At 40.3% G+C, this 107,595-nt stretch overlaps 1 protein-coding gene across 2 annotated transcripts; it reads left to right on the top strand.

Annotated features, from left to right (window-relative positions):
* The first annotated feature begins 20,101 nt into the window (after window positions 1–20,101).
* On the top strand, window positions 20,102–97,926 carry MON2 (MON2 homolog, regulator of endosome-to-Golgi trafficking). 2 transcript variants are annotated; one of them, XM_054178299.1, is made up of 35 exons: window positions 20,102–20,391; window positions 38,298–38,361; window positions 43,777–43,904; window positions 44,689–44,820; window positions 48,109–48,238; window positions 49,569–49,666; window positions 50,731–50,856; window positions 51,596–51,790; window positions 52,562–52,686; window positions 53,061–53,200; window positions 54,392–54,545; window positions 56,606–56,838; window positions 58,361–58,442; window positions 59,119–59,300; window positions 60,537–60,649; window positions 61,302–61,406; window positions 61,648–61,728; window positions 61,817–61,890; window positions 61,965–62,055; window positions 63,289–63,390; window positions 66,163–66,273; window positions 67,139–67,314; window positions 71,052–71,214; window positions 71,710–72,003; window positions 72,742–72,940; window positions 74,375–75,003; window positions 79,486–79,629; window positions 80,178–80,195; window positions 80,460–80,588; window positions 82,212–82,402; window positions 92,055–92,115; window positions 93,390–93,513; window positions 94,901–95,108; window positions 95,913–95,995; window positions 97,719–97,926. In XM_054178299.1, exons 1-35 carry the CDS (start codon window positions 20,281–20,283, stop codon window positions 97,880–97,882), a joined length of 5,160 nt encoding a protein of 1,719 aa, XP_054034274.1. In that variant the 5' UTR covers window positions 20,102–20,280; the 3' UTR covers window positions 97,883–97,926. The 2 variants fall into 2 exon arrangements, with proteins under 2 accessions (XP_054034274.1, XP_054034275.1); XM_054178300.1 differs by lacking the exon at window positions 80,178–80,195.
* The last annotated feature ends 9,669 nt before the right edge of the window (window positions 97,927–107,595 follow it).

The following is a 107,595-nucleotide window of genomic DNA, read 5'->3' on the forward strand; positions in this document are numbered from 1 at the left end:
GGGTTGAAGGTTGGACTGGATGATCTTGGAGGTCTCTCCCAACCAGACAAATCTCATCACAGAATACGTACATGTATATCTGAAGTGTAGATGAAGGTAGTCCTGGGGAAGTGATCTGTCATCTCTTTGAATAACACACACAAAAGCCCCCTTACATTCATTCTTCCATTGGGTTTCCTATATCATGTTAGCCTAGAACTTGCTTGGAAAAATCATTAAGGAGCAAAGGATCTGACAGGAGTTTGTAGAATGAAGCCTTAGTATCTGGTAACTCAGTCTCCTACCACATTTCATTCTCCTTTTGAAAAAGCAGATAAATATATAGTTGCAGATAGATAATAGATATAGGCAGATCAACGTAGATATACATAGATATAGATATAGATAGATAGGACCCCCAAAGCAATGCATTTGCCTACTAACAGTCATCATTGCAGAGGTAGTTTCTACTTGGTTGGTTGGTTGGTTTTGTAACCAATATTTTGGCTTCCAAGATCACACATACTCAGTGTGTAAGCTTCTTAATCAGACAGAAAAATCAGTGTCATTTCTACATGAGTATCTGAAAGGTTTCTGGGAATTCAGCCAAGTTGTGAGTTTCATGAAACTAGTGTGTATTCACTCATAAGATACGATAATGCATCCAGTGTGGACATGCTTAAAATTAAACCCACAGAAAGCATCTTTATGGTGTCTGTCAAAAGTTACTGCCACTCAGCTGGTCATGTATATGGAGAAGATACAGACAAGGCTCTCACATCTCTTTATGAATCATGTTTGATAAAAAATATCTACAGTATGCTTTCTTATTTTGGGTTACATTTGACAGCAAGTGTTTCTTGATGGCTATAAGCAACAGCAGAAACCCCAGAACTGTAAGATACAATTAACCTTGTTAACTTGCCACGGGAACAAAACAGAGTGGGAGGCAGAAGACAGCTTGCAGTTGCCAGTTACTCCATGGATTTTGTGACAGTAATACACACTCTGTTGGCTTTAGTCAGGGGCCTGGATACTTTGGTGCAGATCAGTCCCCTGACCTCACCTATTATACCTGCCTTCCTTACAGTTGAGAGGCTGTCAGATACTACTCTGCCACATGACATAGAAACATGCACCAACAGGTAGTTGCTAATCACAAAATCACAGAATATTAGAGGTTGGAAGGCACCTCCAGAGATCGAGTCCAGCCCCCCTGCCAAACACAGGATCACCTAGGGTAGTCCACACAGGAATGCATCCAGGTGGGTTTGGAAAGTCTCCAGAGAAGGAGATTCCACAACCTCTCCGGGCAGCCTGTTCCAGTGCTCTGTCACCCTCACTGTAAAGAAGTTTCTCTTCATGTTGAGGTGAAATCCTCTATGTTCAAGTTTGAACCCATTGTTCCTTGTCTTATTACTGTGCACCACCAAAAAGAGATTGGCCCTCTCCACTTGACATCCACCCCTTAGATATTTATAGACATTGATCAGATCCCCTCTCAGTCTCTCTTTGTAGAGGAGATGCTCAGGTCCCCTAATCCTCCTCGTGGCTCTCCATTGGATTCTCTCCAGCAGATCCCTGACTCTCTTAAACTGGGGAGCCCAAAATTGGACAAGGTATTCCAGGTGTGGCCTCAACAGAGCAGAGTGAGGAAAAGAACCTCCCTAGATCTGCTGGACAGACTTTTTTTGATGCACCCCTTCTCTGGACACATTCCAGCGAGTCAATATCTTTCCTAAACTGAGGGGCCCAGAACTGGACACAATACTCAAGGTGTGACCTAACCAATGTGGTGTACAGGGGGAGAATGACCTCCCTGCTCCTGCTGGCCACACTGTTCCTGATACAGGCCAGGATGCCATTTGGCTTCTTGGCCCCGTGGGCACACTGCTGGCTCATGTTCAGCCTACTATCAACCAGTACCCCCAGGTCCCTCTCTGCATGGCCACTCTCCAGCCACTCTGTACACTGTAGCTTCAGGGTATGGCTTCTCACTGTTTCTATGTGCAAGTAACTTTGGCAAAGAAAATCACTATAAATGTAGTGAAACAATTAATGTGAAAGCTATATTTTATGGAAAAACAATATATTCATTCATTCATCTCCAGAGATGGGGCCCCAACCACCTCCCTGGGCAACTTGTTCCGGTGTTCCACAACCCTCATGGTAAAGAACCTGTTTCTAACATCCAATCTAAATCTGCCATTGCCCCTCGGCCTATAACCACAGGCCTTTGTAAACAGTCTCTCTCAAACCGTCTTGTATCCCCCTTCAGATAATGGAAGGCTGCTATTAGGTCTTCCTGGAGCCTCCTCTTCTCCAGACTGAACAACCCCAGCTCCCTCAGCCTGTCCTTGTAGCAGAGCTGCTCCAACCCCCTGATCATTTTCATGTCCCTCCCCACAACCAGATGTGCCTGTGTTCAAAAATTCATGGCTCCTCAAAAATTAAAGCAAAACCTACACGCCATGCAATTGAAACAAGGTCTGCAGCAGTTTCTAGCAGCAGAAAGGCATTTTCCAGAACACAAGGAAGGGCTCCTGGAAAGAATTCAGATGAGCTGTGCTTGTTTCCAACATCTGCCAACGTTACAAAATGCAAACTGTGCTGTGGGTGTTCTGTGAGTGTGTCTCGCTGCTGAGGACAAAGCTTGCAAACAGAAGGGACAGTAATTACTCTGTATCATTTATACTTATTAAAATACAAAGAACATCCCTTCTGTCACCTCAGATGGATTAAGGGAAGTTCTCCTCCCCCTTTACTCTGCCCTAGTGAGGCCTCACCTAGAATACTGCATCCAGTTCTGGGCTCCCCAGTGCAAGAGGGACAGGGATCTGCTTGAGAGAGTCCAACAGAGGGCTACAAGGGTGATAAAGGGACTGGAGTACTGCCTTATGAGGAAAGGCCAAGAGACCTGGTGTTTCTTAGTCTGGAGAGGAGAACACTGAGAGAGCATCTAATAAATGTCTATAACTATCTGAGGGCTGGGTGTCAGGAAGGAAGGGACAGCCTCTTCTCACTTGTGCCCTGTGATAGGGCAAAGGGCAATGGATGTAAACTACAGCACAGGAAGTCCTACCTCCCATGAGGAACTTCTTTACTGTAAGGGTCATGGAGCACTGGAACAGGCTCCCCAGAGAGGTTGTGGAGTCCTGGAGATTTTCAAGACCCATCTGGATGCATTCCTGTGTGACCTGCACTAGATTCCATAGTCCTGCTTGGGCAGGGGGGTTGGACTTGAAGATCTCCAGAGGTCATTTCCAACCCCTACCATCCTGTGAAATCCTGTGAAATACAGTTTAGGTTTGCTCATATAGGACTGGAGTCCTGGGCAGTTTGCTCAGTATGGGGAGATGGTGTTTGGACCCTGAATTCTGCACCCCATTCTAATGGGGAAACAACAGCTTCTGTGAACCCACATATAAGTCACCTACAAGTGTACACATTACTAAAAGTTACTCTTCATTGCTACTCCATAGTTACATTTGTCAAATCAAATATAATGTATTAGTCATGTTGACTGATTTTTGCACGGCCTAACAGCTGCTCAACAGATTAAATGCAGTGCCTAAACAACCTGTTTATTTGGTGAGACTGATGTCCCAAATAACTTTGCCATGTATGACATGGATCCTAAATACAACTTGTAGAGCTGAGACCTAGATTCAGGCACATTTTTCAGAAGTGTGTGTGGTGGGTTGAAATTCCACCCCCCAACATCAAATTGCCAGACCAGCTCAGTAGAAAGCAAATGAAGCTGTATTTATGAGCAAAACTACAATCTAAAATATGGAATGCAATGGACAGGTTGGACTTGATGATCCTTGGGGTCTCTTCAAACCTTAGTTATACTGTGATACTGTGAATATGTATAAAATATACAATGTTTACATGTATTTACAATTATAAACAACACAAGAACTCCCCTAGACAAAACCAGGGGGCTACCATTAGTTTCTTCCTCCCTGCTCCCTTCCTCCCTGTACACAGTAAAGGAGAGAGAAGAGTAGAGTTGTTTGTTAGTACGTAGCCACAATAAAGCAATGCATCCAAGGTCAGCAAAGCCAGCAGAAGCCTGGGCTAGTACCTGCTAGAGTGAAGGAGTTGAAAAGAGAGAAAGTTAGTTTATACACACTAACTTTGTTAGTAGTCAGACCAAAAAGGATTATTTAGACCACAGGATTGTTTTCCTTTTTACACCCAATAGTAATTTACTTACATTCTATCACTTTCCATTCAAGATCTGTGGAAAATTTTCTAGGCAGAGCCTAAAACTGCCATGAGAATAGAATAGAATAGAATAGAATAGAATAGAATAGAATAGAATAGAATAGAATAGAATAGAATAGAATAGAATAGAATAGACCAGGTTGGAAGAGACCTTCAAGATCATTGCATTCAACCCATCATCCAACACCACCTAATCAACTAACCCATGGCACCAAGCACCCCATCAAGTCTCCTTCTAAACACCTCCAATGATGGCGACTCCACCACCTCCCTGGGCAGCCCATTCCAATGGGCAATCACTCTCTCTATGAAGAATTTCTTCCTAAGAGGGTGCCAGTACTGTCAAAAACAACAGTTTGATTTTCACATCTTCTACTTGAAACAAAATTCTCATCCACCCATGAGTTTCTGGCCTCTGATGATACGTGAATGTATTTGGGGGTTTACTGTAAAATAAACCCATCTCTCTATATAAAAATAGTTTTGTTTTCCAAATTCTCAATTAAAAAACTATGGTGAACATTTTAGCTGAATCAGCTACAGCTGGGCAGTTAAGTCAGTGGAAATGTTTTCACAGAATCACAGAATCACCAAGGTTGGAAGAGACCTCAAAGATCATCCAGTCCAACCTGTCACCACAGGCCTCATGACTAAACCATGGCACCAAGTGCCACATCCAATCCCCTCTTGATGGCGACTCCACCACCTCCCTGGGCAGCACATTCCAATGATGAATGACTCTCTCAGTGAAGAACTTTCTCCTCACCTCGAGCCTAAACTTCCCCTGGCGCAGCTTGAGACTGTGTCCTCATGTTCTGGTTTCCAAAGCCTATAATGCACAATAACCACAGTCAGCTGATAAGATGGAGGCAGTAGAATTTATTTTTACACAGTTGGAGGAAATTAGATGTACATGTTGGGTTTTGGTATATGTGGTGGTTTGAGCCTTAAGTGGAGTTTAATCTGGATGGAGTCAGTTTGGAAGCAGGAGAAGTACTTTTTTTAACAAAATATGTATATAGCAGTAACAGGGAGGATTTACAAGGGTAAGGAATAAGGATGAATAGGAAAATATACAAACCCAAATTTGGATGGCCTTGTATCTCCCTCGATGTATGTGGATTTCAGTCCTTTAGAGACGCGTGGATGTGGCAGGGAGAAGATGAGGCCCGGCCACGTGGCAGAGCCAGGAGGCCAGCAGCAGCGGTGGGTCCTTTTGTTGAGAGCTGTTAACATTAGAAATGTTTTGCAATCTAAACACTTAATCAAGACTGTGAAACCAGAACACTTAGTTATTTATGATTGTTGTGTAACTATCTGCACCTAGCTTTGCACTACTTGGTACGTACTGTAGCCTCTGTGTAGCAATATTCTAAGACATGGCAACTCCTAATGCCAGATAAGAATTGTGCTTAGCAACGAGTATCTGTAATCCTATGGAATGTGTTTTGAAGATACCTATCCCATGATCTTAAAGGTTACTGCTGAGAATATAAATTTTTATAATAAGTTGTATCCAAAACTGTATAAATGATGCTTAAAATTGGTGGTTCGGCTGAACAGTGCTTTGGACACTAGTGCCCTGTTCCCTGGTGCCAGAATAAAGCACCTTGCCATTATCCTGTATGTTGGTGTGATCCAGCTACTCACACTTTTCAACAGGTGAGGCAGAAGCAAAGAAAAAGATGGCTGCCACAGCCTACCCTTTATAGTCTTGTTGGACAGGAAGGGGGAGCAGAACAGATCAACTTAAACAACTTAAACCCGGGGGACCCCCCTCTACCAGGAGGGAGAAACCACATCCACCTGTATCAGGTTTCTTTGGTCCCCTGGGGGAAGCAGGGCTCTCACAACCCTTCCCCCCACCAGGATGGGTGTAACCCAGCACAGTATAGGAAATAATGGCTTAGGAATTTCTGTAGTGTTTTTCAAGTAAGATGGCAAAGACTAAGAGATAAATCAAAAGCTCTTTGTAGAACTTTCTGCTGTGGGAAGCATTTGGTTATCCTCTCTCTATTATTATGGATTTCTCTTTGGTTAACGTCATGCTCAGTCTGAGACTGTCATTTAGAAAGCTCAGTTTTGATGTGAATTACTTCCTTAATATCAAGTGTGATGGATTATAAAGTCCCCATTTCCCCAGTAGCATTTGATAACATTATTAGAATTTGACAGACATGACATTCTTCCCTTGAAATAGAAAGCCCACACAGATATATCAGCTTAATTTATTTAACTGATAATAATCTTCCCAACATTTCTGTGAACAAATGTGCAGTTAAAAATAAAAGAAAACAAACCAGATTTAAGATTTACATTTCTGCAGTCCGTTCCAATACAAACATATCAAGTAATCCATGTGACTTTGCACTGGTAGGAGACAAAAGCAGGGAAACTCAAGGGAAAGAGGAAGCAATTACAGAATCACAGAATTATTGAGATTGGAATAGACCTCTGAGATGATCATCAAGTCCAGCCTATGACCTAACACCACCACATCAACCAGACCATGTCAGTAATTGCTGCATCCAATCTTTCCTTACACACCTCCAGGTATGGTGTCTCCACCACCTCCCTGGGCAGTCCATTCCAGTCTCTAATTACCCTTTCCATGAGGAAGTGCTTCCTAACATCCAACCTAAACCTCCCCTGGTGCAGATTCAGGCCATGCCCTCTCATCTTGTCACAAGTTGCCTGGGAGAAGAGCCTGATCCCCACCTTACTACGACATCCCTTCTGGTACTTGTAGAGTGTGATAAGGTCCCCCCTGAGTCTCCTCTTCTGCAGGCTAAACACCTCCAGCTCCCTTAGCTTCTCCTCAGGCTTTCCTCCAGCCCCTTCACCAGTCTAGTCACTCTCTTCTGGACCTTCTCCAGCACCTCAATATCTTTCTTGAAGTGAAAGGCCCCAAACTGCACACAGTGCTTGAGGTGAGGCCTCACCAGTGCCAAGTACAGGGGCAGAATTCCATCCCTAGTCCTGCTGGCCACACTATCCCTGATACAAGCCAAGATGCCATTGGCCTTCCGTGCCAGCTGGGCACACTGCTGCTTCATGTTCAGCCGGCTGTCACCCAGCACTCCCAGGTCCCTCTCTGCCAGACCCAATCACATGAATCACAGCTAAGATAAGAGTATAAGTATGGGAAGGCCTATACTGTTTGGCCTGGATGCCAGAAACAAAAAATTCACCATTTGAACTATTAGACATTGGAAAAAACTCCCAAGGGAAGTTGCAGACCCTGTATGTAATGGGATGGGTTGAAGCTTCCCCCCAGCATTAACTTTGCCAGACCAACTCAATTAGAAGCAAATGAAGCTGTATTTACAAGCAAAATCTGCACTCTAGGATGGGATGCAATGAATATGTACAAAATATACATCATTTACAATATGATACAGGTATTTACAATTAGCAAACAACATGAAAACTCCCCTGGTCACAGACCAGGGAAGCTGTTCCACTGCCCCACCCCCACCCCTGTTCCCAGAGAGAGAAAGAGGAGTGGAGAGTAAAAGCAGTGGGTTAGACTTAGCCAAGGCCAGCCAAAGCACATTATCTCTCCTGAGAGAAGCAAAACAGCTAAGATCAGAAGAGAAGAGAAAGAATTGTTATGGTACAACTTGTCTTATTCTAGATATTTATCCAATAAACTTGTTTAGAATAATCTTTGGTTTTCCTTTTTACACCCAAGAGTGATTTGTTTGTATTTTTCTACTTTTCTGCTCAAAATCTGTAACTAAATTTTAAAGGCATAGCCTAAAACCACCCCACCCTACATCAGGCAGTTTCAAGGCCCAGCTTGACAGGGTGCTGGGCCTTCTCATTTAAACTATATTCTTAGCTTGAAAGGTTGGACTAGATGATTGTTGAGGTCTCTTCCAACCTGGTATTCTATGAATTGCATGGAAAAAATAAGACTTTCAAGTGTGTTATACTGAAGTACAGCTGAGCTAGTCGGCAACACAGCCAGTTGGTGAAGAATCTGTCAATACTTATTAAATGTTCTCTGCTAATTTTATAATTAAATTGATTATCACATCTTCTCAGATCATGATTCCAGTGTGGCCTGCCCTAGGTGATCCCGCTTTGGCATGGATGTTGGACTCAATGATCTCTGGAGGTCCTTTCCAAGCCCTAAAAATCTGTGATTCTGTGATGAGCAGGGAAGTAAGGCCCCTAGAAGAAAATAATCACAGGAATCTACTGGTGACCATGCTGCCAGAGGGAAATAAGGTCTCAGACTGGCTGGACAAGTTTTGCACAAGATTCTTACACATGCCACTTAATGATCCATCCAGTAGCTCCAGGGCTTGGCTGTCAGCTGGAAGAGTGAGTGTTCAGACCTGGAATTTCCTATGCTTCAGACAGTGGTCAGCCAGGGAGCACTTTCCTGTGCCAGCATGAGGAGATGGACAAGCTCATCCACCATGCTCTGGGAGTGGGTTTCAGAAAGGGGCTTCCATTTGTGAAGTATTGAATGCAACTTCCAATACTAAGTATGACACTGAAACACGTTTGCAGTTTTGGATAACCATATAGCTGCTTGCACATGACTCAGGATGTAGATGCATACTACAGTATGGCCCTGATTTAATGGGAATAAATAGAATCATAGAACAGTCTGGGCTGGAAGTGACCTCCAAAGGTCATTTAGTCCAACCTCCCTGCAGTCAGTAAGAACATCCTCAGCTAGATCAGGCTGCCCAGGGCCCTGTCGAGCCCCACTGTCTTCACAGAAGGGGCTTCAACCACCTCCCTGGGAAACCTGCTCCAGTGATCCACCACCCTCACAGGAAAGAACTTGTTCCTAACATCCAATCTAAATCTGCTCTTCTGCAGTTTGAAGCCATTGCCCCTCATCCTGCCACTGCAGGCCTTTGTAAACAGTCTCTCTCCATCCTTTCAGTAGGCCTCTTTCAGGTACTGGAAGGCTGCTCTTAGGTCTCCCTGGAGCCTCCTCTTCTCCAGACTGAACAGCTCCAGCTCCCTCAGCCTGTCCTTGTAGCAGAAGTGCTCCAACCCCCTGATCATTTTTGTGGCCCTCCTCTGGACCCACTCCATCATCCACATCCTTCCTACATTCACATGTGGAGTTAATCTATGCAGTCATTTTACCAAAACCAAATGCATTTGACTCTTTATGGCTGGATTTCTTTGTCTGTTTTCCAAATTCCCTGAGAAGTCTGTTCACTCTGTTTATCTGTTTCAACACAACCTGAGCAACAGAATTTCTTTCAGACTGCTGTTTATAAACACAGCCACACATTCAGCCATACAAATATTGATACTGAGGCAAAGTCCTCTGAACGAAATAGTAAGTTAACAGTAAAATCTTCATAAAACAACAAAGATGAGTGCAACATAAAAGGCAGTTCAAGGTCTCTATACCAAACAGCTCTTCAGCAAGATCTCTTCCACAGATAATCTCTAATCCTTATGGTTTACAGCAGGAACTTACTGTAAAAGAAGAGTGGTTACACTTCAGCTATCTGTGGACACTTGTGCTGGAGCCCTTCAGAAGTAGATGGCTGTTCTTTTCTAGGCTGATCTGAGTTAGCTACAACTTAACTTGGTCATGCAGGCAGCATAGCTGTGGCAGTGTGAGGAAAGAAGAACACTTAGGTAGTGCACTGGCTTCCATGCAACTTCTGTGAGTATATCAAATATAACTTTATAGAATTATTTTCTGCATTTTATAGCTATGACAGCAATGCTTGCAGCATAGACAGAGGCCATCCCTAATGCAAAGGACCTAGCACCCATTCACCTTAGGCTCGAGGTGAGGAGAAAGTTCTTCACAGAGAGAGTTGTTAGCCATTGGAATGAGCTGCCCAGGAAGGTGGTGGAGTCACCGTCCCTGAAGATGTTCAAGAGGGGACTGGACGTGGCACTTGAAGCCATGGCTTAGTTAATCATGAGGTGCTGGGTGACAGGTTGGACTTGATGATCTTTGAGGTCTTTTCCAACCTTATTGATTCTATGATTCAGTAGACAGAATAGCACAGTACAGTAGACGGTATCACTCAGCAGCCCCAGGGCTGCAATGCACAACAATTATCTTAAAGAAGGATTCCCCAGAGCCTGGAGAAAGCATCCAGTGGTTTCCCTCTGCTGCAGCAGCCAAAAAGAAAAGGAAAAAAAAAAAAAAGAAGGAATTATTTTTAGAAAGGGGAACACCCTTCTCCTGTCTGGTGCTACTTTGTGATTAGTAGGTTGTCTGCATGTTACTAGGTGTCTAGAAATAGTTCTGTAATTTTCATACAAGCTGAAGAAAAGATAAAAGGGAGATGATTACAAAGACGTAGGGAGGTGTTTGGCAAATAGATGAGAGAACAAAATAAACAGAGTGCAGCACAATGCATATTTCTAGCATTCTTGACAGGCATTTTTATGTTACACACCCAGCAGTCTGAATGAGATGCTCAGGAAAAGACTGCTTCCAAGAAGGTAGCTGAGAGGCCTGGGGCTGTTTAGTCTGGAGAAGACCGAGAGGGGATTTAATAAATGTTTATAAATATCTGAGGGCTGGGTGTCAAGAGGGAGAGGACAGGCTCCTCTCACTTGTGCCCTGTGACAGAACAAGGGGCAATGGATGTAAACTACAGCACAGGAAGTTCAACCTCAACATGAGGTAGACCTTTACTGTAAGGGTTACAGAGCACTGGAACAGGCTGCCCAGAGAGGTTGTGGAGTCTCCTTCTCTGGAGACTTTCAAGACTTGTCTGGATGTGTTCCTGTGTGACCTGCACTAGATTCTATGGTCCTGCTGTGGCAGGGGGGTTGGACTTGACGGTCTCCACAGGTCCCTTCCAGCCCCCAACATCCTGTGATCCTGTGCTCCATGGTCCACTGCAAAGCTCTGGATCAAATAACACTGCCTAGAATCCCAATTACTTTGCTTCAATGGGTCTATGCCTTTATGTCAAACCCAAACCCAAAATTTCTAATAATGGGCAAGCAGATTGCAGAGAATTCTGACCAGAAGTGCAACACCAGTGTAGTTTCTTCACCAGCTGACCACACCCTCAGGCTGTGATAATTGCTAAGATAGCAGCAGGACCAGTCAGCATGGGGTTTTTCAGTGTAAACAGATGTCAGATAAGATCTCCATCATGGTTTGGGTATTTCCTACTCTTGGCAGAAAAAAAAACAACAAACAGATCACCAATGCAATGTATTACATACTGTGCAGGGAAAATTCACAGGCCCTACCTCAACACATAATAATTCTGTTATCTAATAAATACTCTTTGTTGTGTAAGGGAATGAGAGAGATTCAGTTTAACACACAAAGAAAGGTTTCTTTCCCAGGCTTCCTGTGTAGAGGTGGAAAAGTTATTTGATCTGTCCTGATTCATGCTCAGATTTAAGTGTGAAGTGTGATGGGAGCTGCTGCTAGGATTTTGTTTGATATCATGTACTTGATCATCTGTTGTCACACTGCTAGCTCTAAGACAGCAATAAGTTAATCTGCAGAATCACAGAATTGTGAGGGTTGGAAGGACCTCAGGGATCATCTAGTTCCAGCCCCCTGCCATGGGCAGGGACACCTCACACTAGATCAGGTTGCTCAGAGCCACATCCAGCCTGGCCTTAAAATCTTCCAGGGATGGGGCTTCCTCCACTTCCCTGGGCAACCTGTTCCAGTGTCTCACCACCCTTATGGTGAAGAACTTCTTCCTAATGTCTGGTCTGAATCTCCCTTCTGCAGTGGACAGCAGCTCTTTCTCAGAATGACGTTAGCACAGTCAGCTGGCTCAACTACCAGTACTCAAAAGAGCAATGCAAAAACAAACCAACCAACCAAAACCAACCCAACAAGCATAAAAAAACCCCAGACCGCCACTGCTTTGAGAATCTCTTTGGAGAAGATTCAAGCAGGAAAAATTGGAACAACAGCTTTGCTGGCTGGTTACACAAGAATCATGGAAGCAACTAAGCCTCTGGCTGAGGGACTTGTGTGTATGCCCTGAAGTGATCATACTGTAACTTGACAGGGAATCATTGCTGAGTAACACTTTGCACAGGTCTGACATTTTGGCCATTGCTACTTAACATTTTTGTCAGTGACCTTAAAGATAATGTGACATAATTACTGATAGTTTGCTAATGACAAAGTGGATGATTCACTGACAGCAGCTGGGATTGCTTGTTTTAGTTGACTAAACAAAATGGGTATCAACAGTAAATATACAAACGAAATGTAAATATATGCTCACAGCACTGCAGAAAGGAACACAAGCTAAATTCACAAGAAGTTCACACTGGAAAACAAAGTATTTTTCTGCTGGTAGATCTAACTTCCTCATACAGTCACATCCTAAAGGAATAAGGGCTTCCCTTATGTTTTGTGAAAAACAATATCAGGTACTAGAGGGAAGGTTTACTACTTCTGCTTTTAACCCATTTGTAGCTACAACAGGAATCATAGAATCATAGAATGGTCTGGGTTGGAAGGGACCTCTGAAGGTCATCTAGTCCAACATCCTCTGCAGTCAGCAGGGGCATCCTCAACTAGATCAGGCTGCCCAGAGCCCTGCTGAGCCTCACTGTGAATATCTCCAGGGATGGGGCCCCAACCACCTCCCTGGCAAACCTGTTCCAGTGTTCCAGCACCCTCATGGTAAAGAACCTGTTCCTAGCATCCAACCCTAACTGCTCCTCTCTAGTTTGAAGCTATTGTCCCTCATCCTGTTCCTACAGGCGTTTGTAAACAGTCTCACTCCATCCTTCTTGTAGCCCCCTTCAGGTACTGAAAAGCTGCTATTAGGTCTCCCTGGAGATTCCTCTTCTCCAGGCTGAACAACCCCTCAGCCAGTTTCCTCAGCCTGTCTTGTAGCAGAAGTGCTCCAACCCCCTGATCATTCTTGTGGCCCTCCTCTGGACTCATTCCATCAGGTCCATGTCCTTCTTATATTGAGAGCTCCAGAGCTGGATGCAGTTCTCCAGGTGAGCTCTCACCAGAGCAAAGCAAAGTGGCAGAATCAGCTCTCTGGATCTGCTGGCAACGCATCTTTTTGATGAAGTCCAGCATGTGATTGTCTTTCTGGGCTGCAAGCTCACAGTGTCTGCTCATGTCCAGCATCTCATCCATCAGCATTCCCAAGTCCTTTCCCTCAGGGCTACTTTCCATCATCTCATCCCCCAGTCTGTATTGATAGTCAGGATTGTTATGGCCCAGGTGCAGAATCCTGCACTTGCTCTTGCCAAACTTTGTGAGGTTCACCTGGGCTGTTCTCTCCAGCTTGTTCAGGTCCCTCTGGGTGACATCCTATCCCTCTGGCATATCAGCAGCACCACTCAGCTTGGTGTCATCTCCACACTTGCTGATGGTGCTCTCAATCTGTCTATATCATTATATATATTAAACAGTACTGGTCCCGGTACGGACTGCCGTGGGACACCACTTGTCACTGTTCTCTGTCTGAACATTGATCCACTGACCACTACCACTAAACAGTCTACCCATCAAGTCCATATCTCTCCAACTTAATGAGTAGGATGCTGTGGAGGACTGTGTCAAAGGCCTTGCTGATTTTGCCCTATTTTTTGTGTCTGTGATTTAAGAATCAGCTTTGAAGTGTTCAAATAGTAGAATACTCAGGGGTGGGGGGTGCTTTGTGCTTACAAGGAACACAATACATAGGTTTTTATAAAGGATTACAGGAAATATTGGTTTTCTCAATTTAACTTTGCCTTTTAGTATAGAATCATAGAATTGTCAGGGTTACAAGGGACCCCAAGGGGCTTCCACCACCTTCCTGATATGATATCTATGTTCAATCTACTATGAGGCAAAATTTTCTCTATCAGGACTCTTAACTCTGCAGTATAGAAAAGCACCACAGGTGCCTGCAAACACCTTTACTTGTCCACACAATTGATGATATTTTATATCCCAGTCTGTTTAATATTATGTATGGATTCATATCAGTTACAAAAGTGTATTACAAAGTGTTAGTAAAGTGAGCTCAGAGGAAAAGGCACAGTTCTTCCTAGCATCATGAAACCAATCCATTGTTGTAGTGAATTCCTATAGTATTGCCTCTGTATAACATGGTGACAGAAAACCATTCTCATACCCAAAGTCTGCATTGACCTATATCTACCATGATGGAATATAACTAGGAGTAAACACCTGAAATTAATACAGCCAAGTGCTATCCCATGCTTAACTGAATGAAAAGGACTGATGCATGTTACTTGGAATGAACATGAGCACTGATTCTAGAAGGTAATAGGTCTCATGAGAATTTCTGGTAGCAATTAGAGCCATTAAGCAAAGGGAATGATTTCAATCATCCACTGCCCATCACTAAATGGCATACAATTTAATAAAAAACAGCAATATCATAATTGCAGTGCAGTATAAATTTGCCTTAACAGCTCTGTAGCATTTTTAGCTTGCTAGTCAAAACCAAGCCACAGAGATGTCCATATACACTGCTCCACTTTCTGACTTGAAAGCAATATGAATTGAAACTGAGGTATTTAATACATAGCAAAAGAGAGGCAAGCACTTTTATTCAGGGTTAGGAATACATGCAATAGTATCTTTTGCAATCAAATAGTGGAAGCCCCATCCCTGGATGTTTTCAAGGCCAGGCTGGATGTGACTCTGGGCAACCCGATCTAGTGGAAGATGTCCCTGCCCATGGCAGGGCAGTTGGAAGTAGATGATCCCTGAGGTCCCTTTCAACCCTGACAGTTCTGTGATTCTGTGAAATGCAACTATATTAAATCACATTCACAAACCTATTCACATACCTAATCAGTACGACTTAGAAGGATCCTGGCTAGTTTAAACAGTTTAACTGCTCAGGTTGAGCTTAACTAATAAACCACCTGCATTTACAAAGGGTGTACAAGTGTACATCAAAACAGTGAGAAAGAATCTCTTTTGTTTAAAGAGACATGCCTGAGATTCAGCTACTTGTATGGTTGCAGTTCTTGTATTCAGCAGATCTGAAAGAGTTTTCAATTCTGAAACCACTTGTATGATTCAGCTCCAGACTCAATCTTGCTGTATTTGGCTGGCAATGCTGGGCAGACTGAGTGTCAAAGCTGGTAACTGAAAAGGCAGGTATGATAAAAGTAGATTATAAAAAGTGCAATATACAAAGAGAATAATAGGGTTGTCAGGGCTGGAAGAGGCCTCAAGGATCACACTAGATCAGGTTTCTCACAGCCCCATCCAGCCTGGCCTTAAAAAATTCCTTGGATGGGGCTTCTACTACCTCCATGGGCAACCTGTTCCAGTGTCTCACCACCCTCATGGTGAAGAAGTTCTTCCTAACATCCAATCTGAATCTACCCACTTCTAGTTTTGTTCCATTCCCTGTAGTCCCATCACTACCTGACACCCTAAAAAGTCCCTCAGCAGCTTTCTAGTAGACCAAATTCTAAACTGATTTAAGTATCAAACACAGAACGGCCTTCAGAGAAGCTGGTGATTGCATCTAACCTAAAACAAAACAAACCAAAACCACAACAAAAAAACCCCACCCAAACTTTTAATTAGTAGATTAAAATAAAATAATTTATGCCAAATTTCCAAAGATCCTGAATTTACAGTTCTCACCAATTCACAAGCACCGCGTTTGGTTCAAAAAGTATCACAATGTATTAACAGAAATTATGCAATACTAAAAAGTGAACAATAATCTCAATTTTAGAAGCAGATTAAATTCCCCAGGAAACATTGTTATAGGCCCCTCAGTTTAGGAAGGATGTTGACTTGCTGTAACGTGTCCAGAGCAGGGCAACAAAGTTGATGAGGGGTTTGGAACACAAGCCCTATGAGGAGAGACTGAGGGGGCTGGAGTTGCTTAGCTTGGAGAAGAGGAGGCTCAGAGGTGACCTTATTACTCTCTACAACTACCTGAAGGGAGGTTGTAGACAGGTGAAGGTGGGTCTCTTCTCCCAGGCAACCAGCACCAGAACAAGAGGACACAGTCTCAAGCTGTGCCAGGGGAGGTTTAGGCTGGATGTTAGGAAGAAGTTCTACACAGAGAGAGTGATTGCCCATTGGAATGGGCTGCCCGGGGAGGTGGTGGAGTCACCATCATTGGAGCTGTTCAGGAGGAGACTTGATAGGATGCTTGGTTGCATAGTTTAGTTTACTAGGTGGGCTGGATGATAGCTTGGATGCGATGATCTTGAAGGTCTCTTCCAACCTGGTCTATCCTATCCTATCCTATCCTATCCTATCCTATCCTATCCTATCCTATCCTATCCTATCCTATCCTATGATTAATTTGGCATTGTGAAGGGGGTACTATTACAATTTTGTGTCAACTTTTGCCTGACATTATTAAAGAAGGGTGCTGTTAATCTGCAGAGGACAGTGGCTAACTGAAAGCTAAAGACTGGGCATCATTGCAGACAACGAAAGAGTTGCAGTAACTTTTTGGTTGTCATGCATCTCAGCAGAATAATAAATCTAAGATTCTATAATGTAAGAAGAGAATTATTTTAAGAATCAAGAACATTAATATGTTTTGCTCATGAGAAGAGTAGCATATGGTCTTTTTATTCTCTGGTCGACAAAATAGAGTCAGGAGCAAAGTGAGATTGGTGAAAAGTGTGGATTGTCAGCCAGGAACAGCTTTAGAAGTAATTTTATATATAACAGTTAAGAGACATAGCAAGTTTGCTGTCAAGCTGTTACAAATACAGAAAGGCTGTAGCATGCTCCCAGTTCTATGTTGCTACACAGCTAGAATAAGAAAAGATGGATAACCAACAGGTACAGGCTCATATGATAAAAATAACTAACAGCATGAAATAATCTGCTGCTTCTCAAGAAATAATCATTTTACACAAACAGTATAAATGAGAGCACAAAGAATACAGAAAACATTTTTTCCCCTAAGAGGTGTAATAGTCTATATTCCAAAATGTTTATCACTACTGTTCTTAAACATGTTTTGTTTATTTACAAAGTTCTTAACAACATAATCATGCAACAACCAGTTGTCAATTTTACTTAAACACAGTAGATATCTATTTCCCTTAACTTTACTCTAAAAGTTGACATTACTCTGAGGAAGAGCAAACAGATTTACTGCTATGGCTTTCATTAAAGAAAATATCATCTATCTTTCATATAAGTTAACTTATCAGGCATTTACAACATTAGACTAGTCCCCTGACCAAACTGAATGTTTACAGCAAGCAGTCCTTTTTTAGTTAAACAAAACAGAAAGATATGAAAGAAGTTAATTTGCACTTACAATCTAATGCATACCAAGGTGCTTGCTTTAAGTGTCATTAATCTCAATTCTTCTTACTTGTCTCACTATTAACAGGGAAATAATGTTCCTCACCTTTCACACTTTGATTACAGGGACAATAGTGACAGTAGAATGCTTTAACTCAAGATGTCACAGAATTGTCAGGGTTGGAAAGGACCTCAAGGATCAACTAGTTCCAACCCCCTCTGCCATGAGCAGGGACAACCTCCACTAATCAGGGTGCCCAGAGCCACATCCAGCCTGGCCTTAAAAACCTTCACGGAAAGGGCTTCCACCACCTCCCTGGGCAACCTGTTCCAGTGTCTCATCACCCTCATGGGGAAGAACTTCTTCCTAACATCCAATTTTAATCTCCCCTCCTCTAGCTTGGATGCATTCCCCCTAGTCCTATCAATGCCTGACACCCTAAACAGTTTCTCAACAGCTTTCTTGTAGGCCCCCTTCAGATACTGGAAAGCCACAGAAAGGTCTCCTTGGAGCCTTCTCTTCTCCAGACTGAATAGCTCAAACTCTCTCGGTCTGTCCTCATAGGAGAGGGGCTCCAGCCCTCTGATCATCCTTGTGGCCCTTTTCTGGACATGTTCAGACAAATTTTACCCAAAATACTTGCTCCTTTTTTGTAAGAAAGTCAGTGTTGCAGAACAGTTGCCTGACCTTCATTTCCCAGTTGAATCACTTCAGTTTAGGCAGACAAGGAAATTCAAGGAGTACCAATGTGCTCACAGCTCACCATGTATAGTAAATAGGTGGAAAAATCCGAACAACCAAAAGGAAGTAAATCATTAAAGCTTACCTAAGAAATACCTATGCATAGTCAATAATGAATTGACTCATTCTGCAAGCAAATTATCCATGTTTATTAATGAAGGTATTTGGACTGCTCTGTGAATTGCCATCAGGATTGAAGCCCAGAATGGTAGCTCTTGGGAAATTCTTTAGGAAGATGTTTATCAGTTAAGCTTATAAACAGTTTTACTGAAGACAACAGCGCTGGTTTTTTTTTAATAAGCATATAAAACCCAAAGTTTTTGAAGATATACAGAACCATGGGTCTGATTTTACTGAACACAGGGGTGTGAAACCCTCATTCCCTGTCTGAAGGCACATAAAGTTTGACCACCTAATTCAGCTGGGCTAGTATTACAGGCAGTTTGAAAAACTCACATCCATTTAGCCAGTTCTGTCAAGTTAACAGCCAGTATTTGAAAATTATATAAAGATCTTAAAGTAATAAATTACTTAGAAAGCAGCTCTGCACTTTTTGCCTCCTAAAGCACACCTAAAGATCTGTCTATAGGCAAACAATGCTGTTCCAGGGGGAGCCTGCTCACTGTATGATTTGCAACGTGTCTCACAGAAAATGAACCCCAAAATACAGGTAGGGATGGTCAAATTAAGTTCTTTTCCCTTTTTCATTACAAGACACACCCATTCACAAAGATAAACCAAACCAAAACCAACCATCCAAACCAATGAACATTCTCCAAACAAGACTGAACACTTTCAGGAAACTCTGAAGAAGTCATAATTTTAAATATTTTTAAATAGTAAGGCAATAAAAATTTATTCTCCATTCTGATTTTTCATAATTTTATTTTCAAGATTCCAAAGTTTACAACCCCCCAGACAATAGAAATTCGGGGATGTTTTCCAGCTCCTTAGGTTTACTCAGCAATAGAACCATACTTGCATTACAGGCAGCCAACCACTACAGCAACCAGAATACAGAATCACTGAGTATGGAAAAAGTGCAGAGACCAAAACTTTGCAAAATATTAACGGTCTGATGATGAATGGTGTCCTCCAGAATGGCATTCCCAGGCAACTTCCAGTGTGGCTGGGAGGGAAGCCTTTGCCATGGCTTGAAATTACATAGGGAAGGACCATTGCTGCAAAGAACAGATGCTGGGTGAAGAGCTCATGCCCGTTGTTCGGACGCCTGCTTTTCAAATGGGTTAAAAACTGATTGGAAAACTTTCGAATTTCAGAGGGTCGTTGTCAGTGGCAAGGAAGGTAACTGGGACCCGATTGCCCCTGTCCCTTTGGGTTTGCCCCGCTTGTGTTTATCTTCCATTTGTCAACGAAGGGCTCGTTCTGGCTTCGCCTGGAAGCCGCGTCTGCACGGGTCACGCAGGTCACAACCCTTCACTCCTGCAGAAGGAAGCGAAGAACCTCACGAATCACAGAGACAACGTAAAGTCTGCCTCTCATTTATTTTAAACTGCATCTAGCGCTGACCTCCCCCCGACTGCCGGACTCGGCGAGGAGGAACTCCGACAGCCGCTTCCACATGGCCGGTGGTTGCTGAAGACCACCTGCAGGCGACCCGCAGCGAGGCCAAGGGTCTTCACCACTCCTCCCCAGCTACTCATCGCAGTTTGTCGCCTCCTCGCCGGCAGGTCGTTGGCGCTGGCGAGCCCCCTCGACCCGAACGCCGGCGCCGCCTTCCACCCCTTCATGCCGGCCCAGGGTGGCTGTGGCGGTGCATCAGGGGACGGGCTCCACTCCCCACGCCAGCCTGACTCTGGCTCGGTAGGCTGGAGCCGGAGCCGCCTCCCGGCGAGCCGCCGCTCTCCCCGCCCCCGGGCCGTGTGTGCGGAAGCGGCCTGACGCGCGGCGCTGGCGGCGCCCGGGATTGTGGGAGCAGGGGGGCCGCGGCGGCGGCGGTACTGGGGAGTGGAAGGGGCCGGGGCCGCGGCTGACGGGTTCCGGTGTCGGGCGCAGACGTGTCGGCCGGAGCCGCGAAGCAGGAGGCGCTGCCCCTGCCCGCTAGGAACGGAGGCCGGCCCGGGGCTGGCCCGGTGGCGCCATGTCCGGGACCAGCAGCCCCGAAGCGGTGAAGAAGCTGCTGGAAAACATGCAGGGAGACCTGCGGAGCCTGAGCCTGGAGTGCCGGAAAAAATTCCCCCCTGTCAAGGAGGTGAGGGGCGGGCTGAGCTGGCCGGGCGGCGGGGCCGCTCCAGAGGGGCCTCCTTTACCGCGGGGCCTGGCCGGAGCGGAGGCTGCTGCTGTGCCGGTCCCCCCGCGCCCTCAGCCCGGTCCCGCTCAGGTCCCTCTGTGGCCGCGGGTTGCCGAGCGCGGCTTTGCTGAGGCTCGGCTTTTCCTGTCGTGTTCGTGTGTGGGTTGTTGTTTTTGATGCGTTATCGAGGCAGGGGACGTGGGCCGTACTAGTTCACCTCAGGGAGTGGAGTTAGGGAGGTAGATCATCTGTTGACAGAGGCAAAACGGGGCTGCCCCGCTTCACCCTCAGCGGCTTCCCGGGGGGAGAGGCAAAGTTTGGCTTGGTTGTCTCGACGTCTGCTCACGAAACTCGCTCAAGACGGGCTCGGTGTTGAGGATCTGGGCGCCCTGGCAGGCAGGCAACTGAGGAGGGCCTGATGGGCAGCGCTTCGGTGGTGGCTGGCCAGGGGCCGAGTGGGAGCAGCCCCGCCGGGGCATGGCCGCCCTCCGGCTGCCGTGGGATTGTCGGGCCTCACAAATCTCCTTTGAGGTCTGCCTTACCCCGTAAGGAGCGCACACGACTTCTGAAGTTTGGCTCCCGAGCCAGCGTATGTTACCTCTCCCTGTCGTACACCTGTGTCTGCTTGATACTACCTCTGCGGATCGCTAGTGATTGTGAGCGTACCCTGTGATGCTGGTGTTGAGAGACTCTCCGGTGGTATGGTTGCAACCCAGCAAGCTTGGGATACACGGAAGTTTAGGTTACTTCTTTTTCTTCCTTTAAAAAAAATCCATTTAATAAATGCATGCCAGTAGAATGACAAGTTTTGTTTTTCAGACCTTGTTTTACTTTGTGCACAGCTTGAGACTTCAGTAATCCTGATGAGCAGCAGGACATGCAGATGTTTTCTAATTTTAAGTATAAATTCTAACAGTCTTTCTCTGGTTTGTTTACATAGTTTAACTTTTCCCCTATCGGTAATTTGCCACTTGCCACTTAAAATGTTTTCTATTCAATAGTGGGAGGAAAATTGCTAATATATTAACTCAGATGAAGCTGCAGAACCAGAAGGGTACCCAGGACAATGTGGTAAAGACTTTTTTCAGTTTGGAAGAAAAGAATTTGGTATGTGAATCCAGTTCTAATTAAGTGATGGTATATTTATTACTGTATGAAGTATTACACACTGTAACAGATGAATTGAAGCTAATGACTGTGCTTCTTATGAAAGGCATGAAGTGACACATTGTAGTAGAACATGTTATGTAGGAGTGTAGGTTGCAGAGGAATGCAGGTGTGTTTGAGAGCTAGCGTGTGGTCACAGAAAAACAAGAGAAAGTCGTGATCAGTTCTGAGAAATTTGATGTGGTTACATGTAAATAATAAAAAGCTGTGGTCAGTTGAACACAAATATCTGTGTTTTGGAGGCAGGCTGGGGTGCTGCTTCAACTTTCTCCTGGGTATTACTGTGCGACTAAGTTCTTTGGTCTCTGAACAAGTTTTCCCAGTGTGTTAATGTTTACTTCCTTCAAGATCTACAAAGGACATGGGCAATGCAGTTCTTAAACTGCTTTTTTTTTTAGGAATGCTTCATTACATTTGCCATGCTGAAGGTTAGAGTAACCACTGCATATTCAGTTCTTGATACTTGTTTAGTATGTTTATCATATTCTAGTGTGGGACTTCTATGTTGTTCCCTTTTCCATCTCAACAGCAATTTGCATAGCTTAATTAAAACCAATGAGTTTGTGTAGGTTTATAGAATACCACTAGTAGGTATTAATAAAGAGATGAGACTCCTTCTGCTGTGAGTTGTGGGCTCTTACAAAGAGGTCTGAGTTGGGAGCAGTCTTTCAGTAGGATGTATGATACAGATGCAGGAAATGATCTTACTTCCTCACTTCTGGAAGCCATTTTTTTGTACTGGTAGTTTTAAAGGAAACGGATGTCCTTTCCTGTCAAATCTCAACTGCTAAACAGGTATTTTAATTGCATGCATTTGGTCTGATGCTGATTAGATTTGGCTACAGTGGTCAGAGGAATGGCATGCTCTTCTTACTGATTTGGAACAGCACTAGCTTTTTTAACCATGTTTAAACACATTTTGTTTGGTGGCAGATTCCTGCTACTTTGAATCTCACTTTTACTTGCAGTGTAGCTAAGACTTATCTGCATCATTACCACATGCAGTGTAATTTATGAGTTTCTCTTGCAGCTGATGTGTATTAAGTGACATGGAAGTGTACCCTTATCATACTGTGATAAAGCTATTGAAAAACTCCAGGTCAAAATTAATAGTTATGGGCTGTATCATAGTTGTTAGATTTGATACGTACTTACTGAAGGTAAATTGCTTCTTAATAATCTGTCCACTTTCTGATATAATCAAAAAGTTTGCTCAAGGCTATTGGCTGTCATTGGCCATTTCTAAAATGATTGGTCTTCTGTTTTTTATTTTTTAAAACTTTTCTCTATTCAGACTGTTAAAATGCTGCAGAATTCATTTAGCTGATACAATGGCTGCAGATAAAAAAGTAGTAGAGTAGTTCTCAGTTCTACTTGTTGCTCAAATGATTAATTTGAATGAATCCTTTTTTGATCAATACTGTAAGGAGATGGAAAATGGTGTGATCAGGAAAATAAAGCCTGACTTCTTTTAATTAGGCGGGCATTTAGTGTTCAATTTTTAACAGTTTTTCTAATGCATATATTATTACAAACTAGTGCCTTGTCTATTAGGTACAGAGACCAAAACAATATTAAGTGATTCTTTAAACAGGCAGATAGATGACCTGAAGAGCTTTATTGGTTTTTGTTTGTTTGTTTTCTTTGGTTGTTAGAGAGGAGGAGGAGGGATGTGGGCTGCAGCAGGAAAGGGGAGAAACAGTTGTGGGATCCTACAGGCTGTAGGCTTTTGTGCTTTCAGGAACTGGAGGTAAATCTTAAACCCTTATTGGAAATGGAACTTGAACTCTTCACTGTTTTAAGCACTCATACTTTTCGATTACTTCTGTGTCTGTGAAGTTTTCTTAGTAGGTCCCATTTATGTGGAACTTGTGTAGATTCAGTCACAACAGTGGATTCTGAGGTTTTTGCTGACTCTATGATAATCTGTTAAGAAACATTGTATTGAGTTTCTTCCAGTGTTAAACATATGACACAAATATTTGGCAAAGTTCCTCCCCCTTGCAGCTTTTAACTAAGAAATAACAGAATGTATTGTTGGCTCCAAAGCAATCCAGTAATCCACACCTCATCTTTGCTCTATGTGACAAATAATACCCAAGTAGGTTTTTCCTAGGTAGTGTCGCTTAACACATTGAGGGTGGGAACTGTGGAAACCATCTGTGGGCTGGAAATTGTGTTGCTGATGGTGTTTGGGGACTAAGTAATGTGCTAGACTGACTTCTTATGGCTGTGGACAATACCAGTTACTATCAGACTTCAGAGCCACATCTGTTGGTTGCTGTTTTTTCTTTCTCTTTGATACTTCTGTGGTGGGTGCTGAGCTGCAGAAGTATACTAAACTTGAAGGCTATATACCATTGACCAAGGAGTGATTTGGTGGTTGTCTGCAACATACAAACCTGTTTATACTGGCAGATATACAAATGATGACATCGCTGAAAAATGTGTTTGTAGTTTAACAATATATTTCTGTTTCCCAGTTAGAAAAACAGAAACCAACCAGGGATGTGGTAGAAGCTCTCAGTGCAAGTGTAAATGAAACAGTATCTTTTAGAGTTTGAAATTACAGAGGATGAAGCAGTCTTTGGTGCAGGCATCAGTCATGCTTATGTTATCTTAAGTAGTCTGGCATTTCTCCTAGAAAACTCTACTACTTGGTCATTATTCTGTTGGTTTTAATTCTGGGGAGTCTAAGCTTTGCTCTGTGCTAGAGAGCATTGTAGTGCTTCTAACTCTGGACTACATTGCATGGCATACACAGCGAGCTCTATACACAATTTTAACCTCGTAGTGACAGGAGTTTTGATAGCCTGTGCTGGGTGTGTGGGAAGCTGGTGGTGCTCTCTTTAGTGAATAGGATTAAGAATTTTGTCTTATCACAAAATTGAAAATAGTTCAGTGCCCTGAGTAGGTTACCTGCTGCTGCTTCTTATTATATGCAAATACTGTTCTGTAAGTTGCATCTGATACAGTTAGATAATTTCACTGCATGGGAAACCTTAGAAACAAGGGGAAAGTATTTATAATCAGCAGAAATAATGAACTTAAAAGGAAAAATAAGTATACCCCAAAAGTTCTTCTCAGCCTGAGTTTCAGTTGACGTAGCTCCTTGCTTTTTACACAGATCCAGTCGAACAGCCTCAGCTTTCTGGTCGGCTTGTGGTGTCTGTTGACTCAGGGCTTTTCTTGATTTAAAAAAAAGTAGTAAAAGGAAAATTAACAAACATCCCCCCAAATAAAACAACAATAAAAGAAAACCCACAAACCAAAACCAATATAAAACCAACCAAACAAAAAGCAAAACCCCCCCCAAAACACATGAAAAAAATTAACTCTTATCCAGCTCCTTGCCTAATTACAAGTACACAGTTTGGCCTGGCTTAGACCCATCCTGGGACAGGACATGCCCTCTGCTTAGCAGTTGTGTAACGGATTGCAGGTGTTTTCAAGGTGTTTGCTGCTGTAGTGGTGATTTGGAATAGCAGGACTGGAAGAGAAACAGTGCTCAGCTTCCCTCAGCTAGGAAGCGCAGCACAGTTTTAGCTTTGAATTCTTTGCTCAGTTGAAGTGCTCTCTTGAGAATGCTGAAAGATAGTTTTTGAGCTCCTGTCTGCACTGTTACTTTTCAAGATCTGTGTTTGAAACAGCAGCATTGCGTTTTCTTGTTTGAGTTGGCTATGCCTTTGGCATACAGACACACTTTTGAAACTGCATTGTAAATTAATTTGGTGTATCTGGGAAAAATGAAGAATCCAATTTTGCAATCTTATTTTCCTTCTAAGTAACCCTACTTTCAGGCAAGTAGCCTAAGGTTGTTTGAGTAAAAGTTAAAGTGAGTTCTGGATAAAACAAACTTTAAATTATTTAATTATACTGGAAGTGGTGTGGGTTAGCTGAGCCAAGAGCTGGGATCTGCCCTTTCTGAGGGGCTGTTGTGTTCTGTGAACACAGCTTTTATTCATACATTTATTCATACATTGCTCTGCACTGAGCGATGTACATGGCAGTTTCATGCACTGGTTGGATGAATCGTTCTTGTTTTGGAACAATATATTGATCCTAAACACATCTTAAGACTACTGCCTAAATATTAGTTGGGAAGCTTGTCCCTTTTTAGGGAACCTTTCTGGCATCATCAGGTAGCTGCATGAAACAAAATACGAGGATGTGGTGCAAAATGTAAGCATGCTAGGAGATGGTACAGATCAGTTAATTTGGCTCATGATGTCAAAGTGATCACTAGGATTCCTAATGCAACTGGAAGGAATTGTTACAAAGAAGTTTGACTATTAGTTGTTTGTTCTGTAACAGTGACAGTGTTTCAGAAAATCTGTTGAATGTAGCACAGTACACAAAGAGGAGAAGGCTGAGACAGGAAACACCACACTGAAAAGCCTTCTGATTTGGGCATTTGAGTCACTCAATGTATTGCTAGCATTGAGTGGTTTCTGAGAGCTCTGTGTTTATGCTACTCTAGTAGCAGAAAGATGAATCAAATAGACCTGGCAATAAAGAAACAAAAGATACAAACAAAATTATCATAGTACAGAGGTACCTTTCTGTGGGAGTAACCAAATTTTTGGTTTTCCAGATTTATTTTTCATGCCTACAGGGAACTTAACCTGCACTGAATATTCCAGGTTGGTTAATTTTCAGGTCTTCACAGCATGATTTCAGAAGATGCAAATACTGGAGAGTTTTCTCTTTGCTTTAATAGATACTCAAGTAAATAATATTTTAATGGCTTTTTTGAAACAGAGAAACCATGCTCTGTAAAATGCATGTTGTGATAGTTTAGGCAGCTTGCACTCAGGCATGTGTTTTGTGCATGTGACTGGAGATTATTCTCTAGGATTCTTTAGCTGCCAGCCCATAGCTGAGCTGGTAACTTGAAACAGGTGATCCCTAATAATTCCCACAGTTCCTTTTATAATTCCTGATCTTTCCCAATTGCAGTGTGCTAGCTTCTTGTTTGGAATCCAGAGTGCTTTTCATGCAGTGTTGATCTATATACAGTAACATTTTTTCAAAATTATGGTTTTTAAAACATATTGCTACTTATCTGAATAAATGACAGTCCCCTAGAAAAGTTCTAAGCTTCAAGATTTATCATAAATCCTAAATGTTATGTCATCATGTCCCAGATTGGAAGGCCTGATCCTCTCTTACCTCCCACCGGGGCAGAAAAAAAATGAGACTCACACAAAGGGATTGCAGAAGTGATGGAAAATTTAAATGGAAAAGCAGTAAAGTGTTTTACAGAAGCTACAAGCATAGTGATAGAGGAGATCCCAAAGCATACAAAGTCCCTCACAGCACACCTAGAAGCCTCCCAGCATTCCCCTTCTCCCTACCTGAGGGTATACCCAAAACTCCCAGGGCTCTTTCTTCCCCGCCTTCACTGTTAGGCTAATCTCAACTGACCAGATCTGAGATTGCCCTTACCCTTTCTCCTCCTGGCATTCGGCCTAGCCAGGCCCAAGAGGCCTTGAGATAACTCCCCTTCCATTACCAGATAAGGAGCATCTCCCATGGGAGCAGTGAGGGAAGAAAGAGGAAGTGTGAGACCTTGCTGATAGATTTATAGGGAGCAGGACATTATGGGTATGAAATACGCAGCTTCCTGTGTCCACCACTGGGCTGGACACCTGGGGCACCAGAGGTGTATCTTGTGTGGTTGCAGCAGGAGGCACCCAGCCTAAACTGCCACACATCATTTTATTCTTTGATAAGAAATGTCTTGTATTCAGAAACAATTCACATTGTGCACATAGACCAAATTTTTCCATCATGTAATACCTTACAATTTAATGAATAAAAAAAGATGGCTAAAATTTTCTGTATCTCAATCTGTCTGGAAAGTTTAAGTTAGACTTTGGTGCAGGATGAAGGTAACTAACTTCAGGTGTCTAAGCTCCCTCATTGACTGTGCAGGTTTGATTTGGTTTGGAAATACTATTAATTGAGCCAAACAGCTATTCAGAGGAACTTGTAGCTAGAGGATTGATTGTTTCCATCACCTATACACTAGGCATCTTTGCCATTTGGGACACATTAATGTTTCTTCCTTAGCTGGAAGCAAAGGAGGAAACCAGCTGCTCCAGAAGATCGTGGGTGTTCTGTTGTCTGCGTGTAGTTGTCTCTGATAAAGAGCTCTAAGCTTTGGGGTTGGCCAAATTAGCTTAAGGAGAGGCTTTAAGAATTAAGGAACATTCAGCAGAGACTAAATGCCTGTTGTGGTGGGAATCTGAATATTTAAATTAGTGCATCTTAGTCTCTGATTTAATCCCTGTCTGCCTCTTACGGCTTCCTGAAGATTATGCAGGAAACCTGTTGCAGAAGTTGAAAATTCTTTGTGACTCCAGTTCATAACTATTGTCCAAACTGACCTCTGTTGTGTCTTTGTACCAGGTAGCCTGGCAAACAGGCATTTCTGTCTCTGGGTGACTCTGAATACAGCATTTGGAGCAAAGCCTCAGGAGTTGCCTGGTCCTATCTGTTCCGATGGACAAGATGAAGGTGAAATTAGTTAGAGCTTCAAGTGTAAATCTCCTAAAGGTCTCAACAGGGTGTAGGTTTTTTGTTTGGCTGATGTTTGTGTTTTGTTTGGGTTTTTTTGTTTGTTTCCCTTTTTAACATGGAATGATGATTGTTGTGACAGAACTTGCATGACAATTGCAGTGCTCTAGTTCAGTGGTTTATAATCAGTTGTATTGTACTTGATGGATCACTCGGAAATCATAGCCTCTGAAGATATAATATTTTCATGATGCATATGGATATATGTATATATATATGTGTAAAAGCTAGTGTGTATTTGTAATTTATATGCAGCACAAAATACAGGGTACATCCTGATTCTATCTGACCATGGAAGAGAGAAGTATAACTGAAGAATTTGTTCCTGACTGGCTGTGTTTCTTCTGTATCAAATCTTGGTTAGCTTTTCTTCTTCTGGTCTACATCAGTGCTGTTCAGTAATGATTTTTAAAATTTTTTGTAATGTTACTCATTCTGATTTGTATTGTTGATTTATATGGGATGGTTTTTCCTTCTGAGGTGTAGTATTTTGATTGTAAAATGAAAACTATTGGTAATAAATATTTGTATTTCATTATCTTTACCTCTACATTCACATCAAGTGAGGTACCTCCAGAGGCAGCAGTGCTGCAGCAATGTAGATAACACTAGTATGTCTCCTGGCATTATTGATGATTAACCTTCAGGATTCTCAATTGGCTGCAGATGCTGCAAACTGACAATTTTAGAAGATTAATGGACCAGAGGAATAGTTACTTCTGTCAAGTGAAAGATCACTTTTAATATCAGGGCAACTAATACAGTGGCAACAAAGCTGGAAATGAACCAGGTTGTTTTTGAAAACCAAACCCCCAAAACTGCAGTATCATAAAAATTTAATTGGTAGAGAAGGCATGTAATAGAATCAGTGTTGGTTGGTTTGTTGTTATTCTCAAAACACTGGAGCTCTGGTAATTGAAAATGGCACCATCCTTGAGTAGATTCAAGTCTAGCAGAAAGTAGTTGGGTATCTTCAGATGTTGTTGTGCGTGAGTATGGGATCAGAAATGTGCACTGTTTCCTTCATTGAGCATAAGTAGATCATGATGTAGAATAAACCTGAGCAATGTCTTTGGAGAGGTGTGAGCAACTGAAGAGACAGGGACAGGAACAGCCACCACAAAAACCTGAGAATCAGAGGGATCCTGCATCCTTCCCTGACTAGGATGTAGGTAGGGTCCCGAAGGTAAGCAATGAGTGGAAACAAGTCCCCATTAGGTAAGGCAAGTGAACCCTCTCCTTGCCCACAATGCCTCCCCAGGTGCCACTACACCACCAGAGGAGTCACAAATACCAAAAAGAACTGCCTCCTGTAGTATTACAGCCACCTCCACAAAGAAGAAAAGTCAGTTGTCAGTGGCTCCCTTCTGAAAGGAACAGAGGGTCTGATATGCTGGGCAGACCCTTCTCATAGGGAAGTCTGTTGCCTCCCAGCAGCCCAGGTTAGAGATATCACTAGGAAACTCCCAAGCCTGGTGAGGCCCTCAGACTACTATCCACTATTACTCTTCCATGTGGGTGGTAAAAAAGTTGTAGTATGTAGCCCAGTGGCAATTAAAAGATATTTTAAGGCTCTGTGATGGTTAGTGAGGGAAATCTGGGCATAGGTTATCATTTCATTCTGGTGGTGGGTAGAGACACCGGAAGGGATAGGCAAATCCATTCCATTAATACATGGCTCTGTGACTTGTGTCAGCATCACAATTTGGGGGTCTTTCACCAGTGGGTTAGCCTACATGGCACCAGGCTTGCTGGCATCAGATGTGAGCCACTTTTCTCAAAGGGGAAGGAGAGTCTTTGTCCAGGAACTAGAAGGACTCATTGATAGGGCTTTAAACTAGAAGTGAAGGGGAAGGGGGAAGAAAACAGGCCTGCCTGTGACAAACAAAGGGTTGACTTGCTGGGGGCTCCTGAGGCAGTAGAAGCCAGCAAGGAAACTCCCATGAAACACCTCAAGGGAATCAATGGGAACTCTGCACAAAGTGCTGCAGCCAACAGCCCAGCTGAAGCCTCTGTACAAATGCAGCATGGGCAACAAACAGGAGGAGCTGGAAGCTACTGTGCAGCTAGAAAACTATGACCTGAAAGTTATCACTGAAACTTGGTGTCATGAATCCTGTGTCTGGAGTGTGGCTATTGATGGCTACAGGCTGCTCAGAAGGGAGCAGGGGTGGAGGTGCTGTCCTTTATTTTAGGAAATGGATAGAGTGTGAAAAACAGTCCCTGAAGAATTGCTGTGAGCAGGTTGCTGCCTTTGTCTCTAACTCTTAAGTGTTCAAAGGGAAACCTGTAGTTGGTGTCTACTGCCGGCCACCTGATCAGGGGGAGCCCACTGATGAAGCCTTCCTACTCCAGCTACAGGAGGCTTTGCACTCACACTCTTGTCCTGCTGGGGGACTTCAACTCCTCTGACATCTGCTGGAAAAATAGCATGGCAAGCTGTAGGCAATCAAGGAGAATCCTGTAGTGCCTCAATGATAACTTCTCGAGCCAGGTAATAGCCCTGCCTAAGGCAAGGTGATGCTATACCTAATGGTCACAAATGCAAGTGAACTCATCAGTGATGTCAATACTGGGACAACCTGGGCTGCAGTGATTATGCACTGATAGTTTGCGGTCCTAAGGGATATGGGACAAGCAAAGAGTAGTCGGGACTCTTAAATTTTAGGAAGGCAAACTTCCAACTCCTTAAGGAATTAATAGGATCCCCTGGGAAAGGATCCTCAGGGTCAGGGGAGCAGAGCAGAGCTGGCAGATCTTTAAGAACATTTTCCTTGATCCCCACATGTAAGAAAAGGGGCGAGGAAGGGAAGAGACTGGTATGGCTGAATAGGGACTTGGTGGTCAAAATAAAGAGCAAGGGGAACTGCACAGACAGTGGAAGCAGGGAGAGGTCACCTGGGAGGAGTATAAGAACACTGCTTGGTCATGTAGAGATGAAGTCAGGAATGCCAAGGAATGGCAAGATCTGAACCTGTTGAGGGGTACGAAAAATAACTAAAAGGGCTTCTACAGGTACATCAACCAGTAAAGAAAGGTTAAAGGGAGCATTCACCCTGTGAGGAGTGAGAATGGAGAGCTGGTGTCAACAGGTGAGGAGAAGGCTGAGGTACTCACTAACTTGTTTGGCTTAGTCTTCACTGGCAATCTTGCTCTGTCCCCCTCCCATGTTGATGGACAACTAGTTCCCTCCCACTGTAAGGGAAGATTAAGTTCAGGACCACCTGAGGAACCTGGACATACAGAAGTCTGTGGGACCTGATGGTATGCATCCCCAGAGTTCTGAAGGTATTGGCTGATGTAGTTGCAAAGCCACTGTCTGTAATATTTGAAAAGTTGTGGCAGTCAGGTGAAGTCTTTGGAGACTGGAAGAAGGGAAACATGGTGCCCATTTTAAAAAAGGGTAAAAAGGAGAACCCTGGAAATTACTGTCTTGTCAGCCTCACCTCTATGTCTGGGAAGAGCATGGAATTGATCCTCCTGGAAGCTGCACTATTCCTAAGCATCTTCTTGCCCTACATGTGCCTAGAAATAGCTTCCAGGAGGCTTTGTTCCATAACCGTCCTGGGAGCTGATGTGAAGCTGACTTGTTTGTAGCACCCTGAAAGCTCTTCCCTGCTCTACCTTGAGATATGTGTGAGGCCCACACTTTCCTCAGTAACTGTGATCCTGATAGAAGGTGTCCTTTCAATGCCATTGACCCTTGGGTGTGTGGGCTTGTATGTTGAGGGAAGTACTTGGTTCATGTACTCCCTGCCTGTTTCTGTCTTTATGGCAGGTGGTGCTCTATTCCCGGAGACTCTGCTGGTAGACTTTGCTCTAGGCAAGTGGAATGTAGGCAGGCTCTAATCCAAATATATTAAATCATTCAATATAATAAATCCCTGGGAGTGTACAGTGCTGTCAGATCATGTCTGGCATTTCACCAGTTTAATTCACAGGTAGAATGAGCATATATAAAAGAGAAAGGTCTGAGTAAGGATTGTACTCCTGGGGAGGAAGATAAAAATACAGAAGGCAAGTACGGTGCTTTTCCACACAAATGTGGTGTACTCGAGTGCTTTCATGAGGGTGATTCAGTGCAGAGCTTTTTCTGAGTGTGCCCTTTTCCAAATAATGGTTTAGCAGTGTAGTAATGGTCCAGAATGTGCTTTTGCAAAGCAAGTCAGAATAACAATGAAATGGAACTGTACTTTAGGCAGGAGGATCTCTTATATAAACTGTTGGATATCGGGCTAGTGTTCCAGTTGGAAAGGCAGAGAATGATGAATAGGAAAAAAAATTGCTCTTTTTATTTCATCTAATAGATGTGGAAGTGACCATAGATGACATAGATTGCTCTCATCCAATCTCAGTAAAAGGTTGGCAAGCAGCAGCACATAAATACCAACACAGACCATCATTACTGTGAGCATGCCTGAATACTTTTCTTTTTAGAGAGAGAGATCAAAAGCTTTTATAGTAAGAGCTGCAAACCTTACAGCAATTTTTCTATCTCTGAAGACGTCAATTGGCTCTGAACGTACAATCAGAGCACAAATGGTTACTCAGATCATTAGCAGTGAAAATTCTTTATTTTAGTACTTTTTGTTAACAATGCTATCGCATTTAGAAGTTCACAGAGACATATTTTGAAAGTTAGGTCAGTCCTTAGTAGAAATTAGCAAATACCTGGTTGTTACGTGAAATATAAAGCAGTTAAAGTGGTTAGAAGTAGAAAAAGCTGCTGACTTCTGGACCTAAATGTGAGATACTGGTTTCTTGGATGTACACAAGTTGATCCTGTTCAAAACATTTTTGAAAACCCTTTTTGGAAACTTAGAAAAAGTTGCTGAGAGAGCACGTGATTATTCTTTGTTTTGCTTTCTGAAAAGGGTCATTGGTAAGAGGTTAGAATGTTGTATCATCTTTCCCTTTTGAAAGCTTATTAATTATTATTTTTCAATGAAAGAAGGGTAGTTCTTACATATTCATCCCAGAGTAAGGGAAAATCTGTGGGGCAACAGATACGCTATCAGATTGCATCCTGGCTGTGACCCCTCTGGTACCTTGCTTGCCTGTCCATAATGCGTTGCAGTAGGGGTCTGTGATGTCTTTGCCTATAAGAAGTAAACTGCTAGGTAATCACACAGTTACATGTTCAGAGCACACCATGCCATCATTCCTGGTGGTGATTCTTGGGCTGGCAGGTAACGTTATTATGAGTATGGAATTAGCTATAATAGTATCTTGTGCTGGTGTGGCCAAGAAGGCCAGTGCCATTTTGGAGTGTATTAGAAGGGGTATGGTTAGTAGGTGGAGGGAGGTTCTTCTCCCCCTCTACTCTGCCCTAGTGATGCCACATCTGGAACATTGTGTCCAGTTCTGGGCCCCTCAGTTCAAGAAGGACCTCAGGGAACTACTTGAAAGAGTCCAGCACAGAAATGTAAAAATGCTGAAGGGAGGGAACATCTTCCTTACGAGGAGAGACTGAGGGAGCTGGGGCTCTTAGCTTGGAGAAGAGGAGACTAAGGAATGACCTCATTCATGTTTATGAAGATTTAAAGGGTGAGTGCCAAGAGGGTGGAGCCAGGCTCTGCTCAGTGATGCCCAATGACAGGACAAGGGGCAAGGGGTGGAAGTTGAGGCATAGGAAGTTCCATGGAAACACGAGTTAAAATGTTTTCACTGTGAGGGTGATGGAACACTGGAACAGGCTGCCCAGGGGGGTTGTGGAGTCTCCTCTGGAGATACTCAAAACCCGCCTGGATGTGTTCCTGTGTGATCTGTTCTAGGTGATCCTGCTCTGGCAAGAGGGTTGGCCTGGATGACGTTTTGAGGTCCCTTCCAGCCTTTAACATTCTGTGATCCTTTGGTGATAGACTGTCTGCTGCAGCTGGGTTTGAAAGCTTCCACACTGTCCCTGGAAGACTGACGAGGAACTAATGCCTTTCAAATGCACTTACTCCTCTGCTGTAAATATAAGTGTCTTGCCTTTACATCATCCTGTACACTAGCTAGTAGAATTGTATACCCTAGTTATCCTAACACCTCCATAGGCTATTTATGAGTTACTGATGTTTAATATGTGCACATGGACTATAACCTGGAGAAATTTAGTTTTTGAATGTTAGCTGGCTCTTGGAAAACATTGTTTCTGTTTGTGGATGGCTTCAGTTATTGAGCAGAAGTTATCTTTTTCTGTTTCATAGTTGGTGCTTTGGCACTACACAAGGGTTAAAATTTCTAAAAATTTGGACAGAGTATGTATAATGACAACAAAGCTGAAGTTATTCCCTATTTGAACTGAGGACTGAGAAATCTGTGAGGAGGGGAAGAGTTTTGGATCTGAGAAACTTAACTCTTGAGTTTGAAAGTCTCCGAATTTGCGCATACTGATCTGTCTTGTGCCGTGAGCTGCTGTGTATAATGAAGCTTCAGTGGCAGTTCAAGGGGAGCTATGAATGTTGCTGTCAGGCGGTACTTTGGGAGAGGAACTTTGAGGCTAGGAGGTGAATGTTATGCACAGGCTTCTCTGTGTGCATTGATTTTTTTGGTACATAAATTCTCCATTTGCCTGACTTTGATTTCTACTAAGGTGATGTCCATGTAATCAGGAAATACTTGGTAAGTTCCAGGGACACAGAAAGATGATGAGGCATGTGCTTGAACGTGGAGGGTCCTGGTGAATATTGCTGTGAGATTATTGACTGTTTGATTAAAACCATATTCAAGCACTGGAATATATGCTATCACTGATAGTCAATTTCTATTTTTCATCAATATTCTCTTTCCCAAACCTGGATGCTGTAGTAGCTTCAGCACAAACATGAAGCAAAACTCAATAATGCCAAATGTGTGTTGGAGGCATTTTATTTCAGTTATTTTCAGTTATTAGAGTAGCAGAATGGGAAATCTAATTGACTGAAGGTTTCAGGTGCACTTGGAATTTGTTATGTTAGAGGAAATATGTGTATTTGCTTCTTTTTAAAATGAAAGAGATGAGCTGACTTGCTCTTTAGATACTATTAACTGAAATGCTGAGGGGAGGCTGGTAATGTTACTTTTGAAAGTGGTGACTGCTTTAAAAAGGGGATGCCTTATATTTGTGTGAAAGTAAATTATCTTCTTTGTACCAATAAATACACAGTATGATACAGGCCATGTCCTTGATTAGTGTTTTTGGAAGATCCTTTTTGAATGAGGCAGTGTCCCGGAGAGTGCTGTAGTAATTGATGTAAACTTGTAAACTTAAAATCTCTTTTAGTTTGCCAAGTTAAATAGATGCACTCAAGTGTAATTCTATATTAATGCCTACAGAGCAGCCAGATGAATGTTACATTTTTTTCTAGAGGTTATTTGTGATCAACTGAGGTTTTTTTTATATTGTACATGTTAATATGTGGTCCTTTTTAACACAGATAGTGGAGTGTTGGGGTGGTTTTTAGTTGTAAGATCTGTGCAGTGTAATTAGCTTTTAACGGTACACATTCTGAACTGGGATTCTGAATAGAAAACTCTAGCATAATGCAGATAGGAACTTTCTATAGAGAAAAACTTAGAGTAAGATGTAAAAAAATAATGTATGCTACCTTATATAAAGCTAGCATGGAAAGAACTAACTAGGGCATTGTTTGAAATAATCTTTTCCAAGTCAATACTCGAGATGCAGCCTCACCAGTCTCAGTACAGGGGGACAATTACTGCCCTACACCTGCTGGCTGCACTATTTTTTGGGGTTGTTTAGCCTGCAGAAGAGGAGGTTCAGGGGAGACCTCATTGCTTTCCACAACTACCTGAAGGATGGTTGTAGCCAGGAGGGGATTGGTCTCTTCTCCCAGGCAACCAGCACCAGAACAAGAGGACACAGTCTCAAGCTGTGCCAGGGGAAGTTTAGGCTAGAGGTGAGGAGAAAGTTCTTCACTGAGAGAGTCATTCACCATTGGAATGGGCTACCCAGGGGGGTGGTGGAGTCACCATCCCTGGAGGTGTTCAAGAGGGGATTGGACGTGGAACACGGTGCCAAGGTCTAGTCATGAGGTCTTGGGTGATAAGTTGGACTCGATGATCTTCGAGGTCTCTTCCAACCTTGGCGATACTGTGATACATGGTGTTTGTGAATGTCACGTGTGTGGGCAGGCTCAATATTTGTTTGATTGAGAGTGAATTTGTCACTCCTGGCAAGAAGGAAATCAATTGCCACCAGGCGTGATGATGTTTAAAGATAACTGAAGCTGCGCTGTGACAAATCCTTCATACTAATTATGAGGAACAATTTGTTGTGACAAGACCCACCCTAATTAGCTGACAATTTATAACTGAAGAGCAGTGATTGTCTTAAAACTTAAGGCACTTCAACACATGAAGTTAACTTAATGAAAATAAATGAGTACTGCATTTGACACTCAATCATGTGAAAGATGTTTTTGCGCGTGACTTTGAGCTCATGTTGTGTTAGTTCAGCCACTGTGGATGTTTGTCTGTGTTTTCTGAAATAGAACCAGGATGTTCAGCGAAGCTTAAATAATTCTCTAGAATTTCACAGGTCTCATCAGTGATCTTAAGGCAGTGTTCAGTCTTTCTGTGCAGCCTTGGGATGTTAAAAAGAAGTTAAAATTTTCATTTCCCCATAGAAGTATATAAATCAACTCTTAAATGAAGTATTTGATGATGAATTTGTGTAGTCTTCTTAACCTGACTTCCTGGGAAATCTTGTTGGAGTAGTGTTTTGATGGAGAGGGAGTATTACTGCATGGTAGAAGTTCATGTAGTGTCACTTAGAGATTTGCCACAGTTTGTCTGCTTCTCTAAGCTGTTTTGTATAGTGATGGCACACTTCTTTAAATAGCAATATCAGAGGAAAAATGGAAATGTTTAGTGTGGGAGGTACACAGAAATGCTAAGCTGAAATGTACTTTCAAATTTGGCAGAACAGTATTTTCCAGCAGTTTGTGACCTGTAGTTTGTGGAAACCTGTTGCTTTTATTTTGGGGAAGAGTGTACTGATCACTATTTATTTAATTGTTTTCAGAGGTTTGCAGCATATAAATGGAACAAAAAAACCCACAGTGTTTTGTATGCAAAACTTGTCAGAAATCAATTTTTAAATGCAAAGCCTCAATGTTACGTTTTCAGTGTGGCTTGGTTTTATTACAGAGCATGACTAGTGATTATGCTGGGAAGCAATGGAAGAGAGAATTGCTGGTCCCTTGCAACAGTACATGATCTCCTAGACAGGCTGCTCAGATCTGCAGTACCTGGTTGTCATCCAGCCAATCTGTGTAAATGCATCCTCCAGCCTGCATGTATGTGGCCATCATCCCGATGAAGGGGGACATAAGGGAGAGGAGGGTGCTGTTGGTCTGTCAGGTCAGATCTACAAGGAAAGAGGAGGAACTGTTGTTGTGGATTGTGTGGCATGTTGGGAAGAACAGAATATTGTTAGGCAAGCTTCTTCATGGTACTGCCCTTGATTAATTTGTGTAGGGCATTCAGGTTACAAAATCCATGGGAAAATGGGTTTCAAAAAGAAAATACTGCTACTTGACTGGCAGAACAGTGACAATATGCAAGTGTTGTGTACCACATCTAATCTGTTAAGTGGATTTCATTGCTTGATTGTTAAGTGTTAAGCATTGATATAATTACTGATGTTCTCAGTTTCTTGAGCATTTCAGCCTGATGAATGTGACGGATTATATAGCATGGTAATTATTTCACAGTTTGAAGCTGTGCAGAGACTAGGTCAAGCTTGATAGGGCTCTAAGCAACCTGATTTAGTTAAAGATATCCCTGCTTACTGTGGGGCAGTTGGACTAGATGACTTTAAAGTCATCCCACTGCACTCTATGTAACAGGTTTTTTGGTGTATAGTGATTTTAATTTGTGTTCCTAGGGCGGGAAAGTAATACAGGGAAAATCATGATTTCTAAGAATTCACAGCCAGGGAATCCACCCCTTCCTGTGGAATTCTGGAAAGGAATTCCAGAAGCTACAAAGACTTCACTTCTCCATTAGCTCTGCTGATTGAGAATACCATAAAAATACTTTTGCCGTGAAACTATACCTCTTTATCTTAAGTATTCTTATTTTCTTGCAGATAAAATAGCAACTGAACTACTCATTTTCTTCTCTTCTAGGCTGCTGAATCAGGAATCATAAAAGTGAAAACGATAGCTGCACGGAACACAGACATTTTGGCAGGTAATTATTTGCAATGCAATGGGAAAAATAAACTTGAGTTACAGATCAAAATATTAGGAAGATGTCTTGGATACATGCAACAATCCTACCTGTCTCTTAGTATGTGCTGTATCAGTGATGATTCACTTTTGGGCACCTAGCAAAAATATCCGGTAGCATGAGAATTGTTTAATAATGCTTCTGTTTCATGTTGGTGCTATACTGATGCAGGTCTCAATTTTCACTTGCTGCTCTACAAAAATAATTCTTCACTTAGAAAAATAGCTTTAAATAGTTAGACTTCCAAATTATCAATGTTTATTCACTGTCTACATTCATCACAGCTGTTGTTCAGTGCCCTGTGTGGAGTTTTGCAGTATGACTCTCAATCTGCGTATTTAGTGTGAGCATTTGGCTTTTGGAGACTTGTACCTGAAAGGCAATAATCTCTCTTAATCTGAGATAAGGTCATTCAATTCAAGAGGTACCATTGCCTTCAGGGACAGGAGATATCTTGTGAGTTGAAGCTTTGTGAGCGTTTAAAACAGTATCTCCAACTTTCTTCAGCTTTATTAAGGAGCGTGAAAATTGATGTTTTCTTGCCAGTTGCTGGTAAAGCTCTTGGCCAGATTTGAATGTCCCTGTAGAAGAACTTGAGTGTCTACCCCAGCTATAGCAAAATCATAAAAATGCTAAATTATTTGAAAGGTCCAAATGATACAGATGTAAAAGTATTTCTTGTTTTGAGGTATATAAATCAGATATTGGTAAGGAGGTACTCTCTAGAATTATTTGAAGTAGCAGTCCCACCTCTCACTATTTCACTTTAATACCTCTCTTTTATTTGTTTATTTCCTTTGTTTTTACTGCTGTCATGAATGCTGACATAAGTGGGAAAACTATGCCAGGTAATGTCAGCTATGTCAAAATACACAAATGATCAAGGGACATCTCTAGTTAGCCATTTGGGAAGCTGTCAACATTATTTGGTGTACTTTACTATTTAGCAAGCTAGTTTGTGATCCTGCAAAACTCTTTGGGTTTTTTTTTCAATCTTCATTTCAGAGTGAAGAGATGTGAAAGGTCAATGATTTTTATTTTTGGGGGGCATGGATAGGCAGTCCTTTCATCTTTTTGTGGGAATACATGCTGGTTGTTGGTCAAATTTTGTAACTACTTTTCCTTTGGAAGGTTTAAACTAGCATGTTGTTAGTGCTTAATTAACAAAAAACACCTGTGCAGATTTGGTGTTATGAGCTTTGGAAAATCAGCAGGTTCTGAAAGTTTTTTTGATTAATCTTTGCTAATAAGGTAATCTTTTTCCCCAGTAAGTAACTGTGGAACAGGGGGGAAACATATACTTTACCTACATATTATCCTAACATGTCAGAGTTTAAAGATAATCCCATTAGACAGTGACAGTTGTTGATGGACTCTTGTATTTTTTCAGCTGTCAGTTGTAACCTAATCTTGTAGATAAGTTAATGTCAAGATCTCTGTTGTCTCCTATCTGCTACTTAACATGTTTTTAGAGGAAGATACTCTGTGTACTTTAATGATAACAAAGCTGTAAAAGGCTCCTCTAATTGTGAAATCTAGTGAAGAAGATGCCTGTTAACTGCTAGATGATTTAGGAGCATCTGCTAGATGTTTGAGTAACCCAAAGACTTTGATTAGGATATGATTTTTCATTTCATTAAAATAGATGAGAACATCTGTATCAGATTGGTTTGAATAATCTGACCTGATTTGTTTTCAAAGCATTATACCATTGTCCTAGTTTTGACCCATGAGCTGCCCAGGGCAAAAGGACAGAAAAGATATTTTAGCCCTTTTCAAGGAGTAAAATAAAGATGCTCCACACTGGATTGGAAGTTTAAATGGAAATTCTGTTTACAAATATATACAAAAGGCATTCAGGTAAAAGGAATAAATTTACAAATTAAGCTTAGTTTTTCACCTGAGCCTCCCAGGCCAAAACCTTCCAGAGTTTTCCAAAAACCTCCACCCCACTCAGCCTCAGCAGGCCAAACTGCTCCCCACCTCCACCGCCCCCCCCAACTAGACCCAGGCCTGCCACAGGCTTCAACAGGCTCAGTGGCGTAGCTGGAAATTCACTGCCAGCCAAGGCCAAGAGGAAAGCTCTTTCCCCCAAACCATAAAGATAAGGGCATGCATCCCAACCAGGGAGAGGAGAGAGAGCTTTGGCTGCACACTCCATAAATAGAGAGATACGGGAAAACGAAATAGAATAACAGGCTACAATATCCTGGGATGATCTGCCCATCCCTCTGGGATTCTCTAGCCTCTGGAGGACTTTTCTTTGTGGTTGTATCAATTAACTCTTGATTTCCTTTAACCTACCCCAACCGTGTAGGATTATAATTTTTAGGAAAATAGATATAGTCTTAAAATCTTCATTAAAAAAAGGGATTGGATGTGGCACTTGAAGCCATGGCTTAGTTGCCAGGAGGTGTTAGGTGATAGGTTGGACTTGATGATCTCTGAGGTCTTTTCCAACCTTATTGATTCTGTGATTAAAATCTTCATTAAAATCTTCATTATGTTTATTATGTCTTGTGAGAGGTCTTCAACTTGCCAGAATTCTGAGGTCATTGATCTAACTCTTTCTTTTATAAACGCTATGTTGAGCAGTTCCAAAGTCTTCATTCTTGGCAGTCTGTACATGCTTTCTAATTTATTTATGAGGATTTGAATAATTCTAAAGGAGGAGCCAGCTTGTGCTTTGTGTCATGGGAGATAAATGTGAGAAATTCTTTCCACGTGGCACTGAGGCATACGATTCATAGTTTTGTTGTAGAAAGTCTTTTTAAAAGATTATAATCTTGCTGATGGAATGAAGTAGTAAGTTTCACTTTCCCAAAACTTCTTTTGTGCTATGGTTCATTATGATAGATTGAGTTGGTGGTAGGCTGAACATGAGCCTGCAGTGTGCCCAGGTGGCCAAGAGGGCCAACAGCATCCTGGCCTGCATCAGGAACAGTGTGGCCAGCAGGAGCAGGGAGGTCATTCTGCCCCTGTACACTGCACTGGTTAGGCCGCACCTCGAGTCCTGTGTCCAGTTCTGGGCTCCTCAGTTTAGGAAGGATGTTGACTTGCTGGAATGAGTCCAGAGAAGGGTAACAATGTTGGTGAGGGGTTTGGAGGACAAGCCCTATGAGGAGGGACTGAGGGAGCTGGGGTTGCTTAGCCTGGAGAAGAGGAGGCTCAGGGGAGACCTTATTGCTCTCTACAACTACCTGAAGGGAGGTTGTAGCCAGGAGGGGGTTGGTCTCTTCTCCCAGGCAACCAGCACCAGAACAAGAGGACACAGTCTCAAGCTGCGCCAAGGGTGATTTAGGCTGGAGGTTAGGAGGAAGTTCTACACAGAGAGTGATTGCCCATTGGAATGGGCTGCCCAGGGAGGTGGTGGAGTCACCATCATTGGAGGTGTTCAGGAGGAGATTTGATAGGGTGCTTGCTTGCATGGTTTAGTTGACTAGGTGGGTTGGATAATAGGTTGGACACGATGATCTCAAAGGTCTCTTCCAACCTGGTTTATTCTATTCTATTTAAAAAAAATAAAAATCTTAGATAATTTTGGTAGCAAAATGGAAGCAGACCTCAGTGGGAGAAAATTTTTGTGTATTTTAAGACTGAAGCTAATATAATGTTCACTTCCAAACCAAATTCTATGAACCGTAAAATTTTCAGCTTCATAAAGGAAAAGTTCTTGCATGGATTCTGTTGTGAGATTATTGTTTTTTATGGATTATAGGAAAAACACTATAAAAGGATTAAAGTTTTCCTTGCCTTGTTAGTTGTTAACTTCAATGCCACTTATGCCATTCTGAACTTTATCATGAGTCTTATGTTAAGAATACATCTTTTGGGATATCTGTTTAAACAGTTTACTCTCTTCTTTCTGCTTGATGGTTAGAACTTGGTGTCAGCTCAGAAGTTTGAGACATTTGTGCCTGTGTTTGAGTGAGCTCTCTAGGCTCTGTGTTGTAGGTGTTACTAAAGACAGCTTAGGCAGCTCACAGACAGACACTGACAACTAGATGCCTAAATTTAGTTTTTGATGAAATAGTCAATGTTTGGGTTTTAACTTGAAAATCATGGAGTGCTTTTCATGTGCCATGTGGTTTATACTGTGTATTTTAAAAGCATATATCTTTACTTCACAGTTTAAAAATCTGTTGGATTCAAAGCACATTGTTAATTATGTCTATTCATTCATAACTATGTTGACATTTTAATTGGGTTTGATTAGGGTCATCCTATGTCAACCGGACATAGAGCCTGTGCTGGCTCCAAAGAGGCTGACAAAACTGTGGACTGTACATGTCTTAATATCTTACAGAAAATTGGCATCTATAGTTTCTATTATCTTATTCTTTTCATAGAAACTTGTTAGTCATGTTAGTTAGTGCTTCAGTTGGAAAATATCACTAAAACATACTTCTGTGGTTTTAACCTTAAAGGTTGGTTGTTTTTTACTTTTTGTTCAAAGTAGTAGCTGTGATACTTAATAATAAACCCTCTTGTGAGCCAAACTTCAAGCTGCTCAATAGGAAAAATAAAATAGCTCATGTTTGCAGGTTTACATGAGGTTGTATTTTTCATTTGTGGTAAGATTTGTGCTTTAAAAGCACACATTTCTCCTGCTACACAGACTGAAATGTGGTGTATGACATGGAGTGTAAGGACACACTGAACCTTCAGCTGAGGACTCTGTTGTAACTGAATTGATGATGAGCAGCTAAACTCTTAAAAGTTTACATGAATCAACAACCACACCTGCAACCAGAAAAGTACTCATTGGTCAGAATCGTGCTTTCTGTTCATCTTTCAGAAGTATTTTCTTCATTTTTAATTTTATAGAATTGATCTTAAATTTATAGAATTACTTTTATGTGGAAGAGCTTTTTAAAATGTTAGTATGGAAGGTTATACACCCAGGATATAAAGAAGCCAGTCTCTTTCTCCTCCTGTTTTGTCAGTGGCAGTTTGTTTTTCTTCTTTGTGCTGCATGCTTTGGTATGTTTCTCTGTGTCACACTTTGTGTTGCTTTTGAATTTGGTGCTGAGGTGAAGCAGAGCAGGAGGAGGAAGCTACCAACCTGAGCACTGTCACCACGGCAAGGCCAGGGAAAGCTCCCGTATGGCCAGAATCTCACAGCTTCTTATTTACTAAATGGTCAGCCTGAAGGCTGTAAGGGCAAAGATATTTGGCTTTTGAGCCTCATCCAGGGTAATTGTAGAAGTGACCTGTGGCAGCCCAGTGTTTGTCTTACTTTGGCTTTTCCCTGTGGTGCAAGAGTAAATCTCGAAGTTCCAAGACTGCTTTTTATTAATAGGTATGATTAACAAATTTTGCATTGTGTTCTTCAAAGTGTTAAACAGCAATTGCTTTTGTATCTCTTTTTGAAAGCATTGAAAGAGAACAGCTCAGAGGTAGTTCAGCCTTTTCTAATGGGTTGTGGAACCAAGGAACCAAAGATCACTCAGCTATGCCTAGCAGCCATACAGAGGCTCATGTCTCATGAAGTTGTTTCTGAGGTAAGATCAATCTTTATATAAACACGTAAATATTTCAGTGTGAGAAATACCAGGCTGCAAACTGAAGATGAATGCCTTTTATGTAGGAGGCTGTATTGTAATTATCATAGCCTGTAGAATATTTTACTCATATCTGGTTTTTAACAATTGTAACACAAGAAGTGAGGAAACATTGGTAACTTCTAGAAGCCAATTCATCAGAATTTAAATGACTTCATTTAGTTTGCATTCTTACACAGCAGGAACAGGACATGTAATGGTTCTTGATAGAAGTAATTCTTCAAGTTGCATCCACAGAATTTACTCTATGTGATAACATTGTGCATTAGGTTTTTCTTACTTTTTAAAAGAAGATAAAATGGATGCCCATTTCCTGCAGCTGTCATTATATATTATGCTACTGCTTATATAGGGTGTTAAGAGGCTGATGAAAATAGTACTGTCTAAATATACCGTCAGTTGTGCTTGCATAACGTAAAATTACACTGGTTTTACTCTGATAGGAATTAATTTGGGGGGCAAAATGTTTTGTACTCTCTTCTATATTTCAAAGTAAAAACTGAAGTATGCCCTTTAATTTGGACTACACATGAAGAGATTTCTGCTGTCACTTCTTTTAGAGTACTTAGGGAAGCTTGTGACAATGAAATTGGCTTTATGTTCTCAATGCTGTAGACAAACAGGCAAATTCAGTTATGATATGCATTTCTGAGAGAGGTATTCTTGTATGTGTACACATGTACCTGAACATCTTAAGTGTTGACAACAAATTATTTCTTTCTAGGCTGCAGCAGGAAACATTATTAATATGCTTTGGCAGCTGATGGAAAATAGTCTTGAAGAACTTAAGTTGCTCCAGACAGTTCTCGTTCTTTTAACAACCAATACAGTTGTGCACGATGAAGCACTGTCCAAGGTAAGAATTTGCTAGTACCAACTGTTGTACTTAAAATTTCTCCTTGTAATTCTTATTAAGTATTATACATGTGAAGAATTTGTAAGTGTTTGGAAGAGGAAGGGGCTTTCTTGATTCTGTGTGCTTGGTTTTATATCTGGACTCTAAAAACAGGATTTCTTTTAACTTGGTTTTCAAACTGTTTTTTTCATTCCTTCACAATAAGACATTTCTGACTTAATGGGAACTTGAATTAAAAATGCTGAGCTAATGCCTGTCCCTCTCATCAGCTAAGTTCATGATATGTATGTCACATAGTTCAGTGTAAGTGCTCACTAATAAAGCAAATATTAGAAGCTGCCTGACATCCTGCCTTAGACCTGTGTTTGAAGCAGTCCAGTTCTCTCTGACACTTTCAGTCAGAACTGAAATAACTTAATTGCATGCAACATTTTGAATATGATGTTTCAAATGAGACAAAAAACTCAAGGACTTTGATCCAGTTCAAGATTAAACTACTGCATACTTTTCTTAGAAGGAGCAATGTTCTTTATCCATCCATGAATTGTGAAGCTCTCTTTAAAGTAAGTTGTTCTAGATTGCAGGTAATAATTGTTTCTCTTTAGGTTAAGAAAGATTGAGTTGTTTAAAAACAGATCATTCTAAATTGCTGTCTTTGTTACACTCTGCTTTCAGTTTTTAATGAGAATAGTTTTTTTTTATTATTATTATTATTTTTTACTGAGAGAGTATAACTGAACAATATTTTTGAAGATACTCTGGTAGTGGGAAGTTTCTGGTTCTCCTTTTAATGAGATAACTTCATAGCTTGTTAAATGTTTAGCTATTACTCTTTATCTACTTAACCATGGGAAGGGAAAACACAAAAGGAAGACAAACTAATTTGCAAAGGTCTGCTGAAGGCAGGAAGACAATGGAAAATTTGTAGAGTCTATAAATGGCAGAATAGAAACTTGCTAAGGATTGAATGGTTTATCAGTAGGTTCATTTTTCACTTGAGTATTCAGATTATGTCAGAGACTCTTCATCACTATCTTGTGTCTTTTGCTCTGAATAACACTAATTATCCAGATGAGGTGCTATGATCTTGGGCAGAAGCATGATTTTTGATGAAAATGGGAATAGTTTAGAATGTGGAATTGTCAGTCATGAGCTGGGTAGCCAGTGTTCTTTAACAATCTGCTACCTTGTCATTTTATCAAGTCTGAATCTAGGCTCTAAGTCCACTGTACCTTTCCCTTCTGCATATTGTGTATCTGCTTCTCATCACCTCATTTATTCTTCTTCCTGTGCCTCCATATATTCACCTATCTTCCCCTCTTCTTCTTGGATCTACATCTTAGTTAACTTAACCATTTTTGTCTGTGTTCCAAACACATTCTTTAAAATCTTTCATTTGTTCATCTCTCTAATACTCATCCCATGTAAAATTTCTTGGTGTTGTCTAAGGCCTGAAATTACTAGAGTTTCTCAGTTAACCAAATGGAAATGTTACTTGGCATGGGTAAAATGGTCTGGGGTTTTCCCCCTGAGATTCTTTTGAGAAATGTCTGAAAAATGATTTTTTTAAAAATTATTTCCCCCCCATGTTAAGAAATCCTTAGAGAAAATCAGTTTGAACCAGACATGTAGATTCATGTTGCAGCTCGACTGGCTTAAATTAAGAGAATTACTGGTAAAACATCTTTAAAAGCCCCTTTGTACAGGCACTGCTGTTAGATTTATTTAATTTATTTTTGAGTTGCCAAGGTGAGCAGCTCTGGTGCCAGCATGATCTGTACTGGAACATTCCAGCATGGGTCTTAGAAACCAGGGGAACCTCAGTGGGACCTGAGAGAGTTGCCAGGAACCCCTAGTTAGTGTGGCAGCAGCAAAGAGGATCTGGACACAGGCAGGAACAATAGTGGCCAAACTGCTGCCTGCCTCTAAAAGAAGCCCTTAGGGAGAACTGTGAGTAGGATGTGGTGTGTCAGTTTGCTTGGAAGGGCATGTAAGAAGGTGCTGAAGCTCCTCCACCTTGACCAGGAAGCTCCATGGGCAGAAAGCCATGACCCCTTTCTGGGGTCATGTAGGGTATACCTGTCTGAAAGTGGGGTAAGGATCTTTTCACGAAAGTCATCAGGGATCATTAAAAGAGCTTTAAGATAGATTTGAGGGGACAAAAGGGTAAAAGCAGTCTCACTAGAAATAAGCCTGGGGCAGCATGCCAATGTTTGAAAGCTGTCCAGAGAAGGGCATCAAAGCTGGTGCAGGGTCTAGAGCAGAGGTCATACGAAGAACAGCTGAAGAACCTGGGGTGGTTTTGTCTGGAGAAAAGGAAGCTGAGAGGAGACCTTAAAGGATGTGCAGATGTGACACTTTGGGCCATGGTTTAACGGTGGACCCGACAGTGCTAGGTAAATAGTTGAACTCAGTGATTTAAAGGTCTTTGGCAACCTAAACAGTTCTATGATTCTGTGATTAAGCTAGAAAATCATACAGTTTGTTCTAAATGTCCAGAGGTGAATGATTGTGTTGTAAAATTTCAAACTAATGTAAGATACCATTTGAGCAGAGTCTGCAAATCATTTACAAGAAGAAGCAAAAGAAGATTCTGAATGTTGTATGGCTTGGAGCATGTACTGCTATGGCCAGGTGTGGTTAAGTGCAAGAACATGGAATAAGGACAACAGAACAAGGAATACAAGTTTCACTACACATACAGATGTTAATTTTCAAAATTCATTATAAACTAAATATTAAACTTTGTATTAGAGCCAATACGAAATCTACTGGGAAACAGTATTCAGGTCACTGCCAGCACAATGACATGCTAAAATATGCACCTTAGAGAGGACTAATAGCAGTCAAGGCAACATGATTGTGAAAGTATTGTGATTCATGTAGGACAGGAATGGCATTTTAGCTTTGGAGTTGACTGACCTTTCTGTAATTAACAGTATAATCCTCATGTCCTTTCGAAATCAGTATTCATACAGGTTGTTTTATGTGGTTGATTACTCTGTGTTCTCTGTATGGCAAGTGCAGTTTTACTGGCTTCCTGTAATGTCATCAGTTAACACCACTTCTAGATTCCTTTTGGGGAGGATTACTAAAGAGATTTTTGCTTAGGATAACCTGCAAGAATTATTCTAGCACTTCAAATTCAAAATTACTGCTTTCGTAACTTTTTTTTTGTGTCAGGCAACCTTTTGACAGAGTGTAGTAGAAAGCATTCTTCATTCAGCTAGAAGATGTGATGTTGTAAGGGGATCCTTTGTTTTATTTGATGTTACTGTTTTCTTTCAGGCAATTGTGCTTTGTTTTCGATTGCACTTCACAAAAGATAATATCACAAATAACACCGCGGCAGCTACGGTGCGGCAGGTTGTGACTGTTGTGTTTGAGAGGGTGGTTGCTGAAGATGAGCGATACAAAGGTGGGCATACTTCTTACTCTGTTTGCTTCTGCTAACCTGTTTTCTTTGGACACATTGAATGTTTATCTTAGCAGATAAAGAAGTAGTAAAAAGTCTATTGAAAAAAAGGGGGAGGAAAAAGAAAAGCCAGATGTTATTAATTTTTACTGTATTTTATACGTTTATTTGTGTTCAGAGGAGATTAAATCCTTAGCCATTGTGTTAGTCCAGCAGTATCGCTAAGGTTGGAAGAGACCTCGAGGATCATCGAGTCCAACCTGTCACCACAGACCACATGACTAGACCATGGCACCAAGTGCCATGTCCAATCTCGTCTTGAACACCTTCAGGGACAGTGACTCCACCACCTCCCTGGGCAGCCCATTCCAATGACGAATGACTCTCTCGGTGAAGAACTTTCTCCTCACCTCGAGTCTAAACCTCCCCTGGCGCAGCTTGAGACTGTGTCCCCGTGTTCTGGTGCTGGTTGCCTGGGAGAAGAGACCAACCCCTTCCTGGCTACAACGACCTTTCAGGTAGTTGTAGAGGGCAGTGAGGTCACTCCTGAGCCTCCTCTTCTCCAGGCTAAACAATCCCAGCTCCCTCAGCCTCTCCTCACAGGGCTTGTGCTCAAGGCCTCTCACCAGCCTTGTTGCCCTTCTCTGGACACGTTCAAGTGTCTCGATGTCCTTCTTAAATTGAGGGGCCCAGAACTGGACACAGTACTCAAGGTGTGGCCTAACCAATGCAGAGTACAGGGGCACAATGACTTCCCTGCTCTTGCTGGCCACACTATTCCTAATGCAGGCCAGGATGCCATTGGCCCTCTTGGCCACCTGGGCACACTGCTGGCTCATGTTTAGGCGGCTGTCGATCAGCACCCCCAGGTCCCTCTCTGTTTGGGAGCTCTCCAGCCACTCTGACCCCAGCCTGTAGCTCTGCATGGGGTTGCCGTGGCCAAAGTGCAGCACCTGGCACTTGGACTTATTAAATGCCACCCCATTGGACTCTGCCCATCTGTCCAGTTGGTCGAGGTCCCTCTGCAGAGCCTTTCTACCCTCTATATGAAACCAGGAATTTTTTCAACCTGTATCTATGGCATTTATGGTGGAGGTAAATTGGATTACTGGGAATTATGTGGCAGTGGTATTGTTGAAGAGAACATCTTTTGGAATCGAGTACTCGGTATTGATGCTGTTTGGTATTCAATCTAATGTTTATTTTTGTGACATGAGAAGTTGCAGAAGAACTGCCTGGCCATTATTCAAGAATCTTTTTGTTGGAACACTTAATACATACTTGATTTGCAGCAGTTCCCTTGTCCACAAAACTGACTTTTGTTTTTATGCAGATATTATTGACCAGCCAGTTGCGGTTCAAGGAAATAGTAACAGAAGATCTGTCTGCACACTGAAGCCATGTGCTAAAGATGCATATATGCTTTTTCAGGTACTTGGGGAGCATATATTTACACATCTGCAGTTAGGGTGGGGTGCTTCTACATTTGGATAAGAAATGTCAAAAACTTTGTGTTGGCATGTTAAGGCCCTTCTCAGGCTTCCTTATTCCAATTTGTTGTATTTGGCAATGATATGCTGTATTCCAGGTGCACATTTGGAAAATCTGGACCCTTCCTAGTGGCTTTGGAAGATGTTTTACTATAAATCTTAAATATGCCCACATTGAATTCAAGATTCTTTTTGCCATGATTCGAACAGTGCTACTATAGTTCAGTCTTGCTTCTTGTGCTTTGTATTGTATATTGAAGTTGAGTATATAATGAAAAGTAGTAGTTGTATTCTACACACAAAAATCTTGGTATTAGGAAATTCAACGATCTTGAGATCACAGATCACAGGATCACAGAATTGTCGGTGTTGGAATGGATCTCAGGGATCATGTAGTTCCAACTCCTCTGCCATGGCCAGGAATATTTTCCACTAGATCAGGCTGCCCAGAGTCACATCCAGCCTGACCTTAGAAACATTCAGGGATGAGGCTGCCTCCACCTCCCTGGGCAACCTGTTCCAGTGTTTCACCACCCTCATGGTGAAGAACTTCTACCTGATGTCCAGTCTAAATCTCCCTTCCTCTAGCTTGGATCCATTTCCCCTAGTTCTATCAGTACCTGACACCCTGAAAAGTTTCTCACCCGCTTTCTTGTAGGCCCCCTTCAGATACTGGAAGGCCACAAAAAGGTCTCCTCAGAGCCTTCTCTTCTCCAGACTGAATAGCCCCAACCCTCTCTCTGTCCTCATAGGAGAGGAGCTCCATCTCTCTGATCATCCTTGTGGCCCTTCTGGATATTTTTGAGAGCAGGAATGAACATAGTTGCTACAAGAATAGCTGCAAAATTTAAGATGTTTTTTTGCCTAACAATGCAAAAATGCTGAAATTGGAAGATTACTGGTTACAGTAGAGCAGAATAATGTAGATTTTGTTGTAGACTCAGAAAACATATGCTGTTACAGTACTGTGCAGAGAATGTAAATGCTGTTTTATTTCTTCTCAAGGATCTTTGTCAGTTGGTTAATGCTGATGCTCCCTACTGGCTTGTGGGTATGACAGAAATGACCCGGACATTTGGCCTTGAACTTCTTGAGTCAGTCCTCAATGACTTTCCACAAGTGTTTTTACAAGTGAGTAGCTCTTGAAGGGAAAACATTAGTGCTTTTGTTTGCATGGGCAGTAAGATTTACACTTCATTAACTCTTTAAGTTAACCTGAGTACTACTCTTCGAAAGGACTCACAGCTTTTACATGTTGAGATTTTAGCAACCAAGTGGTCTCTGCCCACATTTTTTTCTGTTCACATTCACTTTATTTGTGCATTTTGTGGAGCAGGTTGTATTCTATGTTTCATTCTAACTTCTTGTTATACCATTTATGTCTCCTCCAAAGATACATTTTCTTATCTTGCATGATTTATGGCACCTTTGTAACTTAGTTTATGACGTTATTTCTACAAAACCATTGACCTTGCCACACTTGGAAAGCAGCAAGAATCACAACTCTGAATTCTGTGGATCTACTGCATCTAAATGCAGTGTTATCTTGCAGTAACATATTTAACAGACAAAGCTAAATTTAAAAAGTAAATGTATATAAATGATGTATTAACAGCCTGTTTCATTTTGCAAAATACAAGAGGGATAGGTCATACTAATTTGACCATGTAATTTCATCATGCTTTCTGGTAGCTTTACAATGTTGTCCACTATTCTTTCTTTTCATTTCCTGAACATGTAATTTATACCAAGGTTTACATGATATCAGAGTACTTGTTAATAGCAGTAAAGGTAAATAAGATGCATAATCAGAGCTACTGGTAACAGTTAATGAATACCTGATTATAATTTGTTCTGTTTTCTTTTTCAGCATCAGGAATTCAGTTTTCTTCTTAAAGAAAGAGTGTGCCCTCTTGTTATAAAGCTTTTTTCCCCAAATATCAAATTCAGACAAGGTTCCAGCACGTCGTCTTCCCCAGCACCAGTGGAAAAACCATACTTCCCCATCTGTATGCGTTTGTTGAGGGTAGTCTCTGTTTTGATTAAGCAATTCTACAGTTTGCTGGTAAGAATGTGTTCAAATTTTCTTTGTGCAGTTCTGGTTTTCTACATAGATGCCACTACCGTGATCAGTAATAGTGTGAATTAGTTCGTGGAAACAAAGTATAGTGAGGGAAGAAAAGTCTAATTATGCTTTTCCATTTACATGTATTCTGCAGGTATGATTTTCATTAACCATGGGCCTGTATAAATTCTCAAACTAGATGAGGTGTTTTCTGTACATAATTGCCTTTCATTTAAGGTTTTGGGGATCTTCTGATCTTACACTGTTTCCTGAATTTAGATAATGTTGATTGCTGTGTCTTGTTAAGACTTGCCAAGAGGCTTTGCATTTATGTTGCTAAAGCTGTTGACAGAATGTGCATAAAACTCCACCTGTTCATAGAATCATGGAATCAGTAAGGTTGAATAAGGCCTCAAAGATCATCAGGTCCTGTTAAATTGTTCTTACTCCTTGAATTTTAGGTAGTGGTAAAAACCTCTTTTTTTGCATTTCATTTGTTTACTGTAGCACGTGTAAGAACTGGAATGCCCATGAGGAACTTAACTCCTTCAGTACAGTGGTATATGTAGAGTTAATTTGGCAAAAATAATATGACTATTAGGTAATTTCTTTTAATGCAATTTTTTATTAAATACTTGTTGAAGTACTTTTTTAGCTCTCATGCAAAACCTGCTGGAATAGGATTCCTAAGATCAAGTGGAAGTTTTATGAGAAATGATTTTATAGGGGGATTTTTCTTTTTGTTTAATGGCTATAAACTATATCTTCTAGGTAACAGAATGTGAAATCTTTCTCTCATTGCTGGTTAAGTTTCTGGATGCAGACAAACCACAGTGGCTAAGAGCTGTTGCAGTAGAATCTATTCACAGGCTCTGTGTGCAACCTCAGCTGTTAAGGTATTAAATATTTTGAGTTTTACATAAAATGGAAGAAATGTTTTGTTTTGTTTTTCCTCTGGTGGTAAATGCTTCCTAAAACATTGTAAATCTGTAGAAACTCATATGCAATAGGCTCTTCAAGATGATTTTTATAAAGTATTAGGTAATGCTTATTATCCAGTAAGGGCTGAATTGTAGTTCAGTATTCCTAACCTGCTCTGTCTTATCAGTTTCGAAGGAGCATTTTCCTAACCCAAAATACTATTATTTACCTCAATATTTGCAGTTAAAACCTTTGTTTAGCCTACAGTGAGGAGGGAAGTTGCTATTCAAATACGATTTTAGTCCCTAATTTGTGAAATACTGACTAGATTTTATAAAATGCTTTCCAGGTCCTTTTGTCAATCGTATGATATGAAGCAACATTCCACTAAAGTTTTCCGTGACATTGTGAATGCACTGGGGTCCTTCATCCAGTCACTATTTCTTGTACCAAGCACAGGAAACACCTCAACAACACCAAACCAAACTGGTAAAGCCTTGTCTTTACTAACACTTCAATTTTCCAGCATCTCCTTGTAATAATAAATCCTGGTTTGATTCAATGTATAGAGAATCACAGAAAACATTCAGGTTGGAAAAGACCCTCAGGATCACCAAGTCCAACCCAGATCCCTACTCTACAAGGTTCACTCCTAAACCATAGCCCCAAGCACCACATCCAAACAACCTTTACACACATCCAGGGATGTTGACTCAACCACCTCCCTGGGCAGCCTATTCCAATGCCTGACCACTCTTTCCCTGAAAATTTTTTTCCTAATGTCCAGTCTAAACCTACCCAGCCACAGCCTGAGGCTGTTCCCTCTCATTTTATCACTAATTACCTGTGAGAGGAGACCAGCACCAGCCTCTCTGCAATGTCTTTTCAGGTAGCTGTAGAGAGCGATGAGGTCTCCCCTCAGCCCGCTCTTTTTCAAACTAAACAGCCCCAGCTCCTTCAGTCACTCTTCATCAGATTTATTCTGCAGGCCCTTCCCCAGCTTCATTGCCCTCTGCACTGGCTCTAGCACCTCAACATCTCTCATGTATTGAGGTGCCCAAAACTGAACACAATACTCAAGGTGTGGCCTCACCAGAGCTGAGTACAAGGGGACAATCATCTCTTTTCTTCTGCTGCATGCAGTATTTCTAATCCAAGCCAGGATGCCACTGACTTTGTTAGCCACCTGGGCACACTGCTTTCTCATATTCAGCTGCTTGTAACAATTCTATGTTTCTGTGTTCACTGAGGTGAAAAGCTAGCTTGAGACAAACAAGTATTTCCAGGGCTGGTACAAAAGGGGGTTTTTTTAATATTTGTTTTTTAAACTTTAAAATATCTCACTCATCACTAAAACATACATTGCTTTATTGAGACCATCTAAGTTTAGTTCATTCACAGAATGTTATGAATGCTGCTATTCTTTTCACAAAAGCCTTTTATTCTGACTGAAAATAAGGCAGTTGGCATCAACTGTCTGCACCTTTTAAGCCAACTGCTTTGCACATAAGATCATGGTTCAGACAGCAGAGGGAGCTCAAAAATAGATTTTTGTGTTGGTGGTGGTTTTTATTCTCAAGCAAGGCATGTTAGATTAATGCATGCATCTCAGACAGAGAAAAAAGGATGTTTGCTGTTCACTAAAATTGGATAACTTTATCACTTTGTTTTTCTGCACAGGAAGCAATGCGCTGGGGAATACTGGCTCAGCACAAACTAACCCAGGAGTTCTTGGAATGGGAGGAGGTACAACTGTATTACCTGCCTTTGAGTACAGAGGCACTTGGATACCTATCCTGAACGTAACAGTACAAGGGAGTGCTAAAGCTACCTAGTAAGCAACTTCTATCTTTCTGAAAATGTATATAGCAAATACTTTTATTTTCAATTTGATCACAGGATATTAAGGGTTGGAAGGGACCTCCAGAGATCGAGTCCACCCCCTCTGCCAGAGCAGGACCATAGAATCTAGTGCAGGTTGCACAGAGGTGCATCCAGATGGGTGATGTTTAAGACTTTTTTTTTTTTTTTTCATTTTTTCATTTTTTTTTTCATTTTTTCATTTTTTCATTTTTTTTTCATTTTTTTCATTGAGGCCTTCATTTCACTGACATATATTCTTTGTGTTGGTGCAGTAAGGTGTTCTGAGTTGTTGCTATTTTGCCTGAATGCTCTGGATTCTGATCCAAATGACTCCTATGGCTTTAGCATCTGTTGGATTTTCTTTTTTCCTGCCATACTGTTGCTCTATTAACTCTTCATTTTTCAGCCTCACTGCAGTATTATAACAACTTTGGAGTATCTTTTGTTGGGATGTGTATCGGCAAACATGAGGGGCATTAAGCAAATGCAGCATCAGTGGGAGAAACTCCTTTATCTCTCTTTGAGATGCAAAATTCATCTTCAGATTTCAGTAATTTAACATGTATGGGTTGACTTGACTTTTTGTTCCAGCAGTGGACTGTAGATTTGGGTCACATCCTAATACTGATTCTCTCCTACTAATGCCATTATATTTTCATACAAAAGCCACATCTTATGCTTTTACACGGTGATTTAATTGGAGATACGAATTGTGACCAGAGCCAGCAGATGCCTTTTTGTGAATGTGGGTTTGTCTTTTCCCAATCCATTATACCTTGTTGTATTCTTTACATGAGGTAGTAAGTGTTTTTTGAGAGGAACAGACAAAGACTAGTCGTGATTTTTCATGACAGTTCCCATGTAACTGAAAAAAAAAAAAATCATTTAATCAGTAGTTTACTTCGCTGGCTTTGAAAGTAGAGTACATGACCTCTGCCTCACAGGTACATGGTAACTTAAAAACCCATTAAGAGATTTAATTAGAGCCGTATGGCCACATGCTTATTTGTAGAGAGAGAATGTTGTCCATTTGATTTACCTATACTGCCCATGCCTTCAAGTATCTGAGGCAGCCATCGTTAGCAAATTAGAAGTAATAACTCAAGTGTTGCATGTTTAGGAGAAGGAAGATCCTCTGTGCAAAAAAGTGGTGACACTACAGTATAAAAGTGCCTTTGGTATACAGTAGCTGGAATGCTTAGCCTTTTTAAGAGTAGTTTGTAGAGCAAGTGATGAAATAGTGGTTACTGGGATAGCAGGTAGTCTTTGTAACAGACTGTCGCTTCTTAGGTAGATGCTGCTTCTGGGGCAGCTACAATCTGTTTCCTGTTGGATTTGTAACTCAGCAGTTCTTTATGTGCTTTTAAGGTGAAATATGAAGAAAAGTGGCAGTGAGGCTGCAGGTCTGGCAGTGAGGCTGCAGGTCTAGCAGTGATGCTTTAATTGCGTGGTTTGCAGCAGTGAATCATGTGGACATTTCCTCTTTGTACATATATCTTCTGCTGTTTACCTCTGTGTGTAGGTGATGGATATGTGGTCATATATTACCTAGCCCTGACAGGCTTTTTCAGGCATATGGACTCAAAAGATAACAATAATGGAATGTCTGACTTGTTCTGAACTTGTCATAACTACGCTCATGCTGTCATGACTTTCTGACCTGTTTCCTGTGTTGTTCATTTGCACTTAAGTTCTTCTGAATAAGTCCTGTTGCAGTGGCTTTAAGTAAAATAATAAAGTAGAATAATTAATTCAATAACACTTGCTTACATGTGCTAATTAAAAAACCACTTATATTCAGATCTAAATACTGTAGTCTAGATTTGTACCCTTTCATGTAATATTTTATTTAGTGACTCATTTCCTCTTTTACTTGATGACTTAAGGTTTTGTTTTCTTGAGTTTCCATAAATCATGAAGGATGGTATTTGGGGCCTGTTTCTACTTAACATGCACTTGGAACCTTGTCTTTTTGTTTTGAATCACACTGGTGCTGTTACACACTTACTTGTCGTGCTTTCGATTTTTCAGTTTGGAAATGCTGGACAAAGTAGAGCCACCTACAATTCCTGAAGGCTATGCCATGTCGGTGGCATTTCACTGTTTACTGGATCTTGTCCGTGGTATTACTTCAATGATTGAAGGAGAGTTGGGAGAGGTAGAAACAGTCGGTCAAGCCACAGCAGAGACACCTTCATTACCAGCACAGTCTTTGGAGCAGCAAGACTTGCAGTCTGTGTCTGACCAATCGGAGAAAGAGCTAGGTACTTGAGAATGAAAACACTACGTAAAACACAGCAGTTTTACACAAGGCAGGATTAAAACAGTTCATGCTTTGTTGCTTAAATTTATTGTTTTTAAATTCCATATGCAAACTTTTAATGATGTGAGGTTTAATAACAGAACAACAGTAGTCTCAAAAAAAATTAATACTTGATGGGATGTACTGCTTCTGTCCCATAGCACCTTAGCCAGACTCCTTGTGGCCTATTAATGCTGTTTTACATGTATGTGCATTGAATGTGAGGGAGAGATGACAGGCATTCTGTTCTCCAGAACTTTAGTCTGCCTTTCTGTGTCCTTAATTCTGCTTAAGTCTGAGATCCAAGGTCACAAGAGACAACCTGACTGAGAGAAATGGGGCAGTTGGGACTATTTTAAAAGAAAAATGTGTTTCTAGTAACAAGATAAAAAGCTCAAGGTTTTAATCACACAATGTTAGAGGTTGGAAGGGGCCTCCAGAGATCATCGAGTCCAACCACCCTGCCAAAAGCAGGATCACTCAGGGTAGTCTGCACAGAAATGTATCCAGGCAGGTTTTGAAAGTCTCCAGAGATGGAAACTACACAACCTCTTTGGGCAGCTTGTTCCAGTGCTCTGTCACCCTCACTGTAAAGAAGTTTCTCCTCATGTTGAGGTGAAACCTTCCATGTTCAAGTTTGCATCCATTGTTCCTCATCTTATTACTGTGCACCACCAAAAAGAGATTGGCCCCCTCCACTTGACACCCACCCCTCAGATATTTATAGACATTGATAGATCCCCTTGCAGTCTTAAGACTAAAATGGAGAGGTTTTAAGTAAGATTTAAGTATTGGAATGGTTTTGGCGTGTGTACCAGGCAGTATAAACAATAGAGCCGGGCCGGAGTGTGCAGGCTGTGGGAAGTGGGGTGGGGAAGGAGTTTGTCTTAGGGCCCGGCGCCGGCGTGGAGCTCTCCAAGGTTCTGCAGGCCTGCACTCCACACCGGCCCCCAGGCTCTCGGCATGGTGCAGTAGTGGGGGGGTGCTGTGGGAATGGTAGGAGGAGACAGTAGGCCTGATAGACCTTTTAAAGTTTTTTCCTATTAAATTAAAAAAAAAAAACCCAACAACAATATAGAGAACTGCAAATGCCAGGGGAAAGCATTTTTCCATTGCTGCTAAATTTCAGTATCTTGACCCACATTTTTGCACTTCTGAATGTTTATTTATGAGGCCAAAGATTGAAAATAGTCATATTTTTAAGATTTTTCCTTTTTTTTTAAATTGGTTGGGTTGTCATTTAGAATAAGCATTACCTTGGTGGCATCTTTTACATTAGCAATGTTACTTTAAATGCAGCTGTTTCAATGGTACTGGTGTGAGTGTTCTTGTTTATACATACATATACGTGTCTTTGTAAACATACATGTAAACCCCACACTTTTAAAAATGCAGTAACAATCATTTTGATTGTGGTATAATTGAAAGTTATTAAGTAAAATACTGTGTTTCTGCTATCAACAAATACGTGTATTTCTTTCAAGTTAGCAGAGCTGTCTGGGAAGAAATGGTGAATGCTTGTTGGTGTGGTCTTTTGGCTGCCTTATCCCTTCTGCTTGATGCAAGGTATTTGGTCTTTCATTTATCTCAATTTTTCAAAGTTGGTATTCCTAGCTACACTTTTAACTGACTTTTGATACTGGTCAAGGTGACAGTTGCATGACAGAGTGTTGTTCATGGCACCAGAGCAGACAGGTTTGTGGGTTAGGGATAGCTAGACCGTGTGAGGATGTTAAGAGTAAATGACACAGAAGTCTCAAATCAGTCTTTAATGTACTTAATTATAGGACAATTACTTCAATTTTCAGAAGCTTGCATTTGAGCCAATTAAATGTCTGAATGTTTCAACACAGTGAAGTGATTCTACCCTTGTCGTGATTCCCATCGATAAGTATCTTGGTACTTGTTAGCAATATGCAGTCATTGAAGTGGAAAAGCTGTTTACTAGGTAATAACTTTGGTAATGTAATTGTATCTTTCAGAGGTTGTTTTTTTAATTAAAAAAAAAAAAAAGATAAATCCACACCCTTAGTGCTAAATACCTCCTGGTAGTCTCCTTTCTCATATCATTCAAAACTGAAGACCAGGTTTTTAGGAAGTCATTCTGAAGAATTTTGTTCACTGGTTGTGCTTACTCTTTATAGAATGTTGACAGGTTTAAAGTTTCATGTTCTTGTTGCTTTAAGTTTTGATTAGCTGCCTGTTTGGATTATTTCTTCCTAAATGATTTGTGGTCTTTCAGCACTGATGAAGCTGCCACTGAAAATATTCTAAAAGCAGAACTGACTATGGCTGCACTTTGTGGAAAACTGGGTCTTGTAACATCAAGAGATGCTTTTATCACTGCCATTTGCAAAGGATCTCTGCCTCCTCACTATGCCCTTACTGTATTAAACAGCACAACTGCAGCTCTGTCCAGCAAATGTACGTACTTATGTCTTCCTTAATTGTGTTCTCACATATTGTGAAACTCAAATTTATCTGGATGTGATAGCAAAAAATATGTGACTATGATGTTTGGTTATACTAAATTATGTTAAAATCCTCAGACAGGATCTAGACCACTGGTGTTCCAGAACTGGTTAGTTTTGTAGCATCTGCTGGTTATCCATGTAGTCAATCTAAAACTTACTGAATGCTTGGCATGTTGGAAGTTCGTATTCAAAGGAGATCTGTCTGTCATCCTAAAGATCTGTCAGGCTATGTAATTAAGGCATTCAAATTCTGAAATGGTTTCTAGTCAGCTTGCATACTTATGAATTGGCTAGAACATTCTGCATTTGTGGTGTGCTTCAGTCTTTTCTACAGTTGTCTAGTGATGGTACTGCTTACTGTGTAAGTGGAAGATCTTAAGTTCTGAGCTCTGTTCAGCTTACAAGAAGAGGCTTCCTACATTCTGAGAGAATGTTGTAATTCACAGAATATACCAGTTGAGAATTTACTCTGTTTACAATTTCAAGCAGTTGTGTACTAATAGTTATGGTGCATATGAATTATGTACCAAGAAATGAAACTGCATGGAGAATATGCAGATGGATATAACATTACACCTCTTAGTAGGGGACTGGGAACAAGGACCAGTACCTTTACTCCAGACCATAAGTGAAGTGTATTATTAGATCTTAAGTCAGTAAAGCAGTATGCATGACTGAGCTACATGAATCTCTGTGGAAATGGAAGCAGTGAACCGAAGTTATTTTATATAGGTTAGTCTTATTTTTACAGGTGAGTTATAAAAGGGATATCCTGAAGCCCTGTACAGGGAAAAACATCATGACATAGCATGTATGACACCCTCATTTCCTGAATACATAACTATAACAGTAACACACAGTGATACCATTTAACACACCATTACCACAGAAAACTGAGTTGAGACATAGTCTAATGCTCATGCCTAACTGCAAATATTTAACTCTTAACATAAAATGTATTTATTGCAAGCAATATCTAATAGTGAGAGGGAGTAATTACTGGCTCCTTCAACTCTGTAAGGCAGTGACATGATTAGCTAAATGTAACTAAAGGCCTCCAAGTGAGCACCATAAAGCTAATACTGTGACAAAATTATCTGGAGCATGTTTGCCACAAGGTGGTTGCTACTGCAAATAAGTACTGGATTTTAAATTTAGATTGCTTTTCTTTTCAATTTCCCTCCAGCATATTCCATTCAGGGACAGAACGTTCAAATGATCAGTCCCTCAAGCGAGTCTCATCAGCAAGTTGTAGCTGTAGGGCAGCCCTTAGCTCTTCAGCCACAGGGAACAGTAATGGTAAGTACAAGTGATCTCATCCTGTTTAACTGCTTCTGTTTGCATCTCAGTGAGTCTCAAAACAAGGCGACAGATTAGCATTGTTCTTACAAATAGCAGTTATCTGAAGTATTATCCTAAGCTTTTAATTTGGAGTAGCTCTGGGCAGCAAAGTTCTCTAACTTTAAAGACAGCCTGATCTTGTTTTGTGCCTGATTCTTAGCTCAGCAGCTGCCATCCATTCTGTTTGGAAACCCTGTGGTCTCAGCTCTGTTATGGGCCTGTGTGTGGACCTTCACTTTTGTGTTTGGGTATTTGTTGGTGGTTTTTTTGTTTGTATGTCTGTTTTGGTTTGGGTTTTTTTTGAGAGAGAGTATTTTGTGGCAAAGATGTACTTAAAGCTGTACATGTACTTAAAGCTGGACTACTTGAACTTGTGTGTTTGATAATGTGAATCTGGGAAGAAAGGGCAGTGATCAAACCATATTTAACCCTAGCAAGACAAAACTTGAGAGAAAAAAGAGATAACTGAGCTACTTCTCTAAAAAAAATAACATTTTACCATTGCAAACAAAAAGTAATCTTTAAGTTATTTAGTAAAAAGCTTCTTAGAAACATTATTATTGTAAAATACTAAAATTGAGTGGTCTTTTGGTTGTTTGTTGTTTTTCAGCTGACTTCAAAAAATATCCAGTGTATGAGGACGTTACTTAACTTAGCTCACTGCCATGGTGCTGTTCTTGGTACATCATGGCAACTTGTCCTGGCTACTCTTCAGGTATAACAGGAAGTACTTATGCCTTGCTTTTACACCTTATTCTCTTGCCATAAGTTGGGTTTGAGTTTTTGTGTAAGCAATGGAAGAAGCTTTGACTCTGCTTATGGTGCACTTTGAATTTCCTTGAGTAAGTGCTGTAGCATTTCCCCTGAATTCTGGAAGGCTGATGGCTAGCCTGAATACAATGTTTCCTCTCTGCTTGGAAAGGCTTTCTGATGAAAATGATCCTTTTGTATTTCAGCATCTTGTGTGGATTCTGGGACTGAAGCCTGGTGTTGGGGGTGCATTAAAACCTGGAAGAGCTGTAGAAGGGCCCAGCACAGTAAGCATGACTCTTCTTTCTGTAATTAGTGATTATGCAGTGTTTCTCTGTTGCAATGTATAAGATGCATTTCTATCTCTTTTTCAAGGTTCTGACTACAGCAGTTATGACTGATCTGCCAGTTATATCCAACATATTATCAAGGCTTTTTGAAAGCTCACAGTAAGAAACTTTATCTTACAATTAAAATAATATGTATCAAACTTGGCAGTGTTTTGATAGCTGTTATTTTTCAGGTACCTTGATGATGTATCTTTACATCACTTAATAAATGCCCTTTGCTCCTTGTCTCTGGAAGCCATGGATATGGCCTATGGAAACAACAAGGTATGAAAAGAGTTCTTCATTTTCTTTTTAGATGTTTTTTTTGAAACAGGCAGAAGACTTGTACACTTATCCTTTAAGATAACTATTTCTAATATTAATTTAGTAATACATTTGATACTCTAGACTACAAAGTAAATTATGAACCAGGAAATGTTTTGTTTATAATGGTTTGTAAGGTTACTAAATTCTATGAGCATTCCCATTGTGTTCCTGCTGTGGCTTTTGTTAGCTAAGGAATGTCATTTGTCTCTCTGAATCAGATTGGTGTGGATAAAACTACTTCAAAGCCCTTGTAATTTCAGAGGTTAGGAATTCTGAATAGCATTTTCTGTGAGCTGCTCAAGGTTCTTTTATAATATACTTCAGAAAAAGTCTGCCAGTTTGGATATTAACACCTCTCTGGTAATTCATATTTACTTGTGAAAATGATAATCTACCTGTCAGCCTCAGGACCTGTAGTCAAGAAAGATTAAAGGCCCTGTGTATATATTCTCCTAGTTATAATCTAATCCTAGAGGAGGTGCTCTGGAAAATTTTCCTTGATTTATTTCACTACAGATAATGATGACAGAAAATACACTTTATAATATTACAGCAGCAGAGAGTGATTTGAAATCAACCGTTTTTAAACACAAACTTTGTTTAAAATGAAAACAACAATCAGCAGAAATGGGAACAGACTAATTCCAGTGCAGCAGCCATTTTTACTATAAGTTGATTTAAAAAAAAAAAAATAAAAAAGGGAAATTTATCAGATTCCTGCAGGGCATTTATGAAGCCAATGAAAGATGGAATATTTCACTGCAGAATCCTTTTATGCTTTCTATTGATTGTTCATATATAATTTTAATTGTAAAAGCTGTGATGAGAAAAAGGCTATATTGCCAGTAAACTGTGCTACAAAACTGATTGAGGGGAGGACTGTGAAAATGAGAGTTTTGAAAGGAGTATCAGTGCTCTGTTGTCCAAATTTGGGTGCAGTGATGTAAGAAAGATGACAGAAGTCTTTGTGGTGTGCTGTTGCTACCCCCTTGTGGCCTCTCTCGGAGTACTGCAAGTGCTACGCAAACTTCCAGCTGTGCTCCCTAAGCTGCTGTGACAGCATTCACAATCTACGAAATAGTACTTCAGTGAGATTATTTGTATCTTAACTTGTACGTTAGAGTGTAGCAAAAGGCTCCGTCATTATCTGCGTTACCTCAAAGTTATGTGTTTAAATTCTATTTCATTAAGGAACCATCACTTTTTGCTGTTGCTAAATTACTGGAAACAGGACTAGTTAACATGCACAGGATTGAGATTCTTTGGAGACCTCTGACTGGTCATCTTCTGGAGGTAACTTACTGCTTTCATCAATTGTGCTCGAACCTAATTTGTACTAATGCAGGTCTTGTGGAAATGCATTTGTAAAGTGTAATTAAAACCATTCAGAATTTTTGGTTTGTGCACTACTTTTTGTAGCTTGAATGCATCACAATTTGAATTCAAAAGAGAATGTATATATTCTAGTGTTTTGATCTCTTATTGTCTTTATGATGCCATCAATCCTTAAATGTTTAAAACAAAGCAATGTTTTAAATGATCAATTTATTATACTTCATGTATGAGTTACCATTAAGGTAACTTTAAATTCTCATAGTACATAGGAAGATTTTAAGGTACATTTTTGTGTCCTTGCCAGAAAGATTGAGGGTGTTAGATTTACTAACAAACACTTCATTTGTATAAAAAAGTTTAAAGCTAACATTTTGAATGGTCTTGCCAAGAGAATACTGTAAAAATGCAGCAATAGATGTCATACTCTCATGTCAATTTCTTAAGTGTTTTAACTTCAGCATGAAAGATATACTCCACCAAAGGAAAAAAATCTTAAATATTGAATTTTAAACTACAAAAGGTGACAGAATATAATCACAAAGTTTTGCTTCTCTACACAGATATGTAGAAGAGTGAAATGCCAGAATAGGGTATGGGTAAAGGGGAAAGTTTTTCTTCCTCATTTTCCAGAAAACAACAGACACTTCCTTTAGAACATTATTTCAAACAGTATTAAGGATTGGCCATCTCTCCCCTTATTTATGGATATCATTTCCACATAATATTTGATCTGGGAGAAGGAACTTGTATACTTAGGTGTATGAAGACTTGAATCACAGGCATATCTTTCTCTTGTCTTCCCCCTCAACCCCCCAAGACAAGGTCCATCATCCATATCTTGAGACTTTGTCTCTTCATCTAGTAAGCAGTCTGTTTCAGTCTCTTATTCATTGTGGGTCTTTGCCACTCTTTTGTAGGGAATACACAGTCTATTTCAATTTCTTTTGAAGTACTGCCTTATTTCCTTTTAATCTTAAGTCATCGAGGCACAATAAAGAAGGAGAAACCACCAGCTGTAAATTCAATTAAACACAACCTGAGGGAAGAGTTTGTTCCCTGTCTCTGGAACTGATTATCTGGTTAGATTCAGAGCATCATGAAGTAGTTTAAATTTTCTTTTTTATGTAAGGTAATAGAAATATAAGTAATTCAGGAGAGCAGCTACTTTGTGCCTCCATTTTTTAACATTAAGCTAGCTCTTCTGCATTGTCCTCCTTTTCAGTTTGGCTAGTGGCTGATAAGGGACTAGTCCACCATCCAAAACCATCAGCCTTCCTTATGTGGCTGTCATGGACTTTGATTCTGGATTCACACACCATCTGAGCTAGGGCTGGAAGGGTGGATGGTAATAATTACGTAGAGTTGTCCTAGTTTTGAGCCACAAGCTGCCCAGGGCAAAAGGACAGAAAAGGTACTTTACGCCTTTTCCAAGGAGTAAAATAAAACTGCTCCACACTGGATTAGAAGTTTAAGTGGGAATTCTATTTACACATATATACAAAAGGTATACAGGTGAAAGGAATACATTCATAAATTAGGCTCAGTCCTTCCCCTGCACGTACCAGGTCAAAACCTTCCAGAGCCTTCCTAAAACCTCCACCCCACGCAGCCTCAGCAGATCCCAAGAGCAGCCAAACTGCCCCCTGCTCCCAAATAGACCCAGGCCTACCAGAGGCTTCAACAGGCTCAGTGGTATAGCTAGAAATTCACTGCCAGCTAAGGCCTAGAGAAAGCCTCTGCCCCACAATCTGTAAAGATAAGAGCGCACATCCTGACTGGGGAGAAGAGATTTGGCTGTGCGCTCCCTTAAATAGAGAAATACAGGAAAATGGAATAGAATGACAGATACCTTATCTTGGGATGAACTGCCCATTCCCCTGGAACTCTTTAGCCTCTGGAGGAGTTTTCTTTGTGGTTATACCAATTAACTCTTGATTTCCCTTAACCTACAACAAGAGGGCAACAAAACTGTAGTCTTACTTGTTTGAGGGTAACGTATCAAATATGGGAGTATGGTTCATATGGGTATGTATGCTGTGGGTTTGCACAAGGATGTTAATTTTTCTGTTCTGCAAAAAAAAATAAATCCATCAGCAAACCTGTCAGGTTCAGATAATAAGGCAGAGAAAGGAAGATGTGTTTGAAACTTCAGGTGGAAATAATGTTTGCTGTTGTTGAATCAAGCTTTTGAAATGTTGGAGTGTAAGGCTTATTTTACATTCACTATTTAGTTGCTTTTTATATTTGAAAATATAGAAGAGCAGACATTTCTGTGTTGGCTACTGTCATGCTTCTTCACTTGATTATGTTCAGCAGTGTGTGAAAGATGAAACTTTCAATTTTATAGTAGCTTAAGGCTACATTAAACCTGGGGTGTTCAGGCATTCTTTGAAGAGTTGTTTGGTGCTTTTTAATCAGTTGTTATCTGAATTAGCAGTTAGTATATTCATTTTGGAAAGTGTATTGGCATGAACTGCTGTGGTTTTCATTATGTTTCCTTCTGTGTCTTTCACTGCTTCCTATTGCTTCCTTATTCAGAAGGTATGTCTATCCAAAAGATCAATATTTGTTTACTATTAAACCTGATTTTTATAATTTAGAAATTAATTGTGGTTTTGCTTAAAATATTATTGTAATATTCTATGTCAATTCTAATGCAATCAATGCTACATATATTCAAATCTTGGTTAAAGAAAAGTGACATTAAACAAAACATTGCTGTGTTTTCAGGTCTGTCAGCATCCAAACTCCAGAATGAGAGAATGGGGAGCAGAAGCTTTGACTTCTCTCATTAAAGCAGGGCTGACATTCAGCCATGATCCTCCATTATCTCAGAATCAGGTAAAGTAACTTTAAGAGCATCTGCTTTTCTCCTTTTCTGGAACTTAAAATGAACATGAAATCAAAATCTTCCCCAGAGGAACTTTTTTACAGTTCAGTGAATAGGAGGAATTCATAAAGCAACTTCACTATTGAGTTTATAAAGCCTACAGCTGTAATGTTCAGATGTAACTGCTGAGAATCACCTCATGCATTCAAATGAACCTTCTTTCCTTCCTGTTTCAAATGCATAACAGAGAGTGATGATGTTCTCATATTATGCCCATTTTTTAGAATAGATTATGGATCACCCTAATGACTGCAAAACAATTTCAAAATGTCTGGAAATATGCATGTGATGTGATAACAGGTGAAAAACAAACTCCCAAACCTTCCAAATCAGTTCTTTTGATCCATTATTAATAAAACATTGTAATACTTTCACTGAGGTTCAGTGGATAGTTTTGTTTCAACTCTAGTAGGAGGCTCAATCTAGCCCTGCTGGGTAAGCAAAAAATTGCATGATAGTTTTTATGCAACTGTAACAGCAGTACTGTACCTGCTTTCTGAGGGACCTAGAGAAAACAGGCGGTGGTGGGGAAAACCAGCCAACCAACCAACACCCACAAACCAAACAATGCCATCAACAACAACAAAACCCAAACAAAACTGAACAAAAAAAGGGTAGATTGCTGCTGTGAGATCCTTTAGAAACAGGTTTTTTTGAAGGGCCACTCTGACATTGAATTTGAGAATTTAATAAATGAATTACTGAATTCATGTAATGAATCTTCAGTTGGCATTGTGTATTTTTACTTACACATAGAAGTAATTAAAGATCAGTTAAGTTTTAGCATCTTTAATATGCTTTATTGTTTACTTTTAGAGACTGCAGCTGCTTTTATTGAATCCACTAAAGGAACTGTCAAACATTAGTTATCCTGATATCAGGATCAAGCAGTTGGAGTGTGTGCTACAGATTTTGCAAAGTCAGGGTGACAGCTTAGGACCTGGTTGGCCATTGGTGCTTGGAGTCATGGGGGCAATTCGAAGTGATCAGGGGTAAGTGGTGAACATAAAATTGTAAAGTCATGCAAGGTAAGAACAGGAGAAAGAAGTCTGCTTTTATTTTCTTATTTTAATAGCCTTTTTTGGTGGTAGCCATAGTGTTCATTGCAAGTTTTAACTTGTCAGTAATTTTACTCACAAAACCCCTTTATTTTCCCTTCTTTTCTTTTCTTTTCTTTTCTTCCCTGTAGCACATTTTTATTTTACTGAATTAATCTTCCAGAAGACCAGACTATTGTTTTGGTTCACCCTCTCCTGTGGTCAGCATGCAGTATACACTGAGGAGTACTCAGTACCAATTCATTTGATCTTAACCATCTGTTGGACACATCTCTCATGCTTGCAGATAATTCTGTATGACTTAGCTGCTGCTCATAGTTCCTCTGTTGTTTCTTTTTAAATCTCTGTGGAAAGTGGTCTAGCTTGTGTCATTTTCTGAACACACTCTCTTTGTTGAAGCTTTCCTCTCTAAGTGGCTGTTGGTAGCGCAAGGATGGAATATTATTTACTTGCTGTGTAAATCCCTTGACTGACTAACACAGCTGACTCTCACCAGGTTAGAGTTGAAATTGCAAGGAGGTGAGCACTGAAATGAACATCTGAGCCTGAAGTGTTAAGCACTGAGAGAGATACACACACACACACTTAGACCATATTATTCCTTCTTTGGTCCTAAAAACCAAATAACTGTGGTGGGTGTCAGAAGAATTTAGCTTGGCATATCTCTCCTTTTGCCCCACCTTAGTTTCTGTTTTCTGGCCATGTGAAGACTTCCTGAAGGCCCTTCAAACACTTAAAGGATTTTGCTCTAGTACCAGTGTTGCTTGCGCTGGTGGTAGTGCTTGTCAAAATCCCCCAACATGCTGGCATTCCTGGTTGTGAGCATCCTCTTTTTGATAACCATGGTTCCTTTGGTACCTTCTGTTTCCATATCTGGTGCAATGTGTTCCGCGATTCCTATGTGCCTTTTGATTGTCGCTGTTGTTCGTGGATGGGAGCCAACACAGATTTGGTTTCAAGGCAGTCTTCTGATCACTTTATATCTCAAACCTGTACCTCACTGGCAGATGTTACTAAGATCTTGTGTTATATTTTAGTCTCCTCCTACAAAGCATATAGGATAATCTGCTTTTCTTCAACTCCATAGCAATGTTTGCACACATTGTATCAACTACAGGAGGAAAATAAAAATTAAGCATGCCTTTTTTTCCTTGGGAAAGAGTGGAATGTCTCACCTCACAGTTGTGAGCACAGGATGCAGGCACTGTTTTCATACTTTAAACTTTCTGATCATGTGACTTTCTTTACAAGTGTCTTCCCTCTGGTTAGTGAACATCCTGGATTCCATGACAGAAATGCATTTATCTTCCAGGAGATCTTGCCAGGGTGCTAAATACAAAAGGTGCTATTTTGAGAGCCAGTGATACTTCTTGATGGGATGGTACTAGCTGGCCAAACAAAAGATGATCTGTCTTTGAAGAATTTTTCAATAGGATGCCCCTGTTTATTTTAAAGATAGATAAAGCCCTTTATGATCTTAAAATTTTGAGCAAAGCTTAAGTTTTCTTGCATTTGTATTTTGTCTTTTTGGTGGCGACCTGTAACATTAAGGACAATTTCACGTTTTGAAGGGTTGTATTGTTGCTGCTACTTGCACAGAGGGCTTTGAAACCTTTCTCCAAACACATATTAGTGTGAATTCTTTTGAATTTGTTCTAGTGGTCACTCATTTGAAGATTAGAAAGAGATTACTTTCCCTTTAACTCAGTTCTTCAAAATGAGTTGTGTAACTATACTTTCATTTCATGCCTCCTTCCCTTCTAAGAGTCCTTGAAGGCCACACACCTCTGGAACTTTATAATGGAGAGGGAACTGCAGCATTTTTGGGTGTGTTTCACTTTACAGACTGCTCTCACTAATATGGGATCCAAATGATGTATGAGTATTATCTCCATGAGTGGAGCAAAGATAAATCCACTGCTCCTATGTGGCAGGGTTGGATGTCTCTCTGCATTATGCATCATAATAGAGAATTACTAGTTATTCCTTTGTTTTCTTGTGCCTTCCTCTGGCTTCCATATCATGTGGGCTGTTTTGACATAGTGGAAATGGCCTACCTATGATTTTAGCTTATTTTTTATTTAATTGAAAAATTATTATTCTATTTAGGAATCTGAAATTTGTGCAACTGATGTCTTTGTATTCTGAATTTTCTCCTGGAATCTATGTTCTGAAGGAACAAGCATGTGGAATTTTTTTCTTTGGTACATTAAAGATTAAACCCAAACCCCAACCTATAATGAAATGTAAATGCAGCTTCACTATTTCATTTTACCCACACTCCACTGCTTCTTGTGCCTCCTTCATTTTGCCTCTCCATAAACAAGGTTTTGATTATAGAAAGCTCCTTCCCACAAATCTACACTTCTGTTTTATGTTGATGTTCAGACTCTAAAGGCAAAGTACTTATTAAAGATCTATCTAATGGCAGATATTGTGAAAATACTGTTGTCTAACATAATACAATATGGAAACAAGTAAGTCTATCATTTACATTAGCTTGCATCTTTCCTGATAATATTGAAAAGACATTTTGCCTACCTGTTTGGCATACTTTCAGTAATTTCTAACTGCTGATACAAGAAAGTGTTCATAACATCTTACTCTTTGGAAGATTATCATGCTTAAACTTCAGCTTTGTTTTGTCTCTTGTGACCTTTTTAGAATGTTTCAGCTGACATGGTTGAACTAAGAAGTCCTAGAACTCTAGAACAGAGAAGTGGGACTTTGCTATATAAAACTAGCTGAGGACCACTGGAGAATCTGAACTTCTTACTGAACTTCACTAGGTAGTTAACATAGTCTAAAGTACTTCATCAGAATTTGAAGCTTCAGCTCAATGTACCTCAATGTGTGCAGCCCAGAAAGCCAACCTTGGCTTGGGCTGCATCAAGAGAAGTGTGGCCAGCAGGTTGAGGGAGGTGATTTTCCCCCTCTACACCACTCTCATGAAGACCCCACCTGGAGTACAGCATCCAGTTCTAGAACCCCTATTGCAAGAAAGATATAGACATGCTGGAATGTGTCCAGAGAAGGGCCACAAGGATGATCAGAGGGCTGGAGCTCCTCTCCTATGACAATAGATTGAGAGAGCTGGGATTGTTCAGTCTGGAGAAGAGGAGGGTCCAAGGAGACCTTTTTGTGTCCTTCCAGTATCTGAATGGGGCCTACAAGAAAGCTGGGAAGGGACTTTTTAGGATGCCTGGCAGTGATAGGATTAGGGAAAATGGGTCCAAGCTAGAGGAGGGAAGATTCAGATTAGACATTAGGATGAAATTCTTTACCATGAGGGTGGTGAGACACTGGAACAGGTTGCCCAGGGAGGTGGTGTAAGCCCCATCCCTGGATTTTAAGGCCAGGCTGGCTGTGGCTCTGGGCAACCTAATCCAGTGGAAAGTGTCCCTGCCCATGGCAGAGGGGGTTGGAACTAAATGATCCTTGAGGTCCCTTCCAACCCTGACAGTGATGTGATTCTGTGGAAAAAAAGTCCAGCTGAAACACTTTAAATGTTGAAAATCCATCTGAAAACATTAGGTGGATTTAAAAAAATGAAATGTATCTCTTTTTAAAAAGAATGCTATTTTCTGAGTTAGTGTGTTCAAAACATTCCTGTGCTCTTGAAATTTGAGATGAGTGTGTGTGTGTGTTTTCTCTTTGTTTTGCTTTTCAAGAGAGTCCTTAATACGGACTGCATTCCAGTGTCTTCAGTTGGTTGTGACAGACTTTCTTCCAACAATGCCATGTACTTGTCTACAGATAGTTGTTGAAGTTGCAGGAAGCTTTGGACTTCACAATCAAGAGCTAAATATTAGCTTAACTTCAATTGGTTTGTTGGTGAGTTTCATATTAACCTACAGTGATGCTGCTTCTGCCTTTCATGTTCTTTTGTTTAATGAAAATTAATATGTAGTCAGTTTTGCAAAGGAAAGCCAAAACCTGGGTTGTTTTTCTTGCTGAACTTCCATGCTATCATTAGGAATAGTATACAGATTGAGTGAGCACAGTTTTTCTTTAGTCAGCATGACTCCAAGGTTAGTTAAATAAATAGTATTGTATTGTAACCATGTTCATCAGTGTCCTAATGCTTTCTTTCCCTTTCTAGTACTTCATGGATAGCTGGGGCCTAAAAGCTGAGGCTAAGAAAAGTACTTTCTGTACCTTGCAGTGTTTATGTGCTGCTCTTACTCCAGCAGTGTAGGGAAATGCTATCTTGATGTACTTTGCAAAATGCTTTTAAATGTGAAAATCAGAAACACTTTATTTTGTGACCATTAAAAGCACTCTATCATTTTAATGGGTACAACAGCATATGTTTTCTTTATTTTGTAGTGGAATATTTCAGATTATTTCTTCCAAAGAGGGGAAATAATTGAAAAGGACTTAAACAAAGAAGAAGCAGTGTTGCAGAAACAGGCAGAAGAAAAGGGAGTAGTGCTTAATAGACCTTTTCATCCTGCACCACCATTTGACTGTCTTTGGTTATGCCTGTATGCCAAACTTGGAGAACTGTGTGTGGATCCCCGGCCTGCAGTTAGAAAGAGTGCAGGGCAGACTTTGTTTTCTACTATTGGTGCTCATGGAACTTTATTGCAGCATTCAACATGGCACACAGTAATATGGAAGGTATGATGTGTGAGCTTCCACTTAAGGTTTTTAAAATTGCATTCACATTGTAATAACCATTGATGTGCTATTTGAATATCAATTAACTAGATTGCTAAGACATTTTAAAGGTAACTCATGTTGTGACAGAAATCGAATTTCTTGGGGTTTGGGGATATTCTTTTACAATTCTCTGGCCTTTAAAGCCTCTTATGAACTGTAGTTTTTGTATCTTGATCGCTTCTTTATTAACTCAGGAGTTGGATTAAAAGGCTGTTCCCTTTCTTACAAGGACGAACAACTCATTTCCTTGTGCAAAAACACAGATGTTTGAGGGTCATGAGATTTGACTGATTTGATATTAGGCTGAGTTTACTTGGCACTCTATGGCCTCTCTTCTTTGAAGGATGTATCAAATGCCCTCTTCTAGATAACAGTCATGTTGGTTGTGCTTTATGGAAAAAATCAGGCTGTAGTTGGGTCTGTCTGTTATACCCGATGAAGTATCCAAGTGCAATCACTCTACCCTTGTACTGCAAATGCTGATGTTAGTGGTTTCTAACCCTTCTCAAGGGAACATTTGTTGGCTGATTCTTACTCTTAGCTGTTGCAGAGACTGTTTGAAATAAGGGGGTTCTCAAGGGGACACAGTGACAGAAAGGATGATGGAAGAATTACTGAGTTTTGTTGTTTCACTGTGAATACAACTAAGTTATCTGAAAAGTTCCTTTCTCCCCCCCTTTTTTGTGACAATTTCAGGTTTTATTTCACCTCTTGGATAGGGTTCGGGAATCTTCCACCACAGCTGACAAAGAGAAGATTGAATCAGGAGGAGGCAACATTCTTATCCATCATTCAAGGGACACAGCTGAGAAGCAGTGGGCTGAGACATGGGTGTTGACACTGGCTGGAGTTGCAAGAATATTTAACACAAGGAGATACTTACTGCAGCCTTTAGGTAATTATGGTTTAAACCTATTGAAGGATGCAATAATAAACGTTATACTTTCGTGTATTTTTCAAGGTAAAGTACTGAAAGAATCTTAATCTTAGCTCAAACATGTGTGTCTTACCTCAAATATGATTGAAATTCTGGAGTTTTTAATTCATACTCCTTAAAGCCAAAAATTGTAAGTACCAATTTTGCCTTCCATACCACTGTGCTTTAGATTAAATCTCACTAACCAGAATTTTGGGTGACAAAGAGCTTTAGTTTATAGCAGCCTGATAACAACAGGAATTATTCTGTTCTTTTGGTTGCCAAAACATATGTTTCCTCACGTCTTTCTAAGGCTATACACTTGCCTGGAACTGTTCTGTAGCATCAGTGTGTTGAGTTTAACAGTGCACTTAACAAAGTAAAGAGAACTCGCTTGTGAAGTCAGCGAAGTATTGAATGTTTGCATTGTTCAGTTGTATGTAATCAGATTTTACACTATCATGGTAAATTATCATAGTATCAGTTAGAGTTGGAAGGGACCACAAGGATCATCTAGTTCCAACCCCCCTGCCATGGGCAGGGACACCTGTAAGGAGAAAGTGAAAAGTAAATGAGGAATGTATAGCTTGCAAAGGAAGCTCCCCATTACACTAATAAACCTTCACCATCCCCTAGTATGCAATTAATGTAGCTAACAAAAAATAGGTTGCATGTTATTTAATTTTTGGTTGTTTGTGATACAGAATCAATGTATTAATGGCTACTAAGAGTATTTGACAGAATCTGTCATTTGCAGAAATGTAGTAGATTTCAAACTATATTAAACTTGAGTTAAAACTGAATAATAAATGGCAAGATTACAGGGCTGTTTTAATTATTCAAACTCTGTAATTAGTAACATAGAAGATTGAAGTTTAAGGCTAAATTTAATGAAAAACTCAAGCTCCAAAAATGACATCTTGCTCCACAGTGCAATTATCAGATCATTTTAAAATCAGCTCTCTCCAAATGACCTGCATGATTATGGATTTGAACCTTAACTCCTCATGCACGCTTAACACTTTTTGAAATCAACAGGCATCTGGGATGTATAAGAAAAGTATTTGTTTCACTATCCTGAATGAAAAAAAAAAGGAAAGGTATTCTTCTAGTATGAGATGTGGTATGTGGCTGCCTTTGGGTTTTTTTTGCTAACAAATTCGACATAGATCTGTTGTTTCGCTCTCTGTATTTGTGTGTTTCTCAGTCACATTCTTTCTGATTATTGCTGAACTGATATGTTCAGAAAAGTCATTCAAGCCATTGCCTAACCTCATGAAATTTCTCTGTGTTACCAAGTACATGAACAGCCTTTTAGTGACAGTGTGGGTGGGAAGGGGAACACAAAGCCACTTCTGAGTTGATTTTATTTCCCCCTCTTCCCCCCACCCCCTTCTTGTGTTTTTAAAATAGGAGACTTTTCCCAAGCCTGGGATGTTCTTCTTGATCACATCCAATCAGCAGCACTCAGCAAAAATAATGAAGTTTCCTTGGCTGCACTAAAAAGCTTCCAGGAGATCTTACAGATTGTTTCTCCTGCCCGAGACTTGGAGAAGCCTGATACGCCACCTGCTATCAATGTTTCAGTACCTGTGGTCGTAGGTACAACAACTGCCACTAGCCTTGGCAGATCATTCATGAGAACTGACTCCATAGGAGAAAGAATAGGAAGATACAATGGAGCTGAACCACCTGTAGTAACGGATGAAATTGAAGATTTGAACCTGTGGTGGGCAGCCTGGAACAGCTGGTATAGGATTGGTTCAGAAAGTACAAGGCCTCCACTTACTTGTGATAAATTGACTTTCATTCCCAGCCAGCCTTTTCTTACAGCTTTAATTCAAATATTCCCAGCTCTTTACCAACACATCAAAACTGGTTTCAGCATGGATGATCTCCAAAAGCTGGGTGTCATTTTGCATGGCGCTGTTTCAGTTCCAATCAGTTCTGATGCTTCCCCTTTTATCCTTCCATCTTACACTGAAGCAGTTTTGACAAGTTTACAGGAAGCGGTGCTTACAGCTTTAGATGTTTTACAAAAGGTAAAAATGTGACTTCAGATGTGTGGTGAAAGGTGAACTGCACTGTGTCTTAATGCTTTTCAGAACTGTAGTGTGATGACTTAACTGAAAAAATCATGTTTAGAATTGCACAGTGTACTGAACTAGAACAATCAGAACTCCATTCCTGGTGCAGCCCAGGTGCTCTGCGTTGAAAGGAATGGTGGAATCTTTATGAAATGCACTTTGCCTTGATTGCAGAAACACCTTCAGTGTAGTGCTGTGTAGCTATTTACTTGTCTGTCTGATGTTAAAGTATCTTACTGTTATGAAAGTTTGCAGATGGAGTTGGAGAAATGGTCCCACAAACAGTATTCCTTTATGTTGCCCCAGGTAGTGCCATAAACAAAGTCTAACAGAATAGTAAGTATGAGAACTCTGAGTTCTTGCAAAACAGCAAATATAAAAAATTCTCTGGAAGGCCAGCTACTTTCTTGCCTTTCGTTAATCATCAGTAGTTTGAGGAAAATGCTGGACCTCTTAAGAAAGTCTTGCTGTAGAACTCATCCTCAGAGTGCACCCTTCATGCAAGTGAACCTGTGAACAAATTAGGATGCCCCTTTTCTGGATAGTGAAAAAAAAAGATAAGAAAAAAGATTCTTTTTTTTCCTGCTGTTCTAAAGTATCATGGAGTTGCAAAAGAATGAGATTGTGCATTTGTGTTAAGCACTGCTAAAAAAAACAAAGGGACAACCCCTCAAAAAAACCTACTCGAGAAATGTCAGAATTAAAACTCTCATTGTGATCTGACTTAGAATAGAATAGAATTAACCAGGTTGGAAAAGACCTTTGAGATCATCAAATCCAACCCATGACCCAACACCATCTACAACTACCTGAAGGGAGGTTGTAGACAGACGGATGTTGGTCTCTTCTCCCAGGCGGCCAGTACCAGGACAAGAGGACACAGTCTCAGGCTGTGCCAGGGGAGGTTCAGGCTAGATGTTAGGAAAAAGTTCTATACAGAAAGAGTGATTGCCCATTGGAATGGGCTGCCTGGGGAGGTGGTGGAGTCGCCATCATTGGAGGTTTTCAGGAGAAGACTTGATGGGGTGCTTGGTGCCGTGGGCTAGTTGTTTAGGTGGTGTTGGATTGGTTGATGGGTTGGACGTGATGATCTTGAAGGTCTCTTCCAACCTGGTTTATTCTATGTATGTATGTATGTATTCTAATCAATGAAACCATGGCTCCAAGTGCCTCATCCAGTGTCCTCCTAAACACCTCCAGTGATGGTGACTCCACCACCTCCCCGGGCAGCCCATTCCAATGGCAAATCACTCTCTCTGTGAAGAACTTCTTCCTAACATCCAGCCTAAACCTCCCCTGGCACAGCTTGAGACTGTGTCCTCTTGTTCTGGTGCTGGTTCCCTGGGAGAAGAGACCAACTCCCACCTGGCTACAACCTTCCTTGAGGTTGTAGGACTTCATGCCCTTTGGGCTTTCGTGTTATGACTACTTGGTCATACCTTCCTGCCCTTAACAGGATCCTGCCCCATTTAGCTCACAGAACATATGGTACCTGCTAAATAAGCAGTAGTTCAGTATCTTCTTTTTGCTTTGTGTGGGTTGACTTATACTTACGTAAACCCCACAAGTAAGGGAGAATCATTGTCTTGTCATTCCTTTAGTTTATATTCATGAATGACTTTTCAGAACAGAGGTTTAAGATTTGAAGTTGGTATTAAATCTCAAGTTTGTATGTGGAGATATAAATAGCATGAAGTTGTAATACCAGTCTACTAAGCCCTGCCCAAGTCTGTGTTCTGCCCTTTACAAAAGTGCATGGGTTTTTTATACTCTTGTTCTGGTCAAGATGTTAAACTGCAGAGTGCTTTACAGCAGAAATTTCTGAAGCTAAAGTGCCCAGGGAGGTGGTGGAGTCACCATCATTGGAGGTGTTTAGGAGGAGACTTGATGGGGTGCTTGGTTGCATGGTTCAGTTGATTAGATGGTGTTGGATGATGGGTTGGACGTGATGATCTTGAAGGTCTCTTCCAACCTGGTCTATTCTATTCTATTCTACTCTGACAATTTTTATAACAAACAGTGATCTGTAGGGTATTTTAAGTTTTGTGTTTTATTGGTGCCTATTACCTCTTAATTTATAAATATTTCTTTGCTTAGGTATGTAAATCAGTGCACTTAATGTAGTAAAGTACTACTCTGCTTTGTATGCAGCTCTTTAAGATGCTTTAACATCCTTCTTCACAGACTTTGGTAGGCTGGTTTTGAGTTAGTTACCTGGTGTCCATCTGAAGAATAAAAGTGATTCCAGTTAGATGAATTTTCAAAACTAAATGACCCAGTAGACTGGGTAGAAAATGCTTCTATTTGTGAAATAAAATTTTCACTTGAGTTTCATAAAATGTGGTGAGTAAAAATCTACTCATGCACTGCTGTTGTTCACCAGCATAGAAAAAGTAGCATCTGAAATTATTTTCCACTAATCCTGAAAGGAATAATAACAAAAATTAAAATGTGTATTAGGAGGGGTATGGTTAGTAGGTCAAGAGAGGTTCTCCTCCCCCTCTGCACTGTCCTGGTGAGGCCACATCTGGAATATTGTGTGCAGTTCTGGGCCCCTCAGTTCAAGAAGTACCTCAGGGAACTGCTTGAGCTGGGTATGTTTAGTTTGGAGAGGAGGAGACTGAGGGGTGACCTCATTAATGTTTGTAAATACATAAAGGGTGAGTGGCAAGAGGATGGAGTCAGGCTCTGCTCAGTGATGCCCAGTGACAGGACAAGGGGCAGTGTTTGGAAGTTGAGGCATAGGAAGTTCCATGGAAACATGGGGATATTTTTTTCCCCTCTGAGGGTGCTGGAACAATGGAACTGACTGCCCAGGGGGGTTGTGGAGTCTCCCTCTGGAAAATTAAAGACCCACCTGGATGCATTCCTGTGAATGCTCTAGGTGATCCTGCTCTGGCAGGGGGGTTGGACTGGATGACCTTTTGAAGTCCCTTCCAGCCCCTAAGATTCTGTGATTATAACAGTGTGGAGTGAATGGCAAATGTATTTTTAAGTTTTGCCATTACAGGTGTTCTGTGGGTAATTTAAGTTGCATCTGTATGAAAGTTGTACAGGGAGTTGTGAATGCTGTTCCTTGTGTTGGTACACAAAATTATTTCCCTGCCTTTTCTAATAGCTATGTAATCTTGCATTAGCCTCTTAAAATTCAGTGCAGTGACTTCAGTGCAGCAGTGTATCAACTGAAACTGTTTTACAGGGTGTTGAATATCTCAGCAATTAACCTCTTACTCTTCTGCCACACAGGGAAGTATCCAGGGTCAAAGCATCTTTTTTGGAGTGAGTAGAGTTTTGAACTTGAGCACCAGAAAAAGAGTATGGCTTTCGAGGAGTGCTGCAGTGTATTCCTGATGTTGATTAAGCCTTTTGAGCATTGGATACACTTTTTGAATAGCATGAAGCTGAGGAAAAGGGAAAGACAGGCTTTCTCCATGATTCATGGAGTGGTCTGCTGCAGGTTGTAGATTGCCTAATGGTACAGGTCTTGGGGTTATCTAGTGGTGACAGTACCTGTAGCCTTTGTTTGCTAGCCTATCATTTGCCGCTGCTCATGACACAGTCCCAGCACAGAGGCTGCAGTCAAACAGCTTTTGGAATCTTAAGTGAGTTCAGCCTTAGCTTGTCTTGGATGGTCTGTGGTTAATGAAAAGGGGATTTGATTTCTCTCCTGAGAAAAATGACAGTATAAGCACAAGAGTCTTTTTGTGCAGCACTAAATAGATAATTTCATGAAGCTTTGAGAGGAGAGACTTTGGGAGGAAAAGCAAGCTGTTTAAAATGTCAGAAAATAATTGGAGTAACTTCAGAGGATCATTGTATGTGACTTTGAAAATAAATGCCCCAAGATTGCCTTAGGATTTATATTCCAACAGCAAATCGTTAGCCTATGACAACACGGTATTTTGTTGACACCTTCCAAATACACCCTTCTGAAATGCTTTCCATTTTAAAGCAAGATTATGAGTTTCAGCTATACCAAAATCCCATTTCTCATTTAATTTATGGTCCTTTCTGTAAGACACAATTTTAATGATGCAGAAAACCTTATATGAATTACTTCTGAGACTTAAAATATTCCTTGAAGTAGGGCTTAAAAAAGATGTGGCTGAGATCAACAGACAGGACATATATAACCCGTTTTGCTGTCATGTCAAAGTAGAGCTTGTAAAGAAACGATAGCTTTTATTGGATGAAATGAGATAGCTGTATTTACTAAACTGTATATGCTCAGGTATCTTGCCACTTAATTTACTTTAACAGAATAAAAAAATCCCTTACTTTTCTTGAACTGTTAGAACTATACAGTGTCTTTTGTACAGCATGACTCTTGCATAGTCTTATGGGAATTTTTCTTTAGGAGCAACTTGTGCTGATGCAAATTTTCCAGTGTGAAAGCTCAAGATGGATATGAAGCCTTTGTGTTTTCTTTTGGTATAGGCTATATGTGTTGGCTCAGAAAGTATGCAGATAATGTACCCTGCAATCTTCGACCAGCTCTTGGCCTTTGTAGAATTCTCCTGCAAGCCTCCACAGTATGGACAGCTGGAAACCAAGCACATTGCAAATGCAAAGTATAATCAGGTAATTAATTGGAAAAACTGCTTGTTTCACTTGGGTGGTGAACCCAGTTCATCTTTGGAGAGAGCTTGTTTAGCAAGATGCATTTATTCTGTCTGTAAAAACTTCACCTCTATGTTGTGTAATGTGTTTGGTTGGGGTACTTTTATGGGGTTTTTCATCTGCTTTTGTTACCTCATTTGGTCTCTTTGAACTCTACTTCGCTTTTATAGTTTGTGTTCCTCTGTGTAGGAAAGATCTTGCTTGGACACCAGATACAGTGAATGTGTCTGAATTTGTCCAGTGGATTCATCTAAAATAACATCTTTGATGTGATAACCAAATTTTCATAGAGAGACACAATAGTTTTCAATGCAGCAAATTCCCTCATGCTGCAGATTTTTGAGTTGCACGTTGAGAAATGGGACTTGTTCGTTGATGCCTTTTATCTGTGTACTCTGCTGTTCACTAAGCATGAGCATCTGATTCAGTGTAATCGAAGAGGTAACTATTATGTTATGTATTAATTCTTCTTATTCTATTTGTCCTGCAACACAATGGACTCACACTAGATACAACTATTTGCACCGGTGAGTTAAATTTCCTTAAAGATCGTTGTACTGTAGTTGTCTTGCCTAGACTGCAACATTCCTCCTACTTAAATGTGCTTTACTTCAATGTAGAGTACATTTTTATACTGAGACTACATTGTATTTGCAGTTTTGTTGCTTGGACCATATTCTTAGCAAACCTTGCATGCATTAAACAGAGTTCAATGCAAACCATGCCTTTTCTGTTCCTTAATTAAGATGTTTTCACATATACCTCAGTAATTTGCTAATTTCTTTTCCTAGGCTGAATGGGTAGCATTGAATTATGTACCATTTGCTGAGAGATCATTGGAAGTTGTTGTGGACTTATACCAGAAGACAGCTTGCCATAAAGCTGTGGTAACAGAGAAAGTTCTTCAGAACATTATTAAGGTAAAACTTTGTCCTGCATGTGCTCTGAATTTAATGAGCTGATGTTGAAAATAATGAGTTTTGTTTTGAGCCAATGCTTCTAAATTCTTTCTGGTAAGCTTAAACCTTAAGCAAACAAACTGTTATTTTATGAAGATGAGTAGCAGGTAGTAATTTCTTTTAAAGCTGCAAGGTTATTGATTAGGCTGTATGTACTGTTCTCTAGCTGGATACTATGATACTATGGATAATGTCAACTTTAGTATGTCAGTGTTAAGACAAAAATTAACAGATTTGCTAGACCACAGAATACTAATATTTCAAAGTTTTATGCACCTTGATGTGACAGGCAGAGCTTAGTAAATAGAGCTCCAAAGACCAGTTTCTTCAGACTGGCACATATACTTTGGGAATGTGTGCCCTACCTATTACTTTTGAATTGCTTTAAGTGATTTTGTGTGTCACTAGTGTCACTAATGTCACATGAAGTGTTACAGGAGCACAAATGTGCCTTGAAGATGAAATTGCCAAACTCTAAACTTTTTTTTTGGATGGGATTAGTATGGGGGAAAAAATGTATGTGACCTAGGTTTGTTTTGTAATGACTTGACTGACATCAAGTTGTTCAGCAGTAGCCAAAACACGAGTGTGTTATCAGCTATAGCACTGCAAAACACAGCACTAGAAAGATGCTTTGAGGAGAATCAACTCCAACTCAGCTAAACCCAATACACCAGTTCAGCTTTTGCATAGTAGGAAAATTTTATATTTAGTGGAGATTTTGGGGTTTGGTTTGTTGTTGTTGTTTGTTTTTTTTACTGTGAAAACACTGGAGATAGCTTTGTGGGAATGGGAGCAGATTCTCCAGAATGCGCTGATGAGAACAAACTGCCTGCAACCTGTTACATATTAGGAAAGTCTGTTTGTGAGACTTGGCAGAAGTGGTAGATAGCAATACAGAAAAAAAAATAGTGTGTGGTTTCACAGTCTATTTAGTAATGGATCAACTCCAGCTTCTCACCTTGTACTTAGCAATCAGACCTGTGCTTTAGCCAGGTGATATATGGTAAATCATCTTTAGAAGACCATCTCATACACCATTAGAAAATGTAGGGATGTGTACACTGCTCTATGAGAGTGTCTGCCAAGATCTTCACAGGATGTTAGGGGTTGGAAAGGACCTCTGCAGATCTTCGAGTCCAACCCCCCTGCCAGAGGAGGACCTTAGAATCTAGCACAGCTTGCACAGGTGTGCATCCAGACAGGTCTTGAAAGTCTTCAGAGAAAGAGACTCCACAACCTCTCTGGGCAGCCTGTTCCAGTGCTCTGTGACCCTTACAGTAAAGAATTTTTTTCCTCATGTTGAAGTGGAAGTTCCTGTGCTGTAGTTTACATCCATTGCCCCGGTCCTGTCACAGGGCGCAAGTGAGAAGCTGTCCCTTCCTTCCTGACACCCAGCCCTCGATATTTATATATATGTTATACAGTTAAAATAAAAAAAAAGGGCACATACAAAATATATACATATACACCCACACACATATGAAAAAATACTGGTTTTATATCTTCTGCTGAAACCTGTTGTATTGTTAGATTTTTCTAAACAAGTGTAAATTTTGGGGGGTTTTTCTTCATTTTTTGCAGACACTAGGAATACCTCTTAGCTTGAAATATTCCTGTCCCTCTGAAAGCACATGGAAGCTGGCTGTTTCTTCTCTTCTCAAAGTTCTCTCTATTGGGCTACCTGTTGCAAGGCAGCATGCATCTTCTGGAAAATTTGACAGTATGTGGCCAGAGCTAGCGAATACTTTTGAAGACTTTTTATTCACCAAAAGGTAAACACAATCTCTTTCCTTTGTTGTTTCCTCCCCACCCTCACCCCCCCCAAATTGGAAAGTATTTGCAGGTAATTTGTTCACTAAATGTGTCAGTAGAATACAGTACAAACAACCTTAGCTTTAGAGATGGATTTAATATGGAAATAATCATCTTGTTTTTTGGTAATGAATGAAGGAACAAGGTAACCAGTTTGTCTGCTTCAGGAAAGTGTAACTTCAGACAGTACTAGAAAAAACTTCATCCAAAAGTTGAAATGATAGAGCAAGAAAGAGCTCAGCTGACCTTTGAACACAAGGCGTAAGGCCGAGCTATTCTGTATGGGCTCCCAAGGATGTTTACTATAGATTTGATAAAGAGTTATTGATGCATATTTGTTTTTTAACCTTTCCCACCCCCCTTTGAACAGAACTGCAACAATTTATTTGTATTTTAAGGTGAACATCATTTACTGTATGCATTTCTCCCAAGTTCCATCTTGTAATATTCCACTTTCTGTGAATTTTGGAAGGCTACTTCTTACTTTGTTCACTTAAGAAGCCCGTAATTACTTTGCATTTGTTTCTGCCCAAGATAAACTGATTGGACCTTAATAATTAACCATGCTTTATTTATAATACTTTGTGAAAAGTGTGGCTAAACAGTTGGATTTATAACTAGGCAGACAAGGTAGCTGTATAAGTGCATGCATGATCACTGAAGAATGGAACACTGTAGATCACAGAATCACAGAATTATTGAGGCTGGAATACACCTCTGAGATCATCAGGTCCAGCCTATGACCTAACATCACCACATCGACCAGACTGTGTCACTTTCTTTAAACACCTCCAGGGAGAGTGACTCCACCACCTCCCTGGGCAGTCCATTCCAATCTCTAATTACCCTTTCCATGAGGAAGTGCTTCCTAACATGCAACCTAAACCTCCCCTCGTGCAGCTTCAGGCCATGCCCTCTCATCACAAAAGAGCCTGACCCCCCACCTTACTACAACTTACCTTCAGGTACTTGTAGAGTGTGATAAGGTCCCCCCTGAGTCCCCCCTTCTCTGGGCTAAACAACCCCAGCTCCCTCAGCCTCTCCTCATCAGACTTACCCTCCAGTCCCTTCCCCAACCTGGTAAATTCTATTCAGTCTTGTTGCTTGCCTCTGGACGTGCTCCAGCACCTCAATATCTTTCTTGCAATGAGGGGCCCAGAACTGCACACAATGCTTGAGGTGAGGCTAGATGTGGGCAGGTTGAGAAAGTCCAGAAGTGAAAAATAGTAACAATGAGAGACTTAGACAATCTGCTCTATTAGGTTTTTTTAAACAAAAGAAGGTATCATTAGGAAGACACAGTAAGTCTTCAGAATATGGTAGAAGATACAGAATTAAGCAGGTTGGAAAAGACCTTCACGATCATAAAGTCCAACCCATCACCTAACACCATCTAATCAAATAAACCATGGCACTAAGTGCCTCCATCACCTCTCTGGGCAGCCCATTCCAATGGCCAATCACTCTTTCTATGAAGAATTTCTTCCTAACATCCAGCCTAAACCTCCCCTGGCACAGCTTGAGACTGTGTCCTCTTGTTCTGGTGCTGGTTGCCTGGGAGAAGAGACCAGCCCCCACCTGGCTACAACCTCCCTTCAGGTAGTTGTAGACAGCAATAAAGTGTCCCCTGAGCCCCCTCTTCTCCAGGCTAAGCAACCCCAGCTCCCTCAGCCTCTCCTCAGAGGGCTTGTGCTCCAAACCCCTCACCAGCTATGTTGCCCTTCTCTGGACACGTTTGAACATCTTTTTTAAACTGAGGATCCCACATTGCTCCAGACAAGAATTTTTATTGTCCATTGAGTATGGATTTCAGTACAGCAAAGATTATCTCAGTTAGACATTAAGGAAACCTTTTCCTCCAAGGAAAGTTAGGTGTTGTAGAAGATTGCTTAGTAGTGGTGTGAAATTTCCATCTTCTGTGAAGGTCTTTGGGTAAGCATCTTTTAGGAATAGTTTATCTAACAGTGTTTAAAGTTAAAGGACAGTGTGGAATATGAAAAATTTAATTCCTTGTGTATTCTGTCTGTATCAGATTTCAGTAACAAATTAATCTTATTTTTCAGTAGAAAGCAGTAGGGTTCTTCTGTACCTAACACTAATATGCTGTGTATTTGTGTGTGTGTGTGAGTAATTTTCAAGCACAGAAAATCAGTAACCAAACACAGCTGTATTTACTAATGGTGAATAAATAGCAGCTTGCCTAAAAGAGATGAAAAACAAATACCAATGAAACTTAATTTTGGAGACACATCCGTTAGTAAAAATGTTGGTAATAAAGAATGGGTTTGGAATTTGATCAATAGGGTTACAGGAACACTGAATGGGGAACCTTCCTTTGGCTTTGCATTTACTTCAAAGAAACATTTTTCAATAGGAGGACCTTAAAATAAAAAAAAAAGCTCATTAAGGCAACATAAAAGACACTTTAATCATTCAAGTTTTTTGTTTTGATGCTTCACTGTTTCCTTAATTTAAAATAATCTTTGCAGTAAATAGTTTTGCTTTGTTTTCAGCAATGATTAAGTAGTCCTGCTTCCATTCTGAGGCAGGCAGTCCAGATCAGTTAGCACCCTACAATCAACATCATTGTTAGGTTAACAAAATAACCTGAAAACCCAAACCCCGCCCCCACACACACTTTATTTTTTGGTAGAAGAATGTATTTCAGATAGAAGTTACTTTGGCAAGACATTCTACTATTTGCTGACAATGAATTATTCCTCAATATCTGTTAGACAGATGAAACATTTTGCATGTTTTTAGCTGACCCAGGCAGATGTGTCTACAATTGTGGGGATTAATCATTCATCAATACAGAGAGGGAAGATTACCACAGGTCTTCAATGTAATTCAAGATAATGTACTATCATATGCATGACCTTCTTTGGCAAATATGTTGTCTCCTTTTCTTAAATTACAGTGAGTCATTTATATGTGTCCAGGAGGCCAAGAGGGCCAACGGCATCCTGGCCTGTATCAAGAACAGTGTGTCCAGCAGGAGCAGGGAGGTCATTCTGCCCCTGTACACTGCACTGGTTAGGCCACACCTTGAGTCCTGTGTCCAGTTCTGGGCCCCTCAGTTTAGGAAGGATGTTGACTTGCTGGAATGTGTCCAGAGAATGGCAGCAAAGCTGGGGAGGGGTTTGGAACAGAAGCCCTATGAGGAGAGGCTGAGGGAGCTGGGGTTGCTTAGCCTGGAGAGGAGGAGCGTCAGGGGAGACCTTATTGCAGTCTACAGCTACCTGAAGGGAGGTTGTAGACAAGCGGAGGTTGGTCCCTTCTCCCAGGCAACCAGCACCAGAACAAGAGGACACAGTCTCAAGCTGCACTATGGGAGGTTTAGGCTGGAGATTAGGAGGAAATTCTTCACAGAGTGATTGCCCATTGGAATGGGCTGCCCAGGGAGGTGGTGGAGTCACCGTCACTGGAGGTGTTTAGGAGGAGACTTGATAGGGTGCTTGGTTGCATGGTTTAGTTGACTAGGTGGGTTGGATAATAGGTTGGATGTGATGATCTCAAAGGTCTCTTCCAACCTGGTTTATTCAATTCTATTCTATATTTTCCTTGAAAGCTGTTTCAACCATAGAAATTTCATCTCAACATGTTGCTTTCTAGAAACAATCACCATTGGCATTGATTGTAGTATTTTTTGCTAGCTGTCATGCATTGACAAATATTCTCTGGAGGTAAAGGAAAATTAGTACTTCTGTGAATATTCATGATGCCCTACAACTTGCCTATCTTTGCTTAAGTATGGGGTTTGCCTGCTCAGAGACCAGTGTGTTCTACAATCTTACACACAAAATGTGTTTTTCAGGGATCAGCATATTCATCAGAATTAAAGATATTCTCTGAAAAGTTAGAGGAAACTTTTCTGTTTTGTCATTGGTTTTGAAGTTCAGAAGAATTTAAAATAGTAAAAATAGCCCAGTGGTTTATAGAACCATTTTGATACATCAGGGTAATCTGGTCAGTTACTATAATTCATGACCACTGTCACTACTCTTTCCTGGCTTTTTATGCATAGATGATTTTTGCTTATATAGTTGCACATTTGTATGGCTATTGAATGTCTGGTGTGGGATTGTTCTTTCTATTTTTTTACCCCCCTTAATGTCCATCTGATTTTTAAACAGCAGCTTGTCTTCCCAAGTGCATGTTTCCCCTACTTACAGTTAGAGCCTTATCCCTTAGTAGCTTTAGGGTAGGTAGCCTTTCTGTTCCTCTTAGCAGCCTGGGCCTTGTCGTCCTGGAAAAAAAATCTAAAGCTGTGGAGGGAGTACATCTGCCTCATGCCAATAGTCAGGACAATAAGTAATAGCAATCACTTCTCTTTTTCTGTATCCTCCTCCTCCTTCTTCCCACAATGCTCCTGAAGCTCTCACTGTGATGCCCCTGTATGGGCTCACAAAGAGGTCTCTAGAGATCTCTGTGGAAGTTCCTCCATGTTGAGGTAATTCTCTTCTGATTTCCTTTTGGATACATCCCTCTGCACTTCCTGCAAGATGCTGTGAAGCTAACCTTTGCAAATAGGCCAACCTGCCCCCTTTGTGTCGAAATTGTCTACAGTGTGTCTTTCAACGGTTTTAATTGCCGTATAGTCAGTCTCTTACATTTGTAGTTGCACCATTTTTAAGTAAATGAAATTTAGATTTTTTCAAATCTCTGTTATCTGAATATTTTTTAAAATGATCTTGTATATTAATTTTTTATTATATTTATTATTCTATAATAATAATCTCTCATTCCAGAGTAATTTGGGAGAATCTATTCACTGTTTTGAAAGTAACAGCTAAAATTTATTGTTAATTTGAGGTGCATGTCAACCTCAGGATTGTAGAAGACAATGGAGAAGTAACTCTTTTCCATGTTGGACCTTTGTTCTAAGTCAGCAAGGTGGTGTAAAAACTGATTCTTTTCAGTGTGTTTATTTTTGGTAATATTTGCATTTTTGTCCATATCACCAAAACTATTTAAACAAGCCACAGAAGAGAAGATGAAAGCACCCTGTGGTCCTGGTTACATTAATGACTTGTAAACTTGACTTGGTTTCAGTGGCTTTGTCTACCATACTCTTGGCTGTGACTGAGAGTCATCTCTGGTTGCTTTCCAACTTGTAAATATGCCACATGGGATGTGGGGTTTATTAAGTCAGGTGCACAGACCTGTCTGCACTGCTGAAAATCAGTGGATTGAAAAGCTTCTGGAGCACGAAGTGTTTTGAAAATACAATCTGCAGATACACCATGGGTTTTTATTGTTACCAACTTGTCACTCCTTGTGACAGAAATAGAGTCAGATCTATTCAGTTAGGCCTGAAGTGGTTAGAACTAAAACCTGAGTTTCTCATGGCAGCATTCTGTAATTTTTCCTAAGTTCTCTGCTTCAGGCAAACTGAAATGTTTTGTCACAAAGAAACTTACTTTTCTTCCTTCACTCCTGTACACCTATTCATACCCCACATTTTCCACTATTTAATGTTTTTCACATTCTGTGCAGTTACCTGTCTAGGCTTCATGTAAGGCTGAGTAGAGATCTCCCTTTTGTACCTGCTCTTAAAACCTTTTTTCTTCAAAACTCACTTAGCATTCCTGGGATGTTTCTAAGTATGAAACACGCATCTCTGTAAAACTATCTAATGATCTATTGCAGCTAACAGACTTGGCTAGCTTTTCCTTTTAGCTTTGTGTGTTAAAACATCGTAGTGCCTATTGTCTCATTTTTGTATGCACATTCTCCTAGTGTCTGTATAGCTGAGGATAGAGCAAAAAGATAAAACTCTTTACATTTCACTAGTTTTAAATTTTTAATCAACATTTAAAACATTTTTCTAGTACCACTCATAATTCTTCTAATCACTGGGATCCTAGAAGTTGCATGTGTGGACAGCCTAATATTCCTTCCACCAATGAAACTGAGTTGGTGTAGGTTAGGCAGGAGGTCACTGTGGTTAGAACCCTTAAAATTAAACACAGAGATTCATAGTGCTTTAAAATACTGAAATTCCTTCCAAGCAAGAAGTTTCCACTTGCTTGCCTTTAAAAAAAACCCAACAAGCCAGCAAGCTGCACCTGAGGAGGCTCAATAATCTTGATTTTTTTATTATAAATCAAAGTGCCATTTAAAAATTAATATATTTCACATAACTTAATTTACATAAAATTGTCTTCTAGTGAGAGGCTGGTCTGTTTATTATTTCATACTGTTCTTCTCTCCCAGAGGCTTTCATGGAAGCATGTCAAGCCATTACATAAAATAAAATTCAACAAATGTGTGTGTATATATAATTTAGTAGAGCAGAAGTCTGTGCACACATAAGGGAGTTAAATCAATACTCTCCGAAAAGATGCTTCAGAGCAGAGTGCTGCTGTGCACAGCAGGACTCTGGGTGGCTGTTAGCTTTTCGTTGTTCGGCTCTAAAGCCCTCCCTAGACAGTGGGCAGCTGCTGCAAGCTCTGTACCTAGGAAAGCCCATGCATAGCAATAGTCTGCATCACACTGCTGCTTTTCTTCCTTGGGTCTTGACCCTTCTGGTACAGTCTGGCTGCACTGCATCAGACCAGTAAAGCTTTTGGCCTCTAGATAGATGTGTCATATAGACAACATTAAAAAAATCTATTTATTTGGGAGCAATTTGCTACATGAACAAGTATGTAGCATAATCTGTAGCATATATGGCAGAGCATGTATGGATGACTGGACAGAAAGGTCTTAACACCTCTTTAAAGTAAACCTCAGCTCAGAAAGTTGGTCAGTTGTAAATCAGAAGTGTCAGAAAGCAAGCTCCCCATGTATTTCAGCATGGCCTGCATTTGTATGCACCATAATAGCTTACATTATGATTTGAAAATTTTGCTTATCTGTTTGTGTAACAAAAGGTACTAAACAAACAACTACAGAAGATTTTATTCTTAGTTTACAACATAGAACTCCAAAATTCCTGACTGCCCAACACACAAACCAGTAATAAATACAGTGTTCGATTTTTTTTAGTCATCCATGCAACACAAGCATTGGTGAAGTTATCTGCATGAAGCCCCTTTCAGGAAGGGAAGGTGTATTTATTTTTCAGGCAAGAGCACTGGTGCACACTGACATAATTGAAGATTAGCTGTAGGCATGCAGAGTGTACCTCAGGTGTCTCATGCTAAGCACTCAGAAGAGAGAAAAGCCTGTCTTGAAAAAATCTTACTTGACTTGGTCAGCACTATGTAGGAGCACTGGGAAGAAAACCCTTAGAACTGTTAAACTAACCAGAGCTGAATGAGATTTAGAAGCTTCCAAAGTTCTTCAACTTTTCATTAAAACTGACAGTGGTATGGAGAAAACAGACCTAGACAAGTACCCTTATGAGGACAAGGCTGGCACAAGTCCACAATCATAGATTTGGCAGCTGCCTTGCCAGAGAGCACGTGTTTAGCTCTGAACTACCACCACATGTCTGTTGTTTCCTGGAGAGGGACACAGGGTGGAGGAGAAGCTGGGGGCTGGGGAGCGAGTTTGGAAATAAGCCAAAGAATGCCATTCTGCTTGTCACTGCAGTACTGCACCGATTCCTCTGCTTGCACAACAGCTTGGTTCTTTGTTCAGCCCGGAGCTCTGTTTTCCTTGCATCTGCCTATTCTGCCATAAATTAGGCAAAGAATCCTGTGGCAGACTGACCTTATCATTTCCCTTCCTTCTCAGTAGTGACCATCCTGTGTACTTAATCAGATGGTATCTCTGGAGGAAGGAAAAAAGAGCATTATCTAATTTAAGATGCATCGTAACACACAAGCATACACGATAGCAGCAAGTCGAGTACCACAGGCAATCTTACATCCAATATTTCTAACCATTCCTTTCAAGTGGTCAAATTTCCCAACTGTTCCTCAGTTTGAAGATGTTATAGAGTTAGTCTGTAAGACAAAAAGTAAATTACGGGAAGAGGAGAGAATTTCAGATATGAAACCATATTGACTGTATGTAACACCACCTCTCTGAATTTTGCTGTTAATGCTACTGGTTATTCCATTAGCTTCAAATAATTTTGCTGATGGCATGTTGATTCCACGTAGATTTTATTAAGCAATCCTATGATTATGGAATTGTAAGTAAGGTATTTCAGAGTTTGTCTGTCGTGTGGTGTACCTTCTAGAATTTTTGGTTTTTGTTTTTCCCCCTCCAAGTGCAGTAGAAGCAGGATCTGTAAAGCAAAACACTTCATGATGAGGACCCATCAGCTGCAGATGGGTTTCTTTTTTAATGTATTTGAAAGTAGCTCACACAAGCATCTATGAGAACTTGCAGTGCATTTTGTTTGTTTGTTTAGTTTCATAGAAAATTATCTAGTTTAACTTGAAAAGCCTGAGTCCGATCAAATTAGAACACTGATGTAGGCACATCAGCAAAAGTAGTTGATTGCTGTCTAAGTAGGAGGCCTTCTGTCCTGCTGAGGAACTTGGTCCAACAACTCAGTAGTATAATCCACCAAAGAAAAGGAATTTGAATTCACTGAATGGGTAGTCCAGTACAAGGAAGGTCTCAATAAATGAGGTAAAACTTCACCAGAGAAAACTGCATGGCTGGTGGTTGGCATAAAAATCTCAAATGATACAAGATTTCTGAATTTACAAGCAAGTAGGGTAGAGGTTTGTGAAGTGTTGGGTGATTTTCATGGTTGAATCACTTCTGGACATAGAATCATGGAATCAATAAGGTTGGAAAAGACCTCAGAGATCATCAAGTCCAACCTATCACCCAACACCTCCTGACAACTAAACCATGGCCCCAAGTGCCACATCCAATCCCCTCTTGAACCCCTCCAGGGATGGTGACTCCACCACCTCCCTGGGCAGCACGTTCCAGTAGCCAATTCCTCTTTCTGTGAAGAACTTTTTCCTCACCTCCAGCCTAAACTTCCCCTGGCACAGCTTGAGACTGTGTCTTCTTGTTCTGGTGCTGCTTGCCTGGGAGAAGAGATCAAGCCCCAACCTGGCTACAACCTCCCTTCAGGTAGTTGTAGGAGTGCCCAGACAGCAGTGGGATATCCAATCCAAGAACTGCACAAGGTTCTGAACTTCTTCAGAGTTATGTGGAAATGTTCTCTTGTTTGGAAAATGTGTTTCTCTCTTCAGCAAATTCTTTAAGAATGAGAACAAATAAATCATTTTAGTTATCAAGCAAAAAGACAAAGCAATTAATGAAAAGTATCTTTCATTAGTGCAGAAGAAAATGAAAGCTAACAATTTTGTACAGATGTGCTGCTTAAAATCAAATGTCTCTTTTCTTGCATACTAAGAGAGTAGGTAAGATGTAATTAAAGTGTGATTCCCTAATGAATCACACTTCAGAGAGTCATCTAAAACAGGTATTACAACTATTGCACATACAAAATGCATGCTGGTGATGCAAGTCCTTATGCAGACCCATTAGTTGTAACCACTCAAGTTTTAGTGGTTTACTACCTTTTTTTTCCATATGAATCATTTTTGTCATCATTATTCATAAGATTTTATTCTAAAATGATAGTACCAACTTGATGCTTCTGAAAACTTTAAATGGAATGCATTTTCTCATCCTTACCTCTATACACATGAGTTTAAAACTATAACGTAGTATGTTTATTTCTAGTACACCTCCCGATAACCTCTCCATTCAAGAATTTCAGAAGAATGAGAGCATTGATGTTGAGGTAAGGAGACTCTAAGAAATACACTGTCAAACATGAGGGAGTTCTAGCCACAGACTGCATTTGGTTATGAAATAATTGTTTTGAAAGTTACCTATTCTTTATTTTTCTGTGGTATGGTTTTCCTTTTTGAATACGAGGTAGGCTATTCATGGGCTTGGAATTTGGCTGCTTCAGAGTTATGCAAAAAGTAGGAAGCAGCATGTCCAAAACAACTACTGTCCACTCAAGTTTAAAACAGCACAGAATGGATAAGCCAGAACTTGTTTCTGCCTCTAACCCATTATTGGATTTTACTTATTAGGTTATTGCCAAGCAATTACCCAGGTAATTGTAAACTATGGAGGAAGCTGGCAATTAAATCTAAAGTGAGTGCTTGCTGTGTTGAAGGGGTGCATTCAAGCAACAACGACATTGTTACCCTCCAGATGTGTTGTCAATGCTAAAAAGTTTGTGCATGAATGAAGAAATGATGCCTTGGTTGTGCAGTACAGAGGTCACTGTAGTTGTAAAAGAGTCATGTTTGGCCACACAAAGATGGAGAAATTAAGAGAACATGACATGTGGAATGAAGAGGGACTGGTTTTCTTTCACTTCATGATAAGGAGATATAGCAGACCAGGGATTAAGGGTACAAAGGAAAAGGAGTTATAGAGAAGACATGGCAATATCTGTGTTTGATTGCCTGTCATCTCTCCAGAGTTGGCAGCTCAAGATCCACAAAGATGTCCGGATAAAAAGCGGGAGCAGTGCTGTCTGCAGTGAGCAGAACTCTTTGAAATCTAATGCATTAATTTATGGAGTTCTAAACCCACTTTGTTCCTGAATGGCAGTTAATGTGCATTGCCCCAAGCTTGTTTAGATAATTAACTTGTTGTGCTTTGCAGATGTCACGGTGTAAACATGTGATATATGTTTTTATGTCATAGTGAAGATATTGAATTGGGTTAGAGGGAGATTTCCTAGTGCTAGGTCTTCTCTTTTCAAAGCCATAAATTCAATTGGAAGAACGTACTTCAAATGTCAGTGGTCATCTGAGTGATAACTGCTTTACCATCTCTGACAAAAGTGAGGGGAAAAAAGTTTATTTCGAGTTTAATGTTACACACAAGACCACAGTTTTTGGACATAACTGCAAATGTTAAAAGCTATCATTGGGAGACTTTATGAAGTTTTATCAAGCATATCTTTTTTGATGAATGTTTCTGTCTTCTCCACACTAGAATTACCACTTGCCTATTCAGAAAACCAATATAAACATATTTAATTTATTGCAGGTGGTGCAGCTTATCAGCACAGAGATACTGCCGTATGCTAATTTTATTCCTAAGGAATTTGTGGGTCAGATAATGACTATGCTCAATAAAGGCTCAATACATTCTCAGTCATCCTCCTTCACAGGTATGGTACCTGAATGATAAAGATAGGGTGTTTAAATCTGCTAGAAAATAAATACTCTCAACGTTTTCATTACTTTGTTCAAGACTTGACATTCCGTGGCATGCACTGAGTACAGATCGTTTGATACGCAGCTTGCTTTTACAAACTGTGTTTTATTTCATGAAAGTTGCTGAGTATTATTTGCAGTTCTTTTTAAAACTGTTTCCTTACTTCCTGGTCAGTAGTGCATATAATATTGTACTTGTGTTACTTTATACTTTCTGCATAGTTTGTTTTGCATTGTGCCAGCTGAAACAGTTCTAACAATAATTCCAGCCAGTTGTAAGACATAATATATCCTGTTTTTAAAAGCTGAACAACCTTAGCATAACTATATGACTTGCATTAGGAATACACTGGCCAGCAGGAGCATCTCCCTGTGCTCAGCACTGGTGAGGCCACACCTTGAGCACTGTGTTCGGTTCTGGGCCCCTCGCTACAAGAAGGACAATGCGATTCTGAAGCATGTCCAGAGAAGGGCATTGAGGCTGGTGAAGGGCCTGGAGCACATGGCCTGCAAGGCATGTCTGAGGGAGCTCAGGGTGTTCAGTCTTGGAGAAGAAGAGTCTGAGGGGAGACCTTATTGCTCTCTACAACTGCTTGAAGGGAGGTTGGAGTGAGAAGGCAGCCAGACTCTTCTCCTTGGTGTCAAGTGACAGGACATGGGGAAGTGGTTTCAAGCTGCACCAGGGGAGGTTCAGGCTGGATGTTAGGAAATATTTCTTCACAGAGAGGGTTATCAAACATTGTAATGGTCTGCCCAGGGCAGTGGTGGAGTCACCATCCCTGGAGGTGTTTAAGCAGTGTGTAGACCCTGGTGCTTAGGGCCCTGGTTTAGGATTGACCCTAAACTGGGTCAAAGGCTGGATGATTCTGGAGGTCTCTTCCAACCGGATATTTTCTGTGATTCTGTGACGTGGTGTACCTAGCCAGATACTTTCCTTGCCTTTAAGAAAAAGCTGTATGTGTTTTATTGGAAGGATGAAAAACAATGTATATAAGCCATCAGAGAGAGAAAGATTTGGATTGTATAGCACCAAATATTAGTACTTATGATGTAGAACAGGGGGTGCTGGGTTTTCTACTTGATTTCATATATTTTATTACTAAAGCAATGTCAAGCAGGTAATGTTACTGAATGTGTTGTCTATTTTATCTTCCATGTTTAGAATTTTTATGGTGGTTGCAGAGCCTTCTTTTCTTAGTATTCTTAATATTTCTTCTTATTAACCTTTTTTTAATACTAGAGGAGTGACAGCCTTTGTGCAAACTATAATAAACCTAAGTGCAACATTTACTGTATTGGCAGGCATTCTGCACAATTAAATGTGGTGTTTTACTTTGACAGAAGCTGAAATAGATATTCGAATGAGAGAGGAGTTTTCTAAGGTGTGTTTTGAAACACTGCTCCAGTTTTCATTCAGTAATAAAGTCACAACGCCTCAGGAAGGCTACATCTCTAGAATGGCACTTTCTGTGCTGCTGAAAAGGTCACAGGATGTACTGCATCGCTACATAGAAGATGAGAGATTGAGTGGCAAATGTCCTCTTCCACGGTATGTATATTGTCTTCAGGAAATGAAAGGTATTACTAGTACTACATGAGAAAAAGGTTGCATGTAAAATATCATTCAGTCATTAAAAAAATAGTGGGGGGGGGGGGGTAGAGTGAATTTTAAAGCCAGGGAAATGTTTGTGAGGAAGACATTTCAAAGAAAATATGGATACCATTTTTTTTTGTTGAAAAAGCTTTAAACATTCATGCTTGAGTGCTGTTACATAGCCAATAGGAATGTGACTTTGTAACTAATATTTTCATTTACTGATGCCTGTAACATAGTATTTTGAAATCTGGTTTCCCTTAATTCCCAGCAGAGCTATGTGTAGTTTCTAAATTGAAAGTCTCCTTGAAAATGAGATAAACTATCCCAACAGCAACATTACCAGTCATTGCTGAACTAATTGCTCTTGAGACAGGAAAGTTGACTGAAGCACCAGGAAATTCTGTAACATGAATTTCTTTCACTTAACTTTTGAATGTTTCGATCATGAATGATGAAATGCATTATTTCCATGTAACACTTTATCATGTACATGACTATTTTCTGATTGAGATGTGTATGCTGTTACTGTTTCCAGTATCAAATTTAAAGCCATCCTAGCTGAGATGACAGCAATGATGGTGGGAAACTCAAGAGACAAATGATAACCTTAATCTCTTACTCTTCTTTCAGCAGGCTTCCTTTCAGGAGTTCCTTTTATGTGTTGTTTTGTTTGAATGCTGTGCAAGTTTCAGAGAAAATGTAGAGTCTTGAGATAAAAATGAGTAATTGACTGTTTGCTTTTTTTTCCCTTTGTAGGCAACAAGTAACAGAAATCATATTTGTTTTAAAAGCTGTCAGCACCCTCATAGATTCACTTAAAAAAACACAACCTGAAAATGGTAAGTTATTGTTAAACAGCATGGTTCTAAACAACATAACATTGTCTGCCACAAAGAGATATTTAGTGTAATGTGTAAGGTTTAGTATTATGTAATTTTGCCTATATGTAGGTGGCAGGTAGGCAGAAAAACAGCACATGAAGTTTTTTCTCAGTGTACCTAAAAGTACAAGGTTCTAAGTTATGTTTAATAAAATAGAAAACTTCAATTTGTGCCCTCTTTTATTAAGATAGAGCTTGATGTCTTCTAGAAACAAACAAAAAGCCTTCCATAAAATTTTCATGGAATTCTTAAATATAAGTAGGCTTGCTAGATCAGTTTTTCTTCTGATACCTTTATAGAGCATTATGGATCATGTTCATGTAGGTGCACTCTTAAATGGATGGACAAGTTAAACACATGGGCAGGCTGTTACATAATTAAATGTGTGATCTTGCTTTCCTTCCCCTTCTGCTCTAGTACCTCCTGTTCCCTGTGTTGAGAAAGATGTCTTAGCTCGCTGATGCCCAAGTAAATGGCAGACAAATACATTTAAAGAGCTGAATTAAATGGAAGACTTCATTTATAATCCTGCATCCTGTTCCTCCTGTAAACTGCTACTGTATGCATACAGTTCCCACCAGAGAACTTAGTCAGGAGTCTTGGTTAAACCATCTGTATTGTACTCTCCAACTCTGGCAGAACTGCATATATGACACTTCCCTCTACCTCCCTGCTTTTGATATTATGAGGAACAGGAAAAAACACTTTTTAAGTTCTGAAACAAACCAACCAACCAGCCTTTCAAAAAAAACCCCAACAAACCACAGGCAGGTGGGTTTCCTGAAAGCATCACTGAGCAGCCAGTTTTATCATAATGTGGATTCCAAGAAAGGAGGATGAAGGTTGAACTATGCCAGGATACATAAAGCCTTTTGGTGAGCCCTGAAGGCAACTGAAGTGCTACGTTGGGCCTTTCTTTTTGAGAGGTAGAGTAGCCAGCTCAGCTGGACTGTTCCCTACAACCCTCTTACTGTGATGAGAGATATTTTTCACCTGGTCCATATATGGCAGCATTGCCAAACTTCCTGCATACTTTCTTACTAAAAGAACCTCTGGACAAATTAGAGGATCACTTTACCCCCATTTCTGCTAGCTTTTAATAATTTTATTTCTGCATGAGAATCAATAACGGTGTCTGAAATCAGGGGAAAGTAAGGAAGCGACACAATAATTAAGATTCATGCCACCATGTTTAATTTCACCTGTTAGCATGAACAAACTTTACCATGGATATTTTTGTGTACTGGTCTAGTTTTTCCCTCTGCTTTCTATTGGAATTAATAGGTGGCCTCATTGCTGAAAGTTTCCAAAAGTGAAATGTGCGTCCAATTTTCTGTCAGTAGCTGAAGAAAGCAGGCAGGAAATGTATGTGCATTATGGATTTTATGAAAGTGTTATCTTCAATTTGGCAGTTCTTCATCCAGAAAATACAATGAATAACTCATATGCAGAACCACAGGTGTGTAACACCATTTTGTGGATATTGCATCTGGCTTCCAGCTACTGCTGCTGTGAAAAAAATAGTGTGGCTCTCCTGCAAAAATCCCTGTCCAGGTGTTGTAGTGTCTATGTAGCACTAGGCACCAATTGAATGTGCCCTTCTTCATACAGGTATTGAAAAAAATAATCTATTTTAAGAATCTGGAAAGCAGTGAGTGATTTAATCTCTTCTTTGTTGCAGTTGATGCTAACACGTGGGGTCAAGTTATTGCCTTGTACCCAACTTTAGTAGAATGTATCACCTGCTCGTCCTCGGAAGTGTGCTCTGCTCTGAAAGAGGCATTGGTTCCCTTTAAGGACTTCATGCATCCACCAGCATCCAAGGTACAGAATGGAGAATCTTGACCCCATAAATTTTTTTTTTTCTTTTTTTTAAATTCCTGAAGGAAAAAAAAAAAAGGTATCCAAAAATGTTTTGTTCCTGGGTGGAGTTTCCCCGAGGAAATCTCTTGTGACTAGTACTTTGGCAACCAGTGCTGACTGCCTTTTAACTGTACTAACAAGAGCTGAGTCATTCATGAACACAGGCTAGATCTCAAAGGTTCCAGAGTGAGTAGCAGTGCAAACCTTTAATAAATTTAACTAAATAGTTGGAATCATTTATAATCTAATGTACTTGCTACAGTATCTTTGAAGTGGTGGTTGAAAAGTGGGCTTATGTACAGCTTGTTGTGTATGTGTTAATGATGTAATTAAACCGATTTCAATTCAGTCAGATTTATGAGGCTGGTGTTTTGCACCCCTTTTTTTGAAGTACGAATTGTACTAAAATTTTATGCAAGATGGTACTGTAACATTCCATATATCTGTAACCAGCCTTTGTAAACAAAGGGAACTGATATACTTGTGTGTATAATAAATGGTACAGTTCTGTATAAAATAGTTGCATTATTTAAATTCTTTTAAAAAATACCCATGATGTTGAACGCTTCAAAATGTATTTATTATAAGTTGTATGCTTACGTTTTTACTTAACAGTTTGCCTTCTAAATTGCCAGATATGCTCATTCATATCTGATCATGTTGCTAGTTTTTGCCTGATTGAATGTATCTTCTCTGTGCCCATTAGACATCTAACAAAGATTGCAGCAAGCAGTCAGTAGTCTGCTGATTCAAACTTCAGAGTAGTTGACCTGAAATAAGTTTGAATAAGCAGAAATCTGCCGTAGCACTTCAATGCTACCATACCTCACTTGGTAATATCTTTGTTTCTAGATGTTTGTTCTGCTCAACTCTCTCCATTTTTGTAGCTTGCAGCCTTGCTTTAATAAAACACATATTTGAGGGTTGTTAGCCTTTTTTAAACCTCTTGGCAGGTATCACAGTCTTTCAATTATGACCTCAGAAAGGTGATTTCAAGTATCCAAAATACTTGGCTGTAATATTTTGTTCAATAATTTTAAGTGCTTTGTTTTGTAATGTCTTTTCAACCCAAACAAATTGTTCTAATCTTTTAATTATAAACTCTTGTCTGATATAAAACCACGAGAAGTGTATTTTTGGAGATAACTACTCATTTAGAAGGGCAGTACAATTTGTCAGTAAGTACACGTGAATTTGTTACACTTTAACGTAACACACAGTTGAACCAAAACACTTTTTAGTGGTATTGGTTTTGAAGGTTCTGACTTAGCACTTAAAGTCTTGTTTAATTATTATTTCAATAATGTTTCACCTGTATTAATGGATTTTTAACCTGTGATGTGAAAGCACAAAGGCCAAATGCAACAAAGCAAAGACAGAAAGAGGGAGAGGAGACAGGTGCCTTTCAGCGGATTTCAGAGCTTACCTTTTAGGTTTTTGTTTCTTAAAGTCTTTTCTAGACATTAAAAGAGATTATCATGCCTAAGAACTGGTACTATATCCGTTTGCTGTACACTTCCCTGGCTAAAGGGGCATTGATTGCTACATATGAATAGATGCAAAAGTTGTAGGAGATTCAAGTCGAAGATGTTATGAAGCTGGTCAGGGTTAGAAATACCCTCACTGAATAAAGTTACCTAAGCATGGCTTTGGACAGCTTGCTTCCATAGGGCTCCAGTTAGTGGTCCCTTTAAAAAGCTTTCTGTTTCTAAGTACAGTAAATGTTAAAGAGGCTTCAAGACCTTGCACATTTCTCGGTCACCAAAGTTGCATGGAACTTAATTGTCGAGCATAGATAGCTTTTAGAGAGCACAGAGTTTACATTAAGGAACAAATGCTTCTCATTAATAGAATTTATGTCAAAATAGCTTATTTGGAGAAGCAGTCCCAGTACACTGCAGAACTGGGTCCCACATACAGATAACAACATTATCTGTATTCTGAAAGTGAAAACCTGGCAACTGCTCTCCTCATTAGTAGAAGATAAGTCAAGGTCTGTGAGGTCATTAAACAAAGGGTAGGACAGGAAAGAAGGGTATTAATTTGGTTCAGAATATATTATCTTTACCAGAATTTCTCGGAAGAGGTACACAGACCAAACTGGGGGCAAGTTTGTTTCTAATTAGTTTCTAATTGGTTTTTCAGTGATAATACAGATGTATTCTGTCCAATCAAGCAAATCTTCAGCTTTATCTGTATTTTCAAAGGAGAGTGTATAAGTCTTTCTTGACCCCTAGAGCTTATACTGCTTTACCAGCTATGGATATTAACCTTCAGAATGTTCTGAAATAAACTACCAATGAGTTAACTTTCCTTCCTTTCCTCTTAATTATAAAATTAATAGTATCTGTGCTATTGGAGGCATGTTTTGGACATGCAAGCTGATACTGAGAGTATTCAAACAGCTTTCTTCAACTCTGTATAAGTAGTTTGAGAATTAAACCCAAAGCTACTTAGTTTGGAAAAGAGGGTTTTCATTGGTTAATTTTGTCTGTGAATAAATACTAATCCCTTTGCTGTGCCTTCTTGTCCAGCACTTGAGTATTTCTTCCAACTTGGAAGTACCAGTTTCTTTTTATTATGTTGTACTTCTTGCTACATATTCTTAGGGCTTCTTTGATGCAAATGGCATTCTTGAATATTTAGATGTCACATTTTCATATGTTTCTAGTGTGGTAAATCTTGGTCCTGAAGAAATTTATTTTAATTTACTGTTACCTATGGAGTAGATCCATGCCCAAGTTCTGTTCAAATCTGTAGTGTTGCTTATTCAGTAAAACTCACTAACACTTTCAGGACTGGGGTCTGCATTGTGACACTGAAATCAACTAGAAAGGAGATACAGCTGTGTGTATAGAAATGTCAGCTGGATTGATAAGATAAGCATGAATTGCTTATCAAATATAACCACAATCTTCACTTTTTTTCTTCTCCTCAACTTCAAAAAATACATGGATTGAAAATCCAAAGAGAAACTGTAAGGGTTTTTAAATTGTTAGAAGATTCTTATCAAGAGTTTTGGATTACTTGGGCCTCAGTGCCATGACTATTGCCTTAATGTACACAAGGATTTAAGATTACACAGTAACTCTAAGAAAAAGGAACAGCTGCCTCAAGCTGGGAACTTCACATAAAAAGTCTATTCTTAGAAGTTAACCTACAGTAGTTAGTTGCTTATCATCAGTGATGCCTATCAAACTGGACATCCATTCTGTTTCCTTGTACTTTGGTGAACTGTGGAATGTTACTGGACATTAAAGCCACATAACACACATGGTCATGGCTAGTTTTTGAGAAGAGCAAGCAGTAGTATGTCTGTGACACTTCCATAGTTTATCATTGTATTCTGTGGATGGTTTGTTTTGGGTTTTTTCCTACCCAGGTTGAGCTGTTTCTTCTTTCCCAATGGCAAACCTTCTCATAGTTTGCCTTGAACTCTTCAGGCAAGATATTTTTAGTGAAGTTAATGCCTTTCTTTTCCTTGGCACATGGCAAACATGAGTATTGGTCATCAATGTATTCTACAGAAATTCATTCAGAAGTTCAGGATGCTACTGTTCTGAGGGAGGGGGAAAGCATCTTGTCTTCTCACCTGTTCCTGTATAGCTCAGTTCTGTGTCTTTCACTAGTTGCTCGTCTCAAATTTGCAGCTTGCTATGCATTTCCTATGTGAGTAGACATCTACAATCCTCCCAAATAAGGTGAGGCTTCACAAGTCAAAGATGGAATAGCATTGTGCAGTCGCCTTGTGAGCAATGCACCTTCTGACTGTAGATACAGCTGCTCACATGCAAGGCTGCTCAGAGTGGAGCCTGTCAGAAAGTTACAAACAAGGCAGCTGGGGTGGAGGTTTTGTTTAAATTGGGATCCAAACTAGTGCACAGACATGGCCTGTATCTATACATGCACACCATTCCATTTCCATCAGCAAAATATTAATTGATGGAATATTTGTATTCCCTGAGAAAGGCAAGTTTTTGGAAAGTAGTTAGCTGGAACTTCCGCATAGGAGAAAAGACTTTTCTTCTAAAACACTGGCTGATAATTACTGCCAGTAACTTCTTGTGCTTTAAAAACATGATAAATTTTAATGTATTGCACAGTGTCTTCAGCAGCAGTGAGTTATCTTAATTCATATTTCATTGTATTCAGTAGAGGTTCTACTGTTAGTCTTGACAAGTGGGAAAAAATGATCAGCACTGTCTCAAAAGACCCCAGCCTACTGTATTTAATTATTTGGATTTTTCTCAGTTGTATAGCCTCAGACTCTAGTAACCTGAGTATATTCATAATTCTTGGAAGTTAATTTCAGATTGTGATGGCAATGCTAGGATGTTCCAGCTGTGTCCTTGCATACAGCAATGAGTTCTGCTGTCATCCTCTTTTCCTGTTTAGTGGGGCTTAGTTTCTTACTTCATGATAAGGCAAGGAAATAAAACAGAAATAGTTGATACTGCAGTTGAGACAAAAGCATTCTGTAGTACCTTTATATGGCACTGTTCTCACAACATTCTTCTTTCTAGATAGTTCACTTTGTATGTTCATATAAATATAATTGAGACCTTGCTTATTGTAACAAAATGTGAACCAGCAACTCTGGTTAGGATTCTTCTGTTTCTTTCTTCACCCTGAAGATACTGTAACATACATTCTAAAGTTGTTTTGCCTTGTTCTTAATGCTATCTAAGCATAGCTATAAGAGAGAATCTACAGAAATTCTAGTTTGCTTTTCTTGAAAATAATCCTTTGGGAATTTCCTACATGTGAAATAAGATAGGAATAAATGAATTACAAATATTAAAAATGCTTATGGTTTATCAAATCATCTCCTACAATCATGTAGAAGAAAAAGTGGATTCTTCACAATTCCCATTTTGTTCAGGCACTAGGCCATGAATGCAATGAGGTCCATAAAGTTACACTTATGTTTATGCAAGAGTTAAGGCTCCTGTAGCAGTTACTTATCCTCTGTGACTGAGTATCTAATGGAAGACTAAACAATTGCTGGGGAAGCAGAGTGAGTTGTTACTGCTTGACGCCTCTCTCAGCAATGAAAAAAAGCCCAACTGAAGCATGAACATCATCTGTCTGTTGAAAAGGATGTGTGCTATTCCTTTGGACTTCCAGACGCTTTCAGTTGCTCCAAATGTAGCACTATAAAACTCTTCCTTTGCAATTTCTTCATCTTACTGCTCAGATCAGGAGGACTTTGGGCTGTGCAGCAAAGTAAGAATTCATTCTGACCCAACAGTTCATAGGATCATAGACTGGTAGGGGTTGGAAGGAACCTCTGGAAATCAAATCGAACCAGAACTGGATGATTTAGCAGTGGCTTTTTGTACTTATAAACATGAATAAGCAGTATGTTATAGAAGAAAGTCTACAAGGGACATACTGAAAATAATTATTTTCTCTTCTGTCTTTTGAAGTCACTTAAGAATTAATATGGTTATCTTCCATTGCATAAAACTATTTTGAAAAGGGGCAATTTTCATTCCAGTGGGGTCTTTTAGGTTTATTTAACATTTAATGTTCATTAAAAAACATTTGATTTAAGAACTTGCCTGTTTCTGGTGAATGTTAGCAACATAAAAATCCAAGTTTTGAAGCAGCCTTGTCGCAGGGAGTGCTAAGAACAGTTGTAAATAGATCTGGTTGTTCTTTGGGAAAAGACTAATTAAAAATGCTTCACGAGAAGCTACAGTGTTTTATTAAAACTTTAGCTTTTAAAAAATAATTAAGTAACACAGTTAAAGGATAAGAACCTGAGGGATCTAAACTTGGGGCTAGTCTAATGCAATACACAGAATTTCCAGGCTCTACCCAAGAGCACAGCTCTGCTTCTGGAAAGGAACATGAAAAGCCCCTGCTAAAAATGTCAAGTATGTGAGACAGGCTTTCTCCAAACCCAAATCTGCAATAGATGTTATCACTAGCAGAAATGTCCCTAGTTTCCAGGGATGCAGAAGTTTCAGAAAATAAAACACACTCTGCCTTTTTTTTAATCTATTCTGATCTTCAATTCTGCCATTCTTTTCCATGCCACTCTTCTATGGGCAAGGGGAGTATTAGAAAATGTGCAGTTTGTGTACAGTGTGTCTATAGCCTTGTGAAGGAATCAGCTATGACAGTGTGGCTTGTGTGGTACCAGGGAACAGTATTTTTCTTGCCACTTAGCTTAGTGAGCTGAGACTGTGTTGCTTTAAGAATTCTCAGGAATGCCTCCCAGTTTTGTTGATAAAATACTCTGAGATAAAGCATAGTTGCTCACTATGAGCCTGCTTTGGTACAAAACCAGATTCTCTCTTAATGATTAGTGTTTGCACATGCAGGTGAGACTCAGGATTTTTTTTTATCTCCAGCTTCTCCTGTAGGTAAAAATGCTTAGGTAGGATATAAACTGTTTGAACTCACTGATTCCTGCAGCTTACTGAGTAACTCTACTGCACGGCCAACAGGACGTGGACAGTTTTTCCTGGCTGCAGGTTGTGAATAAATTTAGTAAGGTTGTGCAGTGTTTAGTTTGTCTTAGGAAAGAGCTTCTCAGAGACCATCAGTAGGACTTCTGCATCAGCATGTAAATAGTACACTTCCTGGATAAGAATATTTTCCTCACATGAAGGTTATGTCATATTTTAAGAACTCATCAAATCAAATCTTGATTCATAGCTGAGTTGTAGTGTTCAGGTTTAGGTAACCTTAGAAGTATCTGATTGCTGTCTGATTTAGGACAGACAGTGTTACACCCTCAAGGAACCAGTTGCTGGGATCAATGACTACAGCAAAGTGAGGAAAATATATTGATGGTTTAAGACAGCTTAGCTTGTGCAAGAAAGACAGTGAAATTAAATATTCATGATTCTTAGGGTGGAGGGAGAACATGAAAAATCACTGGATTTCAAGAAGGCAGACTTCAGCAAATTGGTAGGGGTAAGATCTCACAGGAGACAAATCTGAGGGAAGAAAGGAACTGAGGAGGTAAGAGAGTTCCTTGGAGATGCAAAAGTCATGACTGAAAGTATATCCCAGTGCAGGAGACTGAGACTAGCTGTAATAAGACACCAGCTTAGTTAAATTAGGAATTCCATTGAATTCAGACACAAGGGGTGAAGTACAGGAGGTGGAAATTCAGATACTACCAAAGAACAGTATTGACAGATAAGGATGAAAGTAGACGAGATACAGCTGTCAACTGACAGAATAAATGCAGAAGTAGCGAAAGATTGGTGCTAACAAAAGTGCTGAGTACTTAAAAGAGGATGGCTCAAATGATCATGTGTTTGGTTCAGCGTTGCAATCTGTGTGTTGGATTTTTGTTGTTACAATGATGACTGATTAAAAACTTCAAAAATCAACTGCCAATATACTGCTTATGCAATTGACATGAATGACAGAGACTGAAAAGCTTACCTAGAGAAAGGAAAACAGGATAGAGAACAGCTATGTGTTGTCAAATTGAGTGGGCCTGAAGAATTACTTGCCTATTTTTAAAGAACCAATCTGAGAATTTTTTAAGATCATCAAAACAAGAGAAGTACCAGATGACTGAATTAAAAAAAAGGCAAAAAATAATGCTTTAACTTTTTAGGAGCAAAATGGAAATGATAGAAGAACTGGCCTGACAATTTGTTTCCTGACAAGTAAAACTTAAGATCTGCTGTTAGCATCAGCAAGATACACATTACATGCATAACAACTGATAAGTACTTGCTATGATAAAGTCACATAAACTTTGTCTAATTTCAGCCAGATGACTCTAAGATGCTGCTGTTAAGCCACAATCAGCTTTTATCTATTGAATTTTGCCAGCCTTCTTGGAGACTGGAATTTCAAAACATTTGATGATTTTCCTGAGAAAATTGCTTCAATGTTAGAATGGCTGTCAGCGTAAACAGCTATCATGAAAGGCACTAAGACTTAGATCTGAAAACATTTTGCAGGTTGTTAATAGTAGAAGTATAAAACAAGTTTTAACATTTCATAAGCAGTAAGTTTTTTTATTATCAACTTCCTCTGATAAATTTCTGTGCATAAGCCACAATTGGGTATTATACCATTTAATCTATACAGTGATTGTGCAATTGTCTTTAAGACATTCACTCAAAACTTTATTTAAGTAAATAAATGTCCATTTATTCAGTTATGTATCAAACACTTGGTCTCTAATCACACTTCAAAATATTTCAGGTAACAATGTAGGCTATGTTTGCTGGTGGTACAAAACTCAGAGGGGTGGCCACCGCCCTGTCAGGCTGTGCAGCCATCCAACCAGATCTGAAGAGCTGGGTGAAGGCAAATCTCATGAAGTTCAGTAAGGACAGGTGCAGAGTCCTGCACCTGGGGAGGAATAACAGGCACCATTACAGGTTAACGGATGCCCTGCTGGGAAGTATCTCCATGGAGAAAGACCTTGGGTTCCTGATGGACAGCAATGTGCCCTTGTGGCCAAGAGGGCAATGGTATCCTGGGGTGCATCAAGAAAAGTGTCTATCAGATCTAGGGAGGTTCTTCTCCCCATCTACTCTGCCCTGGTGAGACCACACCTGGAGCACTGTGTCCAGTTTTGGGCTCCCCAGTTCAAGAGAGACAGAGATCTGCTAGAGAGAGTCGAATGGAGAGTCACGAGGACGATTAGGGGATTTGAGCATCTCCCCTTAACATGTTTATTTCTGGTGGTGGTCCAGATGCCTAACATAAGAACTCTTCAAGAAATTTTGTCAGCACTGTAATCCTCTTTTCACCTGAAGCATGTTCCTTACAGAAAGGACAAGTTAGATACAGTTACCATCTCTTTCTTCTATCAAAAATACTGCGTGTGAAACACATTCAAAGGCCTCAGCCCATACTGTCTGACAGTTCAATGGTGCTGAGGATTTTTTGGCCTGTTTTTAGAAGGGATTGTCAATAGATAAATAAGAAAGATGATTCCTTTGCAGTTTTGTTATTGAAGACCCTGTTCTTCAATCTGAAATCACCACTACTGCTCTCTGTGTACATTATATCGGCCTTAAACTTGGCATGAGTCTCCATGACTAGTGATATTTCTGACATTGAGAGCTTTGAGACTGCAGAGAATGGGAGACTGTTGGAAATTTGATGTCATCTGGTCTGTTGTTTTTAATGTTAACCATTTCTTACTAGGAAGTACTAAAGTTGCCAAGGACTTGCTTATTCTTACCAGAAGAGACTCACACTTTTCCCCCATCACATGACAGACTGATGCCTGGTCATAAGGGGGAGAGCAAGAGATAGAAAAATGGCAGCCAAAAATGGATTGCCATCAACAGAGGACCTTTAAACAGGATGGAGTGCAGTCTGGTTTTAATCAGCCTCTCTCATGAGAAAACGTGGAATGGGACAGGAATATGATGTGCATCGTACTGCTGGCATGTACATGCACAAAGAACTGGTTTCTGGAGTATATCACAACTATTACTTGCAGATCTACTTTGCTGAACATGTGTTCGTGCCTCAGGGCTTGGCACTGTAGGATAACACAGTACTATCTTACCACTAAAATGAGCCCTAGTGTCTCTATAGTACTGCCCTAGAACAAATGAGGAAAGATAAACATTTATTTTAGAAGAGACTGATTTAAGTATTTTCTCTCAAAGTATTAAATCAAAGGCCTCTGTTACAGCTGTATAGTTTATGATACCTTAAAGAGAATGCACTGAACTGATGAGCGGAGTAAC

The sequence above is a fragment of the Dryobates pubescens genome, chromosome Z, assembly GCF_014839835.1.
Source record: "Dryobates pubescens isolate bDryPub1 chromosome Z, bDryPub1.pri, whole genome shotgun sequence".
NCBI lineage: Eukaryota > Metazoa > Chordata > Aves > Piciformes > Picidae > Dryobates > Dryobates pubescens.

Bases quoted from the DNA above. Each gene is read 5' to 3' on its own strand.
- MON2 (XM_054178299.1), top strand. From the start codon at position 20,281: ATGTCCGGGACCAGCAGCCCCGAAGCGGTGAAGAAGCTGCTGGAAAAC. The intron at 51,791-52,561 runs GTAAGAATGTGT...TATATCTTCTAG, and splicing joins AGCAATTCTACAGTTTGCTG to GTAACAGAATGTGAAATCTT. The intron at 62,056-63,288 runs GTATGAAAAGAG...TATTTCATTAAG, and splicing joins TGGCCTATGGAAACAACAAG to GAACCATCACTTTTTGCTGT.